The following is a 136,441-nucleotide window of genomic DNA, read 5'->3' on the forward strand; positions in this document are numbered from 1 at the left end:
CTTTGGTCCAAAAAGTGCAAATCAAACCCAGAACAACAGCAACAAGGACCTTGGGAAGATGCTGGAGGAAACGGGTACAAAAGTATCTATATCCACAGTTAAACAAGTCCCATATCGACATAACCTGAAAGGCTGCTCAGCAAGAAAGAAGCCACTGCTCCAAAACCGCCATAAAGAATCCAGACATCATCATGAGGCAGGAAAATTATGTGGATATATTGAAGCAACATCTCAAGGCATCAATCAGGAAGTTAAAACTTGGTCGCAAATGGGTCTTCCAATTGGACAATGAACCCAAGCATACTTCCAAAGTTGTGGCAAAATGGCTTAAGGACAACAAAGTCAAGGTATTGGAGTGGCCATCACAAAGCCCTGACCTCAATCCTACAGAAAATGTGTGGGCAGAACTGAAAAGGCGTGTGCGAGCAAGGAGGCCTACAAACCTGACTCAGTTACACCATCTCTGTCAGGAGGAATGGGCCAATGGATCGGGTTCAAGTCCAGGCTCTGGCTGGGCCATTCAAGGACATTCAGAAAATTGCCCCGAAGCCACTCCAGTGTTGTCATTGTCCTGTTGGAAGGTGAACCTTCACCCCCAGTCAGAGGTCCTGAGCGCTCTGGAGCAGGTTTTCATTAAGTAGCTCTCTGTACTTTGCTCCGTTCATCTTTCCCTCGATCCTGACTAGTCTCCTAGTCCCTGCCGCTGAAAAACATCCCCACAGCATGATGCTGCCACCACCATGCTCTGCCGTAGGGATGGTGCCAGGTTACCTCCAGACATGACACTTGGCATTCAGGCCAGAGAGTTCAATCTTGGTTTCATCAGACCAGATAATCTAGTTTCTCATGGTCTGAGAGTCTTTAGGTACCTTTTGGCAAACTCCAAGTGGGCTGTCATGTGCCTTTGCTGAGGAGTGGCTTCTGTCTGGCCACTACCATAAAGGCCTGATTGGTGGAGTGCTGCAGAGATGGTTGTCCTTCTGGAAGGTTCTTCCATCTCCACAGAGGAATTCTGGAGCTCTGTCAGAGTGACCATCGAGTTCTTGGTCACCTCCCAAACCAAGGCCCTTCTCCGATTGCTTAGTTTGGCCGGTCGGCTAGCTCCAGGAAGAGTCTTGGTGGTTCCAAACTTCTTCCATTTAAGAATGATGGAGGCCACTGTGTTCTTGGGGACCTTTAATGCTGCAGAAAATAGTTTTGTACCCTTCCCCAGATCTGTGCCTCGACACAATCCTGTCTCGGAGCTCTAAGGACAATTCCTTTGGCTTGGTTTTTGCACTGACGTACACTGTCAACTGTGGGATGTTACAGACAGGTGTTTGCCTTTCCAAATCATGTCCAATCAATTGAATTTACCACAGGTGGACTCCAATGAAGTTGCTGAAACATCTCTAGGTTGATAAATGGAAACAGGATGCACCTGAGCTCAATTTCGAGTCTCATAGCAAAGGTCTGAATACTTGTGAAAAGAAGGTTTACATGTTTATGTCTAAACCTGTTTTTGCTTTGTCATTATGGGGTATAGTATCTTGGTGGTTATTGATGAGGAAAACAATTCATTTAATACAGTGCCTTGCGAAAGTATTCGGCCCCCTTGAACTTTGCGAACTTTTGCCACATTTCAGGCTTCAAACATAAAGATATAAAACTGTATTTTTTTGTGAAGAATCAACAACAAGTGGGACACAATCATGAAGTGGAACGACATTTATTGGATATTTCAAACTTTTTTTAACAAATCAAAAACTGAAAAATTGGCAGTGCAAAATTATTCAGCCCCTTTACTTTCAGTGCAGAAAACTCTCTCCAGAAGTTCAGTGAGGATCTCTGAATGATCCAATGACTAATGATGATAAATACAATCCACCTGTGTGTAATCAAGTCTCCGTATAAATGCACCTGCACTGTGATAGTCTCAGAGGTCCGTTAAAAGCGCAGAGAGCATCATGAAGAACAAGGAACACACCAGGCAGGTCCGAGATACTGTTGTGAAGAAGTTTAAAGCCGGATTTGGATACAAAAAGATTTCCCAAGCTTTAAACATCCCAAGGAGCACTGTGCAAGCGATAATATTGAAATGGAAGGAGTGTCAGACCACTGCAAATCTACCAAGACCTGGCCGTCCCTCTAAACTTTCAGCTCATACAAGGAGAAGACTGATCAGAGATGCAGCCAAGAGGCCCATGATCACTCTGGATGAACTGCAGAGATCTACAGCTGAGGTGGGAGACTCTGTCCATAGGACAACAATCAGTCGTATATTGCGCAAATCTGGCCTTTATGGAAGAGTGGCAAGAAGAAAGCCATTTCTTAAAGATATCCATAAAAAGTGTTGTTTAAAGTTTGACACAAGCCACCTGGGAGACACACCAATCATGTGGAAGAAGGTGCTCTGGTCAGATGAAACCAAAATTGAACTTTTTGGCAACAATGCAAAACGTTATGTTTGGCATAAAAGCAACACAGCTCATCACCCTGAACACACCATCCCCACTGTCAAACATGGTGGTGGCAGCATCATGGTTCGGGCCTGCTTTTCTTCAGCAGGGACAGGGAAGATGGTTAAAATTGATGGGAAGATGGATGGAGCCAAATACAGGACCATTCTGGAAGAAAACCTGATGGAGTCTGCAAAAGACCTGAGACTGGGACGGAGATTTGTCTTCCATCAAGACAATGATCCAAAACATAAAGCAAAATCTACAATGGAATGGTTCAAAAATAAACATATCCAGGTGTTAGAATGGCCAAGTCAAAGTCCAGACCTGAATCCAATCGAGAATCTGTGGAAAGAACTGAAAACTGCTGTTCACAAATGCTCTCCATCCAACCTCACTGAGCTCGAGCGGTTTTGCAAGGAGGAATGGGAAAAGAATTTGGTCTCGCGATGTGCAAAACTGATAGAGACATACCCCAAGCGACTTACAGCTGTAATCACAGCAAAAGGTGGCGCTACAAAGTATTAACTTAAGGGGGCTGAATAATTTTGCACGCCCAATTGTTCCGTTTTTTATTTGTTAAAAAAGTTTGAAATATCCAATAAATGTCATTCCACTTCATGATTGTGTCCCACTTGTTGTTGATTCTTCACAAAAAAATACAGTTTTATATCTTTATGTTTGAAGCCTGAAATGTGGCAAAAGGTCGCAAAGTTCAAGGGGGCCGAATACTTTCGCACGGCACTGTACATTTGTGGGAAAAGTCAAGGGGTCGGAATACTTTCCGAATGCACTGTAGCTAGTTATTGAATGTGGCTCCTTCAGATCACTAGGTTCTTCTCTATGTCTACTTGGATCAGCAATCCTGTTGGTGCCTCTGGACTGAAAACCAAGAGTCAGGACAGTATCTGCTTGTGTTTTCCTAAGCAGAACCAATAAGGCTGGGTTTGTTTCAGTCTACCTAAGGCTGATTGGCCCACTGGCCACTGACTCCATTGAGGATCTCTAATGAAGGTATATTAGAGTACAGTGTAAGGGGATGGTGGTGTGGACATTGGAAGGCACACGGTTATGTAGACCGGGGGAGGTGAGTTCTCTCTCTGTCTTTGCCAATGGTGGCAAACGCCATTGATGTAAGTTTGGCATAAAGAGTAGCCTTGATTTCACCATCTTGCACCTCTCCTCTCGGTGGTCTATCCCTGACACACCCTTCCTTCTCTGCCTCCCTTCTTTCTCTCCCTCCCACCTATCCCTCTCTTCAATCTCTTTCTTCTCCCCTCTCGCTGTCATCAGTTTCTCTGAAATAGCATGTAGTTATGGGGGTGTTGTGAGCTCCTGACTGAGGCCTCTTTCCTCCCATCTGGTGATAGTTCTTAACCAGCAGAGTCAGTGGTGGATGGTAGGGAGGCATCAAACCATCAGAGAGGTGAATACGGTGATAATTAAAAACATGACAAATTGACTCCTAGTCAAGAGAAACCCATATGTCTGAGGACAGCCCAACCATGTCTGAGGACAGCCCACCCATGTCTGAGGACAGCCCACCCATGTCTGAGGACAGCCCACCCATTTGTCTGAGGACAGCCCACCCATATGTCTGAGGACAGCCCACCCATTTGTCTGAGGACAGCCCACCCATTTGTCTGAGGACAGCCCACCCATTTGTCTGAGGACAGCCCACCCATTTGTCTGAGGACAGCCCACCCATGTCTGAGGACAGCCCACCCATGTCTGAGGACAGCCCACCCATGTCTGAGGACAGCCCACCCATATGTCTGAGGACAGCCCACCCATGTCTGAGGACAGCCCACCCATATGTCTGAGGACAGCCCACCCATATGTCTGAGGACAGCCCACCCATATGTCTGAGGACAGCCCACCCATATGTCTGAGGACAGCCCACCCATATGTCTTAGGACAGCCCACCCATATGTCTGAGGACAGCCCACCCATATGTCTGAGGACAGCCCACCCATATGTCTGAGGACAGCCCACCCATGTCTGAGGACAGCCCTACTATTTCTGCCTGATGGTTGCTTTTTCCATACAAGCTTTACAAACATGGCCACTGAGAAGTATTTTGATTGATAAAGAACTGGGGGTGTATAAGTGGTTGAAGTAATGACTTTTATTAACATAAAAGAAGAGCGTTCTTTGGGTTCAGAAAAACTATTGGACATACTTCATACCTCATCTACAGTGAGGTCCAAAAGTACTTGGAAAGTGACATTTTTGGAATGGTTAATAATACATGATTTATCATTTATTTATGTTGGGCACACAATCTGAAACAACCAAAACTAACTGCAAATGCATCCAACAATTTTGTAGTATTGCATATTAATTTTGTAGTATTGCGTGTTATGAATATGGGGCTAAATATGACATTTTTGACTACTTTAACACACATTTGCCAAATACGTTTGGTTCTCTAAAATGCATTGTCTATGTACACATTCCAAAGTGCAGGAGTACAGAGCAAAAACAACAAAACATGGACCTCACTGTATATGATGGTTGATATAATTTATGGTCATGGGAGAATCCTTATCAGCAGAAGAGTGTCAGAAACATATTGTATGCTTGTGTTATCTTGTTAGCTTTCTCACTTGTCTCTGTGTTTGCAGGCAGAGTGTGGGAGCCTCCAATGAGAGCACCCTGTCACTGTTCTTCCGCTCTCTGCTGCCAAACTTCAACCTGCAGGTAAGTGAGTGAGCTAGGCCAAGGGGGAGCTACAGTAGACCAGGGGTATGCAACCATGGTCCTCAGGAGCTGCAGTGTCAGGCAGATGGCTTGGGTTCTTTCGTTCAAGTCTGTGCCTGATTATTTAGATCTGGAAAACTCTGATTCCAATCAGTGACATTAATGGATATGGATTTGACAAAGAAGTAGCAGAGGAAGAGGACATCAGCAGACACTGTGGTCCATGAGGACAGAGCTGCATGCCCCCAAGCGTGGCAAATCTAAGAAAAGGTCCCCTGCTTCATATAACATCATGACTGCTTGTTCTTTGACCCCAATATCCCATCTTCCGTTAATGACCTCATAAAAACCCGTGTGTGTGTGTGTGTGTGTGTGTGTGTGTGTGTGTGTGTGTGTGTGTGTGTGTGTGTGTGTGTGTGTGTGTGTGTGTGTGTGTGTGTGTGTGTGTGTGTGTGTGTGTGTGTGTGTGTGTGTGTGTGTGTGTGTGTGTGTGTTTTTAACATAGGGCAGGGACCTTGAATAAGATGGCATGGGAAACACAGCCTTATAATGATAATATAGCTAGCATCTCCACCGTGCCTTTCCCAATGGGAGACCAATAGGGAACGTCAGCTGTTGAGGCATATGACCTCCCTCACACAGAGGAGTGTAAAAAGAGATTAGAAAGATCACAGGATCCTTCAATTGGCACGTTGCTGCAGCAGACAATGAAAACATTCATAAAGTGTACCGAGAGTCAGAGAACCTGGTCTGTCTCCTCCTCAGAGCTCCCAGATTCCTCACGTACACTAGCCCAGTTTGTTGCAAGGCCATGGTCAGCGGGATGAGACATCATCATAATCATCTCTAAACGTTTTTGTTTACATTTCTGGGAGTGCTGAGCTAATGGAGACATCCTGGACTACTGTTAGATCATAGGGTTCTGACAGGATGGAAGGGAACATTGATTAGCTGGAGTTTGGGTAGCTATTCCCTAACACTCTGGAGGTTTCTGAATGGATCAACCATACAACTAATTTCATGCCTATTTGTGCTGTGGCCAAGCCTGAGAAAGTGCTTCTAAGTAGCTTCCTACTCCACTAGATCTACTGCAGTTTATCCACATTAAGTCTACAGTGGCGTAACTTTGCCACAGAACAACGGGTTTCTCTGTTGGAACTAACCAATATGACCCATGAAGAACATGCTCTTGTCTTGAAATAGTGTTTGCTGGCGCGTTTTGGACATGTCCGAACGATGTTGACTCATTGATGATGTTATGTAGTGTCTGACTCTGACCTCTATCTGATTTCTGATGACACAATCTGATCACGATCTACAACCGACACTTTGTGACGAGACATCGGAGGCCGAACAAAGTTTGGCTCTATCATTTGATACAGCACAGATCGTGGAGACAGGATGACGAGGCAAACTTGGCTTTCGGTACAACAACTCTTGATTGACTCTGTATTTTGTATGATCAAGCTTGATTTGAAACAGTTTACTGCTATGGATTGACTAACATAGCCTCTCTTTGATGCACTGTTTTTAATGGTGCGTTACTTGAGTCCTGTTGAAGCAGAACCGAAAACTGTTGTATTTCAAGAGAGAGTCTTGATTCCTCTCTGACTCAGTGTTGTCCATGGCAACCAACGAGGAGGGAATGTACTGTCCGCCCCATTGCCCCCTGCTTCTCAGGCAGAGTGGAGAGGAGGTAAAGAGTGGGCAGTGTCACACAGGGTGAAATACACAAGAGACAGATGGTGACAAACACCCCTGGAGAGGAGAGGATAAGCACTCAGCAGCCTGGCACCAGCATCCAGAGGATAGCCTGTATTTACACATCACATTGTCTCTCGTCATGTTGACCTACTTCAGAACATTCATTTGTCTATAAAAAAAAAGATCCACATGGTCAAAAGATCAATGGACATTATACATGTGTGGGAGTGATATTTTTACATTTGATAAGGTGTCCTACACTGACTGGCAGTGTGTTGCCATGTAACGTTGTGCAGTGGGATGCAACGTGATGTGAAGGAAGCAAACAACGTGTCCCATTTTACTCACTCCAATGCCCATGCTAGTTTGGTGTGTAGCTATCCATGCTAGTGATTAGAGGACATGTGGCTAATTGTAAAGATAATCACTAATGTGGACCACCAACCTGGGCGCTCCAGTGTCCTCAGGTCCTCCTGTGCCACAACTGGCCATGTAAGTTCCAGAAACACCCACTGACCAACAGAAGCACACATGCCCAGCGTTTTAACCAATGCCCAGCTTTTTAACCAATGCCCAGCGTTTTTATGCAGCTAGTTTTTAAAGTATCTTGAGACTTATCTGATTAGGAAGAGGAAGAGATGCAATTAGGATAAGAATGAGACTGTTTAGGAGGAAGAGATGCCGTCTGCTTGCAGTTGTTTTATTGCACTAGAATAGCTACAGTGTTATCCAACAGGTCTGAAATCACAATTTAGGTGTGGAAAATGAAGTCAACCCATGATCACAGAGGACCTGCGTCTTGGAAAGGAAATGAATCTAGTAAATGGATGTTCTGTGTGAAAATCCTGAAACACTTAGACACAAAACATAGACATGCTGTATGTCACCAAGGCTCGTACAAAGGTCCTGTTTGTCTCTTAAAATGAATTTGAAACATTTTGAACCTGAGAGAGAAAGGAGAGAATAATGTGGTGTTCTTTAGAAATGGCATTGTGCTTTTCCTGGTGAATTTAAGCAACACATACACAGTGTATTCGGGAAGTATTCAGACCCCTTGACTTTTTCCACATTTTGTTACATTACAGCCTTATTCTAAAATTGATTAAATACATTTTCTACACACAATATCAAATAATAAATTAAAAAATTGTTGTTCCAAATTTATAAAAAAATAAGAACAAATACCTTATTTACATAAGTATTCAGACCCTTTGCTATGAGATTTGAAATTGATCTCAGTTGCATCGTGTTTCCATTGATCACCCTTTTTTATTTATTTGTATTTTTTTACCCCTTTTTTCTCCCGAATTTCATGGTATCCAATTGGTAGTTACAGTCTTGTCTCATCGCTGCAACTCCCGTACGGACTCGGGAGAGGCGAAGGTCGAGAGCCATGCATCCTCCGAAACGCAACCCAACCAAGCCACACTGCTTCTTGACACAATGCCCACTTAACACTGAACCCAGCCGCATCAATGTGTCGGAGGAAACAACATACACCTAGTGACCTTGTCAGCGTGCATTTCACCCTGCCCGCGACATGAGTTGCTAGTGAGTGATGGGACAAGGACATCCCTGCCCGGCCAAACCCTCCCCTAACCCGGCGATGCTGGGCAAATTGTGCGCTGCCCCATGGGTCTCCCGGTCGCGGCCGGCTGCAACAGAGCCTGGACTCTAACTCAGAATCTCTAGTGGCCTTAGACCACTGCGCCACTCGGGAGGCCCCTCCATTGATCATCCTTGAGATGTTTCAACAATTTGATTGGAGTCCACCTGTGGTAAATTCAATTGATTGGACATGATTTGGAAAGGCACACACCTGTCTGTAACATCCCACAGTTGACAGAGTATGTCAGTGCAAAAACCAAGCCATGATGTCAAAGGACTTGTCCGTTGAGCTCAGAGACAGGATTGTGTCGAGGCACAGATCTGGGGAAGGGTGCAAAACATTTTCTGCAGCATTGAAGGTTCCCAAGAACACAGTGGCCTCCATCATTCTCATTCTTTTTTGTACGCAAAAAATATTTACAATAAGGCTGTAACGTAACAAAATGTGGAATATATCTAGGGATCTGAATACTTTCCGACGGTACTTTATACACACACACACACTTCCGTATTATCATGTTCAGTAATGATTATAATTACTGCTCACTCTCTAGTCACTGTCTCTGCAGGGTGAGCCGATGCCACAGGATGACCTGGAAGTAGCTCAAGCGGGTCGGGAGCTGAACCAGGAAGTAAATCGTCTGATGGTGGCCATGAGGGACATGCTGGCCAACATCCAGTTTCAGGAGCCACCTAGAGAGGACAACCCTGACAGAGACGAGGGGGAGTGGGACTGAGATGAGGAGGATACAGAGAGAGGTGGAGTGAGACTTGAGGGCGGGGTACATAGAGATGGGAATGGATAGAAGAAAATAAAAGGTTGATTAAGATGAATGGAGATGGAGTACAGCAGGGTGGTAGGAGGATGAAGAGTGACGGAATAGATTCAGTGAGGGTAGCAATAACAGATGTACTGTAACCTTAAAGAAAGAAATGGCAGGTCATCTATATGACCCAAACATCAAACCAACTCTCCCTTTCTGATATAGGCACAGTAGTATCACCTCTTCCTCATGTCATAGTCAGTCAGTCCATCAGCCCTCTCTCCTTCCTCATGTTGTCCCATTCTCTCTCCTCAGGACAGTTGTTCTTAATGATCTAGAAGATCAGGAGGCTGTGTTCATTAAGAAATAAACTTGTTCAGTTGTTCTTTAAATCTTTTTTAAAGGAACATTGCTTATCAAAAAATTGAATATTGTGTTTCATCAGAAGGATAATTATGCCCTACTGCTACAGTATATTTGAAGTGGAATCATTTATGATTGAATAAATCCCTATGGTGTTGTCTTAGCAACCCAACGTCGAACACGCATTGACAGTCTACTGCCATATGGGTTGATGAGAGTCAGGTTAAAGGTTAATGAGTGTCTGATAAAAGTCAGAATTATACAGTAATTCACCTTATGAGTGGAACAAATGGACTTAAATTCTTATTCCATTTTTAATATTGACCTTAACTTTCATTTTTAACTTTGACTCCCAATTAACCCTGTTCATTATTGCTAAGACAACAGCGTTTTAAATTCTATCTGATTTTGAGGATTAAATTCAAACTGATCAGGATATTTTTCTGTTGTGATTCTCTATAAAGAGGTATTTTGACCTTACCTGAAATCAATTCTAGGCTGTTTCTTAACTAGGGCCCGAAGTTGGTCCCAATGAGGTCATGTTGGCAGGAAAAACTCCTGGGCCAAGTCATCTGTTAATATCAGGAAGGGATTGCATCCAACCCACTACTGTAAATACTCTGCTTAGAAATCATTTATTACACAAGCTAATGTAAGGACAATAAACTTGCTGTGCATATGGTTCAATATTGACTTGAGTAAAAATACATTATATTTCATAATTAATCTCTTTCCAGGCCAATAGGGGGTTCAATCTGTGTCTTAGCCTCCCAAGCCGCCTGATCATGAGTGTTCGCTGCACGGTGAGTGGTAATCAGTCTAGAAATAGCAAGGCTATCTGTGTCTACCATCCCAAAATATCTGTCCTTACACTTCTCTTGAAGTCTTTGATGCTGAGAAGATTAACTGGTAAGTGTTATCTGATATGCAGTCAATCAGTTGTTGCTAATGCATCTGCCACTACTCAATCTGAGGACACTGCTTCTCAGGTTCCCGTTACAATAAAGCAGTGTTACCCAAACTTGGTCCCCAAGGGGTGCACGTTGTGGTTTTTGCCCGAACACTACACAGCTGATTCAAATGATCAAAGCTTGATGATTAGTTGATTATTTGAATCAGCTGTGTAGTGCTAGGGGGGGAAACTAAATAGACACTCCTTGGGGTCTCGAGGACCGAGTTTGGGAAGCCCTGCAATAGAGAGTCTTACGTATGTTCTATTGGAGCTGGTTCCAATATCAGTTTACTAGGGAAATGACTGAGTCTATCCCTAGTATCCTTTTATGACCCTGGAATGACCAGAATATTTATTAGTCATATTTTGCTCCCCATTTTGGAGGGAATATTCTATATTATTTTCAACCAAACGTTCTGTCTCCCAGTCGTGGAAAAAGTACTCCGTTTCATACTTGAGTTAAAGTAAAGATACCTTAAAAGAAAATTACTCAAGTAAAAGTGAAAGTCACAGAGTAAAATACTACTAGAGTAAAAGTTTAAAGTATTTTGTTTAAAAAAAACTTAAGTATCAAAAGTAAATGGAATTGCTCAAATGTACTCAAGTATCAAAAGTAAAAGTATAAATCAATTCAAGTTCCTTATTTTAAGCAAACCAGACGGCACAATTGGCACAAAAAAAAATGTTTTATTGACGGACAGCCAGGGGCACACTGATCTGGCGGACTCACTAAACACATGCTTTGTTTGTAAATTGTCAGAGGTAGTAGGGATGATCAGGGATGTTCTCTTGATAAGTGTGTGAATTGGACCATTTTCCTGTCAAAATGTAACGAGTACTTTTGGGTGTCAGGGAACATGTATGGAGTAAAAAGTACATTATTTTATTTTGGAATGTAGTAAAGTAAAAGTGGGATGGTCTCTTACTTTTGCCAGATAGTCTTTCAAGGACAATAACTTGGACTCTTTTAATCCCCCGGAGAACACTTCACTTATCAAATTACTTGGCAGAATCAGCGACACACAACCAAATGATGGAGGAAATAAATCATCAAAAGTAATATGGAACAGTGGTGGAAAAAGTACCCAATTGTCATACTTGAGGAAAAGTAAAGATACCTTAATAGAAAATGACTCGAGTGAAAGTCACCCAGTATAAAGCATTTCACATTCCTTATAACCAGACAGGAGCATTTTCTTGTTTTTATTTATTTAAGGCTAGTATTTTTCTCCATATCAATGGTGTAAAATACTTACGTAAAAATACTTTAAAGTACTACTTTAGTAGTTTTGTGGGGTATCTGTACTTTTAAAAGTTGTATAAATATAAATAGTAAAGTACCGATATCCCAAAAAAACAACTTAAGTAATACTTAAGTATTTTTTACTTAAGTACTTTTTACACCCAAAAGTATTCCTTACATTTTGAATGCTTAGCAGGACAGGAAAATGATCTAATTCACACACTTATCAAGACAACATCCCTGGTCATCCCTACTGCCTCTGATCTGGAGGACTCACTAGACAGAGAACATCCCTGGTCATCCCTACTGCCTCTGATCTGGAGGACTCACTAAACACATGCTTTGTTTGTAAATGTAAATAATAAACTTTTTTTAATGGTGCCGTCTGGGTTTGCTTAATATAAGCAATGTGAAATGGTTTATACTTTTACTTTTGATTCTTAAGTATATTTAAAACCAAATACTTTTGACTTTTACCAAAGTAGGATTTTAGTGGGTGACTTTTGCTTTTACTTTGAGTCATTTTCTATTAAGGTATCTTTACTTTTCCTCAAGTATGACAATTGGGTACTTTTTCCACCACTGTTCCATATTACTTTTGATGATTTATTTCCTCCATCTTTTGGTTGTGTGTCGCTGATTCTTCCAAGTAATTTGATAAGTGAGATGTTTCCTGGGGATTTAAAAGAGTCCAAGTTATTGTCCTTGAAAGACCATCTGGCAAAAGGAAGAGACCATCCCATGATACTCATTTGCATAATTGCCTAGTTTTCATTCCCTTGAAATAGTCCAGAAATATGCTGTTTCCTATCAGAGGATGTATAAATGAAAGCAGAGTCAAAGGGTACACCGCTGCTCACACACACACTCAAAAACCATACTCGCTTAAAAGACACCCACATCAACAACACACATACATCCTCTCTACTGTTTTTGAATAGAACCACATGGTGGTAGACCACAGTTGGTAGACTGCTGTTCAGACGAGGGCCTTGTTCCAGAGTTTACCTGGAGCTACTGCAGTGCCTGGGTCATGAGGGGTGTTCATGTGAGATCTACCCTCTTCCCTGCTAAGACATGTCCCCACGAGCAAATGGTCGGTAATGTTCACTGTGACATTAAGTACATTCCCAGCTCTATGTGAGCCTCGGGGTCAGAGGAGGATGGGACTATTAGAGACATATCTATAATTTGTAAGAAATCTCCCTCTGGGGCAAGACAAAGGTTCTTAACATTCAGAATTAACTGAAGTCCTACATCACAGTACATCGATAAATCTAGAGAAATCTATAACGTGGATAAATCTTTCTCTATTGGATTAGAGAAACTACTGAACATTCAGAACTGTAAATAACTAAATCCAGGGAAATCGATAAATTCAGTACATCTTGATCTATTCAGTTTCTCCTTGTAACATTCTCCATATTGCTTTCTTCTATCAACTGTGGGTAGAAAAGTTTAAATGATTCATACATATTTTCCATTTCACCTACAGTTATGTAGAAAGGTGTTAATTAGTATGTTTTACTAATGGTTTATTATAAGCATGGTTGGAATTTTGGGGAATACTCTAGAAAGTTTCCGAAATGAAATCATTTTGTCATGTAAAACTGTGTGTGTGTGTGTGTGTGGGGGGGGGTTACGTAGAAGATTTTACAATGATGAGTTCCCAGACTTCTTCCATCTCCACCCCTGATTGTAAGTGTTTATAATTTTAAAGTTAAAGCTGGTACAGTTTTGCCTGCTAGGATTTAATATTCCATGGTTAGTTCAAGGCCACTGTAAAATAACTATATTTGGTTATGAGACGTTGTTCTAAGAAACACCCTGTGAAACAGCAGGAGCATTGATCAGCACTTGTAATAGACCTTTAACGGTGTACTGAGGTTGAACTGTGGTTAACGTACACTACCGGTCAAAAGTTTTAGAACACCTCATTCAAGGGTTTTTCTTTTATTTGTACTATTTTCTTCAAATAGCCACCATTTGCCTTGATGACAGCTTTGCACACGCTTGGCATTCTCTCTGTGCTGTGCTCACTTGAACAGAAAGGTGGCACGGCTGTCCCTCGTGGGCAAATTTTGTCATCAAAGTCTGGCATTCTCTGGAATATTGGTGCTTTCAATACAGGTGTCTTGAACTCACTGAAGTCTTTAAGATTTTCCAAGTTTCCAGTTTTGAGCGCGGCTGAAGTCATTCTGGATTGACGGCATGGCCAATGTTGAATGTTTATCCTTTTAAGCTTGGAAAATAGACCCTTGAATGCAGACTTGGACAACACACCCACTCAACTGAATAGCAGATTAGTGATTGCTTTGCAATGCTTGCAGTTAACCACAAAAAAATTTATCTTCGTTATTTCTCTTCCTACAACAAGGATGGAAAAGGATTTGCCAGATTGTCAACTTGATTCATGATGATGACTGCTAGCTAAGAATTTGAAAGTATGATGTTGACATGATCAGTCCAATCAGAGCTACTGTAGATATAACGTGATTTGACAAATGTATCTGTGACTAATGACCTTGAGCTTTCTTGTTGCTTGAATTCCCAAGTGTCCCCATGAGTGACAGAACACTGAGCTAATCACAGCGCAACTAGAGAACATTACCAACCCCTACGCGCCGTATTTTCTGCTGGCTGCCCCACCACAGAAAGCATTGAGCTAGGCTGAAACACCTGCATTTTGGAGCTGCCTTCCTCAAGAAAGCAAACAAGAGATGTTTGAATGTGGCTTTGTTAAGTTAAAAAAAAATGTTTTTACATTGTTACATCGTATTATTGCCAAAATTACATTCAAAACACTTGGGGCTAAACAAGTGGTGCTAAAAGCTCCCCCCTACCCCATCCAACCCCTCTTGTCTCTCTCTTGGACAGACAGAGTGACAGTCCAGACACACATTGTTGGATTGTTGGAGTTGGTTGCCTCTTTTGCAGAGTGTGTGTGATAGTCTGGTCTGAAGTTGTAGGATTGGTGCTCCTCAGCTAGAGGCTGATACAGATATGTGTCTGGCTCTGAGTGAATGGAGGATACTCCTTATCTCCCACTGACTATGGACAGTCTGGCTGCTTACAGTTGACACTGCTCGGGTGAGAGAATGCTGCCTTTTGCACAAACTGCAGTTTGCGTGTGTGTAACGGATGTGAAACGGCTAGCTTAGTTAGCGGTGGTGCGCGCTAAATAGCGTGTCAATCGGTGACGTCACTTGCTCTGAGACTTTGAAGTAGTAGTTCCCCTTGCTCTGCAAGAGCCGCGGCTTTTGTGGAGCGATTGGTAACGATGCTTCGTTACTGTTGTTGATGTGTGCAGAGGGTCCCTGGTTCGCGCCCGGGTATGGGCGAGGGGACGGTATAAAGTTATACTGTTACATGTGTTATATCTCCCATGAAATCGCTGGAGGAAGAGGCTGGTTATGCAAACAATGAGAAGGATTGTTTCAAAGGCTGGAGCCATAACACTTGGCACTTTGTTCAGAACTCTTTATGTGGTTTCCTCCAGCAGTGAGTATTCTCAGCTGTCACACGTTTTAACAAATATATTGTTTTGGACATATTTTATGAACATTGTCAACTAAAATGATATATTTCATGTTATGGTTTAGGTTTTGTTTAAAGTGATGTTTCATGAGTCAGAACTCTCTCCTGAATGGATCACTGTGTGTTGTTATTGGGGTGTTGGTTTGAGGTTCAACACACGAACTCAATTTGTCCATGTGTAGGCAGGCTACTGTAGCCTACGTGTTCCCCGAAGGGCAGTTTCTTGCGTCATCATTAACATGAGGCTCCGCTTGTAGTGTGGCGAAGGGTTTCTGAGGTTGGAAAACGCTTTCTTCATTGCTCTACAACACGGTATAAAAACATTTACTCAAATAGTGATTGTAAGGAAGATATCAAAAAAACTTCAGATTCAATGCAGCGGAGAAAAGAGCCCGCCCTTCTGTCATAATTGGCTCCGTACACAGGACAGGTAGTCCCCCACACACATACACACACAAAACCTGTCAAAATGCCTAATGGCTCTGCTGCAACTAGGTCACTACAAAAACCATCGTGCCTGAACCAACCCATTCAATCGGGTTTGTCTATCCAAATCCCCTACCATTTGTTTTGGGTAATAGCGCGCGTTACCGTTGATCTGGCATAGAACAAACATCTTGTTTGCGAGCCTTTACAACATTTATTCTTAAAACTTTATTGTAATTACACATGTATTTCGCAATTATATCAGAGAAGAAAAAGACTGCAACAGTTTGAGACATAATCATGAATGCATTTGCAATTGCGCACGGTGCATAAAGTTCCCATCCAAATACAGAAAAATGCCAGGGGAATGAGCGCAGCGTGTCATTTTTTCAATTAACTGATTATTGTTGCCATTAAGAATCCCTTTCCTAATATTGAGTTGCACCCCCTTTTGCCATCAGAACAGCCTCAATCCATAGGGGCGTGGCCTTTTCAAGGTGTCGAAAGCGTTCCACAGGGATCCTGGCCCATGTTTACTTCAATGCTTATTCCCACAGTTGTGTCAAGTTAGCTGGGTGTCCTTTGGGTGGTGGACCATTCTTGATACACACGGGAAACTGTTGAGCGTGGAAAAACCCAGCAGCGTTGCAGTTCTAGACACACTCAACCCGGTGCGCCTGGCGCCATGTTGCCCATTCACCCTCTGAATGGCACACATACACAATCCATGTCTCTATTGTCTCAAGGTTTAAAAATCCTTCATTAACCTGTCTTCTCCCCTTCATCTACATTGATTGAAGAGGATTTAACAGGTGACATCAATAAGGGATCATAGTTTTCACCTGGTAAGTCTATGTCATGGAAAGAGTACGTGTTCCTAATGTTTTGTACACGCAGTGTATACCATGACCACCACATCCTAGATAATATAAAGGCTAAAGGCCTAAAACACAGGGCTGAGGCAGATGCATGTGTAGTAATAGCCCTTCCATAGTGTCTGGAGTGTCCCATGGGTATTCCTAATGTTTTTTACAGTGTATTTGATGCAAGTGAAGTATGGTTTGTCTAAATCAATTGGCCACATCCACATCAGTTGTGCACAGTGCGCGGTAAATAATATTTTAGTGCTGGGGGACATGTTCTCAATTACGTCTTTGAATGACTTAATTATGCTCAGGAGATTAGTAAGTACATCCATACTACACTCTCTCCATCCATTTTACTCCCTAATCTTGTTAAATATTTCCATGCGGGATCACGCGTTCATTAGAGTTTGTGTCAGTCTGAGAATCATGCGGTTGGCTTTCGCTATGAGAAAGGAGGAGTTAGAGAGGCGGTGGACCCTTTTAAGAACACACTGTCACTTTGTGCGCCTGAGAGCTCAGTTGGATAGGCCTCAGTTCACACATTAAGATTGCTTGGAGCCTACTTGGACGTACAAATGGTAGAAGATTTTCTCTCATGCGATCCAGCACCAAGTAGCTGTATTCAGACTCAGACTAGGATTCTCATCACTTGGAAGTACCATATATGGGCTATGTGCAAAATACAGTTGGATAAACCTTTGAATCTAAACAGTTACTTGGGAAAGAGACGATTTCACATGGATGATTCTCCACTGTGAGCATCTGGGCTCTTCACTCTGTGTTAAAGTTCGTTCTGGAGACCTCCGTTTGTGGGAAAATATCACTCCAATTTCAGGGTTGCGACATAAACGTGACCTAAACTACCTTCACCTCACACATTCTGTGCTCTTTTTTTCCTGCGGTCACAGTCCAGTTGAATAGGATATGATGTCTATAGAATAACTTGTTAATTCTGTTACACTATAGAGACCACAAAGAAAATATTTCAAGGCATTTTATTTCCACCTCATTCAGGAGCCTATTACAGCAAAGAGTAGCAGACATGGCGGACAACACGTCTCAACATAACTTCATCATGCACCACCACATGGAGCTGAGCACCCTCACCGTGTACAGTGAGAACAGCACCAACAACACCGGCGCCAGGGAGCAGAACTCTACGACCTGCTCGCTCCGCATTCCACAGGAGCTGTTCCTGACGCTGGGCCTCATTAGTCTGGTGGAGAACATTTTAGTGGTGCTGGCCATCATCAAGAACCGCAATCTGCACTCGCCCATGTACTACTTCATATGTTGCCTGGCCGTCTCCGACATGCTGGTCAGCGTCGCCAACGTGGTGGAGACCATAGTCATGTTGCTCACCGAACACGGGCTGCTAGTTGTCACACCTGAAATGCTGCGGCACCTGGACAACGTCATCGACATCATGAACTGCAGCTCGGTGGTGTCGTCGCTGTCCTTCCTGTGCACCATCGCCGCCGATCGATACATCACCATATTTTACGCGCTGCGTTACCACAGCATTATGACCACGCAGCGCGCCGTGACCATCATCGCGATGGTGTGGCTGACCAGCATCACCGCCAGCATACTTTTTATTGTCTACCACTCGCACACCGCCGTCATTGTATGCCTCGTCACCTTCTTCTGCATCACTCTCGTCTTCACCGCTGTGCTCTACATGCACATGTTCATCCTGGCGCACGTGCACTCGCGGCGCATCATGGCCATCTACAAGTCTCGCCGCCAGGGCACGAGCATGAAGGGCGCCATCACGCTCACTATCCTGCTAGGGGTCTTCATCCTCTGCTGGGGACCCTTCTTCCTCCACCTTATTCTCATCCTCACCTGCCCCACGAACCCATTCTGCACCTGCTTTTTCAGCTACTTCAACCTCTTTCTCATCCTCATCATCTGTAACTCGCTCATCGACCCTCTCATCTACGCCTATAGGAGCCAGGAGCTGCGCAAGACACTCAAGGAGCTGCTCTTCTGCTCCTGCGTCACCTTTCGATGCGATTCCATACTTGAGTGTCTATTTCCATGGAAGTTCACGTGACTGCAGGATTTGTTCAGGAATAAAATATTATTTGATATTTGCGGCACTATTAGGCGTATGCCTGCCGTTGTTGTTGAATTAACTGAAATACATGGTGAATGAGACCTCAGGTTGGATTGCGCACAACGGCAGAGCCACGAATGGGACCTTTTACTAACCCCTGGCCTCTTCCATGTTGCAGGCCAAGCCATACATATGTGCTATTCTTGCGTGTCGAATAAATACTTGAATCATAATCTGAAGCATTTATATCTAATTATACACAGCAAATGTGTGATCGGAATTGTAACACCCACAGTGTTAAATGTACCACTTTCTTGGAAATCATATGTTAACATCTCAAATAGCCTAGTGTTAAACTAACTAGCAAATTCCCACTTAAATTAACACTTTATAAGAGCTGATGCTGTTACACTTTCTCAGTGTTAGCGAATTAACACCTGTGGTGTTACAGTAACTCATTTTGGAGTGTTATTTTAACACTTTAGGGTGTAAAAACTGCACATTTATTTCCCAGTGTTACTATTTTGTCTGTGTATTTGTTAGTGACAGAAATTATTGTTGCATTCGATGGCTTTTAGTTTTCTAGCCTTCACCTAGTGAGTGACTAAGTGAATATTTGATCATAAAAATTGTATTATTTATGTTAATACTTATACATTACTTTTAAATGATGTTGAATCAACATGGAGTAAACATTGATTTGAAGTCTGTGCCCAGGACAGGCCACATTAGCAAGTCACATTATTCTGTCTTTCAAAGTGTTGTATAATTCCTATTGGAATCTAGTCAGTTTGCATATCCAACAACTACAACTGCAGTTAGAATGACTGCCAAGGTAGGGAAGATTGATAAATGAGACTTCCTTAACCATCTAAACTGGAACAACCATCTCAATAACGGGTGAAATAAGGCCAACTACTTTCAGATTGGATTAGTTAGATGTTTTATTTATTTATCTTTGTTTAGTATAAGATCAATGAATCAATCAAGGTGCATGCAGAAACATAGGTCTAGATATTAAAACAAACTATTCTAAAAAGCAACCGGCAACAAAGCATGCTGGGAAATATGATAATGAGGACCCTCCCGTGTCTTCAATCTGAGAGAGTTAACGGAAATGAACTCAACACAGCCGAGTAACAACAACACCACACAGTGTTGATTCCACTGTGATTCAAGTAACTTCATTTATTCACTGCAGGTGTTTTTTAATGTCAATCCCACTGGTGTTATTCCCACCAGAATCAACACTCCGATATAACACTCACAAAACTTTTTACCTCAACACTGAGATTTTAACACCCTCAAATTTGCTGTGTAGTTATCATCTCCATACAACAGCAACTTTTTCAAAGATGCCAATGTCTGTAAAAGCTGCGGGTCCAGTTTTCTCAGGCACCAAGAAACTTAGGTTTAACAGTACATTACTGTAAACTTTATAGTAATGCTCTACAGTAATGTACTGTTAAACCAAAGTTGCTTTGGAATTTACGGTAACATACTGTAAAATTTGTTAAAGTAATTTACAGGTAACTGGCTGCCAGTAAGTTAGCATAAAAACAACATTATTATTTTACAGTGTACTATGTAGGACAAATAGTAATTTGTGCTTTAATCATATAGCCAACACTGGAAATATACTTTAAATAAGATATAGCAAGTGTTCTATTTAAAATAGGAAAGAATTTCCCGGGAATGTTGTTGGGAAAAGGATGTTGTTTGAAAGACGCTATTGTTGAGAGACAATCCATGGGCCTAATGATATACACTAGCCCTGATGCTTTGTATGGAGTCAAATAAGGATGCACAAAAATTAGTCATGAAGTTGTTTTGTACAAGAGAACAATTCTGTCACGTTTTGATTAAATAAAATGAGTGCATTGTGAAGTCCAATAATAGCCTAATTGGTCTATATAGAGAGTTGTATTTTTATTTATTCACTCATTATTTGTAAACATCCCATTTCCAAGTATGTACAAAGACGTTTCACAGTATGATTTAGGCCTTTGACGAAAATTGCCTATAAATTGAAATAAATCTTTGGGGATTTCATGTAAAAAGTTTTACTGTAATCTTAAAACAGATCAGACATTTTAAGATTATCCTCACCATTTTAATGCAAATAATAATGTATGCATAGACAGAAACAAAATGTTTATTTCAATGTTTATTTCACAAGTAGCCCATGTAATGTAGGCTAGGCATGTTTTTTAATTGTGTTATGGATGTACTGAATACTTTGAATGTTTCAACATATTTATAACATTTTCAAAAGCCTCAAGAGGGTATCAATATTAATCTCTTTAAACAATCCATGCTATTTTATGGCTATGTGTAAAAACCAAGGCTCAAACTTATCTCATTGTAAATGTGTACATTTGATTACTTTTTACCTTATTTCAACATATGGTCTTGCTATGGTCAAATTGTACTGATATGTACTGATCAAAAATATAAACACAACATGCAACAATTTCTAAGATTTTACTGAGTTACAGTTTGTATAAGGAAATCGGTCATTTGAAATAAATTCATTAGGCCCTAATCTATGGATTTCACATGACTTGGCAGGGGTGCAGCCATAGGTGGGCTTTGGAGAGCATAGGCCCACCCACTTGCCAGCCAGGCCCACCCACCACCCAGGCCAGATGAGGAAGGGCTGGCGTGGTTACACGGGGTCTGCAGTTGTGAGGCCGGTTGGACATACTGCCAAATTCTCTAAAGCAATGTTAGTGGCAGCTTATGGTAAAGAAATTAACATTAAATTCTCTGGCAGCAGCTCTGGTGGACATTCCTGTAGTGAGCATGCCAATTGCATGCTCCCTCAAAACTTGAGACATCTGTGGCATTGTGTTGTGTGACAAAACTACACATTTTAAAGTGGTCTTTTATTCTCCCCGGCACAAGGTGCACCTGTGTAATGATCCTGCTGTTTAATCAGCTTCTTGATATGTCACACCTGTCAGGTGGATAGATTATATTGGTAAAGGAGAAATGCTCACTTACAGGGATGTAAACAAATGTGTGCACAACATTTGAGAGAAATAAGCTATTTGTGTGTATGGAACATTTCTGGGATTTTTTATTTTTGATTTCATGATGGTGTGTTATTTAATAACAGCATCAGTAATGAGGACAGTGATAGTACGCATGATAACAATATAATTCTACCATTATTGTTGTCATATCATTTGTTGCTATAATATTGTTGTAATATTGATAATTAATAATTACTATTATTATTTCAATACTAATAATAACATTATTAATCCAAAAATATGTATTTCTCTTGTTATTGTATGTACAGTGTACATATTGCATGTCATACATTTCTTAATCGTGTAATGTTTGTTGATGTCAATCCTCATTTCTTTTAGTCAGCATGTGATTGTGTGGATAAAAAAAAACATTTTCATAAAAAAATATTTTGGTCCAGAAGTGTAATTTCAACCTTTTCTCAAGCCACAAGTGATGTTATGTGAGAATTAATTTAGTTCCCTCTGAAATACTGTATGTGTCTCTCTTGTCCATATGAAGGTCCTCAGTGTAACCTGGGCTGACCGTCTGTCTAACTGCCTCCTCTCTCAGACAAGAGGAGAGATCTCTATCGAGGCCTACAGTCCACTGCTCTTTTAAGTCCTCCAAAGAAAGCTTCAATCACTTTGAATATATTATTAAATCATTTTGAAATATAATAATGACTTCCTTTTTCTATTTCAGGTATCAATATATTTGGAGACACTATTTTTAATATAAGAATACAATTCTATACAGCTGTATTAGCCTGGCTGATACAAGACCAGGAAGAGAGGAGGACAGTTTGTTTTGAGCCAGGCTATACAGCTGTATACTTGCTATCATGGGATTGACAAATAATTTTTCAATGTTTTTCAATTTTTCAATGTATTTTAAAATGCATTTATTTTTAGTTAGGCTGCCCTCTGATACACAAGGTCCATTCAACTAGCTGACCCCGGGGTGCTTTTTAATGGAAGGAGACATTTTTAAACTGATGGTGAAAATTAAAAGGTGCTTATGGGCGTCTTAATTAAGTTGGATAATTTTCTGATCCCCGTTTTAAAATCAAAGCCTTTGAACCATAACCTTCACAAATCACTTAGTTCCTTTCCTTCGGGGTGAAATGAAAAGCGTGTTTGTCTGTGAGCTTTCTAGATTTCCTTTGTAATATTGTTTGTCGAATGACTTCAATTGGCAACCAAAGTCAACCAAATCAACCAAAGTCAACCAAATCAACCAAAGTCAACCAAATCAACCAAAGTCAACCAAATCAACCAAATCAACCAAATCAACCAAAGTCAACCAAAGTCAACCAAATCAACCAAATCAAAGTCAACCAAATCAACCAAAGTCAACCAAATCAACCAAAGTCAACCAAATCAACCAAAGTCAACCAAAGTCAACCAAATCAACCAAATCAACCAAAGTCAACCAAATCAACCAAAGTCAACCAAAGTCAACCAAATCAACCAAAGCCATATGCTGTAGGCAAAGATGTGTCAGGAGCCTTCTACCAAATAAACATAAAAGTGGTTGAGCAGCATCGGAGATTGAGAGTGTGCTGATGATACTGTAAGCTTTGGAACTTTGTGGACCCTCTCCACGTGTTAGCCAGTCGTTGTGGGCCCTGGGGTAGGCTGTGTATTTTGGGAGGACTGTGCGCCTGGAATGCACTGTAATAACAGAGGGCTTTCATATCAATTTTTTTTTTGCGGGGGCCCTTTATTAGGCATCAAATAGGAATTCTTGTCACTTCACTGAAGCAATGGGGGGGCTGACGCTCAACTGGTGTCTTCTCCATTAGCTCTGCTACACAAAGCCGCTCTGTTCACATCTTCCACTGCTTTGGCTTGAAGAACCAACATTCTTGCCCTCATTGTTGCAACCTATGGAGGAAGCTTAAACCCCTTCCTGACAAATGAGTCCTATAAATGAAGAATATTTCCTCTTCAAACTCAAATTCATCATAGTGCTTTATAATAGTTTCGGTTTTAGTGTAGTACATGATGAAGTCAATGTGGACATAGTGTAACCTCAGTCATAATATAATAATAATATATGCCATTTGCTTTTATCCAAAGCGACTTACAGTCATGTGTGCATACATTCTACGTATGGGTGGTCCCGGGAATCGAACCCACTACCCTGGCATTACAAAGCGCCATGCTCTACCAACTGTGCTACATGCCCCTTTTGACCTTGGGTGCACTCCAAGTACAGGGATTCTATGCAGGTCTGTGCAGATAAATCAGTACAATGACAGTAGAAGTGCAACATCTCAGGAACCATGTAAAAATGATGGAAGGGTCTACGCAGAAAACTGCTCAGAAAATGTGTATCTGGAACACACCCCTTATGTACGGGTGTCTCTGCATGCACACAGTCACCCTGCCTTGCCTCTGAGGTCACCACATCCAATCAGAGAACATCGATAGAGGCGATTAGACATGTAGGGGTTATGGATGGATGACTGAGGTTGGGGTGAGATGGGTGCAGTAATCATTTAGTGGCTGGCATCCAAATGAGAGCTTGAAATCCTGACAATGACCTGATTGTACAGGCTCCATTGTACGGCTCCATACTGTACGTGTTTTCCCCAAGAAAGTCTGGTCTGAGCCCAATGTCTCCTAGTTACACTGGAATCAAATTAGGTAACCAACATTCTTACTTGCCTGTTGATGTCTTCTGCCTAACCCTGTATAGGTTATATTTTCAACAATGGTCTATACAATCAACTGTACCGTACGTAAGTATGAAACTGTAAACTGTATGATACGACCCCAATCAAAAAAATAGCACAAGTACTTGTTTGAGTTCTGTGCATGGAAGCTTCCATAAAAATCTAACTACAGTATTCTCGTCAGCAACAGGTTCATTTGAAAGTGAGACATTACTGGGAAATGCTGAAATTAGCTGGTATGCTCATTTTTAAAGAGATGTTAGATAAAGGACAGTTTGAAACTCTTAGGGAGACAGAATGTTAGGTATGGGGTCATACCAAGTGCCCAGTTTAATTGTGTTTGTGTGGGTTTCGAAAACTCCACATTCAATCCCTTTCTGAGGTGACAGGTTATTTCAGACGTATTGGTTTACAATTTATTTCCTACCGGACATTCAAAATACATCTCAATAGTGGTTTTGTCATGAATAAGAGAGGTCCTCAGAATCAACCAAACATTAAGTGAGTCTTAAACTCACTTAAGGCCTTTCAAATATGGATACTGTCTCATCAACAGTGCTTCATGATGTGAACTGCCATTTTATAACTGTTGACCAGATAACCCCGTCATCAAGTCCACTGGTGCTGTGTGACTCATCATGGCAATCCTCCTCTCTAACCTTACTGGCATGATGCAGAGTCAGAGAAGGATAGATAAGTTATGAGATGCATGATTTAATCATTTTGAAGGAGGGTTATATGACAGTAGCATCAATTTGATCAGCTGCACCACACTCTGTGCCACTATTGGGCCCCTTTATATCAAACATGTTAGAGAGGCTCTGGCAGTCTTTGACCACTAGATGGCCATATTGGCTTTGAGACGTGGGAGGGGTGGACAAGCAACTCTTGACCAGTGCTGGCAAAACATTTAGCCTCAGTTTTTCTCATTACCCCCAGAATTGTCAGTGCATGGGCCAGTGTTCCACAGACGTGGTCTTGGAGACCCACAGGATGTGGATACTTTTGGGATTAAAGAACAGTAACATAGTCCATGATTCAACTTTCAGCTCTCAAACCCAGTCGGATTCCATACATAATCCCTCTGATCTAGTTTTCCACTCCCTTGTCTATGGCAGTGTGGTCAGTAATGTAATCATTGGTGTTAGTGTGATCTTTAGAGGGACACTATGGTTTATTGATGTTCTAACAGGTGAACACCCCTCTGCTAAAGCAGTTAGCTCAGCTGTATTAGCAGACGAACAGGAAATCAACAGCTATCCCACACTGTGTGGCTGATTAGCGACAGAGGCTCGCTCACATTGTGTAGATCTAGTTGCTAAGCAGCAGTGGTTGGCAGACACTGAGGGGGCAGAGAGGAGGGGGCTGTGGTGGCTGCCTCATACTGGTCTCTGTGCTCAAGAGCAGAGGTTCCTCAGCTGTTGGTTTCACGGCTGTTGGCTTGTCATCCTCTCCACAGGCTCTGTGTGAAGACAAAGCAGGCCCAGACGTCCAAAGAGACGAATGGCCCGTCACAATCGTGTTTCTGGAAATCAGAACACACGGCTACTGGAACAGACACAACTTACAGTGTGAGATGTACTGTATGCATGTACTGTATGCATGTACTGTAGATGTCTCATACACACACGTGCACACAAACAAATAAGTACACAAACAGGACCTGCTTCATAGGCAGACCATCTGTCCATGAGGAGCGCCACTGGAGTCTTCCTCAGAGCACTTAACCACAACTGCTACCTGACTCAGCAATCAATACATATCTCAGCGGGCAGAGACTGCAGAGAGTTGAGGCATAGATAAAACATCCTTGGACCAGACTATTCACTGTATAATGATTGCAGTGTTCATGCTAATAAGGGCCACAGCAAGGTTTTGGTCATCAGTGTTCACTGTGCTCCACTCTTCTTCCTCCCTGAATCTACCGATACTGAATCTTAATGTTTCTGAGATTACAGTTAAGGGACTGACTTTGGGAAAATATATATTTTTCTGTAAGAAATTGTTCATCTCTGTCATTAAGGATATGCAGGTGTGAGTGATCTCCTAGTCTATAGAAAAAATGCACCATGCCACAAGACTATGTGCACACAGAGCAAGAATCAGTCACACTGTTCAGTGTTTAAGATAATTTTCTCTCCTCTCTCATCACCCTGACATCTAACTAAGCTGTGTTGTTGCTTCCACCATGACTCTGGGATTTTTCAAATCTTGGTGGTCGTGTTTGTAGTGGTGGTGGTGGTGTGTGTGTGTGTACATGTGTGTTTCTGACCAGCATCCCTTTGACAGCCACGACTAGCCAAAATCTATTACTGACCCTTACCTTAACCTTCACCAAATGTTAACCAATTCGAAAATTAAATATCGGTTTGCAAGTTTGCAAGTCAGCCGCGTCCCGTTAGTTTTTCCCTGACTCACACACTGGGATGCTCTGTCGCAGGTGTCTGCCATTGGTCAGCGACCGTCTCTCTCCAGGACATAGATGACGTCAGCAATTGGTGTATCATACTACCCGTTTCGCCACACAGCAGACCTGCGCAAGATAAAACCTCTACTCAGCACATACCAATCCCTTTGCTTCCGTGTGCGACTGGGATCAGCGCTCTCTCCGACTCGCCCACAACAGTCAACTCGCCCACATCCACAAGAAGACGAACATAACACACAGAGGACAGGATGAGGGAAATCGTTCACCTTCAAGCCGGCCAGTGTGGCAACCAGATCGGAGCCAAGGTATAAACAAAATAATCTTCCCAACAGCTGACTAGTTTAACCGTTATAATATTTTTACGCAAGTGCCGTTGTGCCATTTTAAAGCATTGTGATAATCTTTTTTTTAAATGTAATGCATTCGTATATATGTAGTTATACCGAAGTTGTGGGGCAGCGGGTTTACTCAGTAACGTTAGGTTAGTTGAATAGTTTGGGATCCCCGCCTGTGTCGCAGATTGCAATAGATGCGTAGTTCGGGTAGATGGAACTAAACTCAGAGACGGGAAAGGAAATGAGGCATTTCACTCGCTCCTTTTTTCTGGGTCATACACAGTCAATAGAGTAAACAGACGTGACCCAGATGCTGTCGCATTGGTGCCTATGGGAGAGCCCACACCTTAACCAGACCGGAACTGTGACCATTTGTTTTAATGGTAAACGGCCAGAGATCCACCATCTTTGGTAAACTGCGAGTGTTGATGCACAGAAAGGCGTGGTGAGACACTGTTGAAAACCACCACGCCCTCGGGTGGACTGCAGGGGGGCCAGACAAAGGCTCGGACTGTTGGGGCTGGTCCCGCTGCGCAAACACTCCACTGAGGGCCGAGCACAGTTTACAGGCCACTGTCACAATGACAAGTATAGCTCTCTTTCTCTAAGCAGCATGCCAGCCCCCAGTAGATGTGGTAGTTGATCGCCTATATAGATAGACATATATGACATGTTTGACTTCGCAGCAAACTGAATGGATCAGTTAATCCAAGTTTTGTTAACGGAGGATCAAATTATGATAACTGGTCCTAAATTACCACTGCAGATAGCCTACAATCACACTGACTAGTGGTTTGGGTTGCTTTCAGGTTTGATGGTCTATGAGACAGTGAGTCTTCAGGAAGGGTATTGCCTAAATGCTGAAAGCGTTTCTGTCTAAACTGTAATGCATTTTTTATGGTCCGTGACTGTGAGGCTGTTTTTTAACCTACAGTTGACAGTTTCTTATTTTGTTGTTGCTCTGTTTTGGATGTTGTATGTGACCATCTAAAACTAAACCGGTCTACAGTTCTTCTTCTCTTTTGTTCTGTTTTGACCATCTGGGAATAGCCTACATTAGTTCACTATGATCTGTGAGTCTCTACTGGAGCTGGTGACGATTTATCCTGGATTTGTTCAACATGGTGGACCATAAATGAAAATAATTTCAGAGTGAAAGACATAGGGGGGCTAATGATACTGTCTCGTCAACCTGATGAGCACATTTATTATTCATAACATGTAAGGCAGCCTTTCCTGAGCCCCAGGTGCCTCTAGTGATTTTGGACAGCTACGTAACCTCCTCATCATAATCAGCCTCATCACCATAATCATCATTACCCAGAACCAAATCTACAACTACAGCATCAGCTGAAACATACTTGTTTGACCACAGCTGAACTAGTGAATGTGTCATGTGTCCACTTTTCTTCACTCCCCTCTGGAGTATTTCACTAGTGACTCAGCTCTTTTGCTGATTCTGACCACCGTTTCTCTAATGGGGCAGTTGTTGGGAAAATGACTTGTTCATAATGCTCAGGTTACTCCCAACAAAGAGAAACCCAGAGAGATGGGGAGGGGGAGAGAATGTGTTGGGAGTGGGACTTTTTGTCATCTGATATACTGCAATGGTGACCTCATTTTGATGCTCAACTATGATATGGCAGTCTTGTCTACTAGCACCACACATCTGCCATTGCTAATGCAGTACACGATGAAGTCAGATAACAACGGAAGAAATCTACACTTTTGCCAGTGTAGCGATCGTAACTGAGAATGAGAGAGCAGAAATTCCCTACATGGTCTTTAGTCATCTAACTCTGTATTTCTCTATCGCTGTCTAGCGGTTTCCCTTTAATCTCTCTGTCTCTCCCTTTTGGATTTATTGTCTGTTTCTTTGTTTGTCCCCTAGAAGAAACATTGCCAGATTAAGTTACAGAGCCATAATTAAGGAACAAGAGGAACTCCTAATTACTGATTTAGATGGCAGGGGACATCTGTTTGGGACAGGATAGATAATTAGAGAACTATGGAGTATCTTCTGCAGAGTAGAGGGAGGGAGTACTTCACCTGGGGAGAGGAAGAGGGACACCATTGTCGGAACTCAGACCTAAAATAGTCTTCATACTGGGTGTGGTGCCCTTGGTCACAGCAGTCTAGACAGCCGGATAGAGGAAAGGTCATTTTTGTCAACACACTGACACCATATGGGATTAATGTCACTCCATCTGGCTGGCTGTTGAGTGACACAGATATGGGATTAACACACTGATACCAATATGGGATTGACATGGGGCTTTTGAGTGACCATTGTTATTGTGCACAGTATCGTGTTGGTGTTTGTCTGCTTTTAGTGAATGCCCAGATGGTGTTTTTTTGCTTAAAGGAGAACAGCACTTTGCAGATAAGGACCTTCTATTGCATAGTAATGAGAAACTGAGATTAGCACAGTAAAATTGACAGCATCTAATCTATGATTTGATATGGCCATTTGGCATCCTCCTTCCAAGTACGTGTCCTGTGTTTGCCCTTGATAGTGATTACTGTGTGGGCCTGCGGGGGTCTGTCTGTGTTCTATTTTAGACTTTCATGGGTCTCTGTCTGTCTCCCTTTGTTTGTCTCTCTGTCAGATAAACACACACACACTGGGCTATATACTCAGTGACAGTATACATATTTGAAGTGATCAAGGGGACTACATTAGGCAGTGTCCTCTTGTCTTTTAACCTAGCAACACACTTTCTGTACGTGTGTGGAGGCATATTTATGTATGTATATGTGTGTGTTGAAGCAGAGAGAGCCTCTCCAGATGGAGTCTGTCCCCTCTGAGAGGGCCTCTACCTCAGTATGATTCTTGTGGCCCTGGGGGAGGGTGGAGACAGCTGGACTAACTGTTGGCTTAAATGGGGTCATGGAGTAGAACCCAGGACGGATGGCAGACAAAGCCTAGATGCCCACTATCCCAACTTACATTGGCCCACAGTTTTTATAATAATAATAATATATGCCATTTAGCAGACGCTTTTATCCAAAGCGACTTACAGTCATGTGTGCATACATTCTACGTATGGGTGGTCCCGGGAATCGAACCCACTACCCTGGCGTTACAAGTGCCATGCTCTACCAACTGAGCTACAGAAGGACCACATTTTTACTAGAGCCCCCCATTAATTCACCTCCAAGTACCCCAGTGATAGTTCAATATGGTCCCGACTATAAATCTGCTGAGAAGTTTCCATCCACTTTGCTTGTATAGCACTATGTTTTACTGGTAATGTTTGTGTCTTTGTGTTCTGCAGTTCTGGGAGGTAATCAGTGATGAACATGGCATCAGCCCTACAGGGAACTATGAGGGCGACTCCCCACTGCAGCTGGAGAGGATCAGTGTCTACTACAATGAGGCCTCATGTGAGTCTGATACTGGAACTAAATACACATCTACACAAGCCCAGAAACAACACAACACTAAAAGCCCGGTTGCTCAATACTTGTAATGACCTAGACTTGAGAATATCCACTTTAATCCTATTGTACTGAACTTGACTGTGATATACAGTAGTATTTATTAGGGCGTTGCAGGTAACATCATCTGCTGTCTCTCCCCAGCCTCTAAGTACGTCCCCAGGGCCATCCTAGTAGACCTGGAGCCAGGAACTATGGACAGTGTTCGCTCTGGGACCTACGGACAACTCTTCAGACCAGACAACTTCATCTTCGGTCAGTATCTGTCTGTCAAACGTGGGTTAAATATGGCCACAGTGCTCAGTGATAGCATTAGTGGAGTGGCTGTTACGGCCTTACCACAATCTTCCATTTACAGTCTCTTCTGTCAATATAACTAACAACATAAATAGTTTGATGTAATATTTCCATTAAAGACATTTGCTTTTATTTACTTACATTAAATGCTCCCAAATGTCATTAAAACATTATGTACATGTGTAGCTCCTGTACAAATGCAATGTTGATAACTGCTGAAGCTCTATCTTGAAGTGTGTTGTTGCCCTATAGGTCAGAGTGGAGCTGGTAACAACTGGGCCAAGGGCCACTACACAGAGGGAGCAGAGCTGGTGGACTCAGTACTGGACGTAGTCAGAAAGGAATGTGAGAACTGTGACTGTCTTCAGGGCTTCCAGCTCACCCACTCCCTCGGAGGGGGCACAGGCTCTGGCATGGGGACCCTGCTCATCAGCAAGATCCGGGAAGAGTACCCTGACCGCATCATGAACACCTTCAGTGTGGTGCCCTCCCCTAAAGTATCAGACACAGTGGTGGAGCCCTACAATGCCACCCTGTCCATCCATCAGCTGCTGGAGAACACAGACGAAACCTACTGCATTGACAACGAGGCGCTTTATGACATCTGCTTCCGCACGCTCAAGCTCCCGACGCCCACCTACGGAGACCTCAACCACCTGGTGTCGGCCACCATGAGCGGTGTTACTACCTCCTTCCGCTTCCCCGGCCAGCTCAATGCTGACCTCCGCAAACTGGCTGTCAACATGGTGCCCTTCCCCCGTCTGCACTTCTTCATGCCTGGCTTCGCCCCCCTCACGGCGCGTGGCAGTGCGTGCTACAATGCACTGTCTGTGCCTGAGCTCACCCAGCAGTTGTTTGACGCCAAGAACATGATGGCCGCTTGCGACCCGCGTCACGGACGCTACCTGACCGTGGCCATGGTGTTCCGAGGTCAGATGTCCATGAAGGAGGTGGACGAACAGATGTTGGCCATCCAGAGTAAGAACAGCAGCTACTTCGTCGAATGGATCCCCAACAACGTCAAAGTGGCCGTCTGTAACATCCCGCCCCGCGGTCTCAAGATGTCCGCCACCTTCATCGGGAACAACACGGCCATCCAGGAGCTATTCAAACGCATCTCTGAGCAGTTCACCGCCATGTTTCGCCGCAAGGCGTTCCTGCACTGGTACACCGGAGAGGGCATGGACGAGATGGAGTTCACCGAGGCAGAGAGCAACATGAACGACCTGGTGTCAGAGTACCAGCAGTACCAGGACGCTACAACCGAGGAGGAGGGAGAGATGTATGAAGACGATGAGGAAGAGTCAGAGAGCCAGGCCCGGTGAACACCTTGGAAGAAGAGCCAAGCTTGTATAAACCCAGCTGACAAGAGCTTTGTCTATGTGTAGCAGGGTTATTATCTGCCTCATGTACACTGTACTGTATAACCCTCCCTCCTATACCCCTCCCTGCTCTCACTGTCTTTGCTAACTGTTAGCCCCACCTCCCTTAGCCCTCTGACCAACTCATGGCCTCCTGTTGATAAAAACCTCCAGACCACTAAGTTGAATGGGTGAAATAAAGTGTCTCATAAACTGATGACGAATAGCCCTTAATTTCTTATAATAAACATGTTCAAGCCTACTTTTTAATTAGCTTTTTCTGACTTGTTTTGGGATATTAAACATGAATAATATTATACACCATCTTGTTTTGCTACACTGTGTTCAGGGTTTCTGAGGTTGTTTTTAGTGGAAACCGGAACAGTGTATTGCAGTACAATGACTAGGGGTCTTTCTTCTAGAAAAATAGGATAAAGCAGAGCCTTGTTGAACTTGGACTCCACTGCATGACAGTCTCATGTGGAGGTGACCTAGATGCTGGATAAAAATACTGGATCTCAGTCCCCTGGAGGTTGAGGCACTCCTTGGGCAGCATGGGTGGAGTCTGGATAGAACAGGCTGTGAGGAGCTAAGATTGTGGATGATCTACAAGTGTCAAACTGATTCCACAGGGGGGTTGCGTGTCTGAGTTTTTTCTCCTCCCTTGGACTTAAGGTCACTGACTAGTAAGGAACTCCCCTCACCTGGTTGTCTCGGTCTTAATTGAAAGGAAAAAACAGCAGATACTAGGGCTAGGCCCTAATGGGATGAGTGTGACACTGCTGATCTACAAGATAGTCTGCTGAAGGCCTTCCAATTACATACTTATCTGCATGGTCTAAAACATGTAGGCAACCCTGGTCCTGGAGTGTCACAGGCACTTCATGTTTTGGATTTACCTGACCTGGAAGACCAGGTGTGTTGAGTTTAGGCAATCACTGAACTGATCAATTAGTTTAGATGGTCAGGTGTGGTGCCTTGTAACAAAATCGAGTCGCTTACCCCTGTTCTAAAAGGAGGCAGACACTAGTGCATACGGTTAGAGCCCATTGATTTGAAGGACAAGGAGGAACAGGTGAAATGTGGAAAGTGCAAAAGGTAGTGAAAAAGGGTAGTGTTTTTGTGGACATTACTGTAGTATTTACTACAGATTTTTTTTGATAATACTGTATTTTCTATAGTATTCTACAGTATACTACAACATTCTATGGTAAGTACTACACATGATCAAGGGACACACGTGTGTGTGTGTGTGTGTGTGTTATATTATTATACAGTTTACTAGAATTCTATGTAGTATTCTATAGTAAACTATATTATTATACAGTTTACTATAGAATTCTATGTATTCTATAGTAAACTGTAGTATTTTCTCATGTGGGAAGTATAGAGATGAGGAAGGCCTGTTGACTGTAGGGAGAGGCCTAGTGAGTCAGTGTCTCACTTGCAGCCAAGCTGTAGAGGAAAGCGACATATACAGCTCACAGCACAGACCAGCTAGGCTGATGCACTGGATCACGACACACAGAACGTATGGAGGGGCCAATCAAATCAAAGTTTGTCACGTGCGCCGAATACAACAGGTTTAGACCTTACAGTGAAATGCTTACTTACACGCCCTTAAACAACAGTGCAGTTAAGTAAAAATAGGTATTAGGTAAACCGTAGATACATTTAAAAATAACAGTAGCGAGGCTAATGTACAGTTGAAGTTGGAAGTTTACATACACTTAGGTTGGAGTCATTAAAACTTGTTTTTCAACCACTCCACAAATGTCTTGTTATCAAACTATAGTTTTGGCAAGTCGGCTAGGACATCTACTTTGTGCATGACACAAGTAATTCTTCCAACAATTGTTTACAGACAGATTATTTAAATGATAATTTGCTGTATCACAATTCCAGTGGGTCAGAAGTTTATATACACTAAGTTGACTGCCTTTTAACAGTTTGGAAAATCCCAGAAAATAACGTCATGGCTTTAGAAGCTTCTGATTGACTCAAATGATGTCAATTAGCCTATGTACCTGTGGATGTATTTCAAGGCCTACCTTCAAACTCAGTGCCTCTTTGCTTGACATCATGGGAAAATCAAAAGAAATCAGCCAAGACCCAAGGTTCATTCTTGGGAGCAATTTCCAAACTCCTGAAGGTACCACGTTCATCTGTACAAACAATAGTATGCAAGTATAAACACCATGGGAAAAGTGTAAATCAATCCCAGAACAACAGCAAAGGACTGTGTGAAGATGCTGGAGGAAACAGATACAAAAGTATCTATATCCACAGTAAAACAAGTCCTATATCGACATAACCTGAAAGGCCGCTCAGCAAGGAAGAAGCCACTGCTCCAAAACCGCCATAACATAGCCAGACTATGATTTGCAACTGCACATGGGTACAAAGATCGTACTTTTTGGAGAAATGTCCTCTAGTCTGATGAAACAAAAATAGAATTGTTTGGCCATAATGACCATCATTATGTTTGGAGGAAAAAGGAGGAGGCTTGCAAGCCGGAGAACACCATCCCAACCGTGGAGCACGGGGGTGGCAGCATCATGTTGTGGGGGTGCTTTACTGCAGAAGGGACACTTCACAAAATAGATGGCATCATGAGGTAGGAAAATTATGAGGATATATTGAAGCAACATCTCAAGACATCAGTCAGGAAGTTAAAGCTTGGTCACAAATGGGTCTTCCAAATGGACAATGACCCCAAGCATACTTCCAGAGTTGTGGCAAAATGGCTTTAAGGACAACAAAGTCAAGGTATTGGAGTGGCCATCACAAAGCCCTGACCTCAATTCTATAGAAAATGTGTGGGCAGAACGGGAAAAAAAGTGTGTACGAGCAAGGATGCCTACAAACCTGACTCAGTTACACCAGCTCTGTCAGGAGGAATGGGCCAAAATGCACCAAACGTATTGTGGGAAGCTTGTGGAAGGCTACCCAAAACACTTGACCCAAGTTAAACAATTTAAAGGCAATGCTACCAAATACAAATTGAGTGTATGTAAACTTCTGACCCACTGGGAATGTGATGAAAGATGGAAAAAAAAAAATAATTCTCTATTATTCTGACATTTCACATTCTTAAAATAAAGTGGTGATCCTAACTGACCTAATACAAGGAATTGTTACTAGGACTAAATGTCAGGAATTGTGAACAACTGAGTTTAAATGTATTTGGCTATGGTGTATTTAAACTTCGGACTTCAACTGTACAGGTGGTACCGGTGTAGAGTCAGTGTGCGGGTGCACCAGTTAGTCTGGCTATTTGAGGTAATATGTACATGTAGGATTAGTTAAAGTGACTATGAATAGATGATAAACAAAGAGGGGGTTGTCGGGCACAATGCATAGTCTGGGTAGCCATTTGATTGGCTGTTTGTTCAGTCTTCTAGCTTGGGGGTAAAAGCTGTTGAGAAGCCTTTTGGTGCAAGACCTGGTGCTCCGGTACCGCTTGCCATGCAGTTGCAGAGAGAACAGTCTATGACTGGGGTGGCTGGAGTCGGAGGCTGAGCAGTTGCCGTACCAGGCAATGATGCAACCAGTCAGGATGCTCTCGACGTTGCAGCTGTAGAACCTTTTGAGGACCCATGCCAAATCTTTTTAATTTCCTGAGGGGGAATAGGCTTTGTCGTGCCCTCTTCACGACTGTCTTGGTGTGTTTGGATCATAATAGTTTGTTGGTGATGTGGACACCAAGGAACTTGATGCTCTCAACCTGCTCCACTACAGCCCCGTCGATGAGAATGGGGACGTTCTCTGTGCTCTTATTCCTGTAGTCTGCAACCATCTCCTTTTGTCTTGATTACGTTGAGGGATAGGTTGTTATTCTGGCACCACCCGGGCCAGGTCTCTGACCTCCTCCCTATCGGCTGTCTCGTCGTTGTCAGTGATCAGGCCTACCACTGTTGTGTCGGCTGAAAACTTAATGATGGTGTTGGAGTCATGCCTGGCTATGCAGTCGTGGGTGAACAGGGAGTACAGGAGGGGACTGAGCACGCACCCCTGAGGGGCTCCAGTGTTGAGGATCAGCGTAGCAGATGTGTTGCACCTACCCTTACCACCCGGGGGTGGCCCGTCAGGAAATCCAGGATCCAGTTACAGAAGGTGTTTAGTCCCAGGATCCTTAGTTTAGTGATGAGCATTGAGGGCACTATGGTGTTGAACGTTGAGCTGTAGTCAATGAATAGCATTCTCACGTTGGTGTTCCCTTTGTCCAGGTGGGAAAGGGTGGTGTGGAGTGCAATAGAGATTGCAACATATGTGGATCTGTTTGAGCGGTATGCAAATTGGAGTGTGTCTAGGGTTTCTGGGATAATGGTGTTAATGTGAGCCATGACCAGCCTTTCAAAGCACTTCATGGCTATGGACGTGAGTGCTACGGGTCTGTAGTCATTTAGGCAGGTTGCCTTAGTGTCCTTGGGCACAGGGACTATGGTGGTCTGCTTGAAACATGTTGGTATTACAGACTCAATCAGGAACATATTGAACATTTCAGTTGGTCTGCACATGCCCGGAGCACCCATCCTGGTAATCCGTCTGGCCCAGCGGCCTTGTGAATGTTGATCTGTTTAAAGATCTTACTCACATTGGCTGTGGAGAGTGATCACACAGTCTCCCTGAACAGCTGATTCGCTCATGCATGCCTCAGTGTTGCTTCCCTCGAAGCGAGCATAGAAGTGATTTAGCTCGTCTGGTAGGCTCGTGTCACTGGGCAGCTCACGGCTGTGCTTCCCTTTGTAGTCTGTAATCATTTGCATTCCCTGCCACATTCGGCGAGCGTTGGAGCCGGTGTAGTACGATTCAATCTTAGTCCTGTGTTGGCGCTTTGCCTGTTTGATGGTTCGTCTGAGGGCGTAGTGGGATTTCATATAAGTGTCCGTGTTAGAGTCCCGCTCCTTGAAGCCGGCAGCTCTACCCTTTAGCTCAGTGCGGATGTTGCCTGTAATCCATGGCTTCTGGTTGTGGTATGTACGTACAGTCACTGTGGGGACGACATTGACGATGCACTTGTTGATGAAGCCAGTGACTGATGTGGTGTAATCCTCAATGCCATCAGAGGAATCCCGGAACATATTCCAGTCTGTGCTAGCAAAACAGTCCTGTAGTTTAGCATCTGCATAATCTGACCACTTCTTTATTGAATGAGTCACTGGTGCTTCCTGCTTTAGATGATCCAGCAGCAATTGGGAGACTTCAGTGCAACAGTTGCAATAATTAGATAGTACCATTGAGGAAGATCTATTTGTTCTCTCCTGCCAAAGGAAACAAGGAGGAAGTATGATAATAGAGAGGGGCACAGTAAGGAAGCTATACCCAGATAACACTGCCAAAAATAGTAGAGAAAGTATTTGACACTGCTCGCAAAGTAAAGGCCATATCTAGTTACGTTAACACATTATAGAGGAGAGATGAGAAGAAGAGCTACTTGAGAGGTGGCTCTATAATGACCCCAACACAAAAGCAATATTTTCCTTTCTTGCTCTGGCATTCATGCGCTGACGATGAACCTGTTGGTTTTAAACAAGCAGACAATGAACAAAAAAACACTGTCTCTAAAGCAATCTTCACCAAACGCTACTCAGATTTTGTGTAGCTCTTTTTTTAGGCGTTGAGACAGAGCTAGTGATTCAATAAACAAAATGCCACGATATCCAGGTTGATTTATGAATGTTGTATCATGTACGCATGCATCAAGTGCATACCACTATTGCCAGCAAAACACCAGTCATGGTTGTTGTTACATAAATTTCCCGCGAGGTATCGCTGCAAAGAAGTATTCCTGCGCTGACAGAGAAAAACATTGGAATCATTCTGTGTGATGGTGATGAGAGAACCAAAGGATGATACAGGATATATTTGCGAAGAAAACTGATTGCACAGCGTTCAAAGTGTCCAACATCAATAATATACGGATGAAATCTTGTTGTTTGAAGGTGGACAATGGGGTAAGTAAACTGTCTAGGTAATGTTAGCTAGCAAGTAGGCTAGCTAGCTAAGCTAACGACTGTTTTACTAGCAAGCTGGCTATTAATATTTACAGTGATTTTTAGTTTTCACAGCTAACATTGTTGATAACATTGCCGTTTATAGTTACTGGCTACTTGGCTCATGCAAGTCTTCCAATGTTTTAAAACTCGGAACCTTCTTACGTGCTACCCTTTCGTTTTGTAGGTAACGTTATCTAACAAGCTAGTTGAGATACTATTAAATTACTAGATTAGAGGGCTAATGTCAGAAACCCTTGACGTTCCAGAATGGAGTGATATGGCAGCCATATTGGCCAGGGAGATATCCAAAACAGTCTAAATTGAATACATGGCAGTATAGGCATACTCCGGATTTTAGTTATGCAGCAAAATAAAAGTATGGCATGTGATATCAAATTGTTGAATATAATTATTGTCAACCTAAAATATTGTAATGCAATTATACAGGTTGTATACCATTTTTTTTGTATAAAGCAGAGTTGTGGACTCCAGTCACATGACTTGATGAAATGTGATGACTTGATAGAAAAGGAAAATGACTTGGAGCATCAGCACTCGACTTTGACATGAGATTTATGAATTAAAATGATCTGGCCAGTTTTGTAATATTTTGTGGTACAGATTATACTGTGGATTGACTTCTACACGTAGCCAGAGACAGTAGCCGCAACATCGCCCTTGCAAAAAAACTGCAACAGATTGGCTCGTGAAACGCACACTCGGCACTCTGATCGGACCAGCAAACTGTCAATCAACACAGGTCGGGTGAGCTAGCGAAGCGATTGATGATTTGCTGTACCACTCACTATCGACTGTAGCGCAAAAGAGACGAGAAATATGCAGCTCCAAAAAAATGTGGTGATCAAGAATATTAACGCTTTACTTTGTAAGCTCACCAGCAATTGGGCAACACGTATTATCATATGCCTACTGGTGTTTTGGTATGTAACAATTGCTTGAAATTGGTCATTTACTTATGAAGCTGGCATTTGGAATTTGTTGTTAAAATGAATTATTACTGTGGCGAAGACCCACCATAGCCTCCTGCGCGGCTCTGGCTTCCTGCGCGGCTCTAGCCTCCGCTTTTTTCCTGTTGTTAAGATGTTTGCTGTTGCTTTCACACGTTTAAATGCATATGCCCTATGAGGTACATTTATATTCCATCAAATGCTACAATAATAGCTAAAGTTTCATCATTCTATATTCATACCGTTTATTGCAATACGTAGAGATGTATGTTTCTGGTTTGATAAACATACGATTGATGCCATTTAATTTAGCCAACCATTTCTTACTCTGAGTTGGCGCGATGTGTATAGTGCACATTAACGTTCGTAAGACTCATGAAGTAGAAGTTCTGTTTATTAAATTCAATGTATGGTTTCCTTTGTTCATATTCCCTGGGTTCTGTCGGGGTTCTGTGTGTCTGTGTCCTATGACTCTGTCATGTTTGTTGTGTGTGTGGACATGTTATTGTTCCATGTATGCATGGGGTTGAAATATCATAAATAATCATTAAGTCTGATTAAGACATGTACTAATGGATGTGGAAATGTCCGTTTACATTGTAGAACCAGTTTATTGGTTGTAATTGCCAATTGGGTAATTGTATGGTCTTTCGGGGCCAAGCGCTTATATTATGTAGGTCTGTCTACCTGTTTGAGCTCCTGGTAGATTTGGTTTCTCAGGGGGGAGGGTGTACAGTCTTGCCCTGGACCTGTGTCCATACAGATAGAACAGGTTAAGCCTGATACAGAGGCTATTTCTTTTGGGCTATTGCCTGTGTATATTTGGTAAATCTACTCATATTTTGTGTGATCTGGCTTTCACCATTGGATTACCAAGACTTGTAAATAAGTCTACATTCTGAGCACGCTGACATGTATTCTGCTGATGTCTTGACTGCTACAAGTCCCTATTTTACTATTACATAGGCTAGTCAAAATGTGTTGTAGCAAAATAATGGAAAGGGCTGTCTGGTAGCCTCAATGGATAGACAAAGATTTGTAGTTGGACAAGGCGTTTGCATGTATAGTTATTTGTTTAAACATGAGACTTGACTTTACTTGCTCTTAGAATGCACGACTTGGACTTGGCTCGAGTCTTGAACTGTTCTACTTGGGACTCGACTTAAGGCTCATCTTGTGACTTGACGCTCAAATAATAGTGACTTGGTCCCCGTGGTAAAATATCTTCTAAATGCATGTAAACTAATAAAATATAATATTTGAGGACATGTTTGGGCTATATGTCAAAGCAAAAAACAGTGACAACGCTCTAAACTATTACTTTTAATGGGAGTCTTGCTTGTTTTCAGACAGTGCAGTCACTCATCTGAGCTGATCCTGCAGTTCTGATGACTGCTAAGTTTATGTGTCTATGATAATGCATATTAGATGTGTCTAACTGATCCCTACAAGACATCATAACATGGCATATCAACCATGCCTGAGTACCAATTCTCTGTACCCATTTCCTCATGCTTATGGTAGCTCACCTTCATCTATAAAACATGGAAGATCAACACTCACAGGATCAAATGACAAAGCAATAAATGGCAGTACAGCCATATTGACTGGATAGAAAATAACCACTCTGTCCTTGAGGGAGTGTCAAGTTAAAGCCAGTTTGACCCCCCCCCCCCCTGAGGCTTGGCTAGGTGGAACGTAGCCTGGTCCATGTGTCACTCGTCCTTCTGGTTCATGACTGACCATGTGTTGTGTGTCTTCCACAGATGTAGCCGGTGACATGGAATATCATGAGAGACCTGCTTCTTTTCGCCAAGCCCGCCTCAACCCCTTTGATCGGGGGGAGGAGGAGGGCGGCAAATCCCCCTCTCGAGATGGTGAGTGTGACTGGCGGGTTGAATAGTAGCCTAGTTCATTGATGGGTCCCAATATACATGTGTTATAGAATGTGAAATGAATTAACACCAGTGCTGAATGTGATTGCCATGTGATGAAAAGAGAATGCAGAGGCAGATTCTGTGTGTTTTACTCATCTCAGCAAAGGCCTGGAGAATGGATGAGCCGGCAACCTGATGACACTGCAGCAGTCTCTTATGGAAGATGGAGTAGTGCAGTAGCCTGGTGGGAAGTCAGTTCATGTTGTCTGTGCAGTCAGTCTGCATCTGCAAGTTTAGTGCTGCAACCGGTACCAGAGCAAGCTTTGTCTGCAGAACTATAGTCTGCAAGAGATGGAACAATCTATAAATTTTGAAATGATGTGACTGACTGTACAGCTAAACAACAGCATAGACTGAAAGAGGAAGAAGGCTGCTGTCCTTTCCATATCTCTGTTGCTTAATATCTGATTTAGTACCACTCTTGCAACAGCGCACTAACCATTGAGCTCATCAACAACATAAACTGACTCTGGATCTGTAGTTATGGGCCAAAAGTAATGAGAGGAACTGAGACAGGAGCATTAGGTGGTACTGTGGTTCAGAGCGAATCCTGTAATCATATCTTAGCTCAATTCACTGTCTAGGCTTCAGCTGCATCTGTCTGCCTCTCCAGCACTTTCTGGCAGCCAGCGACTCAGGATGTCTTGTCTCTCGCTACCATGATGTCATCTGAGGTGTATGCAGGTACAAACAGTATGCAGGCCTAGATAGTGAGATTAGCTATGGGTTTACTTGATACAGGCCACCTTGAGACTACTACCTGCTGAATGTTGTTTGTAATGATATGTTCTTGCTCTAGGTCTATCTGTTGAACTAGTCAGTTGTTAGACATCCAAAATTCTTATTGCCGAGGGTCCAGGCTAACTGCTGATGTAATAGCACATGTCATGTAGCATCTCTGTATTTTCATAATATATATATATTTTTTATGATGATAGGAGGGGAATCTTGTCCCTTGTGATCTTTAGGCCTAATTGATCCATTTCTTACTGTGTTGAGGCGTCTGTTACAGCCAAAAATAAAAGCTTTGGGAAGCAGCTTTTTATCAGGAAGTGGTCTTTGGAGATGTAGAAGCTTAGAGTTTCAAAGAGGCGAGCCCTCAGCCAATGTCTGGTACCCTGGCACAAAAACACACAAAATGGCTTAAAGCCTCTCTCTGGTTCCTCCAAGGCTTTAAATATTTGATCAGTTTACATGCCCCCCAAGCCTACTAGCACTCCCTTTGATTTAAAGACTGGAGAGCTGAACTGTGTATGTTCTGGTGCTGAAGTTGGGAGCCGAGCTAAACCGAGGAGAACTTTCTTCATCAGATTGTCAGATTGCTTTGAGCTGTGTGATTAGTCTGATAATACAGCAACCCACATTTGAGTTGGTGTCAGAGAATAAAGCTCCTATCTGCCATGACTTGTCTTTGTACTATAATTCAAAATTCTTTGTTGTCAAACCCTTTAATGAAGTAGCATAAACGTGCCCCAAATAATTTTACGAAGAAGAATAAGATTATTGCAAATCAGGGACAATAGCCTTTGTTAAATCCAATAGGTGAGGTGTAAATTGTGGGAGCGTAAGCTGATGTCTGGCCCACATCCGTACAGTGGGACTGTTAGGTTAACCATATCTTCCTGTTAATCTTGAGGCTGTATAGGCTTAAGTCTGTTACCTAGTGACCGTTAGCACTTCAAAGGCAGTTTCCCTTTGGTTTTAAACAGAGCACATATTTGTATAAAACAGTATATTGTGACTGCTTTATCCACTCAGAGGGTGAAACTCCTTTTAGACAAATGTGTATTCTGTAAAAGGTTGTGTGTGTGTGTGTGTGTGAACAATGCTTACAGTACTTCTTGTCTTTCTTCAGAGCTGAGACCTGAGCTCTTCTCCTCTAAGAGCAGAAACCAGAGTTTGGACCGAGCCATGGACCTGGGACTGGCAGAGGACCACTTCTCTCGACCTGTCGTAAGAACAATCCTTATACGTCCATTTTGGATGTTGGTGAACCACTGACTAGTCGGTGTGGTTGCATGAAAAGTAATTCTTAATGGAAACACAACTGTGATGGATACACTTGTCTGTCTATGTGCAGTTTAAATGTCAATCAGTATGTGTTAATGTGAGATTTGGTGTCTGCTCATGCATGGACTTATGTGTGTTTGTGTGTTTTTACTGTATGTCCCCGTGCAGGGCTCGTTTGTAGCGTCGGACATTGAGCAGCTGAAGATGGCCATAGAGGAGTGTAAGAGATTAATCCTGGAGCTGCCTGAGCATTCAGAGAGACAGAAGGACACTGTGGTCAAACTCATCCACCTACGCCTCAAACTACAGGAGCTCAATGTAAGACCAGGGGAGAGGGGAGGCTAGAGGGACGTATTGAACTGCCCAGAGGCCATGAGTTAAGGGGGTAAGGAATTAGTCATGGGAGGTAGATGGCAGTAGTCATATCTACGTAGAAGAGTCGACCAACATAGAAGAGTCAGAGCACTTACTTGTGAACATGAACTGTGTATGCATGAAAGCCATTCACAAATCACTACCTCTGGAAATGTCAATACAATATTACTGTGTAACATACAGTGCCTTCAGAAAGTAGTCTTTTTCCACATTTTGTTGTTTTCCAGCCTAAATTTTAAATGTATTAAATTGAGATTTTGTGTCACTGGCCTACACACAATAATCCATAATGTCAAAGTGGAATTATGTTTTTAGAAATGTTTACAAATTAAATAAAAATCAAAAGCTGAAATGTCTTGAGTCAAGTATTCAACTCCTTTTGTTATGGTAAGCCTAAATAAGTTCAGGAGTAAACATTTGCTTAACAAGTCACATAAGTTGCATGGACTCAATAATAGTCTGCAATAATAGTGTTTAACATTATTTTTTGAATGACTACCTCAGCTCTGTATCCCACACTGACAATTAACAATTAAGGTCCCTCAGTCGAGCAATGAATTTCAAACACAGATTCAAACACACAGACCAGCAAGGTTTTCCAGTGCCTCGCAAACAAGGGCACCTAATTGAGTAAAAAAAAGCAGACATTCAAATATCTCTTTGAGCATGGTAAATGTATTAATTACACTTTGAATGGCATATCAATAAACTCAGCCACTCTGTTGCCGGAGAAGAAGGAAACTGCTCAGGGATTCCATCATGAGGCCCATGGTGACTTTAAAACAGTTAGATTTTAAAGGCTGTGACAGGAGTAAACTGAAGATGGATCAACAACATTGTAGCTACTCTACAATACTAACCTAAATGCCAGAGTGCATCCTGTTTGCAATAAGGCACTAAAGTAAAACTGAAAAAAAATGTGGCTTAAGAAATTAACTTCATGCACTGAATACAAAGTGTTATGTTTGGGGCAAACACAACACATCACTGAATACCACTCTATATTTTTTCAATCATGGTTGCTGCATCATGTTATGGGTATGCTTGTCATCGGCAAAGACTGAGTTTTTTTATTTTTTAGGATAAAAATAAATGTTATAGAGCTAAGCACAGGCAAAATCCTAGAGGAAAACCTGGTTCAGTCTGCTTTCCAACAGACAATGGGAGACAAATTCACCTTTCAGCAGGACAATAACCTAACACAGGCCAAATATACACTGGAGTTGTTTACCAAGATGACATTGAATATTCTATAGTGGCCAAGTTAGTTTTGACTTAAATCAGCTTGAAAATCTATGGCAACTTGAAAATGGCTGTCTAGCGATGATCAACAACCAACTTTATTGAGCTTGAAGAATTTTAAAAAGAATAATGGGGCAAATAATGTACAAGCCAAGTGTGCAAGGTGCTTAGACTTACTCAGACTCAGCTGTAATCGCTGCAAAAGTTGATTCTAACATGTATTGACTCGGGGGGTCTGAATACCTATGTAAATGATAGAATTCTGTATTTTATTTTCAATACATTTGCAAAACTTTCTAAAACATGTTTTCACTTTGTCATTATGGGGTATTGTCTTTTAGATGGGTGAGAGGGGAAAAATCAATTTAATCCATTTTTAATTCAGACTGTAACCACAATGTGGAATAAGTCGAAGGGGTGTGAATACTTTCTGAAGGCAATGTACGTCTTGTTTTGGTCTTCGTGTCCATATTATGTCAGTCTCTCGCTGTGGTTGTCACATTAACTTTAAAAAAAACATTTGAAACCACCCCGTATAGCCCTTGCAGTGTCTGGATTCTGCTGGGATTGCCTGAATTGTTTAAAATATGGGTTGTTTTGGTGTCATTCACACACTGTGAGAATGAGTGGGTTGAAAGTGCTGCAGTGAACTCGTCCAGTTGATTAATAACAGAGACTATAGTGTAGGTCTCTGACACAATGCTGTGTTCTGATTGACTCTGCTCCTTGTCACTCAACAGGACCCTGAAGAGGATGAGCCAAACCTGAGGGTACTATTAGAGCATCGTTTCTCCAAGGAGAAGAGCAAGAGTGTGAAACAGACGTGTGATAAGTGCAGTACTATCATCTGGGGCCTCATCCAGACCTGGTACACCTGCACAGGTAAGAGTGCATTAAAACTAAGTCAAAATGTTCTCAGTGGTAAAACCTCATGGACACTGAACGGTTACAGCTGTATGGCTGAACTTGGGTAAACTATAAAAGAGAGAACATTGCTAAGCAACCAAAACTGAATAGCGTTAGTTGCTAGGCAACACTGCCCTCCTGAGACCTTCTATTCTCCTCTATTGGTCGACGTTGGCCCTGGTGAATTAATTGAGTTGGAGAGAGAAATTGAATTGGTGTACCGTATGGCCAACTTTCTCTCCAGAATCTTAAGTCACATATTAAATTTTAAAACGGTAGTTACCCGTTGACTAATATCTCGGTCCCCCTGTCATTCTCGCAGGATGTTACTATCGTTGCCATAGCAAGTGCTTGAACCTCATCAACAAGTCCTGTGTGAGGTCAAAGGTCAGCCACCAGTCAGAGTACGAGCTAAGCATCTGCCCAGAGATTGGGCTGGACCGGCAGGACTACCGCTGTGCCGAGTGCCGCACGCCTGTGTCACTAAGTGAGTGTTCAGCCTTTATGAGACCGACTTGATAGCCAATTAGCAGTCAGCACAAATTGAAATATATGGGCATGATGTCTATGGACCCTTGTTGTTTTAACACAATCACAGTTATAAAAGCAATGCCTAACCTCTGGTTCAATGGGCTGTGTGGACATTTCTTCTCCTCTCACAGACTAATGTGACTAAACCTACTGTACTGTACAAGGTAAACCTAGAGCCCAGTAAGTGTTTCTCTGTGGGGATCTAAAGAGATTTAGCTAGAGCACAGTCACTCATCCACTCTATGCTAATAGAACAGATGGTGCTTAACTCAGCCTGCTAATCTAATGCACTCACATCGAGCTTGGAGAGTTAAATCAGCTTTGATAGTGTAATGTGATCATTAAAAGTTACAGCAATAGTTACTTGCCAGGATTCTCCTCCCTGGGAGATGTTGAATGTATGGTAAATCAAAAGATATGCTGAGTTGTAGTATCTCATTAAGAGTTGAATTATGTTGTGGTTAGGAAAATATTTGTTCCGGAATGTGTCAGTGAGTGTTGTGTGACAGTGTTAGTTGCAAAATCAGTGAGTTGTCTCTGAGACAGTTATGTCAGTGAGAGTTGTGTGGCATGGTGTCATAATCACTCACGGAGCCCCATGCTGCACTGCACTTCACTGTGTTGTGTTGTCCTGTAGGGGGCGTGCCCAGCGAGGCCAGGCAGTGTGACTACACGGGCCAGTACTACTGCAGCACCTGCCACTGGAATGACACCGCTGTCATCCCTGCACGCGTCATCCACAACTGGGAGTTTGAGCCACGCAAGGTACCAAAGAGGGACGTTAATAGCACACTGTTTTTCCTTTATCAATATAGATTTTTTTACACAAGCAGGAACTTCAACAAACTCTACCTTTATATTACATGATATTTACACAAGCAGGAACTTCAACAAACTCTACCTTTATATTACATGATATTTACACAAGCAGGAACTTCAACAAACTCTCCCTTTATATTACATGATGTTTACACAAGCAGGAACTTCAACAAACTCTACCTTTATATTACATGATGTTTACACAAGCAGGAATTTCAACAAACTCTACCTTTATATTACATGATGTTTACACAAGCAGGAACTTCAACTAACTCTACCTTTATATTACATGATATTTACACAAGCAGGAATTTCAACAAACTCTACCTTTATATTACATGATATTTACACAAGCAGGAATTTCAACAAACTCTACCTTTATATTACATGATGTTTACACAAGCAGGAACTTCAACTAACTCTACCTTTATATTACATGATATTTACACAAGCAGGAATTTCAACTAACTCTACCTTATATTACATGATGTTTACACAAGCAGGAACTTCAACTAACTCTACCTTTATATTACATGATATTTACACAAGCAGGAATTTCAACAAACTCTACCTTTATATTACATGATATTTACACAAGCAGGAATTTCAACAAACTCTACCTTTATATTACATGATGTTTACACAAGCAGGAACTTCAACTAACTCTACCTTTATATTACATGATATTTACACAAGCAGGAATTTCAACAAACTCTACCTTTATATTACATGATGTTTACACAAGCAGGAACTTCAACTAACTCTACCTTTATATTACATGATATTTACACAAGCAGGAATTTCAACTAACTCTACCTTTATATTACATGATATTTACACAAGCAGGAATTTCAACAAACTCTACCTTTATATTACATGATGTTTACACAAGCAGGAACTTCAACTAACTCTACCTTTATATTACATGATATTTACACAAGCAGGAATTTCAACAAACTCTACCTTTATATTACATGATGTTTACACAAGCAGGAATTTCAACAAACTCTACCTTTATATTACATGATGTTTACACAAGCAGGAACTTCAACTAACTCTACCTTATATTACATGATGAGCAGCTGGTAAGAGAATGCAACGCTGTTTCCTTTCGTGACCGTGTAATGGATACAAATCACTGAAGAACCAGGCCTGAAGCAGAGAATAATAATGATCCTATGATGTTGAGAGCATATAACCCTATCACAGTGTATCACATGGAGACAGAACACATTAAAACACTGTTTTCTTAGCGTCTGTGTTTGACTATTTTCATTCTGTGCAGTTCTATCTCTAACAGTGTGTCCCCTGCTCTCTGGTCAGGTATGTCGTTCCTCCATGCGTTACCTGGCCCTGATGATACCCCGGCCTGTACTGAAACTGAGGGAGGTCAACCCACTGCTCTTCAACTTTGTGGAGGAACTAGTGGAGATCAGGGTAGGTGACCTTTCAGCAACAGGGACTCTGCATGAATAGTGTGTACTGAATGTTTGACATAAATTCATTAAAATGTGGTTTTGTCTTTTTGTACAGTTTTTGGCTTTGTCTTGCACTCCATATAAACTGGGATTAAGTCTGGGTTTGCTATAGAACTTGTTTTGGGAGCTCTTCCTTGTCTGTACTATCACACAGTAGGCCAGGCTTTTGTTTTCAGGACATTCTCACCAGTCAGCGGTTCTATTTGTGCCAGTGTGTTTTGTGGTGAGGGATTAGAATACTGAGGGAGATAGACAGCGGCTTCTGTCTTTGGGGAGATTGTCGGGCCAGAGAAGAAAGACACTTGTTTATGGTATATAAAATAACTAGCTTCATCAGATAGTTTCATGAAATTAGAAATATTCACATTCAAAAGCGATTTTCCCATAGAACATGTTGTCTGACATTGGCCCATGGAATCAGGGTGTGACTAATGGCTAGTGTGTGAATGTGTTCCTCCCTGCAGAAGCTCCGTCAGGACATCCTACTGATGAAGCCCTACTTCATCACCTGTAAGGAGGCCATGGAGGCACGGCTGCTACTGCAGGTCAGCAACATCCTCACAATATCAACACATCATCATCCCAACACCTCCACGACATCTTCATCACATAAATATTGCATTCAAATCTCTGTATAAAGGACATTGCATTTCCGTCCAGTGCCTTGCATAAGGGTCTTGCAGCAGTATTGTTAAACAACCCAGAGGAACCCATTTTTGCTGATGTCATGGCTCAGTATGTGCTGCAACAGCGCCACTCTCTGGCCTTTTATTAATAACATGCTGATATAAGAATCATATCAAGTTTAAAATGTGACATGCTTCGTAAACAACAGATGTAGACTAAGTAAAATGTTTACTTACGGGCCCTTCCCAACAATGCAGAATACAATAAAGAAAATAAATATACACTACCGTTCAAAAGTTTTAGAACACCTACTCATTCAAGGGTTTTTCTTTATTTTTACCATTTTCTACATTGTATAATAATAGTGAAGACAAACTATGAAATAACACATATGGAATCATGTAGTAATCAAAAAAGTGTTTAACAAATCAAAATATATTTGAGATTCTTCAAATAGCCACCCTTTGCCTTGATGACAGCGTCGCACACTCTTGGCATTTTCTCAACCAGCTTCACCTGGAATGCTTTTCCAATAGTCTTGAAGGAGTTCCCACATATGTTGAGGATTGTTGGTTGCTTTTCCATTCACTCTGCGGTCCGACTCATCCCAAACCATCTCATTTGGGTTGATTTCGGGTGATTGTGGAGGCCAGGTCATCTGATGCAGCACTCCATCACTCTAATTATTGGTAAAATAGCCCTTACACAGCCTGAGGTGTGTTGGATCAATGTCCTGTTGAAAAACAAATGACAGTCCCACTAAGCCCAAACCAGATGGGATGGCGTATCGCTGCAGGATGCTGTGGTAGCCATGCTGATTAAGTGTGCCTTGAATTCTAAATAAATCACAGACCGTGTCACCAGAAAATAACCTCCTCCTCCATGCTTTACGGTGGGAAATACACATGCGGAGATCATCAGTTCATCAGTTGGGACCAAAAATCTCAAATTTGGACTCTTCTTATTGGTGTCCTTTAGTAGTGGTTTCTTTGTAACAATTTGACCATGAAGGCCTGATTCACAGTCTCCTCTGAACAGTTGATGTTGAGATGTGTCCGTTACTTGAACTCTGTGAAGCATTTATTTGGACTGCAATTCCTGAGACTGATAACTCTAATGAACTTATGCTCTGCAGCAGAGGTAACTCTGGGTCTTCCATTCCTGTGGCGGTCCTCATGAGAGCCGTTTTCATCATAGCGCTTGATGGTTTTTACGACTGCACTTGAAGAAACTTTCAAAGTTCTTTAAATGTTCCGTATTGACTGACCTTCATGTCTTAAAGTAATGATGAACTGTAATTTCTCTTTGCTTATTTGAGCTGTACTTGCCATAATATGGACTTGGTTTTTTACCAAATAGGGCTTTCTTCTGTATACCCCCCCTACCTTGTCACAACTGATTGGCTCAAACACATTAAGGAGGAAAGAAATTCCATAAATTAACTTTTAACAAGGCGCACCTTGTTAATTGAAATTTTCCACCATAATTTGCAAATACATTCATTAAAAATCCTACAATGTGATTTTCTGGATTTTTTTTCTCATTTTGTCTGTCATAGTTGAAGTGTACCTATGATGAAAATTACAGACCTCTCATCTTTTTAAGTGGGAGAACTTGCACAATTGGTGGCTGACTAAATACTTTTTTGCCCCACTGTATTTGAATCTCCGGTCCTCTCTTAGCTCCATGATCGCCAGCACTTTGTGGAGAACAATGACATGTACTCGCTGCAGGATCTGATAGACATCTCCAGTGGCAGACTCAGCTGCTCTCTCACAGAGATCCACACTACCTTTGCCAAGCACATCAAACTGGACTGTGACGTGAGTTTTATACTCTACTTGTCTTTCACAAAGGTGAGGAAGAACAGGAATCATTCTGGGGAGAAAACCAGTTGAGCAGGCAGATGTTTTACTGAGCTGTAGAGACCTGTGATACTGAGCTGTGCCCTGTCTTTTGCCCTCTCCAGCGGTGCCAAGCCAAAGGCTTTGTTTGTGAGCTGTGTAAGGAAGGAGACATCCTGTTCCCGTTTGACAGTCACACCTCAGTGTGCCACGACTGCTCTGCTGTCTTCCACAGGTCAGTCCCCTATCTGTAGACACCAGGTGAGGCTGATGAGAGGAGCTATAGGAAGATGAGCTCATTGATACTGTTCCATTCCATCCATTACAAACACATCATGCATATGGAAACCACATGTTTGACTCTGCATTTATTCCATTCCAGCCATTACATTGAGTCAGTCCTCCTATAGCTCCTTCCACCAGCCTCCACTGGCAGACACGTTTATCAGACATATGTAGTGTTCATGTATAATATCAGTGATTGGTTGACACTTGCCTTTTTCCCTGTGTGCTGTTTCTCTTTAGGGACTGTTTCTATGACAATTCCACAACTTGCCCGAAATGTGCCCGGATGACCGAACGCAAGCATGACGATCCACCGGATCCGAAAGACAAGTAGCCCTGTCGATCTAAGCCTGTCACTGTGACTGACAACCTGTGGGAGTGGCCATGGCACTTTTTCTTATGTTGAGGACCATCAAGACATTTTTATGACACAAACATGACTAGCTTTCCCTCTTGCTCTCTCTCTCTCTCTCTCTCTCTCTCTGTTGTTTTGTGGGGATGTTAAGTTACTTTGTTCCAGTTCAGTGGACTACAGAAGATGGTAGCAGGATACTAGAGTTTTATATGATCCGGTAATGAAGTGTGATACTCTGAGACTGGCTGCACTGTATAGCCCACAGTAACGCATCCCTGAGCACTTAACCAATGTTGTACAGTTTGTTTGTTACTGTGAGAGAGTACTGTATGGGCATCATGTTGCAGGCATGAATTGCAATGTTGGTCACATAATTGTCTTTACCTCTTAACAATCAAATATCTTTAACTACCTTGAAGTAGGTGTTAAATTCCAAATTAATCTTAACAAATCAATTTAACAAAACCACCATTCACCTCCAGGCCTTAACTGACATCGATAACGAGACCGGTATTTTAATGAGGTTAGGTCATAGCTCTTCAAGACTTCCTCCCTATGGGCATGAGGTATTTCACCCCACTGTTGTGAAACAATGCTTTACATGATGGACAATGACACTAAAATGTATTTTTTAATATTTTATTTGAACACCACAGAATGATCTGCCTGAAACACTTAAGAGAACGTGTGGTTTGTATGTTATGTCTTAGGGAACTTTAATGTAGTACCTTTTTTTTTACAGAATTATTGGGCAGCCATGTAAACAACGTCAAGAGACTAAAGTGAAGGAGAGCTCATTATGATGTGCTGATGAACTATATCTTAAGTTGACACACTGTGTGCTGACATATTTGGAACTCCAATTGAACACTGTGCATTTACCCATTGATCAAGTGATCTATTTACAGTATTTTTGTGAGGGGTTTTGCAGCCCGCATCAAGGTATGGCACATTCTTTTCAGAAATGAGAAAGCTGATGAATTATACTTCTGGGGACATGAGCATGATGATGTTGACAAATTATTTGTTTTAAAATAATGACTATTTGGTTGTGTTGTGTTTTTCCTCTACATAATGATCTTCATAACATGCAAGTGTAATGTTCCATGTGTTAGTGAAAACTCAGATATTAACATGAATTGTAAGATCATGTGAAGTTGAGCATGAATAATGTATTAATAAATTCTATGTTGTGAGGAGTGTTTTAGCTGACATTGTGGCAGCCTTTGCCAATGTAGCCCTATGCTCCAGGCCTGTGGCAGAGGCTAATGCATATGTTACTGTGTACCTTCGCCATACTGAATGCTGTTTTGAACAGTGTACCAACAAACTGTATTTAAAAAGGATTGAGAGGGATTGTTTATATCTGATCGTCGTGGAAAATGTGACCAGTGAATGAGGGGATTCAATTATCTGGCCCGGTGGGAGGAGTTTGTTTAGGTGTGCGTTCGTTTTGGAACCGGAACCGACTCCCGGGGTTGAGCCAGTTGCCCCCAACCTCAGTGGTTCAAAGCCCACGGCTCCAAAGAAAAGTGACATAGCCTAGGCTAGATCAAACACGTGGGGTACAGAGTAGGATTCGGTATTTTCACATGCAGAAGTGATTTCTTTTCATAAAAACGCTTTATCTGCATTCCCATCCCAGGGTAGCCTAGTGGTTAGAGCATTCGACGAGTAAACGGAAGGTTGCAAGTTCAAACCCCCGAGCTTGACAAGGTACAAATCTGTCGTTCTGCCGCTGAACAGGCAGTTAGTTAACCCATTGTTCCTAGGCCGTCATTGAAAATAAGAATTTGTTCTTAACTGACTTGCCTAGTTAAATAAATGAAAAATAAAAACTAGTTAGAAAATTCGAACATGTACTTTATGGACATATGTAAATGTATAGACCTTGCTGCTTTGTTGGCAACCTTGCAGAACTGTAAGATTTGAGAAGGGCGCTCCTTCGCCGCTTTGCACGTTACGTCACGGGCCATTGACAGGTGCACCGCGGCTCAGGTTAATAGAACTCCCTCATTTTCATAATCGTTACTTGTTGTTATCGTTCCACGCATATTGACCAATCGCAAAGCAGCAGTCCGGTCTTTCGAAGGACCCGATGAGGTCGTGGGTATGCACGAACATAAATATAATAAAATGTGAATACTTTAACTTAAATTAATTGAATGTCCTTATTGTACACATCTCAAAACCAATGATTGACAGCAGTGATACATGCATAGATACATATTTGTGAATGTTATTTTTTGTTTAAATTATTTTACGTCAGGCTGTTGACTTGGTTTATCTCACTCGGCGTAATCGTAGCTCGTTTTAAACTGTTGAGGCTCCGGAGTCGATCGACCCCAACAGCGGGGACACTCTGCCTGCTCCAGCCGAAGTATGGTTCACATGATGGGGCTGCTTTCAGTGAGTGTTGTGCCCCTGCGGAACGGGGTGCAGGCTTGGGGCAGAGGCTGCGCCACCATCCACGCAGCTTTTCGCTACAGTAACTTTAGCTCATTATCGAAGGTAGGGTGCAATTTATTTAAATAATGTCGTCCGTCGTCAACTTGCAAAATAACCATGTCATGCTATCACACAACATTGATTACAGATATGCAATATATTTAAAAAAATGCATGATTAAGCCTTGTTTGCCTATGCTTGATGAACTTTGTCAAAAAGAGTTTATTGCACAAAGATCCCGTCCTTGCTTATGAAACCGTTTTCCCCTCATTCACTTCATAACATAGAGTTGCTGCGTCCTGTGGGGAAGGGGGCGTCTCAGCTGCAGAAAAATTGTGGGTCATGGCTAGAAGCGATCACTTCAGTTTTGATCAAATAATGTCAGATCTGATTTTTCGTATCAGGTTAGGATAATTTACTCAGCAGGTTAGGAGAATTAACGTATCATTTTAGGATACTTGGGTTAAGGTGAGGACAATCTGTTAGTGTTAGATAAAATGCAAAAAACTTTTGCAAATCTACTTTTGACGTAAGTTTGACAAACTGCATCCTGTCGCAACGGTCTCGGAGTTTTTCGTATTATTCTAGCCTTGACCCAAATTATGTGAAACATTCAAAGGCCTTTTGCCAAATCTAATGTTTTATAGCCTAACATAAATTCAATAAGTTAATCTGTTTATTAAGGACTTAAATATTATTTACTGTAATAATAATCAGTTTGCCTGGTTCAGTTATTATGTCTGGATGTGTTTTATATTCAATGAATAGTCAGGGGTAAAAATGATGCACACCCAAAAATGTTTTGTAGTGGGGCTGACTAACAGAGTAAACTATAAAAAGAAAGTCGGTTGCTATACTCATTTAAATGTTTGGGATCATAATTAGAATATTCAGTGAATAACATCTGAATAGTCTTCAACTGTGTATTGTTCAATATCATGGTAGGCTGTGTTAATCCAATCCTGCTCTCTCCTCAGTGTTCTGCATTAAAACGAATCAATCCCATGGGATTAAATCAATGCACTTTCGCATTGGCTCGATTGCTCAGTTCCAAACCCCCACGAGGTAAATCACTCCAACACCAGGAATATGTTGATGTTATCATCTATGCATGTAATGACCATGGCAATTACAGATGACTGTGCAATTCATTTTTGTTGTTGTTTGATTGTGTCCTACATCTTCAATCCCTATGCTAATTAGATGTTTTAATTGCTTCAGGATTTGAGAAGTTCTTCCCAAAGAGTGAGGACACTCCTGGAGTGAACAAATCATCTGAAGAGACCGGTGGTATGACTGATGGCCTATATCCTGTCTCTCTACTGGCACACTGTTCAAACACTGGGATGTCAATGATGGACAGCCAGTTGTCTATGATTTAATTTCTTGTGTCATTTTGCTTGTTTAGATGAGAAGACCAAAGAGACAGAATCTCAGAGCGGAGGAGAAGAGGGACAAAATGAAAGTGGCGAGAGAGAGAGGAGGAGAGGCGGAAGGAAGGATGAATCAGACTGGTGGACACGCTTCCAGGTCTGTTTCAAAGCCTCCGCTTTCTACAGAGCAGACATGTAAACAAACAAGATGTGCCTATTTTCTCCACAATAACAGCACTCTGTCATCACTCATGTTTGATTTTCCACCCCTTTAACCTACCTGATCTGAACCAGAGACGCTACATAAACATGTCAGTCAATAATGGCTCGTTTGGCAGCCTGTTATGTAATGGAAGAGAGAGGAAAGTAAAAAAAGGTTGAGTTTCTATTTCTAAAGGGCTGCTGTGTAAGAGGATAAAGGGTCACCTTTTATCATACTGATAATGGGGGGGTTGACAGTTTGCATGAGAGGGAGGCAGACTCTGGCAAGAGCACCACTCTGCTTGCTTCCACTCAGACACCGTGTGTGTGTGTGTGTGTGTGTGTGTGTGTGTGTGTGTGTGTGTGTGTGTGTGTGTGTGTGTGTGTGTGTGTGTGTGTGTGTGTGTGTGTGTGTGTGTGTGTGTGTGTGTGTGTGTGTGTGTGTGTGTGTGTGTTGATGAGACTAATGTATACATTTCCACCCTGTTTCCCCTCATTGTTTTCTCTGAATCTGACAGAATGATTTCCCCTTGGATGAGAAGACCATGCGCAATGTCGCGATCGGATTCGCCGGCATGGCCTCTGCGTTCCTGTATTTCTACTTCCGAGAGACTGGGAAGGAGGTCTCCTGGAAGGACTTTGTAAATAACTACCTGGCTAGAGGACTGGTGAGAGACAGGGGCTATGTTTACTTTTCTTCACTATATAATTACTATGTATTTTATAAGACGCATAAGTAAAGTATTATTGCTTGTGTTTTCATTGGAGCTGTTATGTCATTGTTTGTGTGTGGAACGGTGAGTCTGAGGTCTTCATTATTTGATGTGTCTGATGTGTTCTCTGTACAGGTGGACCGTCTGGAGGTAGTCAACAAACAGTATGTCAGAGTCATCCCAGTGCATGGAGTCAACACGTCAGAGGTGGTATGTACCAAATAATTACAGGGGAGACATTTGGGAGCCTTGTTTTTTTTACACTTTCCATAGGTCCCCTTTCTTTAGACTTCAAGAAATGTACAGAGTTTACAAGTTAGTATGATATGCATTTGGATTTAGCTCTCTTATGTGGTTATGTTCCATAATGTTTTGCTTGGTATATAACCAGGGAGGAATGCCAGCAGTTGTGTGTTCACATCCCCTTGTCTCTCTGTGTGTCACAGAGCTACCTGTGGTTCAACATCGGCAGCGTGGAGACGTTTGAACGCAACCTGGTGCTGGCCCAGCAGGAGATGGGCCTGGACTCTACACACAGAGTACCGGTGATCTATGGAAGCCAGAGCGACGGGTGAGACATCATGAGGTCTAGGCCATGGGATGGGTGGAGAGCTGTGGGAACAGGAAGACTTTATTTGAATGTTGTTCAGATTAGGAGCTGTGTGGTTGGAACTCATTTGAAGGTCCTCTCTAATCCTGCACTCACTGACCCTGGAGATGTTGATAGATTGATTGGCCCCTAAATGCTAATCTCTCCTCTCTTTTATTTATATACAGTACTTTCCTGATGAGCATTCTTCCAACCCTCTTGCTGGTTGGCTTCCTGCTCTTCACCATGCGCCAGGGACCAATGGCAGGAGGCCGTGGCGGGGGGCGGGGCAACCCCTTCAGCATGGGGGAATCCAAGGCCAAGGTCATGAAGGACAACATTGATGTGAGATTTAAGGATGTGGCGGGCTGCGAAGAGGCCAAGATTGAGATCCTAGAGTTTGTCAACTTCCTGAAGAACCCCCGGCAGTACCAGGACCTGGGGGCCAAGATTCCCAAGGTAACTCTTTCCTTAGATAGCATACCAGCATCTGAAATACTACTCAGAATAACCATGTTGTACAGGAGAATGCTCACCAAGAAAAAAAATAGCAGTGTGTTGGATTTCATGGCCATGTCAGGAAAACACTGCTGTTGTGTATGCGGTATGAGGAGCTGAGATTATAGTTAATTGGCTGTTTGTTTGCATAGACATTTCCATTGCATCTGTCACCACTGCACTCTAACCTCCAAGTACTCACTAGAGTGTCCACTTATACCAGCTATGACCATGTGCTTCCCAGGGTGCAGTGTTGTCGGGTCCCCCCGGCACAGGGAAGACCCTGCTAGCCAAGGCCACAGCCGGAGAGGCCAATGTCCCCTTCATCACCGTCAACGGATCTGAGTTCCAGGAGATGTTTGTTGGCGTGGGTCCAGCCAGGGTGAGTATTACCCCAGGGGAGAGGGGAGGAAGACAGACAGTTGGATAACAGGGTGGATTTCTGTTAGCTTTTCCTCTTTTTGTCTAAATATTTGCTTTGAGGTCACGCACTTGTTTCACTCCTCCATGGGAATAAATACATGTATCACTGTATTGACATCAGTTTTATAGAAAAAGCATGATAAACTTTGCTAAAGTGTTGATTTGTTGTGCTGTGGACCTACGCAGTAATGTAACCCATTCCTTTCCCTTTTCCAGGTGAGGGATATGTTTGCCATGGCCCGTAAGAACGCCCCCTGCATCCTGTTCATCGATGAGATAGATGCCGTGGGCAGGAAGAGAGGGATTGGGAACTTAGGGGGACAGAGGGAGCAGGAGAACACACTCAACCAGCTGCTAGTGGAGATGGATGGTAAGGTCTGGTTTGGTCGTCTTACACTGGTTAAATGAAGGTTAAATGAAGCAAAAAAAGGGAAATGATTCCCAAAGACACTCAATGAATGTGCCATGTTTAATTAACCATAGTTATCTGTGTCCTGTTTATTATGTTACCCTTCCATTCAATCTCAACTGTTTTTTCCCCCATCACTTCTCTGTTGGGTCTGTAGGGTTCAACACCAGCACTAACGTGGTCGTCTTGGCTGGAACCAACCGACCAGACATCCTGGACCCAGCACTGATGAGACCTGGGCGCTTCGACAGACAGATTTACATAGGTACAGTCAGTCCACTCCATAAATAACATCTGTGTGGCCTGGAAATGTTTATTTCTGTCATGGCTCTCTGTATTGTCATGGCTCTCTGTATTGTCATGGCTCTCTGTATTGTCATGGCTCTCTGTATTGTCATGGCTCTCTGTATTGTCATGGCTCTCTGTTCTGTCATGGCTCTCTGTTCTGTCAATGATCTAAATACGGTAGTAGGTACAGATAGTCTAACTTTAGCAGGACCTAATCTTTCTCTACCTGTCGCCACATATCAGCACAGCCATTGTTTCAGACTATCAGACAATTCATTGGCCCCTCTTTCAGAGTCCAGCTCTATCAGTACCTCACATATACAGTGCGGCAGGTAGCCTAGTGGAGCGTTGGAAGGTTGCAAGATAGGAATCCCGAGCTGACAAGGTAAAAATCTGTTCTGCCCCTGAACAAGGCAATTAACCCACTGTTCCTAGGCCGTCATTGAAAATAAGAATTTGTCCTTAACTGACTTGCCTTGTTAAATAAAGGTAAAAAATATATATATATATTCTAGATATAAGCCACAGTATGTGGATGCTGCTACCTAGCCCCTGTACGGTATATGTAACGGATGTGAAACGGCTAGCTTAGTTAGCGGTGCGCGCTAAATAGCATTTCAATCGGTTAAGTCACTTGCTCTGAGACCTTGACGTAGTAGTTCCCCTTGTTCTGCAAGGGCCGCGGCTTTTGTGGAGCGATGGGTAACGATGCTTCGTGGGTGACTGTTGTTGATGTGTGCAGAAGGTCCCTGGTTCGCGCCCGGGTATGGGCGAGGGGACGGTTTAAAATTATACTGTTACATATACACAATGCTGTCTATTTCTACAGTAAAAGGTACTTTAACAGTGCTTTCAGTGTGTTCAGTACTGTGACTCAAAGAACGTAGCTTACTTGCATTAAACCGTTTACCTGGATTAGAGTTCCCAGGATTAACGTGGCATTAGCGTTTATTTCTTTGCTCTGGTGTTGTTCTGGCTCTGCTCTCTGACAACTCTTCCTCTCTGGTCAACAGCCCACAAACAGAATGAGCTTTTCTGCCCTGTCGTCAGATTAGCATCTTCAGCGCAGTCTATTGGGGGATTACCCAGCCTGAGCCGGCCGGCATATCTCATGACATTAGCACGCCATATCTGTCCAGTTCCGCCTCTCCTGACCTGACCCCCATTACCATAGTAACGCGCTAGCCTGGCCCTGTGAGGTTTGGGAAAGGAATTTGACCTGAACAGGAAAAACTCAGTGCTATAAATTCTAACTAGGGCCCAGAGTTATTTGCTGTTGGGTCCTGTGGTCATTGAGAACTCATGGTCCATATTCTATTTCCAGACAGTCCTGGCTGAAATGAATGTGGTTCATATACAGAGGCTTCTTTTCTGTCACCTTTCCCTGGGTAGTGAAACCACTCCCTACAGCCCTTGCCGACATGATTAGAATTTGACATGACCCCATTTCAGCAATGCAGTAAAAGCTTGCCTGATTTTTGTCCTTGTTATCAAGCCATTTTAGAAGTGAAAACTTGAAGTGCACAGAGATTTTTTTTTAAATCTATATATTTTTGGTCACATTCTTGGCAAAAGTACAGGTGCAGAAGCACTGACTGTGCTAAATGTTTTTGCCATCAGTACTATCATAACTTGCCTAATTGCCTTGTGTAGATAGTGCCCAACATTGCAGCGCCCAACATTGCAGCGCCCAACATTGCAGCGCCCAACATTGCAGTAACATGTTATGTCAGCTGTGTGGATGTGGTTGTACCCTTTGTGAGTGAGGTGAGATTTCTTACGGCTGGGATCCATTTTCCCCCAAGTCCAGTCCAGCTGTACAATGGTAGACTGCTCTGGCCTGGCCTCACTAGCCTGCATTCTTCTGTCTGCCATGGAAACTAACTGCAGCGTGATTGAGAGCTTCTATAAACCGAAGGGTTATGTAACCGGGGGATAGTAACCATTAGGGATAGGAAGCGAGGCAAGCTGCTCCCCTGGGCCCTGTGACTAGGGTGTCAATATTTTCCCTCTTCCTCCAGCCTGAACCAGTGATCCGTCTCCATAAATATGTTCCACTTCCTCCCTGTCAAACATGATCCCCCTCTCTTTCCCTTTCTATCCCTACTCTAATTCAAATTGTCTTTCTCACTCTTCTTCTCCTCTCAGGTCCACCAGACATAAAAGGTAGAGCATCCATCTTTAAGGTCCATCTGAGGCCTCTGAAGCTGGAATCCAGTATAGACTCTGAAGCTTTGGCCAGGAAACTAGCTGCCCTCACACCTGGCTTCACTGGTGAGTGCAGGGCCAGGCGTGTTTGTCTGTGCACGTTGACAGCTAGCTGTGTATGGGATGGTTCGGATTTTGGAAATGAAGCCCTTTATCTACTTCCATAGAGTCAGATGAACTCATGGATACCATTTGTATGTCTCTGTGTCCAGTATGAAGGAAGGTGGAGGTGGCTTTGTAGGCCAATGCTAACTAGCATTAGCGAGACTTTGACTTTGCGCTAGCTTTACCCACATACTTCCGTTCTTTGTGATATTCTAGTTAGAATTTGCTCATGGGGGAAGTAGATAAAGGGATTCATTGCCAAAATCCCAAACTAAAGTAATGATGAAATTAACACAGTACATGGTTCTGTCAACATACAGGTGCTGATATTGCCAACGTGTGTAATGAGGCGGCCCTGATAGCAGCACGCTACCTTAACAAGTCTATCATCGTCAAGCACTTTGAGCAGGCCATCGAGAGGGTCGTCGGAGGTAAGCTACTGTCACTGACTGGGGGATGGTGGGGAGAGTGGATGTCAGGGTTCAGACAGGGAGTTAATCTTTGGAATGTAACTGTCAGACTGACTGGTGTTGACATGACCTTTCTGCCCTGTCTGTCGGCACCAGTGAGGCCACTCTTTTACTCCTGAACAAGTAACCAAGCCCCCTCCCCTAACACACACAAGTGCAGCCTTGAGACATGAAACTCACACACACTTTGTGGTTGTAAACATGCCCTCCTTTCCCCCCAGGTCTGGAGAAGAAGACCCAGGTACTACAGCCATTAGAGAAGACCACTGTAGCATACCACGAGGCTGGCCATGCTGTGGTGGGCTGGTACCTGGAACATGCTGACCCTCTGCTCAAGGTGTGTGGCCATCTCTTCCCCTCTCCCCCCCTCAATAACATTCTCTTCTCCCCTCTTCTATTGTCTTTTATCCCCACCCACTGTCTCTTCTGTCCTTGCTGTCCCTGTTCTACCTACCCTACTGTTAGAGGAATTGATTTCCTATATGTTCAATTAAAACACTGTCCGTTTCTAAGAATTTGTAAGATACTTATTTGCATAGAATGGACAGAGACCAGTCTCATAATTAATCAGTAGCGTTTATTTCCGAGAGCTCTGGTCATAATACAATGTACATTGGTTTATATACATCACATTTCATCATAAATGTCTCTCCTCCTCTCAGATACAATGGCAATATAGTTCACAAGCCTTCCCACATTGTCTGTCACCTGTTAAACAATCTACTTCAAGCCCAAGGTCTCTCCCCTCCCTGGGTGGGGACAGAATGTCCTGTAAGGAACACAGTATTCCAGCCAGTCTGACGATAGCTCCATTCGTTTCTAACAAGGAACAGAAAGTCCTTGTTCTAATTCTTGACGAAAACTACACACATTACATTCAGTATTATGATTATAATAAGATTCATACATCCATCCAGTAACATAGTAGTATTCTGTTTAGTTATAGTTCTGATTTAAATGTTATACATAATTTAGTCATTATTCATAAAAATCCCTTAACACCTACCTATCCCTCAATTTCACCCTGAGCAGAATGTAGGATTTTACCTGTTGGTTTCCTCTCCTGTCCCAGGTGTCAATCATCCCCCGGGGGAAGGGTTTGGGGTATGCTCAGTACCTCCCTAAGGAGCAGTACCTGTTCACGCGGGAGCAGCTGTTTGACAGGATGTGTATGATGCTGGGGGGGCGCGTGGCAGAGCAGGTCTTTTTTGGGAAGATCACCACAGGGGCACAGGATGACCTCCGGAAGGTCACGCAGTCTGCCTACACACAGGTAAACGCATGCGCGTTTAAACCAGCAGTGATGTATGTTCACACACACACTCTAATTAACCTCTCTCTCCCCCTCGATCCCTCTCTCAGGTGGTTCAGTTTGGGATGAGTGAGGTGGTGGGCCAGGTTTCTTTTGAGCTCCCCAGGCAGGGAGAGATGGTGATGGAGAAGCCTTACAGCGAGCCCACGGCCCAGCTCATAGACCAGGAGGTCCGCTCACTCATAGATGCTGCCTTCCAACGCACACAGCAGCTCATCACTGAGAAGAGAGATGTGGTAGAGAAGGTGAGGGGGATAGAGAGGGGTATGTAGGAGAGAGATGGTGACAGAGGAGGGACATATGGAGAGGGCTAGAGAGAGGAGGTCCAAATCTCTTAACCCTAAGAGGGGGAGAAATAGGATGGCAATCGCATCGATAACCTATCAGAAAGGTATATAGAACATGGTTGAAAAGTGGTCTAACCTCCATCCCCTCCCGTGTGTCTCCCCTCCAGGTGGGGAGGCGTCTCCTGGAGAAGGAGATTCTGGACAGGGCTGATATGCTGGAGCTGCTGGGTCCTCGCCCCTACAAGGAGAAGTCTACGTATGAGGAGTTTGTGGAGGGGACGGGGCCCATGAAGGAGGACACCTCCCTTCCAGAGGGCCTCAAGAACTGGAACAAGGACCGGGGGACGGAAGAGCCACCCCAGGAGCAGCAACACAAGCAGGCTCTTTACCTGTAGACTGACACCACGTCTGGCCTGGCCCCCACCCAACCAGGCCACTGGAGGAACATGTTGAGACTTAATTTGGTGAGGGGAGGGCACTTGACATGACCCAGACAGTCTGATATCAGGAGAGGGTGTCAGGTTTAAGAAGGCACCCCTGCACCGTGTCCCTGATGGCTACAGATTGAGGGTTGTGGGGTGCAGCAGGGGATCTGTTCCAACAGCCTAGATTGTGCCAATTCTCATGTATACTTTTTTTAAAAATTATTTGGGAATGCAAAAAGGTGTTCCTGTATTTTGGTTTTGCAGGGCATGAGATTCATCAATCTGTGAAGGATATCCACTCCTCCACCATGCTGTTCCTTTCCTTCCCTGGAGATTCCCTGCTGTACTATGTTCCTCCTTTATCCTGACCGTAGTGCATTCCAGGGCTGGTGTGGTCATTCTAAGGCCCTAGAGACTATGGTCGTCACAGGGAAAGTATATTGTTTTAATAGTTGTGTAGTATTCATTATTTGACCTTTTTCATTGTGTGTTGGATGAGTTTGTCTGACATGCAACATTTTTATGAATATATGATCATGTACATCAGGGATGGGTGACTGTCTGTGGCCATTTTGAAGGCCCTTGGATAAATCCCCCCCAACTTACTGTTGTGAGTTAAAATACACAAGGAGCAATTTCTACATTTGGTTGCACATCCGTTTTTCTTTTATGTTAGTCAATTAGCAATTTTATTGATGTATTTTTATGATGTAGGTATGCAGATCTGTGAGCAACTGCGGCCCCTCATGATGAGTTCAGTTTTTTTGTGGCCCCCAACTCCATCAATACTACCCATCCCTGATGTACATCTCATTTGAAGTGAGATGTTTTCTTTTAGATTTCATATTGGAACATGAAGGGCTATGTGAGTGTGTGTTGCACCATTGTAATAATTTGGTTGGTGCTAATTTGTCCTCTTTCACACATGTACAAGTGTATATTAATACCGTGTGTGATTTGGACAGCCAGGGTCTGCCATTATCAACGGTGACCCTGGAGGTAAGTGCCTTGCTCAAGGGCACATTGACAGGTTTGGTTTTCACCTTGTTGGCTCTGGGTTCTAGCAACCTTTAAGTTACTGTCCCAACGCTCTATCCGCTACCTGCCGTGCGACGTCTAATCCTCAACGTTTTTGCTACCTTCTGACCTTGTTGAATTTCAGCGACGTGTTCATGTTCCCATGTCTCTCTTCAGTCATTGACACTTGTTAACTAAACAGCCATGTGACTGCAGAGGGTTTTCAGAAAGTTCAGCAGAAATCCAGTCCATGCAGAGCAGACTAACAGTATGACATTTACATTGTATTTTATCCTCTTTCTGGTTGAGGTTGAAACTGTTAGTAGGCCTAATTGAAGAAAAACACGTCTTCTGAATGTCACTTTTCAGTCTTTTGCGAAAAACAACCGCCACTCCTCAACCTGCCCACTTTTCCCCACAGGAAAACAGCTTCTGACAAGCTCTATTTCTGAGTACAACTAGTGTACACTACCTCACCTCTTATGCTCTCTCAATGTTGCTATAAGTCAACTGACAACAGATGAACTTCACACGTCTTTGGTGAAGTATTGAGATACATACACTACTGTTCAAACATTTGATATCACTTAGAAATGTCCTTGTTTTTGAAAGAAAATAACATTTATGTCCATTTAAATTAACATAGCATTGATCAGAAATACAGTGTAGACATTGTTCATGTTGTAAATTACTATTATAGCTGGAACCAGCAGATTTTTAAAAATAGAATGTCTACATAGGCGTACAGAGGCCCATTATCAGCAAACATCACTCCTGTGTTTCAATGGCACGTTGTGTTAGCTAATCCAAGTTTATAAATTTAAAGGCTAATTGATCATTGGAAAAACCTTTTGCAATTATGTTAGCACAGCTGAAAATTGTTGTTCTGATTTAAAGAAACAATAAAACTGGCCTTTAGACTAGTTGAGCATCTGGAGCATCAGCATTTGTGGGTCTGATTATGGCCAGAAACAAAGACTTTCTTCTGAAGCTGATCAGTCTATTCTTGTCCTGAGAAATGAAGGCTTTTCCATTCGAGAAATTGAAACTCACGTACAATGCTGTGTACTACTCCCTTCACAGAACAGCGCAAACTGGCCCTAACCAGAATAGAAAAGATTGGGAGGCCCCGGTGCACAACTGAGCGTGGGAGTAAGCTTGGCTCAGCTGGCGTTGCTATGGAGTTGCTATGGAGATATATAGTACCAGTCAAAAGTTCGTACATACGAACTCATTTAAGAGTTTGAAATTATTTTTTACAACTATTTTCTACATTGTAGAATAATAGTGAATATAGCAAGAGGACAAGTACATTAATGTCTAGTTTGAGAAACCGACGCCTCACAAGTCCTCAACTGGCAGCTTCATTAAATAGTACCCGCAAAACACCAGTCTCAACAACAGAGACTGGTGTTTTGCGGGTACAACTTAATGAAGCTGCCAGTTGAGGTCTTGTGAGGCGTCTGTTTTTCAAACTAGACACTCTAATGTACTTGTCCTCTTGCTATATTCACTATTATTCTACAATGTAGAAAATAGTTGTAAAAAATAATTTCAAACTCTTAAATGAGTTCGTATGTACGAACTTTTGACTGGTACTATATATCTCCATAGCAACGCCAGCTGAGCCAAGCTTACTCCCACGCCCCTGGAGAAACCCTGTAGAGGGGTTTTGGTTTTCTCAGAATAGAGGGTATTGGGGTTTTTGGAGAAGTAATGAGATGATGTCGTACCGATCTGCATTGCACTTTCTGAAGGTTTTTTTTTTTTTTACCTTTTACTGCTGAAAATAAAGGTGTCACTACCTCAGTCAATCTCAGTATTTCTGACAGTTTTTGGAACTCTGCAACCTACATGGATTTATATTGAAAATGAGAATTGTTACACTCCGGACCATATGTATAAAACAATATGTTTCTACTTCTATGCCTAGTTGTGGGGGTCAGCGTAAACAAAAAAGACAATTTTTTTTACAGTACATTCCAGATGTCTTGGTGTAGCCTAAACTGTGTTTAAATTCCAATCCTGCTTTTCTGCCTGATTGACTGACTGCTGGTTCTTGTGGCTCAGTTCATCTAGTGATCTTGCTTAAAGTACTATAAGGAATGTGTATATGACTGTTTCAATGCAAATAAAAATACAAATACATCCAGAAATGTTTAGTTTGCTATGTATCCTCCAAACACCAGCTTCTTGGGCATTATCACTTAAACAAATGCACGCTCTAGAATGTACTTCAAGCCAATCAAACGAGTATTCAACAATGCCATGGTATAAAGCTGTTTATGGATATGTGTATGACTGTATACTGTAAGTCCATCTGCATTCCCCACTTGATTCTGTTCTGCCCTCTATCTGCTCAGTTAGGAACCTGCAGTCACCATTTAAAAAGCAGACATTTTAAACCTCTACAGAGCTGCCAGAGCCCATTGATTTTGGCCAAGCTGACAAGAGTAAATTAAAGTTATTCCTTTGAACATTTAAACATTTTGGCTATTCAATACTTCTCTGTCCACTGTGTGATTAAGTGTGTACTCTGAAGTATTTCAATGTGGTTTCAATTGAACTGTTTTCATGTTGCTGATGCTGTTTTTTTTCCACAGTGTTCCTGGCAGGAATTCGAGAGAGTTTGTTTGTTTGGTCTGTTGAGCATAAATAATGAAAGGCTCAGACTGCTGCTCATAATACCCTATCAGACAACCTACAGCTGCACAATGTTTGGTTAGTGCTCTAATGCAAAAATCCCCCATGGAGAAAATTCACTTTGTTTGCAAGAAATTCTTTATTTTTCTCACCACCCATCCCCACATCACTTGGTTTGGCAAAGGACAAGATTCAGAGTGTTGAATGTAATGTTGGTGAGAAGGGCTGCTGTCATACATCATATCATATCTGCAAATACATTTAGTTTACTGTGGCCACACTGGTTTCCTCTCGGGTAGAGAGAGGTAGAAGAAGAGAGAGAGGGAGAGGATGGAAAGAAAAGAGAGCGATGGAGAGTGGCCCCACTGAAACACTGCACATTGCCTCCTGTTAGTTACAACCTACAGAAAGTCATTCAGAGAGCGATGGAGAGTGGCCCCACTGAAACACTGCACATTGCCTCCTGTTAGTTACAACCTACAGAACGTCTGCAGAAAGTCATTCGGAGAGCGATGGAGAGTGGCCCCACTGAAACACTGCACATTGCCTCCTGTTAGTTACAACCTACAGAAAGTAATTCAGAGAGCGATGGAGAGTGGCCCCACTGAAACACTACACATTGCCTCCTGTTAGTTACAACCTACAGAAAGTAATTCAGAGAGCGATGGAGAGTGGCCCCACTGAAACACTACACATTGCCTCCTGTTAGTTACAACCTACAGAAAGTAATTCAGAGAGCGATGGAGAGTGGCCCCACTGAAACACTACACATTGCCTCCTGTTAGTTACAACCTACAGAAAGTAATTCAGAGAGCGATGGAGAGTGGCCCCACTGAAACACTACACATTGCCTCCTGTTAGTTACAACCTACAGAAAGTAATTCAGAGAGCGATGGAGAGTGGCCCCACTGAAACACTGCACATTGCCTCCTGTTAGTTACAACCTACAGAAAGTAATTCAGGGAGCGATGGAGAGTGGCCCCACTGAAACACTACACATTGCCTCCTGTTAGTTACAACCTACAGAAAGTAATTCAGGGAGCGATGGAGAGTGGCCCCACTGAAACACTACACATTGCCTCCTGTTAGTTACAACCTACAGAAAGTCATTCAGAGAGCGATGGAGAGTGGCCCCACTGAAACACTGCACATTGCCTCCTGTTAGTTACAACCTACAGAAAGTCATTCAGAGAGCGATGGAGAGTGGCCCCACTGAAACACTGCACATTGCCTCCTGTTAGTTACAACCTACAGAAAGTAATTCAGAGAGCAATGGAGAGTGGCCCCACTGAAACACTACACATTGCCTCCTGTTAGTTACAACCTACAGAAAGTAATTCAGAGAGCGATGGAGAGTGGCCCCACTGAAACACTACACATTGCCTCCTGTTAGTTACAACCTACAGAAAGTAATTCAGAGAGCGATGGAGAGTGGCCCCACTGAAACACTACACATTGCCTCCTGTTAGTTACAACCTACAGAAAGTCATTCAGAGAGCGATGGAGAGTGGCCCCACTGAAACACTGCACATTGCCTCCTGTTACAGAAAGTTACAACCTACAGAAAGTAATTCAGAGAGCGATGGAGAGTGGCCCCACTGAAACACTGCACATTGCCTCCTGTTAGTTACAACCTACAGAAAGTAATTCAGAGAGCGATGGAGAGTGGCCCCACTGAAACACTACACATTGCCTCCTGTTAGTTACAACCTACAGAAAGTAATTCAGAGAGCGATGGAGAGTGGCCCCACTGAAACACTACACATTGCCTCCTGTTAGTTACAACCTACAGAAAGTAATTCAGAGAGCGATGGAGAGTGGCCCCACTGAAACACTACACATTGCCTCCTGTTAGTTACAACCTACAGAAAGTCATTCAGAGAGCGATGGAGAGTGGCCCCACTGAAACACTACACATTGCCTCCTGTTAGTTACAACCTACAGAAAGTAATTCAGAGAGCGATGGAGAGTGGCCCCACTGAAACACTACACATTGCCTCCTGTTAGTTACAACCTACAGAAAGTAATTCAGAGAGCGATGGAGAGTGGCCCCACTGAAACACTGCACATTGCCTCCTGTTAGTTACAACCTACAGAAAGCCTGCAGAATGTAATTCAGAGAGCAGATGGCCCTGGCACTTTAAGGAAGAACATTGTGCAATAGATTCAGGTTGGACTCTTATTCTAATTACAAAGAAGACTTCCAGATAGCCTGCTGTACTATCGCATAATGACATCCATATTCCAGTCATTCATTTGACTGTAGTGGGTATTCTCGTTAACTTCGCCACATGATATTTTGTAGCCGAGGTTGTCACAGATTTCAGGGTCCGTCCCACCCCTCCAAGCCCACTCTCCCACCCCTAAGATGCTGCAGGGATAGGGAGGCTTTTAGCCAAGCATTCTCCCCACACTGGGACAGCCTTCTACCCTGTTGTTCATCCCAAACAAAGCCTCAAAAAGCACACTGGACCTCCAGTGTTTGTGCCAGTGGAACCCCTTGCATGGAAAACACAATAAATAGCATGTGTGTACGTGTGTGTGGTTTTGCAGATATCCGTGTGTCATTTTGTGTGTGTTTGCATGTGTGTGTGTGTGTCTGTGTGTATTTCACTCACAGACATCGTTTCATGTTAAGTTTATAATACAGTGCACAGCATCGAGAGCTCAGTCTGTCTGTAGTGTCTTCAGCACCATGGTTGTCTCAGTGCCCGGACCAGGGATTGGTGCAGTTGGTGTGGTCTCGGTGTCCGCTCTCGGTGTGTCCTCTCTGGGCCTCTCTCTTTCCGAGACCCACAGGCTCTCAGGGCTGCTTAGGCCTCTCCAGCTTCATTAAGGGCCCTGCGGTGGTGTCGGAGTCACTGTGGTGCTTCCTCTCCCTGGGGTGCTCAGCCTTGCTGCAACGGGTCCACGATGGGGAGCGCATGTAACCTCCTCTGGGCAAGGGTGGCTGGTGGTGGCCTGGGGATGATAATGAGGAGAAGGGTCAAGCTATGCACATGACAAACATTTTTTTATTTTTTTTATTTCACCTTTATTTAACCAGGTAGGCTAGTTGAGAACAAGTTCTCATTTACAATTGCGACCTGGCCAAGATAAAGCAAAGCAGTTCGACAGATACAACGACACAGAGTTACACATGGAGTAAAACAAACATACAGTCAATAATACAGTATAAACAAGTCTATATACAATGTGAGCAAATGAGGTGAGAAGGGAGGTAAAGGCAAAAAAGGCCATGGTGGCAAAGTAAATACAATATAGCAAGTAAAACACTGGAATGGTAGTTTTGCAATGGAAGAATGTGCAAAGTAGAAATAAAAATAATGGGGTGCAAAGGAGCAAAATAAATAAATACATTAAATACAGTTGGGAAAGAGGTAGTTGTTTGGGCTAAATTATAGGTGGGCTATGTACATGTGATGAGAAGGTGAGTAAGTTATGGATCACACACATACAGACATGCACGTCTCTTAACCACACACATAAAGTTCCTGTACAGGCAAGGTGAGGTCAAGGTGCACGCCTCTCACGTATCCTGATATTTTTATGGAAAAAAACCAGCTTAGGGGACATGTATGTTGTGAACTGCGCTATACAGCTCAAACATGCTGACCACTTAACCCAGAGGCCCTGGATTAAGTTTCCGCACCTTCCTGTCTGTCACGTATATCATATACACTGAGTGGACAAAACATTAGGAACATTTCCATGACAAAGACTGACCAGGTGAAATCTATGATCCCTTATTGTTATCCCTTGTTAAATACACTTCAATCTGTGTAGGTGAGGGGGAGGAGACAGGTTAAAGAAACATTACATATTTTTAAGCCAACTTGTCCCAACTGGGGGAAGCATTGGAGTCAACATGGGCCAGCATCCCTGTGGAACGCTCTTAACTGCTAGTCTACCTGCTATCTCCCCCAAAGGTCACCATACTGTAACTCATTTAACAAAGTAAATCAAGTCAGCAGGGACTGTCAACTCCCTGAAGTCCCCTAATGCCTCTAAAAGCATCCTTTCTCTATGCCACTTCAGTCAATTATGTTTTCCCAAGGTTCTCCAAAAATAGTTTACAACAGCACGCAGTGGTACTGTGAGTGCAGTTTGTTTCCCTACTGTATAATAGATCAATTGGCTGTGGTTGAAAGGCATCCCGATCGCAAACACAGTAATGAACAGAATAGTATTTAGTTCATGCAGCTCCACATTACCTATTCCTCTGGGATTCTTACAGCATGAGAGTTGCTCTGAATATAGAGGCAGATGAAACTATGAAGTACTCTGTCAGAGAGGCAGTGTGCAGTGAACTGAGTATGCATTAGTGTATGTTAATGTGAATCCTATACATGTATGTGTCTCAAAGACACCGAATCCCAAGAGAAATGAAGGAGCTTAGAAAAGTAGGAGCGCTGTGTGCATGCGTGTGTGTGTGCATGTGCCTACGTGTGTAGTAGATGATAGATCATTTTAGTTTGATCTCTCTCTCTGCTTCTCATATCCTCTCCGGTCATTGTTATTGCTCTAAAACAGTCACATGGTCACCTCTCCTCCAATCATCAGCTCCATTTAGCCTGCTGGCTGGTTATTCCAGTTCATTATGCTCACAATGGCTGCTTGTTTTAGCTGTCACAGACATTTGTCTCACACTTATTTTTCAGTGTCTCGAGGCAACAGAACTCCACCATAGAACCACTACACAGAACCACTACACAGCTCTCCGGTGTCTCTTTGGTCTATAGCCATCAATCAGCATGCTAGATAGAGATTCTACCACTTCAGTTTTGTAGAGTGGTGATATCATGGATAGAGAATATGATTGGTTCACTAACTACTAAGGGGAGTAGAAATGAGAGCTGATTAGTGTTTCGGTGATGAGGTGATGACATCAGAGGAATGCATTTGTGAAATGTTTTGGCAAATAGGATGCTGCACTTGATATACTGCACTCCATCTCTCTCTCTCTCTCTCTCTTTCTCGTTCCACTACTACACCCTTTCTTTCTCTGCCCCCCCCCCCTCTCTCTCTCTCCCCCCTCCCTCTCTTTCCACTACTACACTTTTTCTTTCTCTGTCTCTCTCCTACGGTACCTCTCTTTCTTTGTGTCTATCTCCCCGCTCTCTTTGATCTTGAATCAACCCCCTCCCCTCATATGTGTTAATCTGCATGTCCTTGAGTGCACAAAAGGGACCGGTGTCAAGCAAGTTCACACGAATATTGGTCATACGAAGGGGCATATGAAATAAAGAAGCACTTCATCTTTACACCACTTGGTGGTGCTGTTCCTTGTTACAGAGATCACAGGATTAATAGGTGTAGCTTTTTAACCCTATACTGCACACAGATCAATGCAATTACTGTCTAATCATAAGGCACGTCCCAGCTCTCACTCTCATGTTAAATGCTGTAACTATAGATAAACCAGCAGTAATGTATGTTCGCACACACACACACACACACACACACACACACACACACACACACACACACACACACACACACACACACACACACACACACACACACACACACACACACACACACACACACACACACACGCGGTATTGATCCCTGAAGATTGATGCTGTCTCCATTGGATTTTAATGGGAGGGACAAGAGCCTCCTCAGCATCGTGAAAGGCTCTGTTTGCCTGAGTGCTTGTTAATTCAACTTAGTATCTGCCACCGCTGGTCCTTGTGTGTGTGTGTCCTTACTTTCATGATGTGTCTCTGCATCTCTACCAATATGTCTCTATCTGTGTCCTTGTCTATGTCTGTGTGTGACTAGAATGCTATAGTCGCTGTATGAGTCAGCCCATCCCTGGTCAGGGTTTTGTGATTGACAGCTCTATGAATATGGATGCAGGAGAAGCCTCATCTTCTCCCTGCAGGGTGCTGACAGAGACAGATCAGAGGATGAGACTCTCACCCCACAAACACACACCTCTATCTATCTCTCATTTAACATCCCTTACCCTCAGACCTTCATATCAGGACCCCAACCACCCCTTTCCCTATTGCTCAGGACCTACTCATTTACATTTACATTTACATTTAAGTCATTTAGCAGACGCTCTTATCCAGAGCGACTTACAAATTGGTGCATACACCTTATGACAACCAGTGGAACAGCCACTTGCATCTAAATCTTGTTGGGGGAGAAGGGGGGTGAGAAGGATTACTTACCCTTACTTACCCTACTCATAACCAACTCCCTTGAGAGTCCTCCCATTTAGTTCAGAATATAATTTAGTTCATGAAGCTTCACTCAGTTATGTTTGCACAATCCAAATCCAATTTTCTTAACTCAATCCCCCATCAGCACAAAGGCACCCCCCTCTTCTCTCTCCCTCTCTCCCTCTCTGCCTCTCTGCCTCTCTGCCTCCCTCCCTCCCTCCCTGCCTCCCAGCCACCATGTCTGCAGTGTCTCGCTGAACTAAACCCCTCTGTCTAATAAGCCCTTCTGTGCTGTTGGCTCCATCAGATTCCACAACCTGTGAGTTGCTGTGAGATCAAAGTCCACAGAAAACACCAGCCTGTGCTCTACAAAGGCTCTTAAATCACAGGGAAGCACAATGCTAGTATGGCGCCAACACGCTGTGTGTACCGTGTATGTTACACCTGGTTACTGTGTGTGTGTGTGTGTGTGTACCGTGTATGTTACACCTGGTTACTGTGTGTGTGTGTGTGTGTGTGTTACACCTGGTTACTGTGTGTGCATGCGTGCATGCGTGCGAATGTGTGTGTGCGTCTCATGTTGGGACTGGGACGTCAGTTATGGTGGCCCTCTTTGTGCAGTCCGTTCAGAGGCCCCAGTGGACTCTGATTTATGAGCAAGACTACTACAGTTACCCTGAATGGAAATGTTTCCCCCCAGTCTTGCCCACAGCTGCTGCTACAGTATAGTGGGTGGTTGTGTTATTTTTGTCTGCTTGGAAAGCTTCAACCTGCCTTGTTAACACTGAGGAGCCACAGCATCAAAACACACAGATTGGATTGATCGGAGAACATCACCAAGCCCCTTCTCCATGCGTTGACCATCCCCCTTCGATGGTAGCAGATTTGAAGGCAGCAAAAGGGTATATTCTACTGTATATTGCAATGAGACCACCTAGCTAGTGACTATCTCTGGTAAAGTGGTGACAGTAAGAGCTGCAGTGTCCTCTCTCTATCCTCCTGTGTCATCACAAGGTGTGACTGTCAGAGCCTGGGCTCTCCCGGAGACACCGTAGAGGAGATGACTCACTTCCACACAGATCTGGGATCAGCTTTCCCTCCCCCTATACTAATCTTAACCATTGGGGGCACAAAATTGGCCATAGATCAGTGTCTAGGGGCAACTGTATTCTACTGCCTCACTCCTCCTCGGATGAGTTTTAAGGTGGTCAAAGTGATCCTGGGGTGTGTAGTTTAAAAATGATCGTTGAGGTGATAATGGTCATAATGGGCATTGTAGTCTCTGTAGAGATCTGGTATGTCATCTCTTGTTATATATCTATTTCACATACACAGAGAAGATGCAGATACTGACTGTACAGAGGGGTGGGGGCCTACCAATGCAGCTGTACACATTTAGCTTATCTAATTTGTTGTCCTCCCTTTTTCCTCTGGTCTTCCCTCACTTCTCTAACTCTCTCTGGCCTTGATCCCTCCATCCCCTCCTCATCCCTTCATCCCTCCATCCCCTCCTCATCCCCCCATCCCCCCAACCCCTCCATTTCTTCTGACCATCTCATCTGCCAACTCTGATCCCTGGGCTGGCAGGTGTCCAAAACACAAGTGCCCACACAGCTTCCATTACCCCTGTCTGTCCAGTATACAGTTAAAGAGGAGAGGAGAGAAATTAAAATAAAATAAAGGAAAGGAAAAGAGGTAAAACAGAAGAAGATAAGAGGAATACATAAAGCATGTGTAAGTGTGCAGTCATTTTGTTTAAGGCCTGATGATGATAACAGTATCTACAGCTCAGGAGAGTCCTGGCCTTGTATCCAGCTGAGAACAGTAAATAATTCAGGACTGCATTCAGAGTGAACTCCCTCAGCCTCCCCTATCTTCCTTTCCTCCTCCCCTTCAGTTTCCCACACAAACCAATCCCACTCTCCCCCTGGCCTTCCCCTCCTCTTCCTCCCCACTCTCCTTTTACCTTTGACTAACCCTCCATTCACCCTCTTCCCCAACAGCCTCTCTCACCTTCTCCTCCACCCGCTTTTCCCCAACCCATCTACCCCCCCAACTCACCCTCTCCTTTTCCCCACGGCTTTACACTGACTGAAATGACTTCCTCCTGCCTACTGACCTAGGTTCACGACACACTCCTATGGAATACCCAGGACTACTACAGTCTACATATTATGCACATTATCCACCCATACATTCCCTTCATGTAGCCATGTCAAGGTCTTTAGATCCTTTCAACTTGATAAGCAGTTAGACAATCCATTTACTGTACAAGCAAGCCACCTTCTTCCTTCACTGTAATACACTCTATACCTCTGGCTACAGAGCTTGTTATTTATCATTAGAGCAGGTGGTGATACTGAAGGAGCTTTAAGGGAACACAGATATAACAAGGAAGTAACAGAACAGCTGGATCTCACAGCTGAGATGTGTCCTGTACTCCCTGGGTAAGGTAACACCAACCCCTGATAAACAAGTCCCTCTTTCTCACACACACACACACACACACACACACACACACACACACACACACACACACACACACACACACACACACACACACACACACACACACACACACACACACACACACACACACACACACACACACACGCCTGGACACTGGGGAGATGCTGTACAGTCTGGATAGTCTGGACACTGGGGAGCAGCTGTACAGTCTGGATAGTCTGGCATGGACAGTGGGGAGCAGCTGTACAGTCTGGATAGTCTGGCCTGGACACTGGGGAGCAGCTGTACAGTCTGGATAGTCTGGACACTGGGGAGCAGCTGTACAGTCTGGATAGTATGGACACTGGGGTGTAGCTGTACAGTCTGGATAGTATGGCCTGGACAGTGGGGAGCAGCTGTACAGTCTGGATAGTATGGCCTGGACACTGGGGAGCAGCTGTACAGTCTGGATAGTATGGCCTGGACACTGGGGAGCAGCTGTACAGTGTGGATAGTCTGGACACTGGGGAGCAGCTGTACAGTCTGGATAGTCTGGCATGGACACTGGGGAGCAGCTGTACAGTCTGGATAGTATGGCCTGGACACTGGGGAGCAGCTGTACAGTCTGGATAGTCTGGACACTGGGGAGCAGCTGTACAGTCTGGATAGTCTGGACAATGGGGAGCAGCTGTACAGTCTGGATAGTATGGCCTGGACACTGGGGAGCAGCTGTACAGTCTGGATAGTATGGCCTGGACACTGGGGAGCAGCTGTACAGTCTGGATAGTCTGGCCTGGACACTGGGGAGCAGCTGTACAGTCTGGATAGTCTGGCATGGACACTGGGGAGCAGCTGTACAGTCTGGATAGTATGGCCTGGACATTGGGGAGCAGCTGTACAGTCTGGATAGTCTGGACTGGACACTGGGGAGCAGCTGTACAGTCTGGATAGTATGGCCTGGACACTGGGGAGCAGCTGTGCAGTCTGGATAGTCTGGACACTGGGGAGCAGCTGTACAGTCTGTATAGTCTGGACACTGGGGAGCAGCTGTACAGTCTGGATAGTATGGCCTGGACACTGGGGTGTAGCTGTACAGTCTGGATAGTCTGGACTGGACACTGGGGAGCAGCTGTACAGTCTGGATAGTCTGGCATGGACACTGGGGAGCAGCTGTACAGTCTGGATAGTATGGACTGGACACTGGGGAGCAGCTGTACAGTCTGGATAGTCTGGCCTGGACACTGGGGAGCAGCTGTACAGTCTGGATAGTCTGGCATGGACACTGGGGAGCAGCTGTACAGTCTGGATAGTATGGCCTGGACACTGGGGTGTAGCTGTACAGTCTGGATAGTCTGGACACTGGGGAGCAGCTGTGCAGTCTGGATAGTCTGGACACTGGGGTGTAGCTGTACAGTCTGGATAGTCTGGCATGGACACTGGGGAGCAGCTGTACAGTCTGGATAGTATGGCCTGGACACTGGGGTGTAGCTGTACAGTCTGGATAGTCTGGCATGGACACTGGGGAGCAGCTGTACAGTCTGGATAGTCTGGACACTGGGGAGCAGCTGTACAGTCTGGATAGTCTGGACACTGGGGAGCAGCTGTACAGTCTGGATAGTATGGCCTGGACACTGGGGAGCAGCTGTACAGTCTGGATAGTATGGCCTGGACACTGGGGTGTAGCTGTACAGTCTGGATAGTCTGGCATGGACACTGGGGAGCAGCTGTACAGTCTGGATAGTATGGCCTGGACACTGGGGAGCAGCTGTACAGTCTGGATAGTCTGGCATGGACACTGGGGAGCAGCTGTACAGTCTGGATAGTATGGCCTGGACACTGGGGTGTAGCTGTACAGTCTGGATAGTCTGGCATGGACACTGGGGAGCAGCTGTACAGTCTGGATAGTCTGGACTGGACACTGGGGAGCAGCTGTACAGTCTGGATAGTCTGGCCTGGACACTGGGAAGCAGCTGTACAGTCTGGCCTGGACACTGGGGAGCAGCTGTACAGTCTGGATAGTCTGGCATGGACACTGGGGAGCAGCTGTACAGTCTGGATAGTATGGCATGGACACTGGGGAGCAGCTGTACAGTCTGGATAGTCTGGCCTGGACACTGGGGAGCAGCTGTACAGTCTGGATAGTCTGGCATGGACACTGGGGAGCAGCCGTACAGTCTGGATAGTCTGGACTGGACACTAGAGAGCAGCTGTAGTCGTTAGTCATGCATGTGTGTATGAGTGTGTGTGTGTTTGCAAGGGTATGTGTATCTCTGTATCCCTTCTTGATTCCGCACGCAAAACACACTCATATCTGAGCACATTGTACCACTGCTGGAGTGAGTCAGAGTGTCACTGTCTGATCTATGAGTGGGAAATAGAGAAAACACCAGCCAATGACAAAGCACTTTGAGCTACTTGGCAATGAAGATAGGATGCAAACCAGCATACATCTACTGAATGCAGACACAGCGAGGGAAAAAAGTATTTGATCCCCTGCTGATTTTGTACATTTGTCCACTGACAAATAATTGATCAGTCTATAAATTTAATGGTAGGTTTATTTGAACAGTGAGAGACAGAATAACAACAAAAAAATCCAGAAAAAACGCATGTCAAAAATGTCTGTAGATCGCAGTGGAGGAAGACCAACTTTATCCAATTCAACATAATATAAAGGGGCATACGTACGGTTACATACAGTGCATTCGGAAAGTATTCAGACCCCTTGACCTTTTACACATTTTGTTATGTTACAGACTTCTAAAATTGATCAAATAGTTATTTTCCTTTGTCAATCAACACACAATACCCCATAATGACAAAGCAAAAACAGATTTTAGACATTTTTGTAAATGTATTAAATATAAAAAACTGAAATATCACATTTACATAAGTATACAGACCCTTTACTCAGTACTTTGTTGAAGCACCTTTGGCAGCGATTACAGCCTTGAGTCTTTTTGAGTATTACGCTTCAAGCTTGGCACACCTGTATTTGGGGAGTTTTTACCATTCTTCTCTGCAGATCATCTCAAGCTCTGTCAGGTTGGATGGGGAGTGTTGCTGTACAGCTATTTTCAGGTCTCTCCAGAGATGTTCAATCGGGTTCAAGTCCGGGCTCTGGCTGGGCCACTCATGGATATTCAGAGACTTGTCCCGAAGCGACTGCTGCGTTGTCTTGGCTGTGTGCTTAGGATGACTAGTCTCCCAGTCCCTGCCTTTGAAAAACATCCCCACAGCATGATGCTGCCACCACCATGCTTCATCGTAGGGATGGTGCCAGGTTTCCTCCAGACATAACGCTTGGCATTTAGGCCAAAGAGTTCAATCTTGGTTTCATCAGACCAGAGAAGCTTGTTTCTCATCATCTGAGAGTCCTTTAGGTGTCTTTTGGCAAACTACAAGTGGGCAGTCATGTGCCTTTTACTGAGGAGTGGTTTCCGTCTTGCTACTCTACCCTAAAAGCCTGATTGTTTGAGTGCTGCAGTGATGGTTGTCCTTCTGGAAGGTTATTCTGTCTCCATAGAGGAACTCTGGAGCTCTGTCAGAGTGACCATCAGGTTCTTGGTCACCTCCCTGACCAAGCCCCTTCTCCGCCGATTGCTCAGTTTGGCCGGGCGGACAGCTCTAGGAAGAGTCTCGCTTCTTCCATTTAAGAATGATGGAGGCCACTGTGTTCTTGGGGACTTTCAATTCTGCATAATTTTTGGGTACCCTTCTCTCGATCTATGCCTCGACACAATCCTGCCTCGGAGCTCTATGGACAATTTTATTGTCCGATTCGTCAGTAAAACTGCTGCACTATATACAGAGGCTATAGCTGGATGGCTGGGGATATACTGTTGTTCTTCCTGTGAGTTTTATGGCTGTGGTGCTCACAGCACAAGCCCTGTGGTGAGGTCCTGCCGTCAGGACCAGGATATCTGGCATATTCACTGGAGCTCAGGGAGCCATCAGTCTCTTGTGGAGAAATGGGAAACCTTGCTGCGGTGGAGAGGGAATCACCACCTCTCATGTATTTCTCTTTCATGTTTCTCCATCCCTCCCTCCCTCCCTCCCTCCCGCTCCCCTTTTTTAATGCTCCCTATCCCTCTCCCCTCTCTGCCCCTCTCTGTCACTAGGGGTCCCCAGCACACTGATCTACCTAGTCAGGTGCCTCCTCCTCCTCCCCCTCAGCGGGATTATTCTAGGAGGAGGTTTTGGGGTACAGCACAATGCAGTGATTAAAGCAGCCTGAGAGTTGTGTGTGTGTGTGTGTGTGTGTGCGTGCGTGTGTGTGTGTGTGTGTGTGTGTGTGTGTGTGTGTGTGTGTGTGTGTGTGTGTGTGTGTGTGTGTGTGTGTGTGTGTGTGTGTGTGTGTGTGCGTGCGTGCGTGCGTGCGTGCGTGCGTGCGTGCGTGCGTGCGTGCGTGCAAAAACAGACTTGGTTGACTTTCTGTGTAATGAAAATAAAATGTGTCTCCTTGCCTATGACAGACGTGTTTGGGAAACTGAACGAACTGAACGCAGGCATGCAGGGGAAATACAAACACCTTCTACAGATGAGTGACCCAATCAGAGGAAAGGATTCTTATTGGAGAGAGTCATTCAAAAGTGAACCATGCCCCCTTCCCTTCCCCTTTTAACAGAAAACAGCATCAGTAAGTGTACCACACAAGTGATGACTACTCACCTCCAACACTTGGAAGAGCACTTTGGCACCTACTTCTCAATCCATTTGACTGTGATCCTTGCTCAATTGACATGCTGGTAAGGGAAATTGAATGGCTGATTAAGCTGTCATTCACAGATCACTACAGAGGAGTTTTGGTTCCTGACTCAAAGGGAATAAATACTCTGCCATCTCCCTCTGACATTGATGCTGCATTCAAAACAACTGGGAATTCCGACTTCAGTGCGATCAAGTGAACTGGGAACTGAAAAAATGAGCTCTGACTGGAAAAAGATTGTTTTGAATTGTCATCCAACTCGGAATTCCAACTCTGGAACTCTGGCCTCTTAGAGCTCTGACTTTCCGACCTGAAGATCACTGACATCATTATTTGACCTTGTTTTTTTCTGAGTTCCCACTTGTCTTAAAAGCACCATTAAACTCATGGTACCCTTTGCCAACTTATATATGTATGAAGCTGGATTCTGTGCTCACGTCTGCATTATAACCAAATATCGGTCCAGGTTGGATGTGACAGCAGAAATGAGGTGCGCACTGTCGAACGTGTCCCCGGACTTTGAGATACTCCGACGCCACATGCATCAAGTACATCCATCTCGTTATTGGTAGTGAGAAAAGATACATTATGTCAGACTAATTTGCAGTTGACTGTCATAGCCCCACATAAAATGTATGTGATGGTGAGTTGAGAAGACAATCAAAAATAATGTTAGAATGTTTTTTTTGACTGCCATAACTTTTTTATTTGGGGCTAACATTGGCTGTTAATTACATATTTATTTTCACATGGTTGGGGTCGTGAGAATTTTCCACTATCAAAATGTGGTTGTGGGACAAAAAAGTTTTGGAACCCCTGAAAGGTCAGACAAGGCACAATACCTCTTTATGGGGAGTAATGTGATAAATTGGCATGGGTCAATCCTGGGGGTAAGGAGAAGGAGTGTGGGTGATGTCTAAGCAAGATTGCTGTATTTCTTAAAGTGCACCTTTGTGAGGTCATTTTAATATCCCGCACATAGAGCCGAACATAGCTCTCTGTGGTTCCCCATGCATAAGTTTAGAACAGGTGTATTGTAAAGTGAACATCTGAGTACTGTTCCCAAGTCAGCTCCTGAGAGTGCACACATATCTCTTCTTAAGAGAGATGAGGTGAGAGTGTGAGCGTAAAGCATTTGAACAGAGTGATGATGTGGAGCTCTATGAGGATCGTTCTGCCTCTCAGCAGGAAACATGTGGCTATGGATCATAAGTAATACATTGGATGGATTTCCTGCTTCCTCTGATTGTGAGGAGGGCGGTTTGCTGGGCCTAAACGCGTCCCTGATCACAGGTTAATCAGACTCCCCTCTAACTAATGCTAATTAGCACTATGCTACAGTAGTCTATTGTGCCCAGCCTGGGATCTGGTGCCAATAACTATCAACATTGACATGGGCATAAACTGAAATGAGAATCTCCCAGAGACGCATAACAGGAATATACTGTATCTTGGTCAATATCACAAAATATAGAGAACTGCTTGAATTGCAGTAAGAATTGAGAGGAAGGTTCAATCCAATGTGCTGCTGAAGTTGTATTGGGTTCTCCCATGTGTCCCTTTCCCTGCAGCCAAAGAGAACACAATTATAAGCTTTTTATTAGAGTGCTCTATAGACCCGGCACACACACACACACACACACACACACACACACACACACACACACACACACACACACACACACACACACACACACACACACACACACACACACACACACACACACACACACACACACACACACACACACACACACACACACACACACTTGCTATTAGCTAAACCTTTTAGATGTTGATGTAATGGGGTCGTATACTACAGAATGGGTTGATATGTGAATGAGTCTGTCTAGTGGACAGAGTTTTTAGGTCATTTGGGTAATGCTTCCCTCAAAGCGAACAAAGACAATGTTTTAGCCAGTCCATCACACTAGGGTTGTCTTGGTTAGAAAACACAGGGGTTGTCAAATCCACCATTCAATGGTTAATGAAATGAGTAGATTGATTGGTTAATTGGTTGATTAAAATGGTCTAACCTGCTGGGGACTCGTTGTGGTTCTCCTCATCAGAGTCAGCGAACACCTCAGCCAGCTCCTGGTCAGACATGTCGGTTAGCTCTGTCAGGTCCAGGAGGTCAAAGTGCACCTCCAGGGAGGACACGCTGCTCAGAGGCTCTGCAGGGTCAGAGAGAGAGGAAATTAGTAAGGTCATAGTTATGGACTGATATGGAGTAGCTGGTGGGTTTTATGATAAACTGAATAACAACCCAGTAGATGTGTAATATCTCACTACAACTCAATGCTGTCTACACAACTTACCCAGAACACCCCCTCCGCCACATATACATACACAACCCCCACACCCCCCTGACCCTCCCTCACATTCTCAGCGCCCCCTGGTGTGGAACTTATCTCTTGTGTTGTTTTGATGCTCTGAGCCATACTGCAATAGAAAGATAAAAACAAGTCCTCTCTTTTATCTGCTTCACAGAGAGACAGCTGGGCTTTGTGTGCTGAGCTGTCCTGTGGAAGAGATATGGGTCTCTGTGTCAGAATGATACCATTCTAAACAGCCAATGTTTAACTGGAGCATCCGGACAAGGGCCAGAGATGCCAGAAATAACATGGTTAGACTGTTCCTTCTCCTCGCCCTCTGTCCTGAATGTATGGCACCTGTTATTGATTCCAAAAGTCCCCAATACCCCAGACCCTGCTCCAATGTCTATTGATACCCCAGACCCTGCTCCAATGTATATTGATACCCCAGACCCTGCTCCAATGTCTATTGATACACCAGACCCTGCTCCAATGTCTATTGATACCCCAGACCCTGCTCCAATGTCTATTGATACCCCAGACCCTGCTCCAATGTATATTGATACCCCAGACCCTGCTCCAATGTCTATTGATACACCAGACCCTGCTCCAATGTCTATTGATACACCAGACCCTGCTCCAATGTCTATTGATACCCCAGACCCTGCTCCAATGTCTATTGATACACCAGACCCTGCTCCAATGTCTATTGATACACCAGACCCTGCTCCAATGTCTATTGATACCCCAGACCCTGCTCCAATGTCTATTGATACACCAGACCCTGCTCCAATGTCTATTGATACACCAGACCCTGCTCCAATGTCTATTGATACCCCAGACCCTGCTCCAATGTCTATTGATACCCCAGACCCTGCTCCAATGTCTATTGATACCCCAGACCCTGCTCCAATGTCTATTGATACACCAGACCCTGCTCCAATGTCTATTGATACACCAGACCCTGCTCCAATGTCTATTGATACACCAGACCCTGATCCAATGTCTATTGATACCCCAGACCCTGCTCCAATGTCTATTGATACCCCAGACCCTGCTCCAATGTCTATTGATACACCAGACCCTGCTCCAATGTCTATTGATACCCCAGACCCTGCTCCAATGTCTATTGATACACCAGACCCTGCTCCAATGTCTATTGATACACCAGACCCTGCTCCAATGTCTATTGATACACCAGACCCTGCTCCAATGTCTATTGATACCCCAGACCCTGCTCCAATGTCTATTGATACACCAGACCCTGCTCCAATGTCTATTGATACACCAGACCCTGCTCCAATGTCTATTGATACCCCAGACCCTGCTCCAATGTCTATTGATACCCCAGACCCTGCTCCAATGTCTATTGATACACCAGACCCTGCTCCAATGTCTATTGATACCCCAGACCCTGCTCCAATGTCTATTGATACACCAGACCCTGCTCCAATGTCTATTGATACACCAGACCCTGCTCCAATGTCTATTGATACACCAGACCCTGCTCCAATGTCTATTGATACCCCAGACCCTGCTCCAATGTCTATTGATACACCAGACCCTGCTCCAATGTCTATTGATACACCAGACCCTGCTCCAATGTCTATTGATACACCAGACCCTGCTCCAATGTCTATTGATACACCAGACCCTGCTCCAATGTCTATAGATGCAGCACGACTGTGCCGTTAATATGTACTGTTTTTATTCACGTTAAAATAAGAGCATGACAGTCCCAACATTCCACACTGGCAGCATTCATGCAGTATGGCAATTAAATGTATATGCTTTGCAAGGCATCTATGGAGTGTTACAGTCCCATGCTTGTCTGACACAATGCTTTGGGCTGGGTGGAGCTGGCATTCTTTAGCGATCATGGGTGAGGCATAACGGCTGACTGTGTGCTCTATGTGGTGTTAATAGTAAGAGACTGTATGTACTTCATGTGTGTGTGTGTTTATGTATGTGTGTGTGTTTATGTATGTGCTGTGGAGGCGTATCTCTGAACACTTTTCCAGTATTTTTGGCTTGTGATTGGGTGTATATAGCCGTGTGTCTGAGTGTAGAGAGAGAGCGGGGGTGGATGGTTTTTAAGGATACCGTTTCCCAGCTGATTTCTCTCTACCAGCCAGGCAGTATACTGCAACAGGGTGGATCACAGCCCTCTCGTCAACACTCCTTTGTTCCGCAGCTGCACAGCCCCATTCTCTCACTGCTCTCTCACTCTCCTGATAAATATAGCACAGACATTGATTTAAGAAGATAAAAACCTTTAACCATATTATTATAAGTCAGAGAGAGTTGATGATCATGCTAAATCATAATCCTGCTGGTGGCTCTGCTGTATTTCACACATTGTGAGGAGACATGGGCAGAGTTACACTGACGATTTGAGATGGACAATTTCATTGGGTGCCAGTAGTTCCCAGACAATTGAATTCTACAATATAAATCGTCCTCAACAATGGATTAAAGTGAGCTCAAATATAGCCATCTCTGCTCCAACTCCTTTCCACCTGGAATTTGGAAGTTCTTCCTGGTAAGCCCTTCTGTGGATTACAGTATTATTGTCACTGAATGATTGGTGCCAACATGAATGATGGTTTGCCAAACTCTATATACCTTTGGCTCTTACAGTCAGTGGTGGCCTTGCTTTGCCTGGGATACCCTGCTACTCACAACAACACATGTCTACAACAAGAGACATTTTGTACAGTACTTGATGAAAATTACAATATAAAATCCTCCAACAATCTCTGTTGTCTTGTTCCTCTGTACCAGACCTGTCCACAGACAGTATAAATACTGATTACATCTGCCTGTGTGTTCCAGACACTAGCTCCAATGAGAGGAGATGTGAAGGGACAAGTGGAACGGGAGAGGAGAGGAGAAGGAGTGGGAGACAGTAGAGATGAGAGGAACGCCATCTTACATGGAAAAGCACACAACTGACCTTAGATCCGTATAGATGGAGAGACTACGGGTCAGTCAGTGTGTGTCTGAGGGGTTAACTGAACTCCACAGCATCAGCTGAACCATATGCAGTGATAAAGGCCTGATTAGCATTATGGGATGTCAAGAGCTCTGTCTCCATGGTGTGCTAACTATTTCCTCAGAGTAAATCTCTACAGGCCTGCTTGGTTCACTTGGCTAATCTAAAGTTGAACGATTCACCGACTGTTTGTTCCACCTGCCCCGGTTTCTGGAAGGATGTAGACTGTGGTGTGAGGGGATGTCAGAGGCTCGTCTCATAGCAGGCTGTTGCTGATTACTGCTGAGGTGTGGTGGTTACTCAGGTGCTTACATCCAGGTGGATCTGTTCCAGTCTACCTACAGAGGAGGAGTAGCTGTAAACTTCAGAGACAGATGCTGCCTGATGAAGCGCTCCGGACCTGCCTGTCTGACCAATGTTTCTCCCTCCTCACTGAACCATCCACAAGCTACTCCTGTACTTACTGTATCATCATCCAGCTGTGGAAGACCATCTCTCATGAACTGCCAGCTCCCTGAATGATTTTTGTATGTTTTTTTAAAGCGAGATTCTGTATGAAAAGCGCTATATAAAATAAAGGATTATATTATTAATCAACTGAATCCATTTACCATTCTTCAGATGCACTGCATCAAAAAAAGCCCATCTCTGTAAAAAATATTTAGTATTTAGTTGGTTGTGACGTGCATTAATGTAGCAATATTTACCAGCGTGGATGGCATGGGCTTATAAGGTCAATTAGATATAATGGTGTGAAATGGTTGGAGTAGCCGAGCACAAACACGCTACACAGGGAATTGAATTGGACATGACTGTATTAAGCAGAGCCATTAGATCTGTGCAGGCCAGGCTCTCCAACTACCTGATCAGATATAAAGCTGGTCTGCTCACCCACGTTACGGCTTTAATAAAAGGCATTACCGAAGCCTGTCAGGCGTAACAGCATGACATTAGCATCGCTCAGACTCTGAGGCTGAGATAACACAAGGCTAAAAAGGTCATGATAGCCATAGCAGCGGACCTGAAAGAAGCAACACCTGCCCCATATTGGTTTTGATGGGGGAAATGAAAGAGCCTGTGTCCACATACAGTCTCACCACAGCAGCAGAGCAGCTCTGATTCTGAATGAAGCCCTGGTATGTGGCATGGTTTAGGCTATATTCTAGCCATTAGACTAGATTCTGAGCAAGCTGGATAATGAAATGTGCCCATGCATATTTTAATAAGTCTACAAAATCTATTATATGGAGGGTTCTGTCGTACTCTAATACCCCCATACTGTATTCTACTTCATCAGTACTCTAATACCCCCATACTGTATTCTACTTCATCAGTACTCTAATACCCCCATACTGTATTCTACTTCATCAGTACTCTAATACCCCCATACTGTATTCTACTTCATCAGTACTCTAATACCCCCATACTGTATTCTACTTCATCAGTACTCTAATACCCCCATACTGTATTCTACTTCATCAGTACTCTAATACCCCCATACTGTATTCTACTTCATCAGTACTCTAATACCCCCATACTGTATTCTACTTCATCAGTACTCTAATACCCCCATACTGTATTCTACTTCATCAGTACTCTAATACCCCCATACTGTATTCTACTTCATCAGTACTCTAATACCCCCATACTGTATTCTACTTCATCAGTACTCTAATACCCCCATACTGTATTCTACTTCATCAGTACTCTAATACCCCCATACTGTATTCTACTTCATCAGTACTCTAATACCCCCATACTGTATTCTACTTCATCAGTACTCTAATACCCCCATACTGTATTCTACTTCATCAGTACTCTAATACCCCCATACTGTATTCTACTTCATCAGTACTCTAATACCCCCCCCCATACTGTATTCTACTTCATCAGTACTCTAATACCCCCATACTGTATTCTACTTCATCAGTACTCTAATACCCCCATACTGTATTCTACTTCATCAGTACTCTAATACCCCCATACTGTATTCTACTTCATCAGTACTCTAATACCCCCATACTGTATTCTACTATTCTACTTCATCAGTACTCTAATACCCCCATACTGTATTCTACTTCATCAGTACTCTAATACCCCCATACTGTATTCTACTTCATCAGTACTCTAATACCCCCATACTGTATTCTACTTCATCAGTACTCTAATACCCCCATACTGTATTCTACTTCATCAGTACTCTAATACCCCCATACTGTATTCTACTTCATCAGTACTCTAATGCCCCCATACTGTATTCTACTTCATCAGTACTCTAATACCCCCATACTGTATTCTACTTCATCAGTACTCTAATACCCCCATACTGTATTCTACTTCATCAGTACTCTAATGCCCCCATACTGTATTCTACTTCATCAGTACTCTAATACCCCCATACTGTATTCTACTTCATCAGTACTCTAATACCCCCATACTGTATTCTACTTCATCAGTACTCTAATACCCCCATACTGTATTCTACTTCATCAGTACTCTAATACCCCCATACTGTATTCTACTTCATCAGTACTCTAATACCCCATACTGTATTCTACTTCATCAGTACTCTAATACCCCCATACTGTATTCTACTTCATCAGTACTCTAATACCCCCATACTGTATTCTACTTCATCAGTACTCTAATACCCCCATACTGTATTCTACTTCATCAGTACTCTAATACCCCCATACTGTATTCTACTTCATCAGTACTCTAATGCCCCCATACTGTATTCTACTTCATCAGTACTCTAATACCCCCATACTGTATTCTACTTCATCAGTACTCTAATACCCCCATACTGTATTCTACTTCATCAGTACTCTAATACCCCCATACTGTATTCTACTTCATCAGTACTCTAATACCCCCATACTGTATTCTACTTCATCAGTACTCTAATACCCCCATACTGTATTCTACTTCATCAGTACTCTAATACCCCCATACTGTATTCTACTTCATCAGTACTCTAATACCCCCATACTGTATTCTACTTCATCAGTACTCTAATACCCCCATACTGTATTCTACTTCATCAGTACTCTAATACCCCCATACTGTATTCTACTTCATCAGTACTCTAATACCCCCATACTGTATTCTACTTCATCAGTACTCTAATACCCCCATACTGTATTCTACTTCATCAGTACTCTAATACCCCCATACTGTATTCTACTTCATCAGTACTCTAATACCCCCATACTGTATTCTACTTCATCAGTACTCTAATACCCCATACTGTATTCTACTTCATCAGTACTCTAATACCCCCATACTGTATTCTACTTCATCAGTACTCTAATACCCCATACTGTATTCTACTTCATCAGTACTCTAATACCCCCATACTGTATTCTACTTCATCAGTACTCTAATACCCCCATACTGTATTCTACTTCATCAGTACTCTAATACCCCCATACTGTATTCTACTTCATCAGTACTCTAATACCCCCATACTGTATTCTACTTCATCAGTACTCTAATACCCCCATACTGTATTCTACTTCATCAGTACTCTAATACCCCCATACTGTATTCTACTTCATCAGTACTCTAATACCCCCATACTGTATTCTACTTCATCAGTACTCTAATACCCCCATACTGTATTCTACTTCATCAGTACTCTAATACCCCCATACTGTATTCTACTTCATCAGTACTCTAATACCCCATACTGTATTCTACTTCATCAGTACTCTAATACCCCCATACTGTATTCTACTTCATCAGTACTCTAATACCCCCATACTGTATTCTACTTCATCAGTACTCTAATACCCCCATACTGTATTCTACTTCATCAGTGCTCTAATCATCCCCCATACTGTATTCTACTTCATCAGTACTCTAATACCCCCATACTGTATTCTACTTCATCAGTACTCTAATACCCCCATACTGTATTCTACTTCATCAGTACTCTAATACCCCCATACTGTATTCTACTTCATCAGTACTCTAATACCCCCATACTGTATTCTACTTCATCAGTACTCTAATACCCCCATACTGTATTCTACTTCATCAGTACTCTAATACCCCCATACTGTATTCTACTTCATCAGTACTCTAATACCCCCATACTGTATTCTACTTCATCAGTACTCTAATACCCCCATACTGTATTCTACTTCATCAGTACTCTAATACCCCCATACTGTATTCTACTTCATCAGTACTCTAATACCCCCATACTGTATTCTACTTCATCAGTACTCTAATACCCCCATACTGTATTCTACTTCATCAGTACTCTAATACCCCCATACTGTATTCTACTTCATCAGTACTCTAATACCCCCATACTGTATTCTACTTCATCAGTACTCTAATACCCCCATACTGTATTCTACTTCATCAGTACTCTAATACCCCCATACTGTATTCTACTTCATCAGTACTCTAATACCCCCATACTGTATTCTACTTCATCAGTACTCTAATACCCCCATACTGTATTCTACTTCATCAGTACTCTAATACCCCCATACTGTATTCTACTTCATCAGTACTCTAATACCCCCATACTGTATTCTACTTCATCAGTACTCTAATACCCCCATACTGTATTCTACTTCATCAGTACTCTAATACCCCCATACTGTATTCTACTTCATCAGTACTCTAATACCCCCATACTGTATTCTACTTCATCAGTACTCTAATACCCCCATACTGTATTCTACTTCATCAGTACTCTAATACCCCCATACTGTATTCTACTTCATCAGTACTCTAATACCCCCATACTGTATTCTACTTCATCAGTACTCTAATACCCCCATACTGTATTCTACTTCATCAGTACTCTAATACCCCCATACTGTATTCTACTTCATCAGTACTCTAATACCCCCATACTGTATTCTACTTCATCAGTACTCTAATACCCCCATACTGTATTCTACTTCATCAGTACTCTAATACCCCCATACTGTATTCTACTTCATCAGTACTCTAATACCCCCATACTGTATTCTACTTCATCAGTACTCTAATACCCCCATACTGTATTCTACTTCATCAGTACTCTAAGCCGACACACCCTCAGGGCATATCAGGTGCAACCCCCCTGAGAAAATGATTTGGGTTTAAGAATATATTGAGGGATGGAGGGGAAGTGTGAATATGGAAGAGGAATGTAGGGTACAATGTTTGTGTGTGTGTGTGTGTGTGTGGTAGGGAGGGAGGGGAGGGAGGGAGGGAGGGAGGGAGGGAGGGAGGGAGTTCTCCCCAGGCTTGTCCATGGCTGTCTGTCTCTTTGAATCTCCCAGCAAGAGCAGGAGAGAGGAAGGGAGAGAAAGGAAGAGAAAGAGGGAGGGAAGAGAAGTAGTTCAAATGAGTTAGGAGAGAGAGGGAGAGAGGGGAGATGAAGACAGAAAGGGGTTATAAAGAAATGCCACCTCCACTTTATCTCTCTTTTTCTGTCTCTCTCTAAACTAGTTAGTCATCCCAGTCCCCTTTGTTAATTTCTTTCCTCTACCGCTCCTCTACTCGCCTCTAACCCCTCCTCTCTTCTTTCCTGTCTTCTCCCAACCACATTTCTCCATGAATAATTGATAAGTAACATATTTTCTCTCCCAGCAAGGTTGGTGAGAGAGATGGAGAGAACAGTTGCTGCTCTCTCTCAACTCAGTAAGTGTCTCTCTGGGAGCCCATTCGCGGGACTAGACCCATAATACATTCACATTGAGAAGGAAAGGTGTCAGTCATACAGTAGACTAGTATGGCAGCTGTTTAAAGGATGCTAAGCGGTAGGCCACTTGTGAAGCACACACACACACACACACCCAAACCAACCACTTGTCCTTCTTGTCCTGCTATTTTTGGCTGACAGTTTCAAATTGAAAATGAGAAAAAATAAAGAGGACTTAGAAATGACTTTTGCTGTTTCTTTGGCTTTTGGCCCCTACTTAAATGCAGCCTCAGGTATTTCCTTTTTATTGTTCTTCTCCCTTCTTCTCTTTGCTCTGCCTTCTCTCACTCCCCTCCACTCTCTGTCCTCTGTTGTTGTACTCAGGGATCTCTCTGTCTCTGTCTCTGTCTCTGCCTTCTCTCACTCCCCTCCACTCTCTGTCCTCTGTGGTTGTACTCAGGGATCTCTCTGTCTCTGTCTCTGTCTCTGCCTTCTCTCACTCCCCTCCACTCTCTGTCCTCTGTGGTTGTACTCAGGGATCTCTCTGTCTGTCTCTGTCTCTGCCTTCTCTCACTCCCCTCCACTCTCTGTCCTCTGTGGTTGTACTCAGGGATCTCTCTGTCTGTCTCTGCCTTCTCTCACTCCCCTCCACTCTCTGTCCTCTGTGGTTGTACTCAGGGATCTCTCTGTCTGTCTCTGCCTTCTCTCACTCCCCTCCACTCTCTGTCCTCTGTGGTTGTACTCAGGGATCTCTCTGTCTCTGTCTCTGCCTTCTCTCACTCCCCTCCACTCTCTGTCCTCTGTGGTTGTACTCAGGGATCTCTCTGTCTCTGTCTGTCTCTGCCTTCTCTCACTCCCCTCCACTCTCTGTCCTCTCTGTGGTTGTACTCAGGGATCTCTCTGTCTCTGCCTTCTCTCACTCCCCTCCACTCTCTGTCCTCTCTGTGGTTGTACTCAGGGATCTCTCTGTCTCTGCCTTCTCTCACTCCCCTCCACTCTCTGTCCTCTCTGTGGTTGTACTCAGGGATCTCTCTGTCTCTGTCTCTGTCTCTGCCTTCTCTCACTCCCCTCCACTCTCTGTCCTCTCTGTGGTTGTACTCAGGGATCTCTCTGTCTCTCCTTTCTGCCAGGATGTACTGTATATTGAAAATGTAATAGAATGTAAGATAAGGGGAGAGGGAAGAGTATACATGTAATGGAAAAGAGGAACGGACAAACTCAATTGGAAAGACAAATTGAGAGAGAGTGAGAGATAAGAAAGAGTTTGGGAAAACAAATCTGGGGAGAGAAAGATGAGGGAGAAGAGGGCTAATCTGCCTTAGTGAAGACTGAGATCATTGCCTGGTAGACATGGCTGTCAATAGCAGTAGCCTGGCTGAGGGGAGCGGTGGAGAGACTATGGGCTCCATTAAAAAGTAAAATGCCTCTGTATCTCACCCCCCCAAGGCCCCCCAGCCTCCCCATGGCTCACTGATCATTAGCCTAGCCAGAGCAGCCTATAATGAGGATCGAGGGGGGAGACGGGGTAAGCTAGAGAGATGGTTGTAAGGGTCTCCCCCTTTAGCAAAACGATGAGCACAGTATAGAACTGCCAGTCTCAACAACAGCCTGTAATGAGGCTGTAATGATTCCCAAACACTCTCATACACTCAGGCTTTAACAGGGGCTTCCACTGTGCCTCAGTAGGATTGGTTATAGTGCACAGTGAGATGCTTGGCTCAGGGCCAGTAAACTGGACTTGGCCTTATCTAGAGGTAACAAAGTCATTGGGTCCAGCCAAACTCAGCAAGAGGGCTATTAACAACTTTATCCAATTGTTATTCACTCCCCACAATTCCCCACAATTCTCTGTCTGTAGGGTAACTGTGCCCCAGGTGTCTCATTAAGGCAGAAGGACACAGATACTGGGCTGTAGTGGCCGTCTCCCTGAATGGGTGTTTAGTCGTTGTGTAGATAAAGGCCTCCTTGTGAGGCTTGTGTCTGTCTCTGTGTCTGTCTGCCTCTGGCTCAGCCCTGGGCCTGGTGCAGATAGGCACAGTGACACATGGTTCCCTCTGTGGGGGGACAGACACACAATGATGCCTTTTAGCGCGGGGATTGGAAGTGGGGATGGGTACAGGACAGGGTGGAAGTCAGGTCAGGGGAACTGGACAGATGGGTGCAATATATTCCAATTTAACCCCAGAGGAAGTGACGAACTGACCACAGTGTGTACCTGTGCCCCAACGCCTAACAAAGAAAATGACCTACCTCTTACACACACAAAAATGAAGGTTTCTCCGGGGTTCTTTGGGAAGGGGAATGGTTCTTTATGGAACAATCCTGACCCAAAGAACCCTTTGAGCCCTTCAAGGGTTCTTTGCAGCTCAATTTTATTTTACTTTAGTGATAATTCAAATGTAGCTGCGGCGGCTCATTCAAATATTTTGGGGCGTGGCTCTTTTTGTGCAACCGTGAGTGAGGGTGTAATTCCAGTTGATGTAAGCTGTTGTCTCATGCTGTCACATATTATAAGTGACAAAGGCCAGTGATGTGTTATTGTGACAGATTCACATATGGCCTTGTGTCAAATCAGAATGATGGACTAAGTCAGTAGTTATCAATAATCTCCTCAGGGACCCACAGCCATTCCAGAGCTGGCACACCTGATTTAACTTGTTAATAAAACACAATAATAACTGCAATGGAATTTTAACAATATAAAATGGCTAGTAAACCAGAATAAAAACCATGCTACGGTTCTACAAAGAACCTTTGAGATTGAGAAAGGCCCTTTTTTGTTGCTACTGTATATAGAATCTTTTTTCATGGTTCTTTATAAAACATTTTTTTTAAGTGTCCATATAGCAATAAAAAGGGTCCCGCTATTGTTACAACCCTTGGTTGATTCTATAAATAACTTTTCTCAATCTAAAGGTTTGTAGAACCAAACAGGTTTTTTTTTATTTTGGTTTACTAGCCATATTATATTGTTAAAATTCCATCCAACTACCATACCTTAGTCATCCCTTAATTACTATCCTCCCCATCCTCCCCTACTCCTTTTTTCTATCCATCCAATCCACCCACCCTCCATCCATCCATCTATCCACCACTCCTCCATCGCTCCCCTTACCCCGGTACTCACGTCTCCTCTCGGTGACGTGCAGCAGGCCAGCGGTGTGTCCTGGGAGCCCTCCCTCCTCTTCCCCCACTGGGTGATGGTACAACTCCTTGGAAAGGTCTCCTGAGCTGGAGGGCTTCAGCAACTTCTGGATGTCTTTATTGGGCTCTGTGGTGGCAAACACACACACACGTAAGTAAGTAAGTAAGTAAGTAAGTAAGTAAGTAAGTAAGTAAATAATTAAGTACACACGTACGCACACATACAGAAACAGTGGGAGAGAGCAAATGAGACAGATAAGAGTGAGTGTTCGTTATCACAGTCTAGCCCTTCCTGCATCCATGATCTCCTTTTGTTCATGTTTGGCATGTGTGTTTTGTGATGCATTTATGCTGTGTGCTGGTAATCATATTTAGCCGCTGTGCGTCTCGCCTCAGGAAGCAGTGCGTGACTAACAGGCTATTCTGGGTGACCATGCCTATCCATCTTCTCCTGAGGATGTCTTATGTGACTTTGTTTATAGACCCACCCTGCTGTGCACAATGCTGTATAACACAGACACACACACTTGCACACATGCGTGCACACATACGTGGATAAACACACTCACATGCACACACACACATGCAGAGTAAATAAACACTTCATAAAATACCAGTATTGGCATTTGGGTTGCAACAGAAAGAATACAACCACCAATCTAGAATTTCAAAATGTGTTGAAAAATCTATATTTATTACGTTTCTGCAATATAACCCCACAGTGTACATTTCAAAGTGGAAAATTCTGTTTTTATAGCATTTCAATTGTCAGATGAGAAAGAGTTTGTCTTACTTGTATTTCCAGATATCTTGGTGCTCCTGTCTTTCTACAGAGCCTGTTTCACTGTCCTGTCCTGTCCGGTCCTGTCCTGTCCTGTGCTGTCCTGTCCTGTCCTGTCCTGTCCTGTCCTGTCCTGTCCTGTCCTGTGCTGTCCTGTCCTGTGCTGTCCTGTGCTGTCCTGTGCTGTCCTGTCCTGTGCTGTCCTGTGCTGTGCTGTCCTGTGCTGTCCTGTGCTGTCCTGTGCTGTCCTGTGCTGTCCTGTGCTGTCCTGTGCTGTCCTGTCCTGTGCTGTCCTGTGCTGTCCTGTCCTGTCCTGTCCTGTGCTGTCCTGTCCTGTGCTGTCCTGTCCTGTGCTGTCCTGTCCTGTCCTGTTCTGTCCTGTCCTGTCCTGTCCTGTCCTGTCCTGTGCTGTCCTGTCCTGTCCTGTCCTGTCCTGTCCTGTGCTGTCCTGTCCTGTCCTGTCCTGTCCTGTGCTGTCCTGTCCTGTGCTGTGCTGTGCTGTCCTGTCCTGTCCTGTCCTGTCCTGTGCTGTCCTGTGCTGTCCTGTGCTGTCCTGTGCTGTCCTGTCCTGTGCTGTCCTGTCCTGTCCTGTGCTGTGCTGTGCTTTGCTTTGCTGTCCTGTGCTGTCCTGTCCTGTCCTGTCCTGTGCTGTGCTGTGCTGTGCTTTGCTCACAGGGAAAAGACAATGTGTGTTGTTATGTAGTGACGATAGCTCTACTGTTTCACTGTCCTGTCCTGTCCTGTCCTGTCCTGTCCTGTCCTGTCCTGTCCTGTGCTGTGCTGTGCTGTGCTGTGCTTTGCTGTGCTGTCCTATCCTGTCCTGTCCTGTCCTGTCCTGTCCTGTTCTGTCCTGTGCTGTGCTGTGCTCTGCTTTGCTCACAGGGAAAAGACAATGTGTGTTGTTATGTATTGACGGTAGCTCTACTGTTTCACTGTCCTGTGCTGTGCTTTGCTCACAGGGAAAAGACAATGTGTTTTGTTATGTTAAAGGTTGTCTAGTGACAGTAGCTCTACGGTTTCAGTTTCACTACCTCCGTTTCAATGAACCACTGCCTCGGAGCCTCCCTATACTCACTCACATGTTTTATTTAAAGAGTTAAAACTCTGAAACTCTCATTTCATCCACTTCACTAAACCTTTTTACTGTGGTTCTCTATCACTTTATTTCCCCTATCATTTCAGAGTTCAGGTTTTTATCCCTTTGGACTGCAATTACCACAGGGCTGTCATTCTGTGTAGCTTTTCAAAGAGGCTAAGGGGATGAAATGGCACCAAAATGAGATTTTTATCAAAGTTCATATTACTTTTCTACCAGGCTCACACAGTTAAATGATCCACTTTCTATTGAATAACTCCCCCACATCTAGTGTAATATTTAGTGTAATAGGAGGGGTTGAACAGAAGGTTAACCACGAGTACTGATGATAATCTACAGTAACATTAATCCCCAGGTTATTACATCACCTACTGTATCCACATGAACCCCTGAATAGCTGTGCTCCTTTTCCTTAACACTGCATGCTGTGGGCTTTACCATAGACAGGTTTATACATGCACTGTGTGTGTGTGTGTGTGTGTGTGTGTGTGTGTGTGTGTGTGTGTGTGTGTGTGTGTGTGTGTGTGTGTGTGTGTGTGTGTGTGTGTGTGTGTGTGTGTGTGTGTGTGTGTGTGTGTGTGTGTGTGTGTGTGTGTGTGTGTGTGTGTGTGTGTGTGTGTGTGTGTGTGTGTTTGAATGTATGAAGTTGTGTGTTTGAAGGTCATTTTGATCTCCTCCAGTGTGCGTGAGTCACGTACAGACAGTGATGGAAAGAGACTGATGTGGATGTGCTTGTGTACTACGCCGAGTTGGACATTCAATTAGGTTTCAATTGAAAACGGCTGTCTCATCTGGTGTTCTGAGACAACACATTCCTTGGAGGAAGACTAGATTCCACCAGGCTCTGAGTCATATTATCCAGGGAACTGAGGTGTATCTTAGAAGACTCACAAACCAACACACAGCCTCTAGTCTCTCACACATGCCGATATACACCTGAACATTCGGTAAACTCATATGCACAGTCATCTACAGAGCACACTCCCCACTCTAGTAGAAATCCATACACACTTGATCAAACTGTCACACACACACACACACACACACACACATCCAAACACACACACACACGTCTCAGGGTGGTGTCCTGTACTAACTCTAGCCCAACCAAAAGGCTCCTTCACAGCTTCTACTCCCAAGCCGTAAGACCCCTGAACAGCTAATCAAATGGCTACCCAGACTATTTGCATTGTCCCACCCCCTCCCTCTTTTACGTTGCTGCTACTCTCTGTTTATTATCTATGCATCGTCACTTTACCCCTACCTACATGGACATATTACCTCAATTACCTCAACTAACATGTGCCCCTGCACATTGACTCTGTACCGGTATTCCCTGTATATAGCCTCCACATTGACTCTGTACCGGTACTCCCTGTATATAGCCTCCACATTGACTCTGTACCGGTACCCTGTATATAGCCTCCACATTGATAGCCTGTATATAGCCTCCACATTGACTCTGTACCGGTACCCCTGTATATAGCCTCCACATTGACTCTCCTGTATATAGCTTCCACATTGACCCTCTGTATATATCCTCCACATTGACTCTGTACCGGTACTCCCTGTATATAGCTTCCACATTGACTCTGTATATACCATTGACTCTGTAACCCCTGTATATAGCCTCCACATTGACTCTGTACCGGTACCCTCCTGTATATAGCCTCCACATTGACTCTGTACCGGTATATAGCCTCCCCCTGTATATAGCCTCCACATTGACTCTGTACCGGTACCCCTGTATATAGCCTCCGCATTGACTCCATACCGGTACCCCTGTATATAGCCTCCACATTGACTCTGTACCGGTACCCCTGTATACAGCCTCCACATTGACTCTGTACCGGTACCCCCTGTATATAGCCTCCACATTGACTCTGTACCGATACCCCTGTATATAGCCTCCACATTGACTCTGTACCGGTACCCCCTAGATATAGCCGCCACATTGACTCTGTACCGGTACCCCCTGTATATAGCCTCCACATTGACTCTGTACCGATACCCCCTAGATATAGCCTCCACATTGACTCTGTACCGGCACCCCCTGTATATAGCCTCCACATTGACTCTGTACCGGTACTCCCTGTATACAGCCTCCACATTGACTCTGTACCGGTACCCCCTGTATACAGCCTCCACATTGACTCTTTACCAGTACCCCCTGTATATAGCCTCCACATTGACTCTGTACCGGTACCCCCTGTATATAGCCTCCACATTGACTCTGTACCGATACCCCCTGTATATAGCCTCCACATTGACTCTGTACCGGTACGCCCTGTATATAGCCTCCACATTGACTCTTAACCGGTACCCCCTGTATATAGTCTCCACATTGACTCTGTATATAGTCTCCACATTGACTCTGTATATAGTCTCCACATTGACTCTGTATATAGTCTCCACATTGACTCTGTATATAGTCTCCACATTGACTCTGTATATAGTCTCCACATTGACTCTGTATATAGTCTCCACATTGACTCTGTATATAGTCTCCACATTGACTCTGTATATAGTCTCCACATTGACTCTGTATATAGTCTCCACGTTGACTCTGTATATAGCCTCGCTATTGTTATTTTAATGCTGCTCTTTAATTACTATTATTCATTTTTTTTGTCATTTTTTAAATGTATCTATTTTTTACTTAACAACCATTTTTCTTAAATCTGCATTGTTGGTTACTTACAAGCGCTTGTAAGTAAGCATTGCACTGTAACACCTGTTATATTCGGCTCATGTGACAAATACAATTTGATTTGATCTCCAAATTCCTCTGAGTCATGCGGCACATTGCCACCTCACTGACTCTGCAGCAACAAGCGTTAGCGCAGAACACAGCAGACAGGGAAGAGAGGGGGATGGAGATGGGTGAGAAAGAAGAGAGGGAGAGCGGGATAAAGGTGTGGGTGAAAAGAGGAAAGAGATAGGTGAGAAAGAAGAGAGGGAGAGTGGGATGAAGGTGTGGGTGAAAAGAGGAAAGAGATAGGTGAGAAAGAAGAGAGGGAGAGTGGGATGAAGGTGTGGGTGAAAAGAGGAAAGAGATAGGTGAGAAAGAAGAGAGGGAGAGCGGGATGAAGGTGTGGGTGAAAAGAGGAAAGAGATAGGTGAGAAAGTAGCAGCAGGAGCATTCTAGAGGTTAACATCCTAACTCCCTGCTGGGCTGCCCTCCCCAAGCTTCTGTTGGACAACATCATCATGTTGTCCCTCAGACTGCACAATCACTGTGGAAACATCCACATCCTTAGGAATGGAGAAGAGCATCATTGGCACAGAGAAGGGTGTGTGTGTGTCACACAGAGAAGGGTGTGTGTGTGTCACACAGAGAAGGGTGTGTGTGTGTCACACAGAGAAGGGTGTGTGTGTGTGTCACACAGAGAAGGGTGTGTGTGTGTCACACAGAGAGAAGTGTGTGTCACACAGAGAAGGGTGTGTGTGTGTCACACAGAGAAGGGTGTGTATGTGTGTCACACAGAGAAGGGTGTGTGTATGTGTGTCACACAGAGAAGGGTGTGTATGTGTGTCACACAGAGAAGGGTGTGTGTGTGTCACACAGAGAAGGGTGTGTGTGTGTCACACAGAGAAGGGTGTGTGTGTGTCACACAGAGAAGGGTGTGGCATTTCAAAGGGTTGGCAAAGCAAGTCACAGACTAAACATGATGGATTCCCATTTCACCCTGGATACAAGGCTTGCTGTTGGCTATCGATTTATTTTTTGCAGCGAGGGTCCAAACAAGCTGAGAGAATACAGCTCCACTTTCCCTTCTCTATAATGAGGTGGTGATACTATTTACCGTTTGCTGCTTCATTCCCCATATCTGTTACCCCCCTCTGTCTGTCACTCTGCCTCATAGTCAAACACAATTCATGTTTACGCCAGTGGAGGCTGCTGAGGGGAGGATGGCTCACAATAATGGATGGAATGTAGCAAATGGAAGCCATGTCTTTGATGTATTTGATACCATTCCACTCCAGCTATTACAACAGACCCATCCTCCCCAATTAAGGTGCCACCAACCTCCTGTGGTTTACGCCTCATATCAATTGCCAAGTGTAGTCGTGTACATGCTTTTACATGCATCGACACACACATAGTATTCAATCAAAGTGTAGTAGGGATTTTCAAGGGAAATAAAAAAAGAGAAGCAGTCACACATGAAGTGAATCAAAATCAATCTGGTTTAACACAACTCCTCCAGAACAGAAGCAGAGAGCATATTCTAATCTCACAGCCCCAATGTTCCGTCAACACCCACTGAGAGGTTTGTAGGAAGTCACAGAATCAGCTTCTACAGGATCACAGTGTCACAGAATACGATAACAGTCCGTGTCCTCTGTCCGTGTACCTCCAGTCTGGCGTCAATCACTATCTACAGCTATGAGAACAATCCATAACATTCTGTATCAGGTCTAGTGACCATCAACCCATACAGAAATTTGTGTCTGAAGTAGAACACTGGAAATCTTGTGTATTAGCCAGCATAAAAGGAAAACATATAAATATGCTAAGCACTGTGTAAAATTAACTTTATTCATTTGAGATATTCCCCTTACACAAAGGCACATCATAGTATGAAAGGCACATCATAGTATGAAAGGCACATCAGAGTATGAAAGGCACATCATAGTATGAAAGGCACATCAGAGTATGAAAGGCACATCAGAGTATGAAAGGCACATCAGAGTATGAAAGGCACATCAGAGTATGAAAGGCACATCATAGTATGAAAGGCACATCAGAGTATGAAAGGCACATCAGAGTATGAAAGGCACATCAGAGTATGAAAGGCACATCATAGTATGAAAGGCACATCATAGTATGAAAGGCACATCAGAGTATGAAAGGCACATCAGAGTATGAAAGGCACATCAGAGTATGAAAGGCACATCATAGTATGAAAGGCACATCAGAGTATGAAAGGCACATCATAGTATGAAAGGCACATCATAGTATGAAAGGCACATCAGAGTATGAAAGGCACATCAGAGTATGAAAGGCACATCATAGTATGAAAGGTACATCATAGTATGAAAGGCACATCATAGTATGAAAGGCACATCAGAGTATGAAAGGCACATCAGAGTATGAAAGGCACATCAGAGTATGAAAGGCACATCATAGTATGAAAGGCACATCAGAGTATGAAAGGCACATCATAGTATGAAAGGCACATCATAGTATGAAAGGCACATCAGAGTATGAAAGGCACATCATAGTATGAAAGGCACATCATAGTATGAAAGGCACATCATAGTATGAAAGGCACATCAGAGTATGAAAGGCACATCATAGTATGAAAGGCACATCAGAGTATGAAAGGCACATCAGAGTATGAAAGGCACATCAGAGTATGAAAGGCACATCAGAGTATGAAAGGCACATCAGAGTATGTAATGCCTTGCTTCCTTTATTTTGTAGGCCACCAAGTATTATAATACATGGCACATGTCAATGTTGATACTGTAAATATGTGTACGGTAAAGAATGCTCTAGAATGAGATGGATCTGCTAGGTATTGCGGTGGTAGGTGACATATGAGGAGACTCATTGGACTCATTGACTAAACCAGCTACTGTACATATGTGGCTCTGGGGGACTGAGGTTGCATGTGTCTTTATCCTTAGTGGGTCAGACATACATCCTAGATGAATGAGTGTCAGTCCTACATGGTCTAGGGTAAATGTGTCAATGAGTCAGGTAGCTAGCCTAGCCACCTAACGTGCCCACAACCTGAGACACTTTTCAAAAGAGAGGACTGTTAATCTGTTTCTCAATGCTCTGGAATGGCTTATTGTACAATCCTACTGATCATATGAAAGTAATAAACTTAACCTAGCCGTCTGCAGAGATCTCTGGTATAACCAAGCCATATAAAATGAGTAATTGGATGTGGTCTTATTCACTAGGACCGTCTCTAATAGGTCAGTCAACGTGATCAATGAGCTGACACTACCTCAGGCTCCTCTTGACCCAGTGTGTCCTACTGTAAATGCCTACTGACTGAGCACCATCCGTACACAGTGTGTTTAATGGAACATGGTGAACACACCACCAGCCGACATTGAAAGGACTGGAGTGTGCTGTTTGAAAGGCCACTCTTTCAGGCTTCGGCTTACACTGCTCCTAGCAATCACGCATGACTTCCTCTGAATCAGGTTCTCTCACACACACTGATTGCATTCACCACAATAGTTTAATCAAACTCAACATACCGGTTCAATAAAATCAATCTTCTTTCAACAGTAAAGGCAACAGGAAGTAAGTCTCTCCACGCCCTTCTCCCACCACACTGTTATTTCTCTCTTCTACATCCATCCTTTATTACTTTATCACAGATAACAATCCATCCTACAGGAAATGATGTTGCTATGATCCGTTATATCAATGTCATTAACGTATTGTGTCTAATTGATACCATACAAATCACATCTTGTTTACCACATCTTATTAACTACATTGTGTCAACACAGGGTACTGAAATAGCTCTACACACAACAACATCCTTCATATCTGAAAACAGCAACATGAACATGTGTTAATCTTCCTTCCGTTCCCAACCATGTCATTACATGTAAGCATTCAACACATATTTCATCTGCATTTAGTCTAAACATGCTAAGAATAGTATGGATTCATTAACACTTTATATATTCTCCAATTCAAACCTGTAGAAACATCCACCACTATCTTATTTCCATCCTTAATGTTGGCTACTGTTTCCTCTACTCTACAGTATCATCTGCAGTCCACTGATGTGCACTGCAGGTGGGCTAATAGATGAACAGAACCCACTGATAAGAGAATTAACTACAATACTATACAGTCAAAGCTGGCAGAGTACATGATTTAACTAACATAACCATCTAGGATACTAGAGTATATGTCTGAGGTAAAACAGAGCACCTATTCTCAGAAACCAAGTCTGGGCTAAAAGAGGATTTAAATGTGACAATAGAGTGAAAGAGGCTGGTATGATAGACTACCATGAATAGACATAACATAACATAGAGTCAGTCTGGAAAGACATGGTGATGAACAGTCTGGTCTAGGCTGATGGATTCTATGCTAACAGTGAATAACGTAAAGCTGCACCTACCTGGGCTCCCTGCCCCTCCCTGTGCCTCCATGCAGCCGAGCCGAGAGTGCCGTGCTGTCTATCACAACAGCATGGGAGTGGGGGAGACAGACTGAGTGAGATGGAGGGAGAGAGAGAGGTATGCCAGCTCTCGTTCACCACAGCATCCGACTCCAGCTGCACTCCTTTTTTGTACTCCTCTGTCGTTCTCTTCCTCACTGTCTGGTGCTCATCCCTGCTCAGTGCTCTCTCACACACTCACCAGCCTGCCCAATACAGATGTGAGAACACACTGAGTTCACCACTCTGCTGCCCTGCCTGCCTCACAGAGAGAGAGAGAGAGAGAGAGAGAGAGAGAGAGAGAGAGAGAGAGAGAGAGAGAGAGAGAGAGAGAGAACACATCAATGTTCTATAAGCACATTGTGAAAGAGCTCGGCGAATGCAGAATACAGAGAGATCTAGAGAGAGAGAGAGGGAGAAAAAGAGGGGGGATAGTGAGAAAATGAGAGAGAGCAGGATGGGCACACTGGCAGACTGCCCAGATTGAGAGAGAGGGGAGGGGGGCTGTAGGAAGGGTGTTGGTGGGGCTTTGGATAAAGGGAAGGAGGGGAGAGTTGGATACACCACATGGGTGGTGGAGAAGTATCACAGTCACTATGAGTGTGAGCGTGTGTATCTGTGTGTGCCAATGACTGCATATATGAATGGACAAAGTCACTGATCACATGACACCATGCAATCCTATGTGAAGACTCAATAGCTAAATTAAGTCAGTTAAGACGGCATATCATGGAGACATAACATGCACAGTTTGAGCTACTCCAGGAAGTGGAGCTACTCCAGCTTGCTCAGTGCTGTCCCCTCTAAATGGGCTCCTGAGTGGTGCAGCGGTCTGAGGCACTGCATCTCACTGCTAGAGGTGTCACTACAGACCCTGGTTTGAATCTAGGTTGTCTCACAACTGGCTGTGATTGGGTGGCACACAATTGGCCCAGCGTTGTCCGGGTTTGGCTGGTAAAGGCCGTCATTGTAAATAAGAATTTGTTCCTAACCGACTTGCCTAGTTAAATTTTAAAAAGGAGAAACTCAAGTTGAAGGCTGACTATGGTAGAGCAGGCCGCAATTAAATGATCCCTTTACCTTCTTCTCTGTGGGATTTTAAGTAATTGGTTCAAGGACATACTGTACATCTGGTGTATTAAAGGCAACTATTGATCAGGATTATTTACACAAAGATTCCCATTTTTCTGCAAACAATGCCTGCAGTTGGCCTGAAACATCTCTCATCAATGAGAGCGGGCAGTCGTTCTCCACTGATGTATGTGAATGTGCATACACCTTATTATTTAAACATCTTAACACAGAGTTTTAAGCCTTGTCCCACAGAAGCATGAAAATAAGAAGATAAGCACAGGACAACAGTACTAAAAATGATTTACTCTAGTAGAGGGACGGGGCAGAGAGAGAGATGGCATAATACCCATTTGCCTTTGGAAATGTGGATACAGATGTAAGATCTTAATTTGATCACCCTGTTGCAGGAAAACTTCCCTGCAATGTAGGAATTATATTTAAGGTTTGAATTATATCTATTATAATTATAATTATATTTAAGGTTTGAAAAGGCTTCTGAAGTTTGTAATTTACACTTTGAAATTTCAGACTTGATTTTCCCTTACGAAAACTGTATTAACCCCTACAAAAAGGTACATTTATTATAATCCACAGAATAATTCACATTTCCTTTTGTTACAGGATTGTTTTCCTGCTGTAGCTAACTGGCTCAAATTAATATTATTCAACAGTACATCACTCTCTAACATACAGTACCTTTCAAAAGTGCAGGAGACAAAACATGGATGGATGGACACACGAGTTTGGTCTGTGTGTAAGTGTCAAATCAAATAAAATCGTATTTGTCACATGCTTCGTAAAAACAGGTGTAGACTAACAGTGATATGCTTATTTCCAAACAGAAAAATATAACAATTCTAGAAAAATGATGGATTAAAAACTAGGAAAATGAGGAATAAATACACAATGAGTAACGATATCTTGGCTATATACACAGCGTATCAGTACCAAGCCATTGTGCAGGGGTACGAGGTAATTGAGGTAGATACAGTATATACATATAGGTAAGGGTAAAGTTACTAGGCAACAGGATAAATAATAAGCAGTAGCAGCAGAGTATGTGAGTCAAAACCGTTAGTGCAAAAGGGTGTCAATGCAGATAGTTCAGATAGCCATTTAGGTAACTATTTTTTTCTTATGGTTTGGGGATAGAAGCTTTTAAGGGTTCCGTTGGTTCCAGATTTTGCACCAGTAACTATTGCCATGCTGTAGCAGAGAGAACAGTTTATGACTTGGGTGGCGGGTCTTTGACAATTTTTAATGCCTTCCTCTGTCACCGCCTGGTATACTGGCCCTGGATGGCAGGGAGTTCAGACTCAGTGATGTACTGGACTATACGCACTACCCTTTGTAGCGCCCTGCGGTTGGATTCCAAGCAATTACCATACCAAGCGATGCAACCAGACAACATGCTCTCAATTGTGCTGTAGAACCTTTTGAGGATTTGAGGGTCAACGCCAAATATTTTCAGCCTCTTGAGGGTGCCTTCTTCACGACTGTGTTGGTGTGTGTGGACCACGTTAATTTCTTAGTGATGTGGACACAGAGGAACTTAAAGCTCTCAAACCGCTCTACTACAGCCCTGTCGATGTAGCTTAGGGTGTGCTCACCCCTCCATTTCCTGTAGTCCACAATCAGCTCCTTTGTCTTGCTGACGTTGAGGGAGAGGTTTTTCTCCTGGCACCATACCACCAGGTCACTGACCTCCTCCCTATAGGCTTTTTCATCATCTGTGATCAGGCCTACCACCACCATGTCATCAGCAAACTTAATAATTGTGTTGGAGTCGTGTGCGGCCACGCAGTTGTGGGTGAACAGGAAGTACAGGAGGGGTATAAGCACGCACCCCTGAAGGGCCCCGTGTTCAAGGTCAGTGTGGTAGATGTGTTGTTACCTACCCTCACTACCTGGGTGGAGCACGTCAGAAAATCCAGGATCCAGTTGCAGAGGGAGGTGTTCAGTCCCAGGGTACTGAGCTTAGTGATGAGTTTGGAGGGCACTATGATGTTGAATGGCATGAACAGCATTCTCACATAGATTGAAGTTGCCAGTGATAATATAATGGTGCCAGAGGAGATTGCTGACCTTTTTACGGGTGGCTCCTAACCAATTGTGCTATTTTGTGTGTTTTTTCACATTGTTTGTAACTTATTTTGTACATAATGTTTCTGCCACCGTTTCTTATGACCGAAAAGAGCTTCTAGATATCAGAACAGAGATTACTCACCTCGAACTGGACAAAGATTTTTTCTTTAACGCAGGTCTGGGTGCCTTGTGAGAATTTGTCGGTGAGTGGGTAATAGTGGTGGTATATAATAGTGGTATATAGGTAGAGGGATAGTTGGTGGTGCAATTTTTTCCTTTTCACCTCTTCCTTTTTATTTTTGTATAAAAAATGTAATGCGATTGACCACACACAACACATGCACAAACTAAATGTGCGAATGCCATGACACCAAAGAAGAAGAAGAAAGCGAGGTAGGTGAATGCAATGAGTAGCTTTAATGCTTCTATAGGAAGTATTCAAATAAAACGAGTTTGCTTCAAATGAAGATGTTTATAACAGATGACGCTATTGTCAGAGAGTTTTGCTTTTTAATGTTACCTATTATGGTTTGTAAGCGAATGGGTGATTAACTAGAACAAAAAAATACCATACTTTTGGGGATCTTCACAAAATGTAATCCATAGAAGCGTCCTTTGGAGGAAGGATTGTTGACATATATTTGACAATTGTATTTTAAAGCATAATTGAGGAATACATTATTGAAGTTGGAACATTTGTGACATTGGCTGCATTTACACAGGAAGCCCAATTCTGATATTTTTTCCACTAATTGGCCTTTTGACATATCACATCAGATCTTTTCACATATATTTTTAAGAGCTGATATGATTGGTTAAAATACCAATTACAGAAAAAAAGCATATTGGGATGCCTGTGTAACTGCAGTCATTTTGGCCTTACCCAGGCCTCCTTTAAGACCATAATGTTTCATCTGTAGGTCCTACAAAGCAAAATGCTAGTCATATGAAGCTTTACCACTTGCTCTGTAATGAGTAGTATTTTGACTTCTATAAAAAAAATGTTTCAATTAATTGAGGAATATAGTCAAATAAAAACAAATATTGAAAATATAACATTTTATTTATGTCTGTCTGTAATAGAGCCCTTTTGTGGGGGAAAAACTGATTGGCTGGGCCTGGCTCCTCAATGGGTGGGACTGACTGCCAAGTGGGTGGGCCTATGAGTGATTTCCATATATTTTTCTAAACATTTCCATTTTATTAATAGTTTTTCAACTTCTAACGGAAGGAAGATTAATCAGTCCAAATCTCATGTCATCATCAGGTCCCCCTTTCTCTTCCGCAGCAACAGGAGCAACGCCAGCTGCAGCAGACCCAGCAGCAGCAGGGGCTGCCACAGCGCCACCTGCTGGCACGGAGGACACTTTAGAAACCAGAGAAGTAATCCTTCTCACCCCCCCTTTAAGATTTAGATGCACTATTGTAAAGTGACTGTTCTACTGGATGTCATAAGGTGAATGCACCAATTTGTAAGTCGCTCTGGATAAGAGCGTCTGCTAAATGACTTAAATGTAAATGTAAATGTAAGAGTTCATGACTTCTTTTGCATTCAATTCATTGACAAGCTTGCCTAGGCGCTCATCTTCGGCCTCGATTCCTACACTCCCCCAAATGGTCTTGGAGGAGGGGCTGGTGTTGCCACCGAGCACAGGCAGGAGGTAAGCGGATACGTAAACGCATTTTTAAGTCTTAACAGACACGAAACGTCGGCCACGCTGAATTTTCCGGAAGAGAAAGAGCCCTTATATGAACTGTAACACACCAAAATCTTTGACATTGTTGCGTTTATATTTTTGTTTAGTATAATATACCTTCCTTTTACATGTATCATTGCACGTCCTGCAAACCACCAGCAGAGGGCAATCATTTTGAATCCATTATCACATTTTCTAAAAAGTAGCCGAGATCCCACCCTGGAACTTTGATACGCCCGACAATATATTGACACAAATTTTGTAGTTTCTATATTCACGATTATATATTTTCAATATTCAATCGATTAAATCAAAATAGTACTCATAATTACTTAGATGAAACTTAATATGACACCAATTGTTGCTTTGCAGCACCTACACATGAAATATGATGGAGCCTTAAAGGAGGCCTGGGTAAAGCCAAAATGTTACAAATATTCCAACATATTTCTCAACACACATTGCGAAATCGAAGATATAGCTAAAGTTCAAACATTTGTCATGTTGATTAAAAATAGTGATATTTTAGCTCCCATCATCATGCCAATGAAAACCTAATCTGTTAGAATTATTTTAGTTAGAATTTACATTGAAAACTGAATTTACTATAGTCAATAGAATACCTTGAGAAGAAGAGGTGAAGCGAGAGAGTTAGCTATCTCTCGAAAAGATCTGTGCAAAATAAACCCAAAGCGTTGTTTGACTCGCATTATCAAGGCGGATAACATGAGCACGTCGTAATTATATACAGATTTCTGATATACTTCAATCAGTCCATGGGTTAATATCAAATTATATTTTATTGATTCCTCACCTCTCTCCATGCCACTTTCTATATTAGATGAGAAGACAGGAGGAACCATGAAAAAAGAATTGATCTGCAAGCAATACAACGGTTTCCGTAGTGTAGTGGTTATCACGTTCGCCTCACACGCGAAAGGTCCCCGGTTCGAAACCGGGCGGAAACATTTATTTTTGTTCTAATGCATATCGGTACACAAAGGTTGTTTTCATTTCTTCGGCAAACGTTACATTAAATGATAATCTAAAACATAGTGAAAATGCAATCTTGAGAGATATTACAAAAGTGGCCAAACGAAAAGTTATGTTTACAGAGAAGTCTCGCGAGATATTCATCTATGTTGCCATGACGACACTTTGTTGTCGTTCGAGCTATCACAGATGGATGTGGATGGATGTGTTTAGCTAAGCAGCGTGCTAGCTGTTTACTTTTTCAAAGACAGTCCGCTTTCAGCTATATCTGTGCGTGGTAGCAGTATTTCAGAATGGTAAGTACGTGTATTGTATTTTCAACAATATAATAAAGCGTTAAAGTTAGATTCACTGTAGTGTGGTAACGTTAGCGTTTAGCTAACTAACGTTAGCTAGCTACTAGTACTGTAATGTTAATCTAGCTTCATGAATACACGAATACATGTCTGCATTATAGCTAGCTAACGTAAACGGACTAAACTCCACGCAATGGTAAAGGAAGTCTAGAATTAACTTCACCGCGGAGTGGGGCCGAGACCAGTCGGTGGTTGTATATGATTAAGTTTTGTTGAAAAAAGTATGTATTTCAGCAAACAAAGGCACGAAACCTCTAAGGAAAAACAAAGGTGGGCGTTTAATTTTTGAACTGGGTGAATCGATGTAACGTTAGCTAGCTTGGAGTTAAACCGCTACCTTTTATCTAGCTCGGTAGTTAGAAGTAACATTTTTAGATTTCGTTGCATTACAGCCACCCAAAAAGAAGGCCGCAGCCAAGTCTGCCAAAGGGAAGACGCCCACAGTAGTAGATGGCCTTTCCACGGAGGAGATGTCGAAGGAGCAGGTAGGTGTTATTTCATGCACTTCTACACATTAGCTACACTCTGATGCTCCATTACTAGGTCAGTGATAGCTAACTGTGCAAACATACACGGTGCAAACAAGTACTGCACTAGCTACTGAGCTGAACTATAGCAAATCAATATTATTTGTCACATGCGCCGAATACAACAGGTGTAGTAGACCTTACAGTGAAACGCTTACTTACAAGCTCTTAACCAACAGTGCAGTTTAAGAAAAAAAAATAAGAGATAAGAATAACAAACCATTAAAGAGCAGCAGTAAATAACAATAACGGAGTTATATACAGAGGGTACCAGTACAGAGTCAATGTGTCAATGTGCGGGGGCACCGGTGTCGAGGTAATTGAGGTAGTATGTACATGTAGGTAGAGTTATTAAAGTGACTATGCATAGATAATAACAGAGAGTAGCAGCAGCGTAGAGGGGGGGCAATGCAAATAGTCTGGGTAGCCATTTGATTAGCTGTTCAGGGGTCTTATGGCTTGGGGGTAGAAGTTGTTTAGAAGCCTCTTGGACCTAGATTTGGTGCTCCAGTATCGCTTGCCGTGCGGTAGCAGTGAGAACAGTCTATGGCTAGGGTGGCTGGGGTCTGACAATTTTTAGGGCCTTCCTCTGACACCGGTGTAGAGGTCCTGGACGGCAGGAAGCTTGGCCCCGGTGATGTACTGGGCCGTACGCACTACCCTCTGTAGTGCCTTGTGGTCGGAGGCTGACCAGTTGCCATACCAGGCAGTGAAGCAACCTGTGGGGATGTTCTCGAAGGTGCAGCTGTAAAACGTTTTGATGATCTGAGAACCCATGACATATCCTTTCAGTCTCCTGAGGTGGAATAGGTTTTGTCGTGCCCCCTTTCACGACTGTCGTGGTGTGCTTGGACCATGTTAGTTTGTTAGTGATGTGGACGCCAAGGAACTTGAAGCTCTCAACCTACTCCACTAAAGCTCCGTCGATAAGAATGGGGGCGTGCTCAGTCCTCCTTTTCCTGTAGTCCACAATCATCTCCTTTGTCTTGATCACGTTGAGGGAGAGGGTGTGGCCTTGCACCACACGGTCAGGTCTCTGACCTCCTTCCTATAGGCTGTCTCATCATTGTTGGTGATCAGGTCTACCACTGTTGTCATCAGCAAACTTAATGATGGTGTTGGAGTCGTGCCTGGCCGTGCAGTCGTGAGTGAACAGGAAGTACAGGAGGGAACTGAGCACGCACCCCTGAGTGGCCCCTGTGTTGAGGATCAGCGTGGTGGATGTGTTGTTACCGACCCTTACCACCTGGGGGCGGCCCATCAGGAAGTCCAGGATCCAGTTGCAGACTGAGGTGTTTAGTCCCAGGATCCTTAGCTTAGTGATGAGCTTTGAGGGCACTATGGTGTTGAACAATGAGCTATAGTCAATGAATAGCATTCTCACATAGGTGTTCCTTTTGTCTAGGTGGGAAAGGACAGTGTGGAGTGCAATAGAGATTGCATGATCTGTGGATCAGTTGGTGCGGTTTGCAAATTGGAGTGGGTCTAGGGTTTCAGGGATGATGGTGTTGATGTGAGCCATGACCATCAAAGCCTTTCATGACTACAGACGTGAGTGCTACAGGTTGGTAGTCATTTAGGCTAGTTACTTTAGTGTTCTTGGGCACAGGGATTATGGTGGTCTGCTTGAAACATGTTGGTATTACAGACTCCGACAGAGAGAGGTTGAAAATGTCAGTGAAGACACTTGCCAGTTAATCAGTGCATGCTCTTAGTACACGTCCTGGAAATCAGTCTGGCCCCTGCGGCCTTGTGTATGTTGACCTGTTTAAAGGTCTTACTCACATCAGCTGCGGAGAACGTGATCACACAGTCACCCGAAACAGCTGATGCTCTCATGCATGTTTCAGTGTTACTTGCCTCAAAGCGAGCATATAAGTGATTTAGATTGTCTGGTCGGCTTGTGTCACTGGGCAGTTCGCGGCTGTGCTTCCCTTTATAGTCTGTAATAGTTTGCAAGCCCTGCCACATCCAAGTGTCGGAGCCGGTGTAGTACGATTTGATCTTAGTCCTGTATTGACGCTTTGCCTGTTTGATGGTTCATCGGAGGGCATAGTGGGATTTCTTATAAGCTTCTGGGTTAGAGTCCCGCTCCTTGAAAGTGGCAGCTCTACCCTTTAGCTCAGTGCGAATGTTGCTTGTAATCCATGGCTTCTGGTTGGGGTATGTACGTACAGTCACTGTGGGGACGACGTCCTCAATGCACTTTTTGATAAAAACCAGTGACTGGTGTGGTGTACTCCTCAATGCCATCTGAAGAATCCTGGAACATATTCCAGCCTGTGCTAGCAAAACAGTCCTGTAGTTTAGCATCTGCTTCATTTGACAACTTTTTATAGACAGTCACTGGTTCTTCCTGATTTAATTTTGGCTTGTAAGCAGGAATCAGGAGGATAGAGTTATAGCCAGATTTGCCAAATGGAGGGCGATGGAGAACTTTATACGCGTTTCTGTGTGTGGAGTAAAGGTGGTCTAGAATTTTTTCCCTCTGGTTGCACATTTAACATGCTGATAGAAATGAGGTAAAACTGATTTAAGTTTCCCTGCATTAAAGTCCCCGGGCCACTAGGAGTGCCGCCTGTGGATCAGCATTTTCCTGTTTGCTTATGGCGGAATACAGCTCATTGAGTCCGGTTTTAGTGCCAGCATTGGTCTGTGATGGTATGTAGACAGCTACGAAAAATACAGATGAAAACTCTCTAGGTAGATAGTGTGGTCTACAGCTTATCATTAGAAACTCTACCTCAGGCGAGCAAAACCTTGAGACTTCCTCAGATATCGTGCACCAGATATTGTTTACATATATGCATAGGTCCCCACCCCGCGTCTTACAGAGGCTGCTGTTCTGTCTTGTCGATAGAGTGTATCAAATAAACCATTTGCTTGATAATCCATGGGTTATGCTGCATAGCATATATTTATCTGAATCTACATGATGATGCTCTCTGTGTCAGCTGGAGGAGCACATTGTGCGGCTGCGGGAGGAGCTGGACAGGGAGAGGGAGGAGAGGAACTACTTCCAGCTGGAGAGGGACAAGATCCACACCTTCTGGGAGATCACTAAGAGACACCTGGACGAGAGGAAGGCAGACCTGAGGAACAGAGACCGGGAGATGGAAGAGGCTGAGGAGCGCCACCAAGTAGAGATCAAGGTATAAAACATACAGTAGCAGACACACAAACAGTGTTTAACCACATTATAATAGTTATCAGGGTCCTCACTGTTACTGTTTGTTCCTCAGGTGTACAAGCAGAAAGTGAAGCATCTACTGTATGAGCACCAGAACAGCATCTCAGAGCTGAAGGGAGAGGGCGTGGTCTCTAACAAGCTGATGCAGAAAGAGCACGCCGAGCTGGAGAATGAGCTCTGCAAGGGCATGCGTACCCTCAAAGTGGACATTAAGGAGCAGGAGCTCTCCAACGAGAACCTTGTCAAGGGCCTCAAACTGGTGCATGGCGTCCTCGCTCTCTCTGTCAATATGAGCTTCTCACCACCCAGATCAATATTCTGCCTTTTTATCACATTTGCTTTCCTCACACGTCTATGGTGACATTGCATTGATTGTCAATTCTTTCAATTTCTGTTTCAACAGAAAAACGACCAGGAAATTACCAAAACGAGAAATGACTTTGAGAGACAAGTGCGAGGTGATTATGCCTGTGCCTGTGTTGCCGTTAAACTGTACTCACATTCGTACATATACCCAAAATATGAACCATAGCCATCTCTCTCTGTCTATTGCCATTTGACTGACCTGCTGAGTAGAAATTGAGGCCAAGTATGAGAAGAAGATGCAGATGCTGCGTCAGGAGCAGGACCTGAGGAGGAAGACCGAGATCCACGAGATTGAGGAGAGGAAGAACAGCCAGATCAACACGCTGATGAAGAACCACGAGAAGGCTTTCAGCGACATCAAGAACTACTACAATGACATCACCCTCAACAACCTGGCCCTCATCAACTCACTCAAGGTTAGCAATACTACAACAATATCAGCTAATGACCAAGGTATTTGTTCTGCTCAATAACAATAACCTAGGCCCAATCAACTGACTGAGGATTAGAAATTCCTCAACGTATAGTATCGTCAAACCTAACCTAGGCCTCATCAACTCACAAGACGATAACATAGAGGTGTATGATTGCTGATAGGTCCTGATCTTTAGCAGAAGGGTTCACTGTGTGGTGTCCCTGACTGACAGTGGCCAGGGTTTAGAGCCCTGGAGGGCAAACTGTTTGTTACACTGACACATCAATCCAATACAAGCTAGTAACCAGTTGTTTACATGGCCTGTGTGTGTCTGTCAGGAACAAATGGAGGAGATGAAGAGGAAGGAGGAGCGCTTGGAGAAGGACATGGCAGAGGTGCTGCTGCAGAACAAGCGCCTGACGGAGCCCCTGCAGAGGGCCAAGGAGGAGGTGACCGAGCTGCAGAAACAACTGGCCAACTACGAGAAGGACAAGACCTCACTGGCGGTGGGTTACACACACAAACACAGAATAGAATACATGATATCTGGTTATATGGTAATTATACAGAAGATTTATAGCAAAAAGCAACAATGAAGCAGTATGACGGATATGCATAAAAAATATTCATATAGCAACATGAAAAAGTAAAATTCTCTCAAATGTTCTATGATGAATGGTTTGTGTTGGGTTTATCTGAGAGTGAATAGAAATGTAGTAGGGTACTTGGTGAAAGTAAACAGTAGTGATGGTGCCTGTCTTGACAGGGGGCCAAAGCACATCTGAAGGTCGCAGACAAGGAGATGAAAGACCTGAAGTGGGAACACGAAGTGCTGGAACAGAGGTTTAGTAAGGTGAGAAGCTACAATTACACACACACACACACAAACAAATACAGGGGGTACCGGTACAGAGTTAATGTGTGGGAGCACCGGTTAGTTGAGGTAATTGAGGTAATATGTACATGTAGGTTAAAGTGACTGAGTTAAAGAGTTAAAGTGACTATGCATAGATAATAAGTAGAGAGTAGTAGCAGCATAAAAGAGGGGTCTGATTAGCTGTTCAGTAGTCTTATGGCTTGGGGGTAGAAGCTGTTAAGAAGCCTCTTGGACCTCAACTTGGCGCTCTGGTACTGCTTGCCGTGCGGTAGCAGAGAGAACAGTCTATGACTAAGGTCTTTGACCATTTTTAGTTCCTTCCTCTGAAACTGCCTGGTATAGAGGTCCTGGATGGCAGGAAGCTTGGTCCCAGTGATGTACTGGGCCGTACGCACTATCATCTGTAGTGCCTCGCGGTTGGAGGCCGAGCAGTTGGCGTACCAGGCAGTGATGCAACCACTGCTCTCGATGGTGCAGATGTAGAACCTTTTGAGGATCTGAGGACCCATGTCAAACAACAAGAGTGTTTAGCCTTTTCAAATTTGGGACAGAGAAGAATCTGAGAAACTCTCATGAACACAGTGCCAGTTATTAAGCATTAGAACTGAAAAGGCATCTACACTGAAATCTGTGTTCCAATCTAATAAAAAAATGAGTTTTTGGACCAATGTTTCCTTTGAGGTGATTACAGAGGAGTTCAAGGATGAGTCCTTCTGCCCTTTTACCCTGTGTATGGGTCTTTTTATGAGACCACAGCACAAACTAACGACACAGACTGTTTATTAGGTTGACTAAAAACCTCCTAGTAACTGGACACTTTTCACCCATACAATGGCTACTATTGAAGGACATTCCCTCTGTTATGCACTCACACACCCAAAAAATTGAACAAAATTGAATCAAATGTAATTCTATCAAATTGATCCATGCTTAACTGATCTGTGTTTCTAACTGAGCTGAGCCAATCCTTTTGTCTGTGTGGTGCAGGTCCAGGTGGAGCGTGATGACCTGTATAAGAAGTTCACCCAGGCCATCCAGGAGGTGCAGCAGAAGAGTGGCTTTAAGAACCTCCTGTTGGAGAGGAAACTGGGGGCTCTGACCAACACCCTGGAGAAGAAGGAGGCTCAGCTCAACGAGGTGCTGTCTGCCTCCAACTTGGACCACACCGCCCTCGGCGTGGTCACACGCAAACTGGAGGTATGCTACCCTCCCTGGGATCCCTAACCCTAGCTTCATGTCCACATCCTGGTTCAGCCCTAACTCTCAACCACAACCCTAACCCTAGCTTCATGACCACATCCTGGTTCAGCCCAAACTCTCAACCACAACCCTAACCCTAGCTTCATGACCACATCCTGGTTCAGCCCTAACTCTCAACCACAACCCTAACCCTAGCTTCGTGTCCACATCCTGGTTCAGCCCTAACTCTCAACCACAACCCTAACCCTAGCTTCATGACCACATCCTGGTTCAGCCCTAACTCTCAACCACAACCCTAACCCTAGCTTCATGACCAGCCCTAACTCTCAACCACAACCCTAACCCTAGCTTCATGTCCACATCCTGGTTCAGCCCTAACTCAACCACAACCCTAACCCTAGCTTCATGTCCACATCCTGGTTCAGCCCTCACTCTCAACCACAACCCTAACCCTAGCTTCATGACCACATCCTGGTTCAGCCCTAACTCTCAACCACAACCCTAACCCTAGCTTCATGACCACATCCTGGTTCAGCCCTAACTCTCAACCACACCCCCTAACCTGGTTCAGCTTCAACCACAACCCCACATCCTGGTTCAGCCCTAACTCTCAACCACAACCCTAACCCTGGTTCAGCCCTAGCTAACATCCTGGTTCAGCCCTAACTCTCAACCACAACCCTAACCCTAGCTTCATGACCACATCCTGGTTCAGCCCTAACTCTCAACCACAACCCTAACCCTAGCTTCATGACCACATCCTGGTTCAGCCCTAACTCTCAACCACAACCCTAACCCTAGCTTCATGCCCACATCCTGGTTCAGCCCTAACTCTCAACCACAACCCTAGCTTCATGACCACATCCTGGTTCAGCCCTAACTCTCAACCACAACCCTAACCCTAGCTTCATGTCCACATCCTGGTTCAGCCCTAACTCTCAACCACAACCCTAACCCTAGCTTCATGACCACATCCTGGTTCAGCCCTAACTCTCAACCACAACCCTAACCCTAGCTTCATGTCCACATCCTGGTTCAGCCCTAACTCTCAACCACAACCTAGCTTCAACCCTAGCTTCATGCTTCATGACCACATCCTGGTTCAGCCCTAACTCTCAACCACAACCCTAACCCTAGCTTCATGACCACATCCTGGTTCAGCCCTAACTCTCAACCACAACCCAACCCTAGCCATGACCACAACCACAACCCTAACCCTAGCTTCATGACCACATCCTGGTTCAGCCCTAACTCTCTAACCCTAGCTTCCCACATCCTGGTTCAGCCCTAACTCTCAACCAACAACCCTAACCCTAGCTTCATGAGCTTCCACATCCTGGTTCAGCCCTAACTCTCAACCACAACCTTCATAACCCTGGTTCAGCTTCTAATGCTTCATGACCACATCCTGGTTCAGCCCTAACTCTCAACCACAACCCTAACCCTAGCTTCATGACCACATCCTGGTTCAGCCCTAACTCTCAACCACAACCCCTAACCCTAGCTTCATGACCACATCCTGGTTCAGCCCTAACTCTCAACCACAACCCTAACCCTAGCTTCATGTCCACATCCTGGTTCAGCCCTAACTCTCAACCACAACCCCCTAACCCTGGTTCAGCCCTAACTTCTAATGACCACATCCTGGTTCAGCCCTAACTCTCAACCACAACCCTAACCCTAGCTTCATGACCACATCCTGGTTCAGCCCTAACTCTCAACCACAACCCTAACCCTAGCTTCATGTCCACATCCTGGTTCAGCCCTAACTCTCAACCCACAACCCTTAACATCCTGGTTCAGCCCTAACTCTTCATGACCACATCCTGGTTCAGCCCTAACTCTCAACCACAACCCTAACCCTAGCTTCATGACCACATCCTGGTTCAGCCCTAACTCTCAACCACAACCCTAACCCTAGCTTCATGACCACATCCTGGTTCAGCCCTAACTCTCAACCACAACCCTAACCCTAGCTTCATGACCACATCCTGGTTCAGCCCTAACTCTCAACCACAAGCCCTAACCTAACCCTAGCTTCATGACCACATCCTGGTTCAGCCCTAACTCTCAACCACAACCCTAACCCTAGCTTCATCCTGGTTCAGCCCTAACTCTCAACCACAACCCTAACCTAGCTTCATCCTGGTTCAGCCCTAAACTCTCAACTGGTTCACAACCCAACCCTAACCCTAGCTTCATGACCACATCCTGGTTCAGCCCTAACTCTCAACCACAACCCTAACCCTAGCTTCATGACCACATCCTGGTTCAGCCCTAACTCTCAACCACAACCCTAACCCTAGCTTCATGACCACATCCTGGTTCAGCCCTAACTCTCAACCACAACCCTAACCCTAGCTTCATGACCACATCCTGGTTCAGCCCTAACTCTCAACCACAACCCTAACCCTAGCTTCATGACCACATCCTGGTTCAGCCCTAACTCTCAACCACAACCCTAACCCTTAGCTTCATGCCCTAACTCTCAACCACAACCACAACCCACATCCTGGTTCAGCCCTAACTCTCAACCACAACCCTAACCCTAGCTTCATGACCACATCCTGGTTCAGCCCTAACTCTCAACCACAACCCTAACCCTAAGCTTCATGACCACATCCTGGTTCAGCCCTAACTCTCAACCCTAACCCTAGCTTCCATCCAACCCTAACCCTAGCTTCATGTCCACATCCTGGTTCAGCCCTAACTCTCAACCACAACCCTAACCCTAGCTTCATGACCACATCCTGGTTCAGCCCTAACTCTCAACCCTAACCCTAGCTTCATGACCACATCCTGGTTCAGCCCTAACTCTCAACCACAACCCTAACCCTAGCTTCATGACCACATCCTGGTTCAGCCCTAACTCTCAACCACAACCCTAACCCTAGCTTCATGCCCACATCCTGGTTCAGCCCTAACTCTCAACCACAACCCTAACCCTAGCTTCATGACCACATCCTGGTTCAGCCCTAACTCTCAACCACAACCCTAACCTTAGCTTCATGCCCACATCCTGGTTCAGCCCTAACTCTCAACCACAACCCTAGCTTCATGACCACATTCTGGTTCAGCCCTAACTCTCAACCACAACCCTAACCTTAGCTTCATGTCCACATCCTGGTTCAGCCCTAACTCAACCACAACCCTAACCCTAGCTTCATGCCCACATCCTGGTTCAGCCCTAACTCTCAACCACAACCCTAACCCTAGCTTCATGCCCACATCCTGGTTCAGCCCTGACCACAACCTTAACCCTAACCACCCTGACTACACAAGACTACACAGCTCCATCATACCAAAGAAGCTACACTAGTACCCTACTCTCTTGTGTTGAGCTAACAGTAGAGTTGTGAAAACAACTAGCACCACACCTCATCAGACCTGCTTTGTGGTGCATACTGGATACAAGCCAAGTTGTCATTCAAGATTAAAACAGAGAGGTGATCTTCGTTCCATCGTGCGACTATGTTTGCTGTTGCTAAGTCCTTGCTATCAGGTTTCTCTACTCTACAGTCCTAGAAACTGATTATCAAGTGGCTTCAACCACATCAAATTGCAAACCTTGCCTGTGAGTGTGGTTACTGGAGGAAGCGTACAGTAGACTATTCTGCAGCCAAACAACTCTATTTGTTTTTTCCTTGCAGGAAGTTTTGGACTCCAAGAACATTGCGATCAAAGACTTGCAGTATGAGTTGGCACGGGTTTGTAAGGTGAGGATGTTGGCTGAATACAATGCATTTTGTGTCTGAACCCTATTTAGTTTTGTACATTAAGCGGAAAACAACAGTATTATAACTATGTAATAGAATAACTAACCAATACAAAATCAATACATTCTCATCTTTATAGGCAAAAGTGATAATAGCGTCTGTCAATATACTGTTACTCTCAATAAAAATTTTAACATCTCTGTCTGATGGGCAGGCCCATAATGACCTGCTGAGAACCTATGAGGCCAAGCTGCAGGCCTTTGGGATCCCTATGGAGGAGCTGGGCTTCAAGCCCCTGGAGAGCAGTGTGGCTGGACACTCCCTGGGCCAGGGCCCTGCAGGCCTGGTGTCTGTCCCCACATGAGAGGCTCCCAGGCTGGGCTCAGAGACACAAATACTCCCCTGACCCACACAGACTATCACTTACTGCAGTGCTAATGTGACTCTTCTTTCTATCTCACTCTCTCTTTATTGTAACGTTTGATAGAAATACTACTGAAGATCAACAGCAACTCTCTGTTTGCGAAGAGGAACTTGTCTTTTTCCAATACACTGTAAACATTTCCAAATAAACATATTTTTAAAAGTATCTCAGCTGCTGTATGTGTATACACTCACACATGGTGAAGAAACAACAATATGTATGTTTTTATGCCGAGATGAGATCCATGTTTGTTTGTTCAGTCATCTCACTAAATGTGAAGGGCGGGCAAAAACCTGCAACATAGACACCAGGGTAGATCAGCATATCATCAGGACTATCAAATCCCAACTCAAACAGTATTTCCTGAGTCTCACTGCCAACAAAGTTATTTTTCTGAGCAGCCTGCTATAGAGAGCAATAGTAATGCCGTCTTTTTGTAGGCACTAATTCTCAAGTAAGAAAGTTAAATCAAGCTACGTTTTAAACTCAAACTCTGGTGATCCTTCTACATTTTCGGAAAACAGTAAATGGACTAAAGTGCACAAATTCCTCTTCCTTGCCTAGGCAAATTCTGTCTGACACTGGCATTATAACTGAGAAGAAAATGATAAGTGATGCTTTAATCATTTTATCTCGGCAGGCTTTTTAATTGAGAAAAACAGTGATTGACCCTGGTCAGTCAATCAACTGCTCTTCCCTCTGCCAGTCTCTAGCTGACTCGATGGTTAACCCATCAACTTCAAGTGAATCTTTGTTTTCAAATTTCAACAATTTACTATCTGTGATGTGCTAGATGCCTTGCTTAAGATTAATGTTTTAAAAAATTCACTGGGGCTGGTATGCTTGATGAATTTTTGCTGGAGCTCTCTGCCCCCCTGTTGCTGAATCATTAACCCATAAGTTTTACCTGAATGTATATCCCATTTGTGTGGTATTAGGTAATATGTTAATATGAACTCTCCTGTTATTATTGTACTATTAATAACATAATAATAATAATAACTGGTTATAATACCTGGTTATTAGATACAGTGCTTACCTATTGTGCTATTGCAGTTGGGTTCCATTTTTATTTACTCTTGTCCCTCATTTGATATGCATACATTCATCCCGCTCCATTCATTGCATTCCATGTGTACATTCATTGTCTCTCTGTTTCTGTACCTTTACAGACCCATACCCATGTACATACCCATGTTCATCTTCTCCTGTGTGTGATTAAAGTTCCTGTGTGTGTTAACTATTGGGCTGCTTTATTCCCCTCTAACCGGGGGCAGTGTCAGGGAGTCACAAACCAGTAAAATAAACTACATGACCAAAAGTATGAGGGAACCTGCTCGTCGAACAGCTCATTCCAAAATCATGTGCATTAATATGGAGTCGGTTCCCCCTTAGCTACTATAACAGCCTCCACTATTCTGAGAATGCTATCCACTAGATGTTGGAACATTGCTGCGGGGACTTGCTTCCATTCAGCAACAAGATCTTTAGGGAGGTCCGGCACTGATGTTGGGCGATTAGGCCTGGCTCACAGTCGGCGTTCCAATTCATCCCAAAGGTGTTAAATCAGTTGGTTGAAGTCAGAACTCTGTGCAGAGCATTCAAGTTCTTCCAAACCGATCTCAGCAAACCATTTCTGTATGGACTTTACTTAGTGCATGGGAGCATTGTCATGCTGAAACAGGAAAGGGCCTTCCCCAAACTGTTGCCACGAAGTTGAAAGCACAGAATAGTCTAGAATATCATTGTATGCTGTAGCGTTAAGATTTCCCTTCACTAAGAGGCCTAGCCCGAACCATGAAAAACAGCCCCAGACCATTATTCCTCCCCCACTAAACTTTACAGTTGGCACAATGCATTCATGCAGGTAGCGTTCTCCTAGCATCCTCCAAACTCAGATGAGTCCTTCGGAATGCCAGATGGTGAAGGATGATTCATCACTCCAGAGAATGCATTTCCACTGCTCCAGAGTACAATGGCGGCGAGCTTTACAACACTCCAGCTGACGCTTGGCATTGCGATCTACCTGTGAATGCAGGTAAAACTAAGCATCTGTTGTTCTCAAGAGCGCATAAAATAACTCTGATGATTTAAGCATATGTACTATGGACAGTGCCCATATTGATCGAGACGTGCTTACAAATATCTGGGCATCTGGATAGATGAAAAGCTGTCTTTTAAAAAGCATATTGAGGAGTTAGTTAAGAAGCTGAGAATAAAAATGTGGTTATTCTATAGAAATAGGTCCTGCCTCTCGCTTAATAGTTGAACGCAGATTATTCAGTCAAAGTTCCTATCAGTCCTAGACTATGGCCACATCATCTATAAGAACGTAGCTGTCACCTCATTAAAGCCATTAGATGCAGTTTATCCTCGCACACTGCGCTTTATTATGGGTGACAATTTTAGTACTCTGCATTCTCTACCAGAAAGTTGGTTGGCCCTCTTTGATGTCACATAGGTTGACACATTGATATGTTTTCATTTATCAAGCCTTTTTACAAAAAAGTCCCATTGTAACATCATTACTAAACTGTAGACATATGAGTTACCACAGCCGAGCTCAAGGATGGCTAACTCTGGGAATTCCTTTGGTCTCTAATGAGTTAGGTAAATCAGCTTGGAGTTTATTTGCACCTTATCTGTGAAACAATCTTCAAAATGTTCTTAAATGTGATGTTTTGCTGCCTCTAGGCCAAAGGTCTTCAATCAATGCTGACTGAGGAGCTTTTTACTAATTGCTGTGTTTGTTATTATGACCATGTTTTTCTTTCTGCTTGCATTATGTATTTATATTTTGACGTGTGTATTTTCTGTAATGTATGTAATTCCGGGCTCATCTGTAAAAGAGACCTTGGTCACAGTATTATTCCCTGATAAAATATTGAATACATAAAATATGTGCAGGGTTACGAGGTAAGTGAGGTAGATATGTACCTATAAGTAACAGGATAGATAATAAACAGTAGCAGCAGAACATATGTGATGAGTTTAAAGAGTTAGTGCAAAAAGGGTCCATGCAGATTGTCCTGGTAGCTATTTGGTTAACTATTTAGCAGTCTCATGGCTTGGGGGTAGAAGTTTCGTGGTCTGTGTGTTTTTCTGTTGTGGATTGCATCTTGATTGACTTAAAGGGAATATAGACATCCATTTTACACGAGCCTGCTAGCCTGAGGCTGCCTCTGTCTTTTATGCCTTTTGTCGGCACTTAGCACAACTGCCCCAGTCTGTCTTACCTCCATGGTAACGGCATCTGGGTGCAGGAACTCTCTAGTGGACACACGTGACTATCCCTAGGCAGATTTACATAAAATCGGTCCAATTGATCCTCCTCGGTTGCCTCATTGGGCATGCGCCTTTACTTTTTCTTACTGAAAACAACCAAACTGCACAGAATTCCAGTAGACTAAAACTGATATTTCTGGTTCCTTCGTATTGAAAGATTGTCAGGTTATGGTTTTTCTAAACAGCCAATCCCTGATATTGCACCGAGTTATCAATTGGAGAGCAGCTTTCACTGGTGAGCCAAGATACTTATTTTATTTTGCAAATTATTTGAAGTAGCTGCCTCTAGTTCTGCTTTTACTGTAATGCATGATAGTTGAAAATGTAAGTTGACTATTATAATACTATTATAGCCTAGCCTATAAACTGTTTCATTGTGGGTTGATTGCATTCAACTAGTTTACTGTAATCCCATTTATTTGATGCATTGCTTATTCCACATACCATTAAAACCAGGTGTAATGAGTACGCTGGGAGTCGGGAAGCATGTTCAGGAAGTGTATTAAATAAATGAACATAGAACAAAACAAGAAACACGAGTAGTGTACAGACATGAAACACTGAAACAGGAAAAAAATAACGCCTAGGGAAAGAACCAAAGGAAGTGACCGAACATAGGGAAGATAATCAGGAAGGTGATGAAGTCCAGGCGAGTCTGATGAGTCGCTGGTGCGCGAAACGATGGTGACAGGTGTGCGTAGTAATGAGCAGTCTGGTGACCTAGAGCGTTGGAGAGGGAATATACGTGACACCAGGGACTATTAAAATGTACATTACAGCCTGCTCTAACTTCAGCACTTTAGGTTACTGTGTTGTCAATGATGTTGCTGTTAGTTCAATGTAATCTCTGTCCAGGTTAGCTCAAGTTCTAGGCCTGTCCTGAGCCAAGCTGAAGGTAATTTACTCATATTTGATTGCCTGATATCATGTCATTGTTGATGTTCTGCACACTCTGAACTCGGTAGAAATGTAGACCCAAGATAAATAAGTGGAGTTGGTAGCATGACATCTAATTTCATAGTGCATGTCCAGGCAGCTATAGCAGATTAAAACAAACCAGGATGTTCTTTCAGAGGACTCCCCCTTTTCAAACTGCTGTTTGACATTCGATCAGGACTGAATCAACTCGGCTGGCTTTTTAGAAAATCCATAACAGCTTGCATTGGAGTTTCCAATGCCAGCCTGTGATATAAAGAGCAGCTCAATCCTCAGTCTTCCACAGATTTACTGAAGGCATTTAACTGAATTGGGGCTCCATAGGTTCATATTCCTTTAGCTGGAGGGTATACTTTTCTCTCTAATGTATTGATATTTGGTTACTCACTGGATAGGGATGTATTGTGCATTAATGTATAGAGATTATGTAAATCGGCAACTACTGAAATAGATCTTCATGTGGTTTGATATTCTACAGATGTGAATGGATAATCTCTCTGGCACCACTATGATGGGTGAGGGTAGAAGAGTCCTATTCGCCTGTTTGTGAGTTAACATACAGTCGCAGGTAAGAATGTATGTCCTGTTTAATTCACATTTATCAACTATGAAATGCATTGATTAGCTGTAAACAAAAAGCTATATATATATATATATATATATATATTAAATTGGTATGCTTGTAAATGGCTGTAAATCCCTCCTTTCCCAATTAATGCATCATTTGACAGACTACTATGTTCCCTTTTCTATAACATGTCAATCTTTTCCAGGGGACAGAGCCTCATCCAGCTTCATACTAGTTATGGTCAGCTGGAGGGCAGACTGGTCAGAGTGAGAGAGAGAGCCAGAGGAAGATGGCTGCCTACCTGGGGATCCCCTGAGCCCCCTTGTCGGGCCGCTGAAGTTCCAGGCCCCCCAGCCTCCCCGGGTGTGGCAGGGACTGAGAGACGCCAAGGCTTACCCCCCTCTGTATGAGCCTAAGCAGTAATGTCTCAGAGAGACAGGCAGGGAGACAAACAGCCTATACTGTTTAATGGGGAACTCTGAATCATGCGTATTTTGATTAACATTCTGCCATTCATCTTTGTATTGATAGTGTAAGAAAATGTAACCTTTCTTGTCCTCCTAACACATAGGTGTCTGCAGAACATGAACCACACTAGACAGATGGGTGACCTGTACGGAGGTCGGTTCCCTGTCCTAACCACCTCAGAGGACTCCCTTTACCTGAATATCTACACACCAGTCAAACCTGGGGACCCAAGGAAACTACCAGTGAGGAGAGACATGAGAATGTACTCATATCTACCTTAAGAGTAGACAAACATGTCTTTGGTTTGGTGGTCCTCAAGGGAGGGGCTTCACTCTGTGATGGCTCCTCACTGGCTGCCTTTCGGGACGTTGTGGTGGTCATTTTCCAATACTGTTTGGGTATACCAGGGTTCCTCAGGTACACTTCCATATGTACTACATTTGGTCAATATGATCAATGCACAAATTCAGGTCAGTAATATCTTCTCCTGTTTGGTGTCTACTGAACACAACCCTGGCATATCTGATCTAATATCTGTGTGACCAGCACTGGAGATGGCCAGTACCCCGGAACGTGGGTGTTCTGGACCAGGTGTGTGCCCTGCGCTGGGTGCATGAGACCATCAGCAGTTTCAGGGGAGACCTAGGATCTGTCACCATTTTTAGAGAGTCTGCTGGTGGTGTTGCTGTCTTTTTTTGCGTGTGTGTACTGTGCATCTAGGAAAACAGATATTTGCTGATACAGAAAGATGCACTGGCTATCTGTATGTAGGCTTACTTTGGGCACTGATCCATGGTTCTGTCTGTCATCAGAACTGTTCCACAAGGCAATCAGTCAGAGTGGAGAACCCCTCGTCTCTATGTTCGTCCAGGTCTCAAGGATCCCATACATTGTTTCATATACAATATCAGAACTGGTAAAACCTTCAGTGGTTTTATGACTGTCATTATTATTCTGGTACAATGTAACGTGTTGTAATTAGTCATTCAAATGCTCTGGTTTTAATCTCTCCTTCTTCCAGCTGGTGGCACAGAGAGCAGGCTGTCTCAGTGATGACTCTGCAGAGCTCATGACCTGCCTCAGTGCCCTCAGCCCACAGGACAGAGAGGTGGCTACACCTGCACTGGTAGGTTTGTTCTGAGCCTCACACTCACCCTACAGTATGTGGGGTGTATGTATCTGAATGCCAGGCTGTTTCTGCTTTAGCTAACTTATACTGTATAGTGCTGTTGAATGCAACAAATGGCTGTTTGTGACTTCCATTCTGGGGCCCATCCTCTCTCTCCACTGTCCCATCCCTGTGTCTGTGCACAGGGATAGGACAGTCATCCCTACCAACCCGGAGGAAGTCCTTCAGACCAAGAGCTTCTTGGGCTTCCCCAGCATCCTAGGGATCAACAACCATGAGTATGGCTGGATGCTCCCACATGTATGTCCCTGCATGAAAACTGTCATATATAATTTACAGGAAAATGTACTTTTATCGTTTTATTTTTTACTAGATTTTCCTGTTTCCTAGATGGGATCTTGAAATGACCTGTGAAAACATGATGATTATGATCCTGGCATTTATGCTTCAGAAACTGGTTAGTGAAGTATGGTGGCAGCCAGGGTTGGGTAGGTTACTTTCTAAATGTAATGTTTTAGAGTTACTGGTTTCCTGTCCAAAACTGTAATCAGTAATGTAACTTTTGGATTGCCCAAACTCAGTGATGTAATCAGATTACTTTCAGTTCCTTTTTGATTACTTTCTCCTTAAGAGGCACTAGAAGATTAAGTAAAGGATCCATCAAATGCATTTGGTGTGGTCTCTGACTTGTGGTCAGACTTGCTCAGGTGGAATTAACTTAAACTTTAGTCTTTTTTCAATGCTGAATTGAATGACATCAGAAAGGTGTCAATGTATTTTCTTTCAAAAGCATCCTTTCTGAATTTAAAAGTAATCCACGAAGGAATAATTTAGCTTTTAAAATGTATCTAATCTGATTACAATATTTTTGCTGGTGAAAGGACAATCGGAACTTCACTTCCACTTTTTTAATACCATGATGTACGCAGGAAAATACACACTGGGATGATAATAACAGAATATTATCAACCTGTTGATTTAAGAGGAGATTCTAGTGTTCTTCCTTTGTCACACAAGACTGTTACTTGATTGGTTAATATAGAACGGTGGATAGGCTTTATGCAAAATATAAATGACGTTTGTCTGATAATAGGCAGGCCAAAGATTGGGATTTGTCGAAAAAGACAAACAAGTTTTGCAGCTGCTTGACATGGACAAATTGAGTATTCTAAAGGATCTACAAAACAAGTCTGTACACGCTGGGAAATATACAATACCAGTCAAAAGTTTGGACACCTGCTCATTCAAGGGTTTTTCTTTATTTTGACTATTTTCTGCATTGAATAATAATAGTGAAGACATCAAAACTATGAAATAACACACATGGAATCATGTAACCAAAAAAGTGTTAAACAAATCAAAATATGTTATATTATAGCCACCCTTTGCCTTGATAACAGCTTTGCCCACTCTTGGCATTCTCTCAACCAGCTTCATGAGGTAGTCCCCTGGAATGCATTTTTATTAACAGGCAAATTGACATATGTCAAGAACGGCTCAAATAAGCAATGAGAAACAGTCCATTGTTACTTTAAGACATGAAGGTCAGTTAATCCTGGAAATTAAGAACTTTGGACATTTTTTTCAAGTGCAGTTGCAAAAAACATTGTAATTATGAAACTGGCTCTCGTGAGGATCGCCACAGGAAAGGAAGACACATGGTTACCTCTGCTACAGAGTTCATTAGTTACCAGCCCCAGGAATTGTATCCCAAATAAATGCTTCAGAGTTCAAGTAACAGACACATCTCAACATCAACTGTTCAGAGGAGACTGTGAATCAGGCTTTCATGGTCGAATTGCTGCAAAGAAACGACTAAAGGACACCAAGAAGAAGAGACTTGCTTGGGCCAAAAAATACAAGTAATGTACATTAGGGTGGTGGAAATCTGTCCTTTGGTCTGAGTCCAAATTGGAGATTTTTAGTTCCAACTGGTGTGTCTTTGTGAGATGCAGAGTAGGTGAAAGGATGATCTCCACGTGTGTGGTTCTCACCATGATGCATGGAGGAGGTGTCACCACCAATGCACCCTCACATTGTCTGTGATTTATTTTGAATTCAAGGCACACTTAACCAGCATGGCAACCACAGCATTCTGCAGCAATACACCATCCCATCTGGTTTGTGCTTAGTCCCACTCTCATTTTGTTTTTCAATAGGACAATGACCCCAAACACACATCCAGGCTGTGTTAGGGCTATTTGACCAAGATGGAGTGTGATGGAGTGCTGCAGCAGATGACCTGTCCTCCACAATCACCCGACCTCAACCCAATTGAGATGGTTTGGGATGAGTTGGACCACAGAGTGAAGGAAAAGCAGGTAACAAGTGCTCAGCATATGTGTGAACTCCTTCAAAACTGTTGAAAAAGCATTCCTTATTGAAGCTGGTTGAGAAAATGCAGTGTGTGCAAAGCTGTCAAGGCAAAGGGTGGCTACTTTGAAGAATCTCATATCTTGTTTTGGCATTTTTTTTGGTTCTACATGATTCCATATGTGTTATTTCATAGTTTTGATGTCCACTAATATTCTACAATGTAGAAAATAGTACAAATAAAGAGAACCTTGAATGAGTAGGTGGGTCCAATCTTTTGACCAGTACTGTATATACAATGTTTATGTATACATACATGGTATATAAAAATCCATTGGTGACACTTAATACACTACTTTTTTTGTAATCAGTTTCTCCCCAACCCTGGTGGCAGCTTTATAATGAAACATCTAGCAGTCTGGTCCATGAGCTGTATTTTAAACCCTGTATCTCCCTGGTAGCATCTGCCACACTCTGCCCTGGGGATCATCGTAGAGGAGTACTTTGGTGAGATGAAGGACCCCGTGGGGGTGTAGAGGTGAGGCATACACTGGGAACTATACCAATCAGATGCCATTTTTTTATTCTCTTTAGAAACCTCCTGGAAGACATAATTTGATAATTATGAATAAATTATTTTAAGATGGTATATCTAAATGATTGAGACTTTTTAGTTGACAGACATGGTCTGTTGATATTCACAGATACATTACACACTTATCTGTCTATGCAAGATTCAGGTTGCTTGATGTACTACTATGAGTTCCAGCAGCGCCCCTCCATGGTCACATCAGCAGACCACTGGTGGAGGCTTTGTGAAAGCAGACCACTGGTGGAGGCTTTGTGAAAGCAGACCACTGGTGGAGGCTTTGTGAAAGCAGACCACTGGTGGAGGCTTTGTGAAAGCAGACCACTGGTGGAGGCTTTGTGAAAGCAGACCACTGGTGGAGGCTTTGTGAAAGCAGACCACTGGTGGAGGCTTTGTGAAAGCAGACCACTGGTGGAGGCTTTGTGAAAGCAGACCACTGGTGGAGGCTTTGTGAAAGCAGACCACTGGTGGAGGCTTTGTGAAAGCAGACCACTGGTGGAGGCTTTGTGAATGCAGACCACTGGTGGAGGCTTTGTGAATGCAGACCACTGGTGGAGGCTTTGTGAATGCAGACCACTGGTGGAGGCTTTGTGAAAGCAGACCACTGGTGGAGGCTTTGTGAAAGCAGACCACTGGTGGAGGCTTTGTGAATGCAGACCACTGGTGGAGGCTTTGTGAATGCAGACCACTGGTGGAGGCTTTGTGAATGCAGACCACTGGTGGAGGCTTTGTGAATGCAGACCACTGGTGGAGGCTTTGTGAATGCAGACCACTGGTGGAGGCTTTGTGAAAGCAGACCACTGGTGGAGGCTTTGTGAAAGCAGACCACTGGTGGAGGCTTTGTGAAAGCAGACCACTGGTGGAGGCTTTGTGAAAGCAGACCACTGGTGGCTTTGGAGCAGACCACTGGTGGAGGCTTTGTGAAAGCAGACCACTGGTGGAGGCTGAAAGCAGACCACTTGTGAAAGCAGACCACTGGTGGAGGCTTTGTGAAAGCAGACCACTGGTGGAGGCTTTGTGAAAGCAGACCACTGGTGGAGGCTTTGTGAAAGCAGACCACTGGTGGAGGCTTTGTGAAAGCAGACCACTGGTGGAGGCTTTGTGAAAGCAGACCACTGGTGGAGGCTTTGTGAAAGCAGACCACTGGTGGAGGCTTTGTGAAAGCAGACCACTGGTGGAGGCTTTGTTTGCTGCCCCCTTTTGGACAGATGACAGTGATGGGTAGTTAAAAAAAAAAAATATATATATATATATATACCTCTTCAAGGTTAGGAGCGTTTGTCACAAACTAAGTGGTAAACTGTCACCAAATCACCCAAGAATGAGAGTTATTTCGAACAGGACAGTACCTGTGTGTTTGTTTCTCCGTCCTGGTCCACCCAGGCCGTAGGCGAGGTCAAGGATAGCAGGGTTCGGTACACGAATCGGGTTCTCGGTAGGTCCAGGTCCAAACGCCAACAGGTAAGTCCAAAACAATCCAGCTCATACACGGTAAATCCAGCCAATCTCTATAGTCTCTTTCTCTATTGTTCATAGCTCTTTCCAGCACTCCCTCTTCCTGGTTTTTCTTGACCCCTTATCTGTGAGTCGGCTCCACCTTCTGAGGGTTCCCCTTGCTTCTGGGACTTGTAGTTTTGGCGGTCGGCCATTTTGTGATCTGTAGTTCTGACAGAGGTGGCCATTTTAGTGATCGGGCAGAGCCCGTTTATTAGTTCTGCTCTCACATATCTGCCACTTATCACTTGACCCCCTTTGCCACATCTCTCCCCCTAGATCCGACCCCCTAGGTCGGGCTACCGCAGCAAAATATGCATGCATGCGGGATAACCCATCCACGTTTCCCATTTCCTTCCCTGCTCTGTGTTTCAAGTCACAATGAAACGGTTGGAGTCTCAAAAACCACCGCATTACCCGAGCGTTCTTCTCTTTAGCCCTATGCATCCAGGTGAGTGGGGCATGGTCACTGATGAGGGTGAAGTGGCGCCCCAGCAGGTAGTACTTCAGGCTTTCTAGAGCTCACTTTACTGCCAGCGCCTCTTTCTCAACGACTGAGTAGTTGGTTTCCCGTGGTTCCAGCTTCCTGCTTAAAAACAGGATGGGGTGTTCCACCCCTTCTCCCTCTTGGGACAGCACTGCTCCCAAGCCGACCTCTGAGGCATCCGTCTGAACCACAAACTCTTTCTCAAAGTCTGGTACCACCAGCACTGGGTTACAGCAGAGAGCCTCCTGTAATGTCCTAAATGCTTTGGTGGCCCTTTCATCCCATTTGACCATGTTTGGCCCTCTGGCTCTAGTCATGTCGGTAAGTGGGGCGGCCACTGTGGCATAATTTGGGATGAACTTCCGGTAGTAACCGGTCAGCCCTAGGAAGGCTTGGACCTGCTTCTTATTTACTGGTTTCGGCCATTCTCTAATTGCCTTCACCTTATGTTGGGGTTTAATTAACCCTCTTCCCACAGTGTATCCCAGATACTCTGTTTCCTCTAACTCCACATAACACTTGGCAGGGTTTGCCGTGAGCCCTGCCTTTCTAACACTGCCTGTACCCGGGGTAAGTGGGATTCCCAATCTGGGCTGTAGATCCCCACGTCATCTAAATAAGCTGTGGCGTATGCTTTGTGCGGTTTTAGGACTTTGTCCATGAGCCGTTGAAAGGTGGCTGGGGCCCTGTGTAAGCCGAATGGCATGACGGTGTATTGAAACAAACCGTCAGGTGTTGCAAAGGCTGTCTTTTCTTTGGCCCTGGGGGTCAGAGGAATTTGCCAGTACCCTTTTGTCAGATCAAGGGTCGTAATGTACCGAGCATGACCAATTTTCTCCAGTAGTTCATCTACTCGGGGCATGGGGTTGGCATCAAACTCGAGCCTCGGGTAACCGATATGGCCTCATACTCACTTTTCTCCCTGGTAGGGAAACGATATCATGAGCCGTAACCTCAGTTCGGCCAGGTACCTCAAACACATCTCTGTTTTTCTGGATCAGGGTCTTTACTTCCTGTACTTGCGCTGGGGACAGAGTGGGTGAAATATTTACTTCGGCTGTCTCCTGAATGTGTGTGGGGTATGTGACCATTAGTGTTTCTCTATCTCTCCATGCTTTTAACAGGTTTATGTGATAAATCTGTTCCTGGGGCCGTCAATCTGGCTGTCAGATCCGATAATTGACTTCTCCTATTCTCTCCAGTACTTCATATGGTCCTTTCCATGTGGCTAGTAGTTTACACTCTACCGTGGGGATCAGCACTAACACCTTATCTCCCGGTTGAAATTCCCTCAGGGTAGCCTGCCGGTTATAAGTGTCCCGCTGGGTGTTCTTGTTTGTCTCATGTGCTCTCTGACGATGGGCATGACTGTGGCTATCCTGTCTTGCATTGCCGTGACGTGCTCTATGACACTAGTATACGGGGTGGATTGGTGCTCCCAGGTTTCCCGGGCGATGTCTAAGATTCCCCGGGGATGCCTCCCATATACCAGCTCAAAGAGAGAACCCCAGCGAGGCTTGAGGAACCTCTCTAATGGCAAACATCAGATACGGCAACATGCAATCCCAGTTTTTCCCATCCTTTTCGATTACCTTCCTGAGCATTGACTTCAGGGTTCGGTTGAATCTCTCAACCAGCCTGTCTGTCTGAGGATGGTAAACCGATGTCCTCAACTGTTTCACCTGCCACAGTTTACAAAGGCCGCCATAAGGCGGGACATAAAGGGGGTCCCCTGGTCGGTAAGGATCTCCTTTGGAACCCCTACCCTGGTGAACAAGAGCACTAATTCCTTTGCGATATTTTTGGATGTCATCGTCCGAAGGGGAATGGCTTCTGGGTAGCGAGTGGCATAATCTAGAATGACCAGAATGTATTGGTGCCCTCTGGCGGATTTGGGTAGTGGACCCACTAAATCCATCACTATCCTCTCAAATGGCGTTTCGATTATGGGGAGTGGCACTAACGGGCTTCTAAAAGCTGGTCGGGTAGCTGTTAACTGGAACTCCGGGCACTCTCTACAATGCCGAGCCACTTCAGCTTGAATTCCTGGCCAGTAAAACCTCCTTACAATCCGGTCTCTGATTTTATCGATACCAAGGTGTCCACCCAGAATGTGCCCATGAGCTAGATCCAGTACTGTCCTCCGGTACCGAGGTGGGAACCAACAACTTCCACCACATCAACCCCTATTTTCGAGACTCTGTACACCAAATCAATCAAATTTTATTTATATAGCCCTTCGTGAGAGTGAGAGTGAGAGTGAGAGTGAGAGATTAGATTCACAGAGAGAGTGAGAGATTAGATTCACATAGGACAGGAGAAGTACTCCAGATATAACAAACTGACCCTAGCCCCCCGACACAATCTACTGCAGCATAAATACTGGAGGCTGAGACAGGAGGGTTCAGGAAACCCTTTTTCATGATGAAGTGGGGAAAACTATTAGGCATCATCCCACCATTTATGGGAGTACCATCTACGACCTGCACATCTGCTCTGGCTTGTTGCAGGGTTGGATCCTGGTTTTGGGCCGTCCCAAAATTAGTCAAGGACTCTGCCAGGTCTGCTGGTTCTAGATCGTCGTCCTCTGGATTCAGATCGACCCCAGCCACACTAGTACCGGGCTGTTCGTTATCAGCGAGGTTTGCCACTCCACCCTCCTCCCCTACTAGCACCTGTGATGTTGTCCCCTGGGAGACCTCTTTTCTTGGCTTTGGTTGAAGGCCCCATGCTTCTTCCTGCTTGGTCAGGGTTGTTGGCTTCTCAAATATGCCATTCTTGTGGCCTAACTTCGCAAAGTTAGGAAAGTCTCTACCCAATATTACATCATATGGCATCTTTGGGACCACGCCGACCTCATAATCCAGCAGACCGTCTTCTGTTTGTATGCTCACTAAGGCCGTGGGGTACAGACTGGTATCCCCATGAATGCATGTAACACTGATATCCTGTCTTGTATCCAGTTTATGAGTCGGCACTAGGCCTGCAACGACCAGGGTTAGCATACTGCCGGAATCCAGCAGTGCTTCAACCTCTTTCCCTTCAACCTTCACCCTGCACATATGATTGTTTCTTGATCTTTCAAGTACAGTGGTTACAACAGGACATGCATACCGTATATCATCTTCATTTTCACCAAGGTTACATTGCATTGGCTCTTCTTTAATAGGGCAGTAGGCTGCAATATGTCCTGGTTGATTACAATTGTAACATAATAGGGGTTCGGGGGGAGACCCCCTCGACACCCAGTCCCGGTTTCCGTTTTTTTCCTTAGTGTCTCGGCCTGATTCTGATTCTTTCCTCATGGCCCCACGCTGCGCTCTTCCTCCTCTATATGTTGGGACAGCCTTACCCTGTCAAACCGCTGGTTCGCCCATGCCTGGGGAACGGGAATCTTTCCTCCTGTGCCTGCTCAGCTGTTCTTGCCGTACAATACCGTTCAACCAGGCCCACGAGATGGTCGGCAGAAAGTACCTCGTTCTGGCCAACCCATCGTCTCACTTCTTGGGGTAGACCTCGCTGAAACTGGTTGAGTACGATGGTCTCGACAATCTCGGCGGATGACCGGATCTCTGGTCGCAACCATTTCCGTGCCAGGTGAATCAAGTTGAATATCTGTGTTCGTGGGGGTTGTCCCGGTCGGTAGGACCACTGGTGGAAGCGGTGTGCCCTCATGGTATCGGTCACTCCCAGTCTAGTCAGGATCTCCCCCTTTAGTTTATCGTAATCCTGTGCATCTTTCAACTCCAGGTCGAAATACGCTTTTTGAGCGTCCCCTGCCAGGTATGGTGCCAGAAGCCCTGCCTATTCTTCTTTCGGCCACTTCTCCCTCTCTGTCGTCCTTTCGAAGGTGGTAAGATATGCTTCCACATCATCCTGCGCTGTCATTTTTTGAAGAAAATGATTGGCCCTCCTCTGGGTATTTGCAGCTGGTAATTGAGCCCCAATTTGGTCCGCTAGCCCCTTTAGGCCTTCTCTTAACTCCCGGTGTTTCTCTCTTGCTCTTCTGTGAGCAGCTGGTTGGTGCGGTGCTGGATCTGTAACGTGTTCTGATACATTCGCATTGCATCCTGATGAACTATTTGAGCTCTAGTTACCTCTTGTTGGGCGGCCGCCGCTTGTAACAGGGCCTGTGTGGCTCCCTCCATACTCATTTTCCTGAAAAACTGTCCTAACCAAACAAAGCCAAAACAAAAAAAACCTGACTCCCCTTTGGAGTGCTAACTGAACATTTATTTGTTTTTTTCCTTCTACCTAACCAGTGGTATGTTAGTCCATGCCGTATCCTCCACCACGTGTGGCAAACCTCTTCAAGGTTAGGAGTGTTAGTTTGTGACAAACTAAGTGGTAAACTGTCACCAAATCACCCAAGAATGAGAGTTATTTCGAACAGGACAGTACCTGTGTGTTTGTTTCTCCGTCCTGGTCCACCCAGGCCGTAGGCGAGGTCAAGGATAGCAGGGTTCGGTACACGAATCGGGTTCTCGGTAGGTCCACGTCCAAACGCCAACAGGTAAGTCCAAAACAATCCAGCTCATACACGGTAAATCCAACCAATCTCTATAGTCTCTTTCTCTATTGTTCATAGCTCCTTCCAGCACTCTCTTCCTGGTTTTTCTTGACCCTTTATCTGTGAGTCGGCTCCACCTTCTGAGGGTTCCCCTTGCTTCTGGGACTTGTAGTTTAGGCGGTCAGCCATTTTGTGATATGTAGTTCTGACAGGGGTGGCCATTTTAGTGATCGGGCAGAGCCCGTTTATTAGTTCTGCTCTCACATA

General features: G+C 43.8%; 7 protein-coding genes, 1 long non-coding RNA gene and 1 other non-coding gene across 65 annotated transcripts in view; 8 read left to right on the forward strand and 1 right to left on the reverse strand.

The window, feature by feature from the left end:
- LOC118393927 (transcription factor 25-like) overlaps positions 1-10,273 on the forward strand; it is a 36,514-nt gene extending 26,241 nt beyond the window's left edge. The window contains exons 17-18 of the mRNA XM_052462309.1: positions 5,066-5,141; positions 9,023-10,273. Coding sequence (XP_052318269.1) covers positions 5,066-5,141; positions 9,023-9,190 — 244 coding nt within the window. The 3' untranslated portion in view covers positions 9,191-10,273. The remainder of the gene's footprint in view (positions 1-5,065; positions 5,142-9,022) is intronic.
- Positions 10,274-16,106: 5,833 nt separating this feature from the next.
- Positions 16,107-22,074, forward strand: LOC118393928 (melanocyte-stimulating hormone receptor-like). Its single transcript, XM_035787139.2, has one exon. It carries the CDS (start codon positions 17,647-17,649, stop codon positions 18,661-18,663), a length of 1,017 nt encoding a protein of 338 aa, XP_035643032.2. The 5' UTR covers positions 16,107-17,646; the 3' UTR covers positions 18,664-22,074.
- A 4,796-nt stretch (positions 22,075-26,870) lies between these two features.
- On the forward strand, positions 26,871-32,488 carry LOC118393932 (tubulin beta-3 chain). Its single transcript, XM_052462317.1, has 4 exons — positions 26,871-27,097; positions 30,406-30,514; positions 30,713-30,823; positions 31,118-32,488. Exons 1-4 carry the CDS (start codon positions 27,041-27,043, stop codon positions 32,188-32,190), a joined length of 1,350 nt encoding a protein of 449 aa, XP_052318277.1. The 5' UTR covers positions 26,871-27,040; the 3' UTR covers positions 32,191-32,488.
- Positions 32,489-33,194: 706 nt separating this feature from the next.
- LOC118393931 (differentially expressed in FDCP 8-like) lies at positions 33,195-52,985 on the forward strand. Of its 8 annotated transcripts, none has more exons than XM_052462312.1 (13): positions 33,195-33,324; positions 40,960-41,070; positions 41,715-41,814; positions 42,986-43,083; positions 43,309-43,458; positions 45,498-45,639; positions 45,986-46,150; positions 46,832-46,959; positions 48,337-48,450; positions 48,956-49,036; positions 50,801-50,941; positions 51,088-51,197; positions 51,488-52,985. In XM_052462312.1, the coding sequence occupies exons 2-13, from the start codon at positions 40,984-40,986 to the stop codon at positions 51,579-51,581; spliced, it is 1,410 nt and encodes a 469-aa protein (XP_052318272.1). In that variant the 5' UTR covers positions 33,195-33,324; positions 40,960-40,983; the 3' UTR covers positions 51,582-52,985. The 8 variants fall into 8 exon arrangements, with proteins under 8 accessions (XP_052318272.1, XP_052318275.1, XP_052318270.1 ...); XM_052462310.1 differs by having other exon boundaries at positions 33,225-33,436; XM_052462311.1 differs by lacking the exon at positions 33,195-33,324 and adding an exon at positions 37,982-38,183.
- Positions 52,986-53,772: 787 nt separating this feature from the next.
- LOC118393929 (AFG3-like protein 1) lies at positions 53,773-63,992 on the forward strand. The gene is made up of 17 exons (XM_035787140.2): positions 53,773-54,113; positions 55,028-55,115; positions 55,272-55,340; positions 55,459-55,580; positions 56,143-56,292; positions 56,473-56,547; positions 56,784-56,908; positions 57,115-57,385; positions 57,669-57,806; positions 58,064-58,217; positions 58,414-58,521; positions 60,693-60,818; positions 61,178-61,288; positions 61,549-61,664; positions 62,400-62,600; positions 62,690-62,884; positions 63,094-63,992. Exons 1-17 carry the CDS (start codon positions 53,985-53,987, stop codon positions 63,319-63,321), a joined length of 2,406 nt encoding a protein of 801 aa, XP_035643033.2. The 5' UTR covers positions 53,773-53,984; the 3' UTR covers positions 63,322-63,992.
- A 3,139-nt stretch (positions 63,993-67,131) lies between these two features.
- LOC118393934 (dysbindin domain-containing protein 1-like) lies at positions 67,132-103,822 on the reverse strand. Of its 50 annotated transcripts, none has more exons than XM_052462353.1 (7): positions 103,437-103,822; positions 94,422-94,577; positions 82,380-82,517; positions 68,646-69,972; positions 68,336-68,487; positions 67,804-67,879; positions 67,132-67,488 (listed from the first exon to the last, which is right to left on the reverse strand). In XM_052462353.1, exons 1-4 carry the CDS (start codon positions 103,465-103,467, stop codon positions 69,815-69,817), a joined length of 483 nt encoding a protein of 160 aa, XP_052318313.1. In that variant the 5' UTR covers positions 103,468-103,822; the 3' UTR covers positions 67,132-67,488; positions 67,804-67,879; positions 68,336-68,487; positions 68,646-69,814. The 50 variants fall into 50 exon arrangements, with proteins under 50 accessions (XP_052318313.1, XP_052318314.1, XP_052318308.1 ...); XM_052462354.1 differs by lacking the exon at positions 67,804-67,879 and adding an exon at positions 68,108-68,183; XM_052462348.1 differs by lacking the exon at positions 67,804-67,879 and adding an exon at positions 68,108-68,183 and having other exon boundaries at positions 67,132-67,651.
- A 5,404-nt stretch (positions 103,823-109,226) lies between these two features.
- trnav-cac (transfer RNA valine (anticodon CAC)) lies at positions 109,227-109,299 on the forward strand. The gene has a single exon. It is a non-coding gene; the product is annotated as a tRNA-Val (tRNA).
- A 162-nt stretch (positions 109,300-109,461) lies between these two features.
- On the forward strand, positions 109,462-121,635 carry LOC118373581 (dynein regulatory complex subunit 4). The gene is made up of 11 exons (XM_035759758.1): positions 109,462-109,620; positions 110,073-110,165; positions 113,162-113,359; positions 113,450-113,656; positions 113,801-113,855; positions 113,974-114,179; positions 114,517-114,684; positions 114,945-115,031; positions 116,043-116,252; positions 119,906-119,971; positions 120,186-121,635. Exons 1-11 carry the CDS (start codon positions 109,618-109,620, stop codon positions 120,333-120,335), a joined length of 1,443 nt encoding a protein of 480 aa, XP_035615651.1. The 5' UTR covers positions 109,462-109,617; the 3' UTR covers positions 120,336-121,635.
- A 2,086-nt stretch (positions 121,636-123,721) lies between these two features.
- LOC118373583 (uncharacterized) lies at positions 123,722-127,079 on the forward strand. Its single transcript, XR_008064212.1, has 5 exons — positions 123,722-123,915; positions 125,095-125,184; positions 125,390-126,568; positions 126,674-126,778; positions 126,967-127,079. It is a non-coding gene; the product is annotated as an uncharacterized LOC118373583 (long non-coding RNA).
- Positions 127,080-136,441: the final 9,362 nt, after the last annotated feature.

This window comes from Oncorhynchus keta, chromosome 14, assembly GCF_023373465.1.
Source record: "Oncorhynchus keta strain PuntledgeMale-10-30-2019 chromosome 14, Oket_V2, whole genome shotgun sequence".
Taxonomy (NCBI): Eukaryota; Metazoa; Chordata; class Actinopteri; order Salmoniformes; family Salmonidae; genus Oncorhynchus; species Oncorhynchus keta.

Excerpts from the sequence above, each read along its gene's own strand:
- LOC118393929 (XM_035787140.2), top strand. The coding sequence starts at position 53,985 with ATGGTTCACATGATGGGGCTGCTTTCAGTGAGTGTTGTGCCCCTGCGG. Across the intron at positions 57,807-58,063 it reads TTGGCGTGGGTCCAGCCAGG|GTGAGGGATATGTTTGCCAT; the intron begins GTGAGTATTACC and ends TCCCTTTTCCAG. Across the intron at positions 58,218-58,413 it reads GCTGCTAGTGGAGATGGATG|GGTTCAACACCAGCACTAAC; the intron begins GTAAGGTCTGGT and ends TTGGGTCTGTAG.
- LOC118393928 (XM_035787139.2), top strand. The coding sequence starts at position 17,647 with ATGGCGGACAACACGTCTCAACATAACTTCATCATGCACCACCACATG.
- LOC118393934 (XM_052462356.1), bottom strand. The coding sequence starts at position 103,467 with ATGGAGGCACAGGGAGGGGCAGGGAGCCCAG. Across the intron at positions 82,518-94,421 it reads GAGGAGACGTGAGTACCGGG|AGCCTCTGAGCAGCGTGTCC; the intron begins GTAAGGGGAGCG and ends CTGACCCTGCAG. Across the intron at positions 69,973-82,379 it reads CCACAACGAGTCCCCAGCAG|GCCACCACCAGCCACCCTTG; the intron begins GTTAGACCATTT and ends TATCATCCCCAG.
- LOC118393931 (XM_052462312.1), top strand. The coding sequence starts at position 40,984 with ATGAGAGACCTGCTTCTTTTCGCCAAGCCCGCCTCAACCCCTTTGATC. Across the intron at positions 46,960-48,336 it reads GGGAGTTTGAGCCACGCAAG|GTATGTCGTTCCTCCATGCG; the intron begins GTACCAAAGAGG and ends CTCTCTGGTCAG. Across the intron at positions 49,037-50,800 it reads AGGCACGGCTGCTACTGCAG|CTCCATGATCGCCAGCACTT; the intron begins GTCAGCAACATC and ends GTCCTCTCTTAG.
- LOC118393932 (XM_052462317.1), top strand. The coding sequence starts at position 27,041 with ATGAGGGAAATCGTTCACCTTCAAGCCGGCCAGTGTGGCAACCAGATC. Across the intron at positions 27,098-30,405 it reads GCAACCAGATCGGAGCCAAG|TTCTGGGAGGTAATCAGTGA; the intron begins GTATAAACAAAA and ends TGTGTTCTGCAG. Across the intron at positions 30,515-30,712 it reads CTACTACAATGAGGCCTCAT|CCTCTAAGTACGTCCCCAGG; the intron begins GTGAGTCTGATA and ends GTCTCTCCCCAG.
- LOC118373581 (XM_035759758.1), top strand. Across the intron at positions 114,180-114,516 it reads CCCTCATCAACTCACTCAAG|GAACAAATGGAGGAGATGAA; the intron begins GTTAGCAATACT and ends TGTGTCTGTCAG. Across the intron at positions 119,972-120,185 it reads AGTTGGCACGGGTTTGTAAG|GCCCATAATGACCTGCTGAG; the intron begins GTGAGGATGTTG and ends TCTGATGGGCAG.